This window comes from Camelina sativa, chromosome 9 (assembly GCF_030686135.1).
Source record: "Camelina sativa cultivar CO46 ecotype springtype chromosome 9, ASM3068613v1".
Taxonomy (NCBI): Eukaryota; Viridiplantae; Streptophyta; class Magnoliopsida; order Brassicales; family Brassicaceae; genus Camelina; species Camelina sativa.
The window spans coordinates 27,967,505-28,111,089 of NC_141888.1; the positions used below are offsets into that span (position 1 = coordinate 27,967,505).

General features: G+C 36.6%; 11 protein-coding genes, 2 long non-coding RNA genes, 2 other non-coding genes and 4 pseudogenes across 17 annotated transcripts in view; 12 read left to right on the forward strand and 7 right to left on the reverse strand.

The window, feature by feature from the left end:
* Positions 1–2,266, forward strand: part of LOC147938892 (uncharacterized) — a 3,085-nt gene extending 819 nt beyond the window's left edge. Inside the window, exons 1-2 of the mRNA XM_087464031.1 lie at positions 1–97; positions 173–2,266. The exon at positions 1–97 is cut by the window's left edge and continues 819 nt beyond it. Of these exons, the coding sequence (XP_087320157.1) occupies positions 1–97; positions 173–418 (343 nt within the window). The 3' untranslated portion in view covers positions 419–2,266. The remainder of the gene's footprint in view (positions 98–172) is intronic.
* A 16,174-nt stretch (positions 2,267–18,440) lies between these two features.
* Positions 18,441–18,546, forward strand: LOC147938893 (small nucleolar RNA R71). Its single transcript, XR_015567643.1, has one exon. It is a non-coding gene; the product is annotated as a small nucleolar RNA R71 (small nucleolar RNA).
* Positions 18,547–32,176: 13,630 nt separating this feature from the next.
* Positions 32,177–35,691, forward strand: LOC147938894 (uncharacterized). Its single transcript, XM_087465802.1, has 3 exons — positions 32,177–32,404; positions 32,704–33,988; positions 35,402–35,691. Exons 1-3 carry the CDS (start codon positions 32,177–32,179, stop codon positions 35,689–35,691), a joined length of 1,803 nt encoding a protein of 600 aa, XP_087321928.1.
* Positions 35,692–43,451: 7,760 nt separating this feature from the next.
* LOC147938895 (putative F-box/LRR-repeat/kelch-repeat protein At1g11620 pseudogene) lies at positions 43,452–44,018 on the forward strand (annotated as a pseudogene).
* A 1,280-nt stretch (positions 44,019–45,298) lies between these two features.
* On the reverse strand, positions 45,299–45,953 carry LOC147938896 (putative F-box/LRR-repeat/kelch-repeat protein At1g11620; annotated as a pseudogene).
* Positions 45,954–48,326: 2,373 nt separating this feature from the next.
* Positions 48,327–49,892, forward strand: LOC104711618 (putative galacturonosyltransferase-like 2). Its single transcript, XM_010428316.3, has one exon. It carries the CDS (start codon positions 48,640–48,642, stop codon positions 49,666–49,668), a length of 1,029 nt encoding a protein of 342 aa, XP_010426618.1. The 5' UTR covers positions 48,327–48,639; the 3' UTR covers positions 49,669–49,892.
* Positions 49,893–54,110: 4,218 nt separating this feature from the next.
* LOC104711619 (putative calcium-binding protein CML41) lies at positions 54,111–54,963 on the forward strand. The gene has a single exon (XM_010428317.3). The coding sequence runs from the start codon at positions 54,165–54,167 to the stop codon at positions 54,768–54,770; it is 606 nt and encodes a 201-aa protein (XP_010426619.1). The 5' UTR covers positions 54,111–54,164; the 3' UTR covers positions 54,771–54,963.
* A 4,163-nt stretch (positions 54,964–59,126) lies between these two features.
* Positions 59,127–59,798, reverse strand: LOC147938897 (uncharacterized). Its single transcript, XR_015566542.1, has 2 exons — positions 59,610–59,798; positions 59,127–59,374 (listed from the first exon to the last, which is right to left on the reverse strand). It is a non-coding gene; the product is annotated as an uncharacterized LOC147938897 (long non-coding RNA).
* Positions 59,799–62,985: 3,187 nt separating this feature from the next.
* Positions 62,986–63,604, forward strand: LOC104711620 (uncharacterized). The gene is made up of 2 exons (XR_755368.2): positions 62,986–63,170; positions 63,287–63,604. It is a non-coding gene; the product is annotated as an uncharacterized LOC104711620 (long non-coding RNA).
* A 2,588-nt stretch (positions 63,605–66,192) lies between these two features.
* Positions 66,193–68,715, reverse strand: LOC104711622 (BTB/POZ domain-containing protein At3g50780). The gene is made up of 2 exons (XM_010428319.3): positions 67,442–68,715; positions 66,193–67,356 (listed from the first exon to the last, which is right to left on the reverse strand). The coding sequence occupies exons 1-2, from the start codon at positions 68,072–68,074 to the stop codon at positions 66,424–66,426; spliced, it is 1,566 nt and encodes a 521-aa protein (XP_010426621.2). The 5' UTR covers positions 68,075–68,715; the 3' UTR covers positions 66,193–66,423.
* Positions 68,716–79,713: 10,998 nt separating this feature from the next.
* Positions 79,714–81,219, forward strand: LOC104715538 (uncharacterized). The gene is made up of 7 exons (XM_010432933.2): positions 79,714–79,851; positions 79,981–80,245; positions 80,329–80,446; positions 80,580–80,701; positions 80,808–80,895; positions 80,994–81,071; positions 81,150–81,219. The coding sequence occupies exons 1-7, from the start codon at positions 79,714–79,716 to the stop codon at positions 81,217–81,219; spliced, it is 879 nt and encodes a 292-aa protein (XP_010431235.2).
* Positions 81,220–82,600: 1,381 nt separating this feature from the next.
* LOC104711624 (embryogenesis-associated protein EMB8) lies at positions 82,601–84,728 on the reverse strand. Its single transcript, XM_010428321.3, has 8 exons — positions 84,211–84,728; positions 83,989–84,117; positions 83,738–83,869; positions 83,505–83,647; positions 83,328–83,425; positions 83,132–83,226; positions 82,984–83,037; positions 82,601–82,901 (listed from the first exon to the last, which is right to left on the reverse strand). The coding sequence occupies exons 1-8, from the start codon at positions 84,598–84,600 to the stop codon at positions 82,713–82,715; spliced, it is 1,230 nt and encodes a 409-aa protein (XP_010426623.2). The 5' UTR covers positions 84,601–84,728; the 3' UTR covers positions 82,601–82,712.
* Positions 84,729–89,151: 4,423 nt separating this feature from the next.
* LOC104711625 (embryogenesis-associated protein EMB8-like) lies at positions 89,152–91,284 on the reverse strand. Its single transcript, XM_010428322.3, has 8 exons — positions 90,761–91,284; positions 90,546–90,674; positions 90,310–90,441; positions 90,083–90,225; positions 89,911–90,008; positions 89,714–89,808; positions 89,566–89,619; positions 89,152–89,483 (listed from the first exon to the last, which is right to left on the reverse strand). The coding sequence occupies exons 1-8, from the start codon at positions 91,148–91,150 to the stop codon at positions 89,295–89,297; spliced, it is 1,230 nt and encodes a 409-aa protein (XP_010426624.2). The 5' UTR covers positions 91,151–91,284; the 3' UTR covers positions 89,152–89,294.
* A 668-nt stretch (positions 91,285–91,952) lies between these two features.
* On the reverse strand, positions 91,953–93,632 carry LOC104711626 (histidine--tRNA ligase, cytoplasmic-like). 3 transcript variants are annotated; one of them, XM_010428323.2, is made up of 3 exons: positions 92,975–93,632; positions 92,511–92,731; positions 91,953–92,237 (listed from the first exon to the last, which is right to left on the reverse strand). In XM_010428323.2, exons 1-2 carry the CDS (start codon positions 93,393–93,395, stop codon positions 92,721–92,723), a joined length of 432 nt encoding a protein of 143 aa, XP_010426625.2. In that variant the 5' UTR covers positions 93,396–93,632; the 3' UTR covers positions 91,953–92,237; positions 92,511–92,720. The 3 variants fall into 3 exon arrangements, with proteins under 3 accessions (XP_010426625.2, XP_087323858.1, XP_010426627.2); XM_087467732.1 differs by having other exon boundaries at positions 93,071–93,581; XM_010428325.2 differs by having other exon boundaries at positions 93,002–93,558.
* A 210-nt stretch (positions 93,633–93,842) lies between these two features.
* LOC147938898 (uncharacterized) lies at positions 93,843–95,144 on the forward strand (annotated as a pseudogene).
* On the reverse strand, positions 95,144–96,555 carry LOC147938899 (embryogenesis-associated protein EMB8-like). The gene is made up of 5 exons (XM_087465803.1): positions 96,471–96,555; positions 96,261–96,351; positions 95,616–96,009; positions 95,401–95,529; positions 95,144–95,281 (listed from the first exon to the last, which is right to left on the reverse strand). Exons 1-5 carry the CDS (start codon positions 96,553–96,555, stop codon positions 95,159–95,161), a joined length of 822 nt encoding a protein of 273 aa, XP_087321929.1. The 3' UTR covers positions 95,144–95,158.
* A 20,259-nt stretch (positions 96,556–116,814) lies between these two features.
* On the forward strand, positions 116,815–116,921 carry LOC147938900 (small nucleolar RNA R71). Its single transcript, XR_015567600.1, has one exon. It is a non-coding gene; the product is annotated as a small nucleolar RNA R71 (small nucleolar RNA).
* A 6,270-nt stretch (positions 116,922–123,191) lies between these two features.
* LOC147938901 (uncharacterized) lies at positions 123,192–125,109 on the forward strand. Its single transcript, XM_087465804.1, has 3 exons — positions 123,192–123,646; positions 123,740–123,861; positions 124,974–125,109. The coding sequence occupies exons 1-3, from the start codon at positions 123,284–123,286 to the stop codon at positions 125,107–125,109; spliced, it is 621 nt and encodes a 206-aa protein (XP_087321930.1). The 5' UTR covers positions 123,192–123,283.
* A 14,365-nt stretch (positions 125,110–139,474) lies between these two features.
* On the forward strand, positions 139,475–140,130 carry LOC147938902 (uncharacterized; annotated as a pseudogene).
* The last annotated feature ends 3,455 nt before the right edge of the window (positions 140,131–143,585 follow it).

Here is a 143,585-nt window from a genome sequence, read left to right on the forward strand (position 1 = left end):
GCGCAGTGAACGTTTAAAACAACCGCGACGTAGTGAAAGGATAAAGAATCAACGAGTCTACTATAACAATCAGGCTGTGGCGCATCCTATCCAGGCTGTAAGTTCGCTTGCCCTGTTGCCACCTGATCATGCGGCATTCCTTGGGGCTATTGACGCTAACTATATTCCACAGACTTATGATGAGGCCAAAGATCACCAAGTCTGGCTAGACGTTGTATCCGATGAAACCGGTGCCATGGTTCACAACCATACTTGGGACGAAGCCGACTTACCTAAAGGGAAGAAAGCAGTCAGCTCCAAATGGGTCTTTACCATCAAGTATCTGAGCACCGGTGAGATCGAACGATACAAAGCTCGTCTAGTGGCACGTGGTTTTACTCAAACATACGGTACCGACTATACGGACACCTTCACTTGAGTTGCAAAGCTTCACACTGTTCGTGTGGTGCTCTCCATTGCCACTAACCTATCATGGGATCTTTGGCAAATGGATGTCAAGAATGCCTTTCTTTAGGGGGAGCTAGAAGAAGAAGTTTATATGCACCCTCCACCAGGGTTAGAAGACATGGTCGCACCAGGCAAGGTTCTCCGACTTTGCAAGGCTATTTATGGTCTCAAGCAGTCCCCTCGGGCCTGGTATAACAAGTTGAGCTCTACTCTTAAAGCCCAAGGTTTCAAACATTCTGAACCTGATCACACTCTCTTTACTCGCCGTTCTACAAGTGGTCTAGTGGTCGTTCTTATCTATGTTGATGACCTCATTATCACTGGCGATGACCAAGAAGGTGTTCAGGATACCAAGGCTTTCTTCACTCCGCCTTTGACATTAAAGACCTTGGTGAGCTTCGTTATTTCCTTGGGATTGAGATCTATCGCTCGTCGGAGGGTTTATTTCTCTCTCAACGGAAGTATACCCTTGATCTCTTAGCTGAGACTGGTCGACTTGGTGCGAAACCGGCTGCAACTCCACTGAAAGAAGGCTATCAGGCCAAGCGAAAGGGGGAGAGCATTTGGGCTAAGGAGGGAAAACCGCGAGACCCCATGGATGAGCCGTATGAGGATGTCACGAGATACCGGCGACTTGTAGGAAAGCTAATATACCTTACCATCACGCGACCTGACATTTGTTATGCGGTGTTACAGGCTAGTCAATACATGAAGGCTCCAACTAAGTATCACTGGAGCATTGTCGAAAGGATTCTTAGTTATCTCAAAGGGAGTCCGGATCAAGGCATATGGATGGGCAAGAATTCGAACGCTGAGATAGTGGGATATTGTGATGCTGATTATGCTGGAGATACCTTGGATAGGAGATCAACTACGGGGTGTTGTACATTTTTTGGTGGGAACTTGGTTACATGGAAGTCAAAGAAACAGAAAGTGGTCTCGTGTTCTAGTGCCGAAGCTGAGTATAGAGCGATGAGGAAGCTGACAAATGAACTGACTTGGTTGAAGGCGCTTCTCAAGGATCTTGGCGTTGATTCAAAGAAACAGATCACCATACATTGCGATAATGAAGCTGTGATTCATATCGCCACAAATTCAGTCTTTCATGAGAGAACCAAACACATTGAGGTTGATTGTCACAAGGTTCGAGAAAAGATAGAAGAAGGAGTGATCTTACCGTGCCACACTCGAAGTCAAGACCAACTGGCGGATATATTCACTAAAGCTGCATGTCCCAAGGTTTGTGGACACATTCATAGCAAACTTGGGCTTGTAGACATCACCCGTCCTTGATCACCTTCTCTAATCCATGGACATCACACTCTTTTTCCCTTAACATAGTTTTGTCCCATGAGGTTTTCTATGTTAAGGTTTTTAATGAGGTGATGCTTCATGGGTTCCAAGCTTAGTCATTTCATTTAACTAAGCTTGAGGGGGAGTATTGATCAAGATAATGTCGAGTGTGATCCGGTCTTGTCCGTACAACCATTCGTATGGTTACGAGTTAGACCGTCCGTACAAGTCCATGAGCCCAATCACCAAGACATGAATAAGAGGCCAGGTTTCTCCTCTACAAAGGCCCAAGAAAAGAGAAGGATCGAGAAGGTAGCTTGTAGCCGTTAGAGATGGAGTCAAATAGTCCCATGTTTCCTTAAGAGAAACCTCGAGCTGTCGCTATCGCTATAGGGAACCACCCTCTCTCTCTCTTTGTGTCGCTATCGTTTTGTAAAGGGTGAAGCCTTAGTCTCACATGCTATTTAAGGTTTCTAGCCGACATTGTAACATATACATTCTAATATAGAATCTCTTTTCTCTTTTATTCTCTTTGTTCAACCTTATCTCTTCTCTAAACTCTCAACTCTCACCGATTCACTCTTCTCACACTAAACCCTCAACTCTTCACTTTCATTCTGCTTAAACTAACAATTGCTTCTTCCACTATGGAGGCCGAATTTGTGGCATGCGTTGAGGCCACAGTTCATTCATTGTGGCTGCGGAACTTTATCTCAGGGCTTCAGATTGTCGACAACATAGAGAAGCTGCTGAGAATTTACTGTGATAATTCCGCAGCTATCTTCTTTTCAATGAATGACAAGTACTCGAAAGGTGCTAAACACATGGAGATAAAGTACTTGTCTGTCAAATAAGAAGTACGGAAATGTAGAGTGTCTTTTGAGCATATAAGGACGGATATGATGGTTGCAGATCCGCTAACTAAGGGATTACCACCCAGTGTGTTCATTGGCCATGTAGCGCGTATGGGTGTTATAGATAAGACCTTGCTGTTTTGATTATAAGATGCTTACTATGTATGAGGCACTATGAATTCACTTAAAGTTATGTTTCTGTTTTTTTATTAAACATGTTATCATTAAAGTATGTGTACACATTTATGGTTTATAGACAACATAAGTATTTTGAGAATTACGGTACTTCTCAATATAGAAGAATAATATGAAATTAGAATTGATTTGTGATACATAGAAGGGAGCATGTCGTTCAATGACGTGTGACTGCCATGATTCGATCAGTTTGATTTTATTTAAGTCATTAAAGGTTAAGAAAACTTGATATTAAAGTGCGCATTAAAGTTATTAAATCATTAAGTTGACACAAAGGCCAAGTGGGAGAATGTAAGAATATATTATATTCTATGTGGCCTATGTGTCTTTCGGTTAAATTATAAAGTTCAAGTTCATATTAACGTTTATGAATTCTAATATATAAGACGCACCGTGATGGATCAGTTTCGGTTAATAATTAGAATTGGGTGTATTGATAACCCTCGTTCCTTACCAATATATATAGTTAATATTTTTCTATGTTATTCGTATATATGATAACGTGTAATAAATCTGCAATATTATATTAATTACATGAAAGGTTGTTATACATATGGTATTAAGTGGCTGTTCACGTAAGTGACGGTTACGTGGGTTCACTAGTGACTTTTGGTCATATATAAGAAGTGAACGAACATCATATTATGATGTCGTAACAAAAGAATAAGAAAAACAGAGAAAGAGAGAAGAGTGTGGATTCCTTGTCCATCAAATGAATCAGAAGAGAGTAAGGTCAAAGGGAGGAGAAAATCAATTTGAAGACTTTAATCCATCATCAAGCATAACCAAGAAATGGACCAAGGTTAGTGTTTCTTTTTCTCTAAGAAAGTTATTTTGGTTGAATTAAATTAAGTCTAGATGATCTTTGGGATAGATTTCATCAATATAAAAATCAAAAATTTTAGTGTAGCCATGTGAATACATACATACCCCAAAAAAACGAAAAAAACACTTATCTTCAACCAATCTAAAATTCTAAACTATGTATGATTTGAGTCCTTGTCATCTTCTCATTCTTTGAAAAACTTATTAACATAAATGAATTAAAATACATATGCATATCTAATTAAATTTCAATCTTTTCAACTGCTATTTTTAAAAAGAGAAAACTAACAAATATGTCATGAACAGTAAAATTTCTTTCAAAATATGCCATAACTGTCAACGTCTTTCCAAATCTGTCACAGCGATGGCAATTGATGGACAACTTAATTTGGTGGACAACATTTTTGACATTTGGTGGACAACTTTAACCCCTTTGATGGATAACTTTATTTTTTTTGGACAATTTTAACCCTTTCAGTTGCCAATTTTAACATTTTTGGACAATTTTAACCCATTCAGTGGAAAACTTCAACCTTCGTGGACAACTTTAACCTTTTTGTTTTCATTTTGGTGGACAAAAATTTATGCCATAATGCCAAATATGGCACATTTGGAAAGATTGAAAACAATATGGCACATTTGAAAAGATTGAAAACAATATGGCACATTTGGAAACTATTTTTTTTTAAATGGCATATTTGACAAAAATCCCTTTTAAAAATGGTAATGGTACTATGGGATTGATCGATAAAATTTTTTGTAAAGTTTAATCAAAGATACCAAGTTTTGTACAGTGATTAGTGAAGTTGGCTTGATACTTTACTGATAGGCTTACTGACTTGTATCATGGAGGGTTGGATGGTCACAAATCGATCCACTTTGAGAGGCCAGGATGGGAGTAATGTTTTTACGAAATCTTTCCTTCAGTAATTATGTCTGTTGAATGGTTTAAGCTGGATGGTGCCATACCTGACTGGCTTTCGAACATTTATCAGAAACCAGAAGCATCTTCTCATCGACAGATAAGTCAAAGAACCTAGTAGCTACAAATCTAATGATTATTGTTCAAGAACCTAGTAGTCGTGGCATAAGCATACCAGGCAAGACAGTGGATGCAATTCTCCTATTCCTGTCTTGAGAAAACCAACCACGATTTCAGAATCCACTTCCAATTCAACCCGCATTAAACGCTTCTCCCAAACTATAACCAAACCATAGTACACGCCCCATAATTCTGCGAGAGGTGCAGTACAACGGCCAATGTTTAAAGCAAATTCTCCATACCATTTCTCCTCTGAATTTTGAAGCACACCATCTGCAGCAGCCAGACCTAGGTCACCTTGTGATGCTCCATCCGTGTTCACCTTTACCCATCCCTGGGACGGAGCAGACCAGCCAATCATTCTCTCCACACGGGCCACCTGACCCAACTGCCTCAACCTCTCTACTTGTGCAACGAACACGTTAGACAAGTCCTTTATGAACTTTACAAGATCTCTCCACCTTCGAGTGTCCCAAAATATGCTACCACACCTTCACTTCCAATCCCACCATGTTGCCAAAGCAAAAGTCGTCGACCAAGAACCTACACCCACCTCCGAATTATCACACAAATTCCCATAAACCCATTCCAACAGTGACTGCGCCAAAAACGCTTGTCTGCGTCGTGGCGGGACTAGACGAAGCCACAGGCTAGCCATGGCCGGACAGTCCCAAAGAACATTAATAATAGTTTCAAACCCACTTTTACAGATAGGACAAACATTCGAATTACCTAGATGACATCGTTTTCATTCCACATTAGTCACCAACACTTGGTAAACAACCAACCAAAGAAAAACTTTCACTCTCTCCGGAGCCACAACCTTCCACACCCGATCAAACAAAAAGCTCATATTCTGACTCTGAACCACATCTCGAGTTGACAGACTATAAGTAGAACTCACGGTAAAGCGTCCATCAGAAGTTTCACCCCATGACAAACGATCTTAGCCCCTGTAACTCTGTCAACAACAACCGCATAAAGGTGTAGCAGAATAGTCTCCGCTAAAAAGGGAGTAATTTGTGCAAGATCCCAGCCTCTTCCTTCGATCCAAAGATCACACACCCTCTGATCCTCAACACCCAATGGTAAATTGTGGCAAACTCCCAAGGCAAATGGCTTCGCTAAAACCCAACGGTCAGACCAGAACTGCACCTCTTTCCCATCACCAATAACCCAGCTCACACCAGGACAAATAACCTCACGAAGGCCCACCCCCACACTGCGCCAAGTAGAGGACCACATCCCTTTAACTCTCAACCATGACTTGTCATGTATATCTCCCACTTTATACTTGCTCCTGACCACCCTTGCCCACATAATGGAGTCAATATAACAATGCAGACATATACAAGAAATCAAGGTAACCTTTTCGGAAGGAAGCACTGATGACTCCACACTTGTTCAGCCTTCCATTAAGCTCAACAACAATCTCACCAGACATGTGGTCATCAACATACTCAAACTGGCCGATGTAACCTAAAAAAATTGAAACACAAAGTATCATTATTACACTTGAAACAATATACATGAAAACAAGTAACCGAGTCATAGCTACTAGCTCTGCAAAAATCACCATACCGTGCTTTTGCATAACAATGATGAACTTGATGATAACTTTAGAAGAAGGCCTGATCATAACCTGCCTCTTTCCCCTTTTCTCTGCATTGTACATGCTCTGAATGCTGAAGAGCATCATTGAAGACATCTTATGTTCATATATTTTACCTTGTTTTCCCATAGTATATTTACATCTTTTGCATGATTTACTATCTAGTTTGGCCATTATTGTATAGCTTTAGGACTTTTTATGCATTAGAGTAGGTTTGCATTGCATTTGCATAGTTTCGTGCATAAACAGGTGATTTTGGATCCTAAGGAGTATGGAAGGAATGCTGAAGAGGATTGGAGCTATCAAGTGAAGAAAACAAGGGAGCTAGAGATGAAAAATCAAGATCCGGAAGTCCACTCGACCGCCCACTCGACCAGACACTCGACCGTGTGCGGAGAAGGACTCGACCGGATGGAAGAAGCAGAAGAGAGGTCAACTCGACCAAGCACTCGACCGAGCACATGGTCGAGTTAACCGAGCCGCCTTCCTATTTTGTCTGCTAGCATATTTAGGGCTTCCCCACTTTTCACTCATTATGGTTTGACATCCTTTATGCTACAACTACATAAGGGTAATTGATCTCCTGCACTCCACATGTTCATCATCCATCATCTCTATCATCATTCATCATTCATCACCACACAAAAGTGCAAGTTTCAATTTGGCGCTGTTGCCGTTTGAAGTGTTTGTTTGTGACATTTAGGATCTACATAAGTCTAAGATTAAGTTCTATTGTTCCTTCGATCGCTACTGATTAAGATTCTTCATCTGCTTGGTTGTTTTGACTCTCAGGTACCAACTCGAGTAAGCACTCGACCGTCTGCATGATCGAGTACCTGATCTAGCCATGACCCGGATTCAATCAGTCTTCACATCTCAGTCGACTCGACCTTCAACTTGAGCCAGTGCTCGATCGAGTGTCAGTTCGAGTCAGTAATCATGTTTCAAAGCAGTATGTTCCATTATGTACCCAAGCTACAGCAACCAGGGTTTCAGGCTCAATTGTGTCCCCCTCCAAGGTTTCAGACCTCACAAGCCTAAGAACCTGACTTAAGAGCTATGATGCAGCAATTTTTACTTGGACAAGAAAATGGGCAGATTGAGGAAGCAAGGCAGTTTGCTGAGCTGACCCAAAAGTTGAATTCTTATTCTAATGACCTGAATAACAAGCTTGAGAGTCTGACCTCTAAGGTCAAGTACATGGAGAGCAACATTGCTTCTACTTCAGCTCCTAAGCCAAACCAACTTCATGGACCAGCTACTCAAAACACAAGGGAGTTTACAGCTAAAGCTATTCACTTCTACGAAGAAGTTGTCACTGAGGACAGTGAAGTTCAAGATGGGGAGGATTTGTCACTTATTGAAGCCCAGAGTAATGGTTCTTCAAAACAGACTGAAGCCATCAAAGCACTCGACCAGGTGTTCGACCACACACACGATCGAGTACCTGATCGAGTGGCCGATCGAGTTGAAGACATTGAAGCTATTAAGCCTGCTAGATACATTCCTCCTGCCTACAAACCACCTCTACCATTCCCATGACGTTTCAAGGCACAAAAGCTGAAGGAACTAAGGGAAATTATTGAGAAAAAAGAAGTGATGGCCATACAACAAGAAGTTGTCATTGAGAAGAAAGATGAAGAGAGAGGACCTCCCTTGGGAAAATATGCTCAACATCCTTTCCTCAAGGACATGCTTCTTGAATTATCCAAGCAAAAAGCTCAAGATCAAGACATGAAGGATTTGAAAGAGATTGGGAAAGCTATTATCCCAACACATCTTGAAGATCCAGGTTCATTTAATCTACCTTGTTCCATCAGCTATATGCACTTCAACAAGTGTCTATGTGACCTAGGAGCTTCAGTGAGTTTGATGCCATACTCAGTTGCTGAGAAGTTGGGGTATGGAGATTTTAAGGCCAGCAATTTCTATATTAGCCTAAAAGATGGATCCAAGAGGGATGTGGTTGGAGTGATTGAAAACTTTCCAGTCAAGATAGGAAAGGCTAGAATCCCAACTGATTTTGTGATCATGAGCATGGACCATGAGCCAGAAGACCCTCTCATCCTGGGGAGACCATTCTTAGCCACAGCTAGGGCTGTAATTGATGTTAAGATGGGGACCATCAAGCTCCACCTTACTAAAGACTTCACTATGAAGTTTGACATCAATAATTCAACACATCAACCTACTTTTGAAGGGGAGCACTTTGTGGTAGAGAAAAAAACTAGTTGTGAAGCTTTTGAGGATGAAGAGGACCCTATGATTATAAGTTCAGCCCAAGCCAAGACAGTTGAAAAGCTCAAGGGTTCAGTTCAAGAGTTGACTGATCTAGTGAAGGATCTTCAAGTGCAACTCAATAAGAGGTTTTTGAAGAAGGCAAGACCAAGGCTCAAGATTAAAAAGAAACAAGGTTCATGTGTTAATGAGGTAGTGATCAAGAAGGAGCACCAAAGTGATCAAGAGGTGCCATGGAGGATTTCATCACCTCGTTGGTATCTAAACCAAGCCTTAAAAGGCATCTAAGTCAAGCTTAGTGACTTTAAACAAGCTCACTAGGGAGGAAGTCCCTAAGATATCATTGTACATATGCTTAATTTTCCTTGTAGTTTTGATTTCTTTTCTTTTATGTTTGTGTTGGGCAGGCTATTTAATGAGAGTGTATATGGTTTTGGAGAGATTTGGACTTGTAGAAGTGGACTCGCAAGCCCACTCGACCGGCCCACAAGAAGTACTCGATCGAGTTGTATGAAAACCAAAGTCCACTCGGTTCCCATTTCTCTTGCAAGATCGAGTGGAGGGAGAAAGGAGTTCAAATTTCAAATTTTGGTCAAGCACTCGACCACGTGCGGTCGAGTGGTGGGGTCGAGTGGCAGCAAAAAGTGAGTCAAAGATTCCCAATTCAAATGTGAATGGTATGGACGCTCCACCCTTGTCTCTTTGTGATCTAGAGTTAAATCAATAACCCAAAGCACACTCAACCACGATCTAGTGGTGTCGTCGTAGCACTTCAGGGTCGAATCCACAGAGACCAAACGATACACTATGAAATTATATAGACCGAGTATAGCTAAAGTATGTTTTGCAAGTAACAGAATTAAAACAGAAAATAAATAAGAGTTTGTAAATTTGAGAAAGTATTGGGCGCAGGGAATCAATCAAGGGTTATGATCACGAAATTGGTTGATGGATTAGGATAGCTTTAGGAACTGCTCTTGAACTCAAATCTCAAATATAAAACTAACCTACTGTCGCAGCATTAGTTTTCTATGCAAGGAATTGAATGAATCCTAAACCGTCGTTTGAATCTAAACAATCCTAGCAAGCAATAAGTTCAAGTTTGATTTGTTCACAAGGTGCCCCAACTTCAACTGTTGGTTGGCTGAGGATCACCTTGCTCACCTATGTTCTTTCAAGTAATTCAACAACACTTTTGATGCCTAGATGAATTAAACTTAAGATCATAAACTAGGTAGCTAATCTAGTTTAAGCAATAAGAACAACAATAGATGAAGAACACAAGAGATCTATCCCAAATCTAACAACCTAAATCAATAAATCATAAAACCCCCTTTTGAAACCCGAAACCCAACAGAGAGACTACTCAGACATCGAACAGAAACAATCACAAATCAAATATGAAGAAAACATGTTTGAATTGCAAAAAGAGATAATAGGGTTTAGAATTCTTCTCCAAAAGGTTAGAAAGGATTAGAGATCTTCTCCCAGGCTTACAAGTGCTCAAAAACGGCGTAGAGTAAAAGTTATCTTTCTAGGGGTTGAGCCCCGTGGTTAAATAGTAAAATAAATCCCTAAAAAGTCGGTTTAAACCAGAAAAAGAAAGATTGCGTCGAGGACGGGGACTGGTCGATCCCAAAAGGATTAGTCGATCCGGAATGAATTTTTGCTCTTACTTCATCTGCCTTCTAGCTCGATCAGACGTCAACCAATTAAGCTCTAGATGCATATTTCCATCCCCAAAACGCTCAGATTCCTTCCAAAGTCACCTAGCTCCCTAGTTAAAACCCTATAAAATGCAGACACATCAATTCCCCCGGACTTGAATCTTTGCTTGTCCTCAAGCAAGAACATACAGAAACTTAAGAACAGAGAAAAGGTTTGAAAGTGGAAACTCACATTAGTCTTCGGAACCTCTTCTCTACACTCTTCATAACATCAAATCGAGAACTACTTTCTGTACTCTGCCCATGATTAGAATCAACACTCCCTACTCTGATCTCCACAGCCTTAGAGAACCTTCAGTCTCCCCATCGTTGTCTCTCTACATCAGATTAGTAAAAAGGTGCGGTCTTACCATGGGAGTATCGATCATTGAACTGTTGACTCCTTCAACCTTTTATCGCCCAAGACCTCCTCTCATGCTCCCTTTCCTCTCTCTTTTCTCACTTCCAAAGGATTGATTTCTCCCTAATTTTCTAGGGTATCATTTTATTTTATTTTTATCAATCCTTTGCTCTTTTCTTGTGGACAGGTTTCCATGAGTTCTGAAAGATGCACGGGTTTACGCACACCCCTCGGTTCACTTCTTTTATTACCTATATCCTTTTCTTCTTTCTTCTTCTCTCTTTTTTTTTACTGAGTACTGAAGGGAAGAGAGAGGGGAAGCATACTTTGTGAGGAGATGCACGTCTTGTAAGGCTTGAAGGGAGGAGTCTTGTCCGATGTATACCAAGCCCCAAGGTAAGAAATTAAATCCGGTTAAGTCCTGTTAAAGCTAGAGACAACTTATGGTTCAACTTAGTGTTCTCCTTGGCGAGTGTCTTTTGGGGCGTGTTGAGACTGCTCATGTTCATTCCAAGCTTCATTCCAAATCAGAGGTACAAAAGTAATCATAAGAGTGTTAGTTCAAAGCAAAAGATTCCTAGAAATGATCATAGTTTCCCAATTTTTTCGTTTTTTTTTTTTTTATTTATTTATTTATTTTTAAAAACACGACAAACTGACTCAAATAAAAGGAAAATCAAAAGAAGCAACCAAAGAAAACGTCATTAGTAACTAGGAGACATCCCTCCCCCGGACTTACTTCATACCGTCCCGGTGTGAAAGTATAGCTGAGGAAAAGGAACCTCCGACAATAAAAATCAAAAGATAAAAATAAAATTAAAAAAAAATCCTAGAAAAGAAAACAGAGTAACCTAGGAAGAGGTAGCTACTGGTCAGAACTACTGAGATGGTGAGGACGTCGCGGAATGGTCAGACCCAAGAGGCTCAGTAGCTGCATCCTCCTCGTCGTCAGTATAGACGTGAGCGGCTGGAGGTGGTGCGAGACTCTGGAGCCATGTAGCCAATCGAGTGAGTAACATATTGTTCTTCTGCTGAGTGTCGTAGACCCATCTCTCAAACTCGGTGCGAGCTGGCTCCTTAGGTGGTGCAGCAAGAAACTGGTTCACATCGAAAGGAGGAAACGGTGGAAGGGGCTGAGATGGCGGTGAAGAGGTAGATGCCCCGGCGGGTTGTGGGCGACTACGGGATCGGAGAGCTGCAGGCTCTCGCTCCTCTCCCAAAAGAACATCGTCAATATCCATAAGGATGTCAACAGGAGGATCAAAATCGATATTCTGAACCTTGCTAAGGGAAGTGACGAAAGGCATAGGGATCAGCATATAACGAAGCTGACCGGTCTTGGTCTGGAAGCGATAGCAGAAGTTATGTCTCACCAAAATCTCACTAGTAAACATGTACTTGAGGTCAAGCAACTTCCGCTGTGACACCTTAGCGTGCGGTGGTAAAACAACACCGCAATACTCAATGATAGGGGTCACCAAACTGCCGATGAGAACTCTCTTGTTCTTAGCATGAGCCATGCTCCTCCGAACCTGCTCAAACTCCTTAGATAGCAGGAAACCAAAGTTGACATCATGAGTCTGCTGGTACAAAGGGGAATCCGGAGCGTGAAGAAACCTGCAAAGACCATGGAAAAACATCCACAACTCAGGTAGCTGCAATGTGCTAGTCTCAGCCCTAGCATAAATTGTGTTACTCAGGAACTTCGCCATGATTCGGAGGACGGGGTTGCGGATGCGAGACTGTCTTGCGCTTCGAGAAGCATATTGCCCAGCAGCAACAAGCTTCCAAATTTTTGTCCTACTGTCGAGCCTCTCCATCGTGCATAATGTGTTTCTGGGGAAACCAAAGATGTCACATAGATCAAACATGTAGATGACATAGTGTTTCCTGAGGAGGAAGAAGCTGATCGAACACTGCTCGGCCATCATATCAGAACCACCCGGCGAATCGACTTGCACAGTGGCGAGGAACTCTCGTGCGAGCCGATCATGCAAGTCCCATGCTTGCTCAGCGAAAGTACCAAATCCCAAATTTTTCACCAACTCATCAAAATCCGACAGCATACCCATCTTCTCAAAGAGCTCCCGATCGACAAAACGAGTCGGCTCCATCTTGCATTGTCCAAGTAGCTTACAACCCTTAGTATCCTCATCACTCCAAACTCTCGTTGGCGGTTCTTCGGAAGGAGTGGCAGTCTCCTTACCGCTACGGCTTCGTTTAGGCATTGTCTTGGAATCGCCGAAATCGAATATAAATTTGGAGAGGAAGCACTTACCTTGTTTGAATGATTGATACAAAAATTGGGTTGGGTAAAGGATGAAAAATCAAGTTGAAGAAACCCAAAATTCGAATCAATCAAGAGAGGATTTGAGAGGAGAGGGAAATCGAGCTTATGGACGGCGAGGAAGGAAGGAAGAAGAAAAGAAATTCGGTTTTATGGGGTGTGAACACGAATCCGGTTTAACCCGGTTCAATTTAAGTTCATAAACCCGAAAACCAATTTTCTTCCTTCCCCCTCTTTTTTTTTTTTCTTTGGTTTTTTACGTCCCTCGATTTTACTTACCTGGAACGAGGATCAGTCAATCCAGAATTAGATCAGCTGATCCAGACCACCACGGAACTTTCCTTGAAAAGGGTTTCGCATCTTCTGCGTTTAGAACCTGTTCCTGAAATCAAACTCACTACCAAACGTGATTCTCGAGTAACTCTGTAAAGAATACAAAAATAGCAAATCTCCTAAGAAAAGAAAAACAAAACCAAAGAGAAAAAGGTAAGCTAATGCAAACCCTTTGGGTTGCCTCCCATTAGCCCTTGTTTATAGTCTCGAGCTTGACTTTTCTTGCTGCTTAAGCAGCTTGTGGTTCCTCCAGAGGGAGGGAAGTCTCAATTGGGTCATACTCCGCTAGGTACGGTTTAAGACACTGGCCATTGACAGTGAATTCTTTGCCCTCTTGGTCCCAAAGTACAACAGCACCATAAGGCATGACTTCCTTGATTCGAAAAGGTCCGGACCAACGGGAACGCAGCTTCCCAGGAAATATCTTCAGCCTTGAATTGAAAAGAAGGACCAAATCGTTCGCAGCAAAATCCCTGGGGATAATCTTCTTGTCGTGTAAGGCTTTGGTCCTCTCTTTGTATATCTTGGTGTTCTCATAAGCATCCATGCAAATCTCATCAAGCTCATTCAGCTGAATAAGGCGTTTTTCTGCTGCGGACTTGAGGTTGAAGTTCATCTGCTTGGTCGCCCATAAGGAATGATACTCAAACTCAACAGGCAAGTGACATGATTTCCCATAAACCAGCCGAAAAGGGGTGGTACTGATGGGTGTTTTGTAAGCAGTCCGATATGCCCATAATGCCTCATTGAGTTTTAAGGACCAATCCTTTCTGGTTGAGTTGACTGTCTTCTCCAAGATGCTCTTGATTTCTCGATTAGAGATCTCGACCTGCCCACTGGTCTGTGGATGGTAAGGGGTAGCGACCTTGTGTGTCACGCCATGTTTTCGCAAAAGGTTTGCAAAAAGCTTGTTGATAAAGTGAGTGCCCCCATCGCTTATTACCACCCTAGGAACACCAAACCGTGGAAAAATTATGTGCTTGAACATCTTGAGGACCACCTTCGAATCATTAGTAGGACTTGCGACAGCTTCAACCCATTTGGAAACGTAATCCACTGCAACAAGTATGTAGAGATTGCCATAAGAGGGTGGAAAAGGCCCCATGAAGTCGATTCCCCAACAGTCAAACACCTCAATTTCCAAGATAAAGTTTTGTGGCATCTCGTTCCGTTTGCTGATGTTCCCACGTCGTTGGCAAGAGTCGCATCGGGAGACAAAGTCGTGTGCATCTCGGAATAAAGTAGGCCACCAGAGGCCTGCTTGGAGCACTTTTGTCGCGGTTTTGAAAGTAGCGAAGTGTCCCGCGTAGTTAGAACCGTGGCAATGAAAAAGAATTCCTTGTACTTCTGATTCTGGAACACACCTCCTGTAGAGGCCGTCAGCACAATGCTTGTAAAGAAAAGGCTCATCCCAAAAGTAGCGTTGCACATCTCTGAGGAACTTCTTCTTAGCATATCCAGTGAAGTTCGAAGGTTCTTCTGCTGCACACAAATAGTTTGCGATATCGGCATACCATGGCGAATCGTTAACTGTTTGTTGAAGTACTTTAACATCTTCTTTCTCCTTGTAGCAGTCGATGAAGGCTGCAACCACATACACATTCTCCTCGGGGAGTCGGTCATCTATGGGGATCTCTTCATCGATTCTTAGCCTAGAAAGGTGGTCCGCAACCCCATTCTCAATCCCCTTCTTGTCCCTTATCTCAAGATCGAACTCCTGCAGTAGTAGTATCCATCGCAGCAATCGTGGTTTAGCATCCTTCTTAGTTAACAAGTAACGCAGTGCGGCGTGATCTGTGTGCACAATAACCTTGGATCCAACCAGATAGGATCTGAATTTTTCAAAGGCAAAGACTATGGCGAGTAATTCCTTTTCTGTTGTGGCGTACTTGGTCTGTGTTCCATCGAGTGTCCTGCTAGCGTAGTAAACAACATGCAACTTACCATCTTTGCGTTGTCCCAGAACCGCTCCCACAGCAAAATCACTTGCATCGCACATAACTTCGAATGGTAGATCCCAATCGGGTGGTTGTACTATTGGAGCCGAGATCAGTGCTTGTTTGATTGTTAGGAAAGCCTCCAAACAATCTGCAGTAAACTCAAAAGAGATGTCCTTGCACAGCAGCTGGGTGAGTGGTCTGGCTATATTGGAGAAATCTTTTATGAACCTCTGATAAAACCCCGCATGGCCAAGGAAGCTGCGAATGTCTTTAACGGTTTTTGGAGGTTGTAGACTGGACATGAGCTCTATCTTGGCTTTGTCGACTTCTATCCCTCTCACAGAAATTCGATGGCCAAGAACAATCCCATTGGTGACCATGAAATGGCACTTTTCCCAATTCAGCACAAGGTGTTTATCCACACAGCGTTGAAGCACTTTGCACAAATTGGATAAACAGGAGGAGAAGGATGAGCCATACACCGAAAAATCATCCATAAAGACTTCCATAATTTCCTCAATCAAGTTGGAGAAGATCAACATCATGCAGCGCTGGAAGGTGGCTGGGGCATTGCACAACCCAAAAGGCATTCGTCGGTAAGCGAATGTGCCATAGGGACAAGTGAAAGTGGTCTTCTCCTGATCATCAGGGTGAATCGGAATTTGGAAGAAACCAGAGTAACCATCCAAGAAGCAGTAGTAAGGGTGGTTCGCTAGACGCTCAAGCATTTGGTCAATGAATGGAAGAGGGAAGTGGTCCTTTCTTGTGGCTGCATTGAGCTTGCGGTAGTCGATACACATGCGATGCCCTGTTACTGTCGTGGTGGGGATCAACTCGTTTTTCTCATTTGCAACTACTGTCACCCCTCCTTTCTTCGGCACTACATGGACTGGGCTCACCCAAGTGCTGTCGGAGATTGGGAAAATAACTCCGGCTCCCAACAGTTTGAGGATCTCCTTCTTCACCACTTCCTTGAGGTTAGGATTTAGCCTCCTTTGGTGTTCGATGGAGGACTTAGATGGATCTTCGAGGTGAATCCGATGAGAGCACAGCTCTGGTGATATACCTGAAATGTCATCTAAGGAATAGCCCAAAGCCTTCCTATATTTTCTTAACTCGCAGAGCAAGAGTGCGGTTTCAACATTGTTCAGGTTAGAGTTAATGATAACCGGATATGTGGAGTTAGGTCCGAGATACGCGTACCTTAGCCCTTCTGGGAGTGGCTTTAAGTCCAACTTTGGAGCCTTAAGTTCGCTCCAATCCTCCTGATTTGATTTTGTCCCAGGGCAAATTTTGGGATCAGCTGATCTGTCGCCTGGAATGGTCAATCCGTCGCCTTTATCGGATGCTTCCACAGGAGGAGTTGGATCGGTCAGTCCATTTGCCGGATCAGTCAGTCCAGGTTGCATATTGATGAATAGGACTTCATGTTTCAGAACTGCTGCAGCATCGAGTGTCCTAGCCAAGCTCTCAGTCTCCTCAGAGAGATATCCCAGCTCTGGTTCCGTCTTGGTGAGTGCTACAGCCAGATGATCACTTGTACACACTTCATCATAGATCTCATCAGCTATTTCGCCTATTGTATCAACCCAGAAGGTTTGACCATCAATCGTAGGTTTCTTAGCTGCTTTCTCCAAATTGAATCTCAAAATCATATCATCCATGTGTAAATCGATCTTCCCCTCCTTGACGTTTATCATCGCACCAGCCGTGGCCAAGAAAGGTCTTCCAAGTAGGATCGGTTCTTGGGATTCCTCGTCAAGCTTCAGAACTATGAAATCGGTAGGAATGTAGCAGTTCCCAATTTGCACTGGTAGGTTCTCCAACACTCCTTCTGGGCGTCGAGTGGAACGATCAGCAAGGACGAGGGTGACTTGGATCGGTTTGAAAGTGTAGAGGCCAAGTCGCGTTGCAACACTGAGTGGCATAAGGCTCACGCTCGCTCCCAGGTCGCAAAGGCATTTGCTGAACTTGAGATCTCCTATCGTGCAAGGCAAGGTAAACGGTCCCGGATCCCCACATTTTTCAGGCATTCCAATTTGGAGCATAGAACTGCACTCTTGTGTGAGGTACATCACTCCTTTCTCCAAACTGAGTTTGTCGGTTAGAATTTCCTTCATATACTTCTTAAGAGCTGGAACCATCCTTACTGCTTCGATGAAAGGGAGTCTAACCTAAAGCTCCCCTACTACTGACTTCAGCTTCTCATATTCTCGCTCCTGAATTTTTGATTTGCGGCAAGTAGGGAAAGATAGTCTGGGTGCGTAGGGTTGCTGCGATCCTCTGGGTTGCTTTTCTTCATGAACTGTTGATCCATGTTTAACAACATCATCAGGAATGTCGTTGAGAGCTTCGTCATGGATGCCTTCCTGATCCTGTGTTTTAGACTGGTCAGTCCAATCGCTGGATCGGTCGTTCCCTGGTTTCTGTTGTGGTTCCGGAAGCTCCTTGCCGCTTCGAAGGGTGACAACATTCACGTATTCTTTTGGATTAGCCTCGTTCTTCCCCGGAAGTGTCCCTGGAGGTGCCTTGACTCTAGCTGCGGATTGTGCCACTTGGTTTTCCAACACTCTCATGTGAGAGTTTAACGATTCGATTCTCCCATTCAGCTCAGAATACATGTTGTCGATCTTGACAGTCACCTCAGTTGCATTTTTCTTCTGGTTCTCCATCAGAGCATGCATCATCTGTTCCAGTTTGCTCTCCTGTGAGACTGTTGCCTGCGGTGCAACCGGTTGATACCCTTGCGCGACGTTGTTGACTTGAGGTTTTTGTTGGAAATTCGATCCTCCAAAACCTGTACCCTTGTTCTGGAAGCTCTGTGCAAAGTTGTTCTGCTGAGGTCGCGGTGGGTAGACCTGATCCTGAGGATTCTCGACGTTATTGCTCCTGTAGGACAGATTAGGATGATTCCTAAAATTCTGGTTAAAACCTTGATTTTGGAAATTCCCTTGTCCTCCCATATAATTTACTTCCTCCGTACCCTCTTGGTATGTCTCAGCTCCAAAATCTGCATATCCTCCAGCTTGTTCAACGCACAAGTTGACACTCTGGTGATCCCTTTTCAGCAAGAGATTCACCTTGGCTGTGAGATCCTTAATAGCATCAGTCTCTACGGAATTCACCCTAACCGTGCGGTCATAGTCTGTGCCGTGGTTGCTGTTGCTGGCTGCAAGATTCTCAATCAGTGCATTGGCTTCATTCGCAGTGTTGGTGGAGAAGTCTCCCTTTCTAGCCGTGTCCAATGTCATCTGGTACTTCTGCTCGATGCCCCCATAGAAGATGTTCATCAGATTCTCTTGAGTGTAACCGTGGTGAGGGCAATCTCGAAGATACTCCTTGAACCTTTCCCATGCTTCACAAAATGACTTCATGCCTCCTTGCGAGAATGTAGTGATCTTGCTTCGCAGCTTGGCTGAGCGTGACTTGGTGTAGAAGTGATTCAAGAAAGCAGCTCTACATTGCGCCCAAGTGGTGAGTGATCCAGCATCCAACAAGTTCAGCCATCTAAGTGCTTTATCCGCCAAAGAGAACTGGAATAGAGTCAGCATTAGATAGTCATAGGGTACACCATTGGACCTCGTCGTACTGGTCAGCCTCTCAAAGGCCTCGATGTGATCTAGAGGACTTTCCGATGGCAAGCCATGGAACACGCGGTTCTGAACCAGATTGATTAGACTATGTTTAATCTCATAGTCTTGCCGTCCAGGGGCGGGAGGTTGAATCGCAGATCGATTCGCAAAAAGCCTATTCTGAGCATCTTCATCCCTCAAGGTGGCTTGCCTCGGAGGTGGGTTCAGCTCGGCTTGCTCTTGCTGGTTCTGCCTCTGCTGTTGTTGGATGATGCCAAGCTGAGGGTTGGGCGGATTAGCCCCTGTGTTCTCTCCGTCAGCCATAGAATTGGTCTGTGATTTTGCTTTCCGGTTCTCGCGTTCGAGCTGTGCTAATTCCTTGTTCCCTAGTATGCGCAGATCAGTTCTCTTGCTGCTCCTTGTATGCATACACCTGAAACCAAGAAATAAAGTTGCAAGAACTCGTTAGTAACTAAAAATAAAGAAACCTTAGGCTAAATGTGAATCTAAAATTTCAAAGGCAACGTTTTTGGTCCCCGGCAACGGCGCCAAATTGATCTAGAGTTAAATCAATAACCCAAAGCACACTCAACCATGATCTAGTGGTGTCGTCGTAGCACTTCAGGATCGAATCCACAGAGACCAAACGATACACTATGAAATTATATAGACCGAGTATAGCTAAAGCAAAGAGGAAGTTTGTTTTGCAAGTAACAGAATTAAAACAGAAAATAAATAAGAGTTTGTAAATTTAAGAGAAAGTATTGGGCGCAGGGAATCAATCAAGGGTTATGATCACGAAATTGGGTGATGGATTAGGATAGCTTTAGGAACCGCTCTTGAACTCAAATCTCAAATATAAAACTAACCTACTGTCGCAGCATTAGTTTTCTATGCAAGGAATTGAATGAATCCTAAACCGTCGTTTGAATCTAAACAATCCTAGCAAGCAATAAGTTCAAGTTTGATTTGTTCACAAGGTGCCCCAACTTCAACTGTTGGTTGGCTGAGGATCACCTTGCTCACCTATGTTCTTTCAAGTAATTCAACAACACTTTTGATGCCTAGACGAATTAAACTTAAGATCATAAACTAGGTAGCTAATCTAGTTTAAGCAATAAGAACAACAATAGATGAAGAACACAAGCGATCTATCCCAAATCTAACAACCTAAATCAATAAATCATAAAACCCCCTTTTGAAACCCGAAACCCAACAGAGAGACTACTCAGACATCGAACAGAAACAATCACAAATCAAATATGAAGAAAACATGTTTGAATTGCAAAAAGAGATAATAGGGTTCAGAATTCTTCTCCAAAAGGTTAGAAAGGATTAGAGATCTTCTCATAGGCTTACAAGTGCTCAAAAACGGCGTAGAGTAAAAGTTATCTTTCTAGGGGTCGAGCCCCATGGTTAAATAGTAAAATAAATCCCTAAAAAGTCGGTTTAAACCAGAAAAGGAAAGATTGCGTCGGGGACGGGGACTGGTCGATCCCAAAAGGATCAGTCGATCCGGAATGAATTTCTGCTCTTACTTCATCTGCCTTCTAGCTCGATCAGACTTCAACCAATTAAGCTCCAGATGCGTATTTCCATCCCCAAAACGCTCAGATTCCTTCCAAAGTCACCTAGAACCTGTAAAGACTCACACAAGACTAAAAAGACTCTAAAAGCACATTTGGACCTAAGAAAAGACTCAAAACAATCCGAAAAACTATAGTTAAAACCCTATAAAATGCAGACACATCACTTTGTCCCTTTAGCCTCTTTATAAGGAGCTAAACTCGATCATATGCTTCTCACACTCTCTCATTTGCTTAAAACAATCAAATTCTTGCTTAAAATCTCTTTCAAGTTCATCTTCTTGCTCAAAGCTTAGTTCTTTTGGTTTTTGGGTCACTAACCTATTAACATTAAGCTTTGAGTCCATTCCTTTCAGTTCTATTTCAAAATGTCTTCAAGGTCTACAAGAGCATCTCAACAAGCTGCTGATCGCTCCTTGGATCGACGTGATGCTCAGCTTGCATCAAGAAAAGAAGTTGGTGGAAGCACTCGACCACCTACTCGAGCAGGATAAAGACCGAGTGCTGGTTCGAGTAGGCGGTCGAGTGGCATAGCGAGTAAGAAACATCAGCCAGTTGAGGAGGATCCTGAGCAAACTGAAAGTGAAGAGGAGATGGAATACACTCTTGAAGAGCATATAAAGAGAAAAAAAGAAAAGAGGAAGAGGCCAGCAGCTGAGGTTCAACAAAAAGAGGTTAAAGAAGAAGAAGAAGAAGAAGAAGCTTTCATGAGGATGAACTTTCAAGGCACTAGATACCCACACAAGGAGACCATGGAGAAGCTGGAGATTGATGAAGATGTAGATTCTCTCTTTGGGAAGTGCAATCTAAGCAAGTTCATGGGATTGTGCATGGAAGGGTATAGGGAAGAGAGCTGTGAGTTCTTAGCCACTGTCAAGCTTCACTTCTTTCCAAAGATGGATAAAGAGTTGGGAGCTGGTTCTCGTGACTTCACCATCAAGGGAAAGAAATATGAGCTTTCACTCAAGAAGATAGCCAACATATTTGGATTTGAAGTTGGTAGAGAAAGGAGTATGGTTATACCAAGAGAAGAGCTCTTTGTTGTTTGGGAAATATTGGAGATAGCAACATCTACTCATCCTCCAAGTCCAAGAGCTCAAAGATAAGGAGCCCAGTCCTAAGGTACTTCCACAAGGCCTTAGCAAACACTTTCTTTTGTAGAAAGGAGACTGGTAATTTGAATGAGGGTGAGCTCAAGATGATTGATGTGGCACTTAATGGCATCATCCTTCAAGCAAGAGATGGAACCATTATCCTTGGGAGCAGTGTGGAGACTGATCTTGCTATGGTCCTCATTGACCAATTGATCTATTATAGAAGTTGGGTGAGCAAGCTGCACAATAGAGGCTCAATGGGAGCTCTAACCATTAGAGGCATCATCACTCCAATGCTACTAGCTGCCAAGGTACCACTTAAAGGAGAGAAGGTCATGCTAAGATGGATTGACACCAACTACCTCACCTCCATTCTCATACTAGCCAAGGAGATGCACCATGGGAAGCACCTCTTCAACTTTGAGCATCCTACACTAGGGAAAGCTCAACTTGTTCTACCCAATAAGGCTCTCACCACCATAAGTGAAAGGCTAAACATTGATTTTTGGCCAGCTACTGAATTTTTGTTTGATGGGACAGCTCAGGCAAGAATAGATCAAGCTGGGTATATGGAAATGGCTGATGGGAAAGAGCAATTTTATTTTGAAGATTATGAGCCAAGCCCAAGAGATAGTAGGGGAGTAAGAGAGATTAGCAAGAGGTTGACACTTCTACAAAAGTGGAGCAAGTGGCATGGGAAGAACTTTGACAAGCTGAAGAAGAAGGTGGGAAGAATGACTAAGTCCATCAAGGGTTTAAAGAAGGAAATTGCTGAACTGAAGAGTGGAAACCCATCACCAAGCCCATCTAGCCCTTTGAAGAGGAGTAGCTCAACTAGAGCACTGTCCAGAGCTGAAAACTCAGTGGTACCAGCTAGAGCTTCAATGCATGAGCCAATTCAGAGGAGGAGAGGTTCAAGTCACCCAGAACAACAATTTTCAAGGCACTCGACCGGATCACTCGAGCACCCACTCGACCGAGTACCTCCGATGCACTCGGCCGAGTACCTGCCCAGACCTCCTTATGGTTTCCCAGCTCCAACAGGCTATCCAGGCTATCCAGGTTACCCTCCTTTCCCACCCCAATACTTCATGGATCCAGTCCTTTTGCAGCAATTCTACCAGCAGCAAGGCCAACAATTTTTCCCTCCTGCACCAACTCGACCAGTCCACTCGACCAAGCACTCGACCGAGTACCAATCGATGACCATCGTCGAGTTGCCTCCTTCTCCACCTCCAAGCCAGCAGCAAGACCCCAACTACACTTATGAGAACATGAATGAGGATGTGGACAGTTTCTTCCACAATCCATGAGGTACCACCATCACCTTACCTTTGTACATACCATTGCATCTCTAGTTTTGTTTTGTTTTTAGTCTTGAATCCTCTTACAAATTTCTCTTACACAGTGGACTGTGTAATTTAAGTTTGGGGAGGATTTGAGATAGTATTTGATGTTGTTTTTTGTTTTCTTATTTCACATTTTAGCATAATCATGTTTATATTTGCATTGCATCTAAGGCATAGAAAAAAAACAAAAAAAAATTGAAAATTTTTGCAAAAATCTTTATAAAAAGAAAGAGTGTTCATGTAGTTTGCATTGCATATTAGGATCTTGTTTAGCATGTTTCATATAGGACTGTTTTATATTTTTGCATTAGGGATCTATGATGAGTTTTGCCTTGTTAGCTTGCTTAGATTCACTAAACTAGGATCAATGCCCAAGTTAATAGTATTTTGATACTATTTGAGTGGTTAGAAGCATAAGATTGAACCAAGCCTTGAATTCCTAAACTGCATTATGGTCTAATTTGAAGCATGTTATGATTTGATGTCATTTCCTATTTATAAGAACCTAATATTGACTTTTAATTATCAATTTGTGCATTGCTTTAAACTCATGGATACGATATACATATTTGGATCATATTTCTCCTTTTTATCACTCTTGATGATCCAAGTAGCTGATTCATCATAAAAATCAGTTTCCCCCACCCTTAACCAACCCTTCTTTCAAGCCATGTTAATTCTTGTGTGAGTTTTGCCTTCATGGATCCAGCTTAGTAGAAAGTGTTAGGTTTGAGCTGACAAGAGTAAAGCCTTGTGTAGTTCTAGTTTGCAATTTTCAAACTAGATAGGACTAGGTGGTCAATTGTTGGGTTTGGGACTTGGTTGTTTTGAAAAGAAAAGAAAAAAAAAAGATAAAGAAAAGGTTAGAGTCTTTAGGAGGGGAATGTGTTTAATAAATTTTAGCTCTAGTGAAAGGATGGGAAGTGTGAAATTGTTGAAGATAGTTCTAGTCAAAGAAAAGAAGAGTCTAGCAAAATGCTTTTATGTCTTAAGATTAAGAAGAAGAGAGAACCATAGCAAATAAGAAAGAAACCCCTATTCCACTAGAAATATCAAATAAGAAACATCTCCTAAGGCTTAGAAACAAAAGAGAAAAGGGTAAAAGAGAAGTGAAGAAGATAAAAGGTAGAACTAGGACAATTTGGGATTAGAATGCTAGGATAAATACTTTGGGTACCTTTGGATAGACAAGGTTTTGTTCTTGTATGTATCTAAGTGTTCTTACCTTTAGCCTTCTTCTCAAGCTCAATCCATTTTTATGAGAGAACCTTGATATTGATAAGCCCCACTCTAAAGAGAGACCATCATTGTCTCTAAATCTTTATCTCCAAGCCAAATGAGTTTAAGCATTGCATAAGATTGATTCATGTTCTTGATTAATGAATGTTAAAGGAAATGGTTGATTTGAATGCATGTGGATGTCCAAGGCTTGAATCAGTTAAGGTTGTGATAGGCTTGTCTAAAATCTTTAATTTCAGCTCATTCAACTTGCATCATAGTACTAGTAACTTGGACATTGATTCTAGTTGGTTTATTAGCAAGCTTTAGGAGCTGAGATCCCATTTTCAAACCTCACCTACCTTCTTATGTTTTATTTGCTTGAGGGCAAGCAAAGACTAAGTTTGGGGGTGTTGATGTTCATATAGTTTACCTTGTTTTCCCTTAGTATATTTACATCTTTTGCATGATTTACTATCTAGTTTGGCCATTATTGTATAGCTTTAGGACTGTTTATGCATTAGAGTAGGTTTGCATTGCATTTGCATAGTTTCTTGTATAAACAGGTGATTTTGGATCCTAAGGAGTATGGAAGGAATGCTGAAGAGGATTGGAGCTATCAATGAAGAAAACAAGGGAGCTAGAGCTGAAGAATCAGGATCCGAAAGTTCACTCGACTGCCCACTCGACCAGACACTCGACCGTGTGCAGAGAAGGACTCGACCGTGTGCGGAGAAGGACTCGACCGGATGGAAGAAGCAGAAGAGAGGTCAACTCAACCAAGCACTCGACCGAGCACATGGTCGAGTTGACCGACCCGCCTTCCTATTTTGTCTGCTAGCAGATTTAGGCTTCCCCACTTTTCTATATAAGTCCCTTGTACCTCATGACCGCCCATAAGTCAGACTGAGTGAGAGAGAGTCAGAAACAATATCTAAACCTAGTTTTTACCCTTGTGGGATTTATTTACTTTTTGCTTTCTTTGTTCTAGATTTTTAGCCACTTTTGTAGAAATCTTTGATACTTGTTGGTTCAATAACTTTCTAAGTCTTGAGAATTTGAGTTTGATTTCTTCTTCAATATTGTAGGTCTCTATCTCATCTATCTAATCATGCAAGTTTCATTGATTTATGGGTTTATGATTTTGTTCATCATGTTTAGTGATTGTGAGTAGTGTGCTAGGATCTTAAGGATGGGTTAGGCTGGATAAAGGTTGTGGTTGTTGAGATTGGTCAAGCTTGTTTGTTTATAGATCTCTTCTAGACTAGATATACTCTATGCTATTCTTATACTGAGAGGGTAAGGCTAGATCTTAAGCTCCTTAGCATCACACCAATGTCTAAGTTGCTAGATAAGGCTAGATCTAGAGATTATCATTAAGCATGCTAAGAGATTAGATGTTTTGTTTGATTTTTGACATTAATGATCTGGTTGTTTATTGCCTGCTTTTATATGTTCTTAGCTAGTGAGAGCTAGGTCTAGGAGTATCTAAGCTTGATTGTTATTGCCATGAGAGTGGATTAGCAAGGTATTAAAAGATCATTGTCTAGAGATAGCTCATGTTTGAATGAGGTTTGTTGACCAGTTTAGATAACCATAATCCAAGTCCAGCCCATGAATCCATCCTTAGGACCTTTTTGTCTATTGATTTCTCTGTTTAAATCCTATTATTTGCTTGTTGTTTGATTTGCTTTTGTTTTGCTCTGTTTTGTTTGGTTGGCTTTGTTTCTCGTATTTGTTCACTCGACCACCCACTCGATCAAGCATCCAATCGAGTGCTTGCTCGAGCTCATTCCAGAGTTTGTTGTTTATGTCCTGCAACCTTCTTATTTCATCATTCCTATTTCATTACTGTTGCATTCATTTCATTTCTTGTTGCATTCATTTAGTTTATGTTTGATCATGTTTCATCACTTGTCTTGCATTAGTTTAGTACTTGTTCTTGTTAGTTTCATTACTGCTTTGATCATACTGTTTACCTTGCATTTAGTATCTTGTCTTAGTAGTTTTTACATTCTGCATTTGATTATTGTCATTAGGTTGTTAGTCAAAAACATTCATCATATTTGGCTTAACTTAAATAAGTGTTCATATCCTGATTGCTTGCATCACACTCATTATGGTTTAACATCCTTTATGCTACAACTACATAAGGGTAATTGATTCCATGCACTCCACATGTTCATCATCCATCATCTCTATCATCATTCATCATTCATCACCACACAAAAGTGCAAGTTTCAACATCGATTCTCACCATTCTACAAAATTAAAAACTGTAAATCATAAATAACAAAACTGAGCTAATTGAATCTTAGGCTTACTAAAACAACTCGAAACAGCATCAATCATCTTCAAAGCTTTTAACCCTAGATTCTGCTGAGCATCAAATTGGGAATACAGCAAGCAACCAAAACATAATTCACAAATCCATTTTATCCTTGACCTGAATTTTAGAATGCTTGCTAAAATCAAGCGAATCGGCTCATATTTCTCACATTTTTCACTTTCCATTGAACACGAGTATCAAACGGGAACATATAAGAAACGAAGTAGCAGCTAAATCGAACCAAAAAAAGCTCAACACTCAATCTAGATGTAAAAACAAGTGAATGGTACCTTAAATTTCTTTTAAATTTGAGATTCACCACAGCTGAAAAATTGGTTCTAAATATCTTCACAAATCTTTCAACCAAAAGTCGTAATCATTATTAGAATCGACATGTTTCGTCAATAACACAACAAATTTTAAGAAATTCAAACCTTATAAATCTCTTGTGGAGTTGCAGAAAAATTTTCAAATCGAAATTAATAAAATCGATGAAGAATTTGTGATTCGTTTTCTGGAAACTAATTCATTCACAAATTAAAAACTTTTAGAAAATAAAATATTACGTCGGTTAATTAATTGATGTTAATACCCGTCCTATTCTAACATTTTACGTCTGTTGAAGGACTGACTTAAAATACCCGTCCGTTCTTGTAGTGATGCATGCGTTATGTGGATATACTGTACATATTTCTTATGTGCATACTTACTATGTCTTTAGAAAAAGAAAAAAAATATCTGGCTTTACATTTTGTTTGGGTACTACATAATTACATATATACAATGTATATATATCTTTTATATTGTGCATTATATATTATTTATTAGTTATTATCTTACATTTATCTCAACACGTTGTTCCCCTTCTTTTTTTTGCTTCTGAACAAGAACATAAAATTACCTTTATCAATTTTGGTTTTGGAATGTTTTTTTCATAGGGAAAATAAAATTTAATTAGACGACAAAGAGTATTAATAAAGTAATGAATTACACAGCTAGCATTGCCAGACTTATATATTCCGTGATACTTCCACTACACGTTTTTACTAGATTAAAAAAGTTGTGAAGTGATTAAGAAAAAAGACCAAACAAACAAATTCTACAGCTATAAAATATCAGCCTCATGTTTTCACAGTTTCATAGTTCTACCTCTAGCTATACATATTCTTTTGCTTCATTTCAATAACTTATACTGTATCAAATTAAAAAGATGGCTTTGAGGGCACCTCTACTCTTGTTTGTTCGACTTGCTAATACAGATCTTTACGCACTGAGGAGTGAGGACACAAGATTGTGAAGGTACATTAAATTAACTGGGTTGTTACATAATCATTGTTAACATGTTATTATTGTTTTAGTTTTGTGTACATCAAAAAATTTTACTTATGTTTTATTTATATTTTACATAGATTTTACTTTTTTTTTTGTTAATTTACCTTTTTATATTAAAAATATATGTAAAAATGAATTTGTTATATTGGGTAATGAGCTTATGTATTTGTTAAACCATCTTAGATTTGTTACCGTATTAACAATGAATCTAATATATTGCATTAATAATGGTATCATAAATTTTAAATGTTTAGCTTTTTGAGTTTTTATTATGTTTTAATATATAAGTAGACAATATATGGATTTAAATTATAACATTTTACTGGTCTACGTACGTCGGTGTATGGATGTGGTTCATTTGCGAAAGTTAGTTTTGCAGGCTTTATTATCATATTAAATATGATATTAAATATTCAAATCATGGGATACACTTGTGTAACTAATTATTAATGGCATAATAATTATAAAATAATACCAACATAATAAGTTAAATATATTTATGTTACTAATTTTTCTTTAAAACAATAATGCTTTCACTTTGAATACGTTTTGCTGTTTGCATTGTATATCAAAACCCAAAATAATTATATTATTAATAGGACATGTGTCCATTTGCTAGAGTATAAGTTTGATAATAATCCATTCATTTACCTAGATTTATTAGAAAGATCAAAGTAAATCAATATTATAAGTTTGATAATAATCCATTCATCTCGCTTTTTTCATTCAATCTCGGAGAAGCAATTTCCTCTCGAGTTTCCTTTGTTTTTACGTTGTTATCTTTGAGTTCTTCAATTCTGTCTCAAGGGTTTCATCGTGTTTCGGTTATTGGCAGGGTTATCATGGCTCAACTGAATTTCAACAAAGGTAAAGCTGCCTTGGTTCAAACAGAAACGGTTAAAATTTCAGATTCCGTGATGGCACATCGTATCCAACAATTTTCTCTCACTCTCATTGGGAGATTGATGAATCCAACGGTCCAGCGAATGGAATCCCTGGTCGCGAATTTGCCAAAGATCTAGAAGCTCGAGGAGAGGGTTGAAGGTGCTGACTTGGGTCGGGACACTTTCCAGTTCAATTTTGAGACAGAGGATGATCTCCAAGGAGTGCTAAGGAATGGTCCTTATCACTTTGATAACTGGATGTTGTCGTTGGTTCGTTGGGAGCCTATTATTTCTGATACTTATCCTTCAGCCATTACTTTTTGGGTTAAAGCCTCGGGGATACCAATGCATTTTTGGGAGGTTGCAACCCTTCAAGCAATTGGGAAGAAGGTTGGGATTCTTCGAGAGGTAGATGAGGAAACTGGTAGTTTACTTGTCACGATCAATGGGTTTAATCCTCTCATTTTTCATCTACTGGTCCCTTTTAATACTGGTGATGAGGTGGTGGCCTCGTTAGAGTATGAGAAGTTGCTTGGCTACTGTAACCATTGCTTGAGGTTAACTCATGATGTTAAGGTATGTCCAGAGGTAAGTAAAAGTGAGGGGGGTCGGGGTCAGGGGGAAGTCGATGATAGGAGGGGAGGTTTGTGGAATCAACCCTTGCTCAAACCGAAGGTTCAACATTTTGAGGTTGGTTGGGAGAAACCAAGGAAGTTTGCTAAACGTTCTCTGGATTTTAATTCAGAGTCTTATCGTGACAGAGATCAACAGCTGGGGCGTAATGGTGAAAGCTCAAAGAATGGGCTTAGATTTTAGGCAAAGAATCAGGGAGATTTTGGAAATCAGAGGGGTTATGGGAGAAATGCAGAGTCTAGGGAGGGTGCTGGTACTTTCTTGGTTCAACAGTCCCGTTCGCATCCTACTAGAAAGGGGAATGGCCCTTCTTGGCCAAAACCTTTGTATCAGGCGAAGCAGAAGCTTGATTTGCAGGCTGCTGTTGTTCATGAGCCGGTCATCCCTTCAGTTAATGATTTGGTGGATCGGGATGAGGATTCTCTAATGGAGGAAGTTAAGGGGACGAATGGTGGAGACAATGAGGCTGGGTTTTCAGTGAGTTCTGATGACTTACTCGAAGATGGGGAATATCATGAGGGTGAGGCTTCGGAACATGAAGAGGATACTGGTGCTGATGACGATGGTGTTCAGTCGGATAAGGAGAAGGGTATGTTAGATACCGAGAACAATGCTCCACAAGGTACTATCTCTAACTCTTCTTATCTCGTTGATGATTTGGGGCAGGTTAATAAGGCTATGAAAGCTTTTAAGTTGGGAAATATTGAGGTCATTAAGGCTAAGAAAGTTAGTTTTTCTGGTTCTAGTGGTGCTAAGGGGAATAAAAGACTTGTTGTAGCTATTGCTTCGCCGGGTAAACGGCTATTAGCTAAAGCTCTGTTGTTGAAATCTGCAGGTGACGCTGGTAAGAATACAGGTATTGTCCGGACAACTCAACAAAAGTCAGAGGGTGGCAGCAAGGGAGGAGGAACCCGCAAACAGAAGAAAGGGATGGTGGCTCTCCCGAAACCGCCGGCTCAAACGTGAAGATCTTGAGTTGGAACTGTCAGTGCATTGGTGCAGATCTGACAGAGAACTATCTGAAGGATTTATGGAAGCAGAATAAACCGGATATTTTATTTTTATCAGAAACAAAAAGATGTTTTTCTTATTTAAAAAAGTTTCAGAATAATTTCCGTTATCATCATTTGTATACGGTCGAACCCTGTGGGTCTAGCGGTGGTTTGGCTATTTTCTATAACAATAATATAAAACTTGAAGTTATTTCTGCTTGTGACCGGTTAATAGATGTTCAAGCTTTTTTGGGGTCTCAAATCTTTTTTATTTCTTTCGTTTATGGTGATCCTGTGCCGGGGTGTAGACAGGTGGTTTGGGACAAATTAATAGAAATTGGTGCTGTTCGGCAGGATCCTTGGTTTATGATAGGTGATTTTAATGAATCAATTGGTAATCATGAAAATTCGGGAGGTGCGTTAAGATCGGTTTCTTCCTTCCTTCCGTTTATTTCGATGATTCGAGAGTGTGGAATGTTAGAATTCCCGTGTTATGGGGATTTTCTTTCTTGGCGAGGTAATCGTTGCAATAACCAGGTGGTCCGTTGTAGGTTGGATCGCGCTCTAGGGAATGAAGATTGGCATGCACTGTTCCCTTGTTCGCGAGTAGATTATCTGGAAATGATAGGTTCGGATCATCGCCCTATATTAGCCTCTTGTGCGAAATCTAGGGTTCGGCGTTTTCGTCAATTTTGTTTTGATAAGCGGTGGATGGGGAAAGAGGGGTTTTCCGGAGCCGTGGAATCGGGGTGGAATCGTACTAGAAATTTCAGAACACTGGTGTTTGTGGATAAAATTAAAAATTGTAGGAATTCTATTTCATGGTGGAGGAAGCAGAATGTTCCGAATAGTAACACTCTTATATCTTCCCTAAAGACGGCTTTAGAGGATGCTAAAAAAGATGATGCTATTTCGCAAGCGGAAATCTTTATTATTGAGAAGAAGCTAAAGGATGCCTACCATGATGAGGAATTGTATTGGCAACAGAAAAGTAGGAAATTTTGGTTGCGGGTTGGGGATAAGAATACGAGTTTCTTCCATGCTTCTACTAAACAGAGGAGAGCTAGGAATAAGATTGTGGGGCTGTTTGATTCAGAGGATGTTTGGGTTGAATCGACTGAGGGTATGGAGAGGATTGCGTCAGATTACTTTAATAAGCTTTTTGACCAATCGGATGTTTGTGGTATTTCAGAGATGGTACAAGCGGTCAATCCTTTTGTTACCGAGCGTATGAATAGGGAGCTAACTAAGGATATATCGGAGATGAAAGTTCGTAAGGCCTTATTTGCGATGCACCCGGAGAAAACCCCGGGACCGGATGGGATGACCGCACTTTTCTTTTAGAGGTTTTGGGCGAATCTTAAAGGGGATCTGGTTGTTGTAGTTAGAGATTTCTTTCGGACTTGACAGTTTGATCCAAGAATTAATGAAACTAATATTTGTCTGATCCCAAAGGTTGAAGTGCCTAAAAGAATGGCAGAGTTCAGTCCTATTAGTTTGTGTAATGTGAGTTATAAAATAATATCAAAGATTCTTTGTTTCCGGTTAAAAAAGATCTTGCCCTCGATTATTTCTGAAACACAATCGGCCTTTGTTTCTGGACGGTTAATTACAGATAATATTCTGGTGGCACAAGAGATGTTCCGTGGGTTACAGACCAATAGGATGTGTAGTTCGGAATTTTTGGCTTTCAAAACGGATATGAGCAAGGCCTATGACCGAGTTGAATGGGATTTTTTAAGGCTAGGTTTCGATTCCAGATGGATTTCTTGGATAATGTGGTGTGTGAGTTCGGTTTCCTATCAAGTGTTGCTTAATGGTCAACCACGTGGCTCCATACTGCCAAAACAGGGACTGCGACAGGGGGATCCTTTATCCCCTTATCTGTTTATTCTTTGTACTGAGGTGTTGATAGCTAATATAAAAAAGGCAGAGAGGGAGGAAAAAATATCGGGAGTCAAGATTGCCCGAGATTCTCCTCCTATTTCTCATCTGTTGTTTGCGGATGATAGTTTATTTTTTGTAAAGCGGATGAGGAACAATGTTCAACGGTGATGGATATCATTGGTAACTATGGTAAAGCGTCAGGCCAAGAGGTAAACCTGGATAATTCCTCTATTATGTTCGGTAAAAAAGTGCCTTCAGAGGTCAAGGAAAAGGTTAAGTCCGTCATTGGCATTTCCAAGGAAGGGGGTTTTGACTCCTATTTGGGAATCCCTGAGAGTCTTGGAGGATCGAAAGCTCAAGTTTTCGGTTACGTTCGCGATCGGTTGAATGACCGGGTAAATGGCTGGATGCAAAATTTTTATCTAAGGGAGGGAAGGAGGTTTTACTAAAGTCGGTAGCTTTGGCCCTGCCCACGCATGTAATGTCATGTTTCAAACTTCCTCAAGGTTTAACATCTAATTTGACGAGTGCAATTTCAAATTTCTGGTGGAGTTCTGAAGGGAAAGATCGGGGGCTCCACTGGGTGGCTTGGGATAAAATGTGTAAGGATAAATCAGAGGGAGGATTGGGATTTCGGGATTTGGAAATTTTTAATGATGCGTTATTGGCTAAACAGTATTGGCGTTTAATACAGTTTCCGAATTCTTTATTTGCTCAAGTTTTTAGGGGTCGATATTTCAGGAACAAACATCCGTTAATGGCTACAAAACCATATTCTCCCTCATTTGGGTGGAGAAGCATTTTCTCAACTAAATCCCTAGTGGAAAAAGGAGCTCGATGGTCAGTTGGCTCAGGTATTAACATTTCGGTCTGGCGTGATCCGTGGATCCCGGACCAGCATCCTCGACCTGCAAATGGTAGGGGACGGCACCTTCATCCAAATTTAATGGTAAATCATATGATTAACCCACAGACTAAAGAATGGCACCTCCCTATACTACAAGAATATATGGATCCGGAGGATATTCAAACTATCTTTAGTTTGCCTATTAGCAAATCTTATAGACCAGATCGATTGGTGTGGCATTATTCACATTCTGGTCGGTATTCGGTTAAATCAGGGTACAAGGTAGCCCAAGATATGAAAGCTGAAATTGAGTATGGTCCCAATTTTAATGCTCTGAAGGCTAAGGCTTGGGACCTCCCGGTTCCACCTAAAATCAAACATTTCTTTTGGCAGATTGCATCGGGTTCTCTTCCGGTGACGGTGCGATTAGCCTCCTGGAGAGTTAATTGTGATACGGTATGTAAGAGATGTGAAATGGAGGAAGAGTCGATTAATCATACCTTATTTCAATGCCCTCATTCTCGTCGGGTTTGGGAGAGGATTTTTGTTGGATCTAATACGGACAAGTTCCCTTTTGGTTCAATCTATTCCAATTTAGATTTTATATATGGAAAAGGTTTAGCCCATTTGGCTTTAGGCGTTACACATAGTTCGATTCCCTGGCTGGTCTGGTTCTTATGGAAGGATAGGAATAATAAAGTTTTCCAAGGGTTACAATCAGAGCCAACAGATATTATCGATCAGGCTTTACGTGATCAATTATGGTGGGAGGAAGCCCATGTAGCCGTAACGGCGGGTCCCGTTTTAACAGAGTCTTCGAGTATGCCAGAGATATCAATTTATTGTCAGGTTGATGGCTCGTGGAAAGCCACAGAACCTCATTCAGGGTTAGGATGGTGGTGTGGTGATAGTGAACATCAGACCTTGGTAATGGGTGCCACATGTCAACGTCGCAGTGCATCCCCACTTCATTCAGAGCTAGAAGCATTACTATGGGCGATGGAGTGTATCCGTTCCAGAGAAATTGATTGCCGAAGATTCGAGACGGATTCTGCAGAGTTATTAGCGATGGTGCAAGCTCCGGAGGAGTGGCCGATTTTCTCAACGCTTCTTGAGAAATTCCAGGTGCTTAGTGCTTCCTTGCCCTCCTTTTCCCTGATCAAGATCCCCAGGACGTCCAATATGAAGGCTGATTGCTTAGCTCGATCTTCTAGAGTGTTTTTATCAGAAACATCTTTTATAAACAATTTCCTTCCAGATTGGGTAACCAATCGAGGAATTTTATTTTAGTTTAATGTGAGGTTGAAAAAAAAAACATATAATAATTAAAATTAATGATAAAAAGAAAAAAAATGTTGGAACGATATCACTCATATACATTTTTAATATCCCTTTTTCTATGTCATTTTTTAAAATACCATTTTCCAATGTCACTTTTTAAAAATACCCTTTCATGTTGTCTATTTTCAAAAAAAAATCCTTTTAATATATAAAATGACTAAATTCTAAAACCTAAATTCCAAATACTTAGCTTTAACCCTAAAAGATTTTACCCTAAATGTAAAATAGAGAACTCAAACCTAATTCTAAAAATTAATTTAATATATTCTAATTATGTAAAAGAGGACAAAAATGAAAATGTTCAAAAAATATATTTTTGAAAAGGGATATCTCGAGAAGAGTATTTTTAACTAGGTTGCATGGAAACGGAAACGGAAACGCGGAAACGAAACGTTTCGGAAACGGGAAACGATTTTTTTCAAAAATTAGGTAATGGAAACGTATAGGAAACGTATCTATATATAGATATATATACATATATATATATATAATAAATCTCCAGACATAAAAACTATATTAAAAACTCTGAAACAATACAAATTCAAAACCTAAATATTAAATAGTTTAATTAAAAGTAAAACTGTAAAAAAACGTTCAAAATCAAATTTTTTGACTAGCATCCCTATATATTTAGGGATTTTAACTTTTAAGCTACTAATATATTATATTTTTATCATTATATGTATCATGAATTCTTATATTTTCAAATTATTTATTTATCATATTTTAAAATTAAAAAAAAAAAGAGTTTCCGTCGCATTTCCAAAACGGAAACGGAGTTTCCATCGTGTTTCCAAACAGAGATTTTTAGAAATCGTGTTTCTATGGCTTGTTTCCGAGTTTCTATGAATTTCCGTTTCCGAAACGTTTCGGAAACGGAAAACGCACCTCAAAAAGAATTTCCATGCAACATAGATTTCTAACAAATTCTCGTGTATTTGGGTTAATTTTTTTATTATAAATTAATGGAAACAAATTTTGATCAAAAAAGAAAAAGAAAAAAAATTAATGAAAACAAATATTTATAAGATAATCTTAAAAGATGGCACATGTCAAAAAGAAGAATGCCTATGTATCAACTTCTTAAAATATGTGTTTAGAAAAAATCTTACTTTATTATATAAGATTACCTACACAAATATTAAATTGAATTATAATATACGTCTTAGATATGTTTTATTAATTTGACTGTTGGTTTTGGTAGGTTTACAAGCCGTGGAGAACAGGCAAGCCAAGTTCGTTGTCGTGGCTCAAGATGCGGATCCCCACTTAAGAAATCAGATCGAAGGTGCTTGCATTAGACACGGAATTCTCATGTTCCATGTACCAAGTCAAGAAGAGTTAGGAAATGCTGCTCATTATACCGACATCCGCGTAGTAGCTTGTGCGATCGTCGGAGCTCCCCGTGGTGAAGATTACACGAATAACTGGATCACCCTGCTCACCGCGCTGTCCACACTTGAAGAATACTTAAGAGATCAACCCAGAGTGTAGAGAGATTCGGGTATTATCTAAAATATTATACTGCTACGAATAATGCATGGTGGATTTGGGAGAAACTATGCGGGTTTCAATTAGTTTATACAGTTAATATATATATATATGGTATTATGAGTAATCTCTGAATTTGTTCGAAGATATTTAATCTTATATGAATTTTGTTGCATAACAAAATCAGTCTTCTTTAATTTTCTTCGCGATAGTTAAATATTGCAGATCAATTCAAAAAAAAAAATGAAAATGAATATTAAAAGAAAAAGCTATTAGCAATTTAGCATGTTCTGTCAAATACGTACGGCCGCTTAATTTGATTTTCTCCTCAATCCAACACTATCTGTGCCCGATTCATTGATCTGGCCATCTGGGCGTAGTCATCAACACGGAGGCAAAACTGAATTTATACAACAAAATCCAGCGTGTAATTATTTTCAATGAAGAACCTGTTCATGTAAAATATAGGAAATTAATTGAGTTACCGACCCTGGGAGGTCAAAAGATGGTGGACGTACATGAGTCCAAATTCTAAAAGTTAATAATACAGATCTAGGAAAAGGTACATTTCCTTCACTGCAAATAGCTGTGAGTCAGTCGCTATCCTCTTTATTTTCTTCTTCTTCGTCTCAATAACTTGTACCAAAATCCTAATTACCATACTCAGCAACGAAATAAATCATGTTGTGTCAACACTCTATGCAAATTAGTGGTCCATTATCGTAATTTGGTGGTCCATTTTCTTGATGTTTTGTATAATTATTTTTTTTTCCATTTTTCATTATGCTGCTGAATGTTAATTTATGGTTCATATATAATTTTATACCAACAATACTGTTTGATTAATTTAAACCGGTTTACTTTTATTATCTTGGTGATTAAAACATAATCGCATATCAATAAACTGAGGTGCAGTCAAAATATACCTTGGTTATTAATGTGACACGCACATGCATATCACGGCTCGTTTTATTAGTTGCAAATCAACTAGAGTATAGTCCACACACATTACTTTCCCATCGACGTCTACACATTGAAAAAAGTATACAATCCAATTGAATTTTCTAATGCAAACAATGTAATTAATGGTAAGAATGATAGATTTGAATCGTTATGCTTAAAGACCATACTTTATCATATGTTTTCTTGTTCTACAAACCGTTCAAACCGGATTCGTATCTTCTTTATTAGTACTTGTAATCCTATTTGTTTCTGTCATTATCAACTTTATTCTGTTTATGCTCGTAAAACAAAAATACCCATAAATTACTATAACTTATATTTAGTTATTTATTTAATTATACGCCTTGGTGATTTCACACACAAAAAATAAAAAACCTATGTGAAACAATTCTGTAGTGGTGGAATATATATTATAAGAAGTTGAACGTTGAAGATTGTAAGTGCTTGTGAGATTTTTTTTTTCTCGGCTGTGCTACGAATTAATTAAATTAAAGCAAACATATGCACGCGATAGTTAATGAAAAGATAATTTAATAAATATAATAGTCTAAATTATTTCTTAAAGAAGATTCTTAGTCAAAGGAAATCGGAAAAAAATGTAAGATCAATCATTCTCTTTACCTTACAGCACATATTGGAGCAGTTGTTTGATCAAAGGTCAATTAATAACCTAATGTGTACTCCACCACGATCTAGTGGTATCGTTGTAACACTTCAGGATCGATCCACAGATACCAAACAATTGCACTATGAAATTATCAAGATCAAATATAGCTAAGACAAAAAGGGTTTGTGTTTGAAAGTCACTAACAAAACAGTCAATAAAAGAGTGCTTTAAATCAAAAGAGAAAACATTGGGCGTAGGAAATCATTAGGAACTATGATCACAAATTTAGATGATTAGATAGGGATGCACTAAACACAATTCTTGAACTCAAATCACGGTTGTAAAGCTAACCTACTTTCGCAGCGTTAACTATCTACGCAATGCATTCACTAAACCCTAAACCATTGTTTGAATCTAGCAAACCAAGCAAGCAATAACAAGTTCAGGTTTGATTAGTTCACAAGGTGTCTCAACTTCAACTTTCGTTGGCTAAGGTCCACCTTGCTCACCTATGTTCTTTTCGAGCAACTCAACAACACTTTTGGTGCCCCGATGAATTAAACCTAAGATCTTAATCTAGGTGATCAATCTAGCTTAAGCATTAAGAACAACAATAGATGAAGAACAATAAGATCAATCCCTAATCTAACAAATCTAGCATCAATAAATCATAAAAACCCTTTCTGAAACCCTAAACCCAATAATGAAACTACTCAGCCATAGAAAAACAGAAACAGCAAATCAGTGATGAAGATAACATAATTGAATTGCAATAGAATAGAAAATAGGGTTTAGAAATCTTCTCCAAAGTGTCAAGAAGGATTAGAGATCTTCTCCCTTCAGCTCTCAATACAAAATAGTCTCAGAAAATAAAGCTTATGTCTCTGGAGGCCGAGCCTCTAACTTAAATATCAAAATAAAATCCTAAAAGTCGGTTTAAAACGAAAAAGGAAAACTTGAGTCGGGTATGAGACTGGTCGATCCCGAATGCGGATCAGCCGATCCTGGATGCTTTTCTCTGTTTGCTCCATCTGCTTGCTAGTCCGATTAGTCTTTACCAAATTGGCTTCAGATGCTTGTTTTCATCCCCAAAACACTCAGTTTCCTTCCAAAGTAGCTTAGAACCTGTACAGACTCACAAAGGACTAAAAAGACTCTAAAAGCACACTTTGACTCAATAAAAGACTCAAAACAAACCTAAAAACTATTGTTAAAACCTATAAAATACAGACACATCAATTCCCCCGGACTTGAATCTTTGCTTGTCCTTAAGCAAGAACAGACAAAAACTCAAGAACAGAGAAAATGTTTGAAAGTGGAAACTCACATATGCTTGGGAACCGCTGCTTTGCACTCTTCATCAAATCAATATAAGAACTACTTTTTGTACTCTGCCCATGATTAGGATCAACATTCCCTACTCTGAACTCCACAACCTTAAAGAACCTTCAGCATCCCCAGAGTTGTCTCTCTAAATCAGATTAGTGAAAAGTGTGGTCTCACCGAGGGAATATCGATCACTGAACTTTTTGACTCCTTCAACCTTTTATTGCCCAAGACCTCCTACATATGCTTCCTTTCCTCTCTCTCTCTTTTCTCACTTCCAAATTTTCTCCCTAATTTTCTAGGGTATCATTGTATTTTTTATCAATCCTTTGATCTTTTCTTGCGGACAGGTTTCCATGAATTCCGAAGGATGCACGGGTTTACGCACAATCCTCGGTTCACTTCTTTATTACCTATATCCTCTTCTTCTTTCTTTCTTTTTTACTTTTCTCTTTTTTTTATGTATTTATTGAGTAATGAAGGGAAGAGAGAGGGGAAGCATACTTTGTGAGGAGATGCATGTCTTGTATTGCTTAAGGGAGGAGTCTTGTTCGATGTATACCAAGTCCCAAGGCAAGAAGTTAAATTCGGTTAAGTCCTTTCAAAGCTAGAGACAATCATCGGTTCAGCTTAGTGTTCTCCTTGGTGAGGGTCTTTTGGGGCGTGTTGAGACTGCTCATGTTCATTCCAAGCTTCATTCAAAAATCAAAAGTACTAAAGCAATCATAAGAGCGTTAGTTCAAAGCAAAAGATTCCTAGAAATGATCATAGTTTCCCAATTTTTTTTTTTTTCAGACTCGACAAAATGACTCAAACAAAAGAAAAACCATAAGAAAACAACCAAACAAAACGACATTAGTAACTTGGAGACATCCCTCCCCTGGACTTACTTCACACTGTCCCGGTGTGAAAGCAAAACCAAGAAAAGGACGAATCCCACAAAGAAAATAAGAAAAAATGAAAAATAAAAAGTAAGGACAAAAAACAAAAACCGGTGATCTCGCATTTGGTGTTGGAGTGGTGTTGGCAATGGTGGGGACCTATCGGTCTCACGGTAGGATCGACCGATCTGAAACATTATTGAAGTTAGAGATACCCGCAGAAAACCACCGGGATCGATTGATCTTTAAGGAGGACTGATCGATCCTAAGCTCCTGGAACAAAAAAAATTTGCATCTTCTGCGTTTGGAACCTGTTCCTGAAAACACTTAACACTGGACGTGATTTCACTGTAATAAATCCTAAAACAAAACCAAAATCCTAAGACAAACACAAATTAAAGGGTAATCCAGCACAAATCCCATGGGTTGCCTCCCATAAGCGCTTGTTTAAAGTCTATAGCTTGACCACTCAACACAAAAATGTTAATCATGAGTATCAAAAGGATGAGCCAATGGACTTTTAGTCCTTCTCTTGTTAGTGCAATAAACAATATGTGTCAAGTAACACACAATTATCCATGGCAAAACAATCAAATTCACATCAAGGAAGTTTAATACAAATGTAGCATACTTTGAAATATTCCTTGATGGTTGGATGCTCATTAGGATCAAATGCATTTAATAGAAAAATAAAGTCAATTTCAGGTTCAAACGAGTTTTTCACAAAATAATTAACTTTCTCACCATTAATTTCATAAAACACAATATCCTCATTCATATAATCCACCTCAGGGTCCTTTGTTTCATGAAAAATTGTATCAATATCAAGAACAGATCCTAGGTAAGATTCTTCAAGAAGAGAACTAGATACATCAGGCATTGAAAACTAAAACTCGAGATCATAAACATTCAAAGCACAATGATATTCAATATCAAAACATATTTCATGATAATTCCTAGCAAGTTTTTCTGCTCTTAAAATGTCTAGACGTTGAGACTCACATATCAAATCATAGCAGTCATCAATGAGCAATGGAGTATCCAAACTAGAAGTCACATCTTCAATGCATGGCATGTGAATATCCTCAAAATCATGAATTTCAAGGGTGGAAACGCATGTACCTTCTATTTGGCTTGGTGGAACCCAATATATTACCTTTTTCGCAAGCATGAGCTTCCCTAATCTCTGTGAAAGTGGGCTCCCTCCCTTCAAGTACTGCTCGATGTGAGATGAGATTCAACCGGATCATTGCTGCTAAGTTCCTCCTTGTCGTTGTTGGATGCTCCATGTAAAGCTCATCCAACTTAACTTTTTGATCCAGTGTAAGAACATTCTCATCGAACGGTGGCTCCAGATAAGACTCATCTAGAATGTCTTCATCAAATGTGGTCTCCTCTTCTTGTGGCCAGTCAACGTAATCTATGGCCCCAAAAACATTTTTCATTTTTTTTTTAAATCTACAAAAAAAAAAAGAGAAAATACAAATAATTAGTAAAAACAAAAATAAATCTTAGACTATACTCAATTCTAAAATCTCAAAGCCAATCGTTTTGGTCCACGGCAACGGCGCCAAATTGATCAAAGGTCAATTAATAACCTAATGTGTACTCCACCACGATCTAGTGATATCGTTGTAACACTTCAGGATCGAATCCACAGAGACCAAGCAATTGCACTATGAAATTATCAAGATCAAATATAGCTAAGACAAAAGGGGTTTGTGTTTGAAAGTCACTAACAAAACAGTAAATAAAAGAGTGTTTTAAATCAAAAGAGAAAACATTGGGTGCAGAGAATCATTAGGGACTATGATCACGAATTTAGATGATTAGATAGGGATGCATTAAACACAATTCTTGAACTCAAATCACGGTTGTAAAGCTAACCTACTTTCGCAGTGTTAACTATCTATGCAATGAATTCACTAAACCCTAAACCATCGTTTGGATCTAGCAAACCAAGCAAGCAATAACAAGTTCAGGTTTGATTAGTTCACAAGGTGCCTCAACTTCAACTTTCGTTGGCTAAGGTCCACCTTGCTCACCTATGTTCTTTTCAAGCAACTCAACAACACTTTTGGTGCCCCGATGAATTAAACCTAAGATCTTAATCTAGCTTAAGCATTAAGAACAACAATAGATGAAGAACAATAAGATCAATCCCTAATCTAACAAATCTAGCATCAATAAATCATAAAAATCTTTTCTGAAACCCTAAACCCAACAATGAAACTACTCAGGCATAGAGAAACAGAAACAGCAAATCAATGATGAAGATAACATAATATGAATTGCAAAAAAATAGAAAATATCAAGAAGGATTAGAGATATTCTCCCTTCAGCTCTCAATACAAAATAGTCTCAGAAAATAAAGCTAATGTCTCTGGAGGCCGAGCCTCTAACTTAAATATCAAAATAAAACCCTAAAAGTCGGTTTAAAACAAAAAAGGAAAACTAGAGTCGGGTACGAGACTGGTCGATCCCGAATGCGGATCAGCCGATCTTGGATGCTTTTCTCTGTTTGCTCCATCTGCTTGCTAGTCTGATTAGTCTTCACCAAATTGGCTTCAGATGCTTGTTTTCATCCCCAAAACACTCAGTTTCCTTCCAAAATAGCTTAGAACCTGTACAGACTCACAAAGGACTAAAAAAACTCTAAAATCACACTTTGACTCAATAAAAGACTCAAAACAAACGTAAAAACTATTGTTAAAACTTATAAAATACAGACACATCATTGTTGTTGCACAATTTGTCCAAAAAGTGGCATGGAATATCTTGCCGGTTGGTTGTGTTGCTTAGTTCTTGCGAAGTAGGTTTTTTTTTTTGCGAAGTAGATTAAACCTCGTATTTTCTAGTCTAGTGTCGATCGGATTAGGATTACCTTAAGTTTTTTTTTCTTTTTTGTGAAGCCGATTACCTAAAGTTATAAAACCAAATGACATGTATTACGTTTGTTCAGATGCCCTAGCTATGAGAAACCCATCATATTTAATTTTGAGTTTTGGTCACAACAACATGAGAGAAAAATAAAATTGCACGATAATAGACAATATTTATCACACATGTACTATTGGTATCGTATCACACAATGTACTATTGGTAAGATTGAGTGCCTAGGTTTTACGAGTTAATTGTTAAAATTTAAATTAGATATGCATATGCATTTAAATTAGTTTATGTTAATATGTTAATTATTTTTCTATTTTATTAAGATTAAAAAAAAAGTTTAAACAAAATTGAACTCAGTGTCTAGGTTTTTGAGTTGCTTGTTAAAATTTTATTTAGATATGCATATACGCATACAAATTAGTTAAGGTTAATCTGTTTTTAATTATTTTTATCTATTTGGTTAAGAGAACAAAAATTTTTAAGAAATAGTTGACATAAAATATAACACACATGTCACAATCTCATTTATTACAATGTTTACACATATTAGAGGATTCAAGATTTATATAATAGGATAATCTATGATTTCTAGCTCTATTATATTAATTTTAATTTACTATTTAAATGTATAGATTTTAGAATTGGTTAAAATTTAGCTCTAAGAAATAATAAAAATAAAAATCACTTTCACAAAAATGCTAAAAGTAAATCATAAAGAGTTTATGATTAGTTATGGAAACATATCAACAAATATCACTATTATTAAAATAGTTATGTTTATTAATATATTTTTTTACAACTTGGCTTTTATAGTAAAGACTAAAGACAGGTCAACTATAGGAAGTAATAAACAAAAATATACATAATTGATATATATATCTTAGCCACATTATAATTACGCAAGATGTCACACTCATATGAAACGCAAAGTATACTTAAAAAAAAATTGAAACGCAAACTATATATAGATAATAATAATTATTGAAAATGTATTGAATTAGTGCCCATCACAAAGTCGTCGTCTCTATATAAGGGTTCATCAGTTTTAGTTATTATCAATTAGAAAAAAAAAAAAAAAAAAAAAATCGATGCCAATGAATCTTCCATCTGATTTGCAAGAGGAAATTCTCTCTAGAGTTCCAATCAAATCTCTTGCAAGGTTCAGAACTGTGTGCAAGCAGTGGAACACTCTCTTTGTAGAGGAAAGTTTCCTCGTGAAGCACTATGGTGAACATCAATTTCTAATTGGGACTTTATTTGGTATGATTACTTCTTTAGGCATTAAAGACAATACACCTATATTGCTCCAAAACCTTTCCGTCGGAAACATTCGTCCAAAAAACAGGCAAGAATACATTAACGTGTATAAGATTGGTCACTGCGACGGTGTATTGTATTATGTATTGAGCAACCAAATTTTAGTTTGGAACCCATTATTAAAACTTTCAAGATGGATCGAATGTGACTGCAGCGAATTTTTTGAGCCAGATGAAGCGTACGGCCTTGGATACATACGCCGATCATCAAGCATCTATGATTACAAACTCGTAAGGTTTCGATGTCCTCGTAACTCCAAAGGTAGACGTACCACGGTTGAAGTCTACGAATTCACCTCTAATATGTGGAAGACTATAGACATAAGGTTTGATTGGTTCCTTTGAGTACCACTGGCGAGTGTCTCATTGAGAGGAACTCCTTACTGGGTTGGTCTTCGAGAAGACAATACGGCATTTATACAAAGTTTTGATTTTTCCAAAGAAAGATTTGAACCTTTGGATCAACTACCTTTCAAGTATATTAAGCAAAACTTTATTGCATTAGATATTTTTAAGGGAGATCGGCTTTCATTGTTACATCAATGTTCTGAATCAAGGAAGATAAACATATGGGTGAAAGATTGTATAATGTCTTGGACCAGGTTGATGACCGTGGATATACCAGAACTTCCGGTATTATATGAACATCATATAGTTTTGCCGGCAGTTTATTTTGTTGTCAAGGATAATGAACTTGTCGTATCTGCTATAAACAGAGAGAGAGGATACTATCTAGACATTTACATTGTGAGAAAGAAGAACTTCCAAAGATTTGAAACATCCGTTGGAGATTTTATTTCTATGTCATGCAACTATCGCCCGAGTTTAGTTCGGTTTCCTGGATTTTCGAAACTAAACACGAGTCCGATTGGCCGAAAGAGAATAAATTAATTTTAAGTAGTTTCGTATATATTTGTGGTGGTTTCTCCACCTACATCTATATCTCCATATTATGTGGTTATTACCGATGATGTTCTAATTACTTTTTTCATATTGCTCTCCCTAATGATGTATTTCCTTTAGATTCATATGTCCAATTCGTATTTTGTTGTGTCTTTTATTATTAGATTCTAATCTGAATTCAAGCTTTCTTATACCTTGGTTTCATTTTTTTTTTTTTTTGGTACCAGCAGAGGATAAGCAGATAACAATGACTTAAATATGACAAACATTAGACAGCTAATATGTATGAAAAGGTTATATATAAGTTATTAATGCAGCTAATATAATGGCTTAGAATAAGCAAATTTTTGATTTAACTCTTAGAGGCTCTCGAGACCTGTATTTTTTGTATACAAGAATATGATAAACAATATTTATTTCTTTCATACCACCTATGGACTACTGTCCCTTACTTGATACACTATTGCATAATGATTTTTCATCGATGATGTGTTAAGAACGAAGGTAAAGAGACCATGCACAAACGAACATTAGTATTCTTTTGAACTAGATAGATGATATTATTATTTGGCTATATATTAGATAGATGATAACGTATCATGTATGTAATATCTAATTACAGATTTAAACTCTAATCCAAAATCAAAACAAAGTAGGCACAGGAATTTAAATAATTGTCAAATCTATCCGGGACTTCTCACCTAGTTATCTAATTCACAAAATTAATATACATTCCTTGTAAACTTGAATCTATTTATTCCTTGGTTTGGGAGCCGGTCTCCTTTATATATCTCCAGTGCAATAGGATTCAATTCTTCATACCTGAATGGTACGTAGCTGATCTATGGGTTGGAAACCTTTCTTTGGCAAAATCAAAGCTTTGTAGGAACGCTGTATGGTCTTCAAGAAGATCAATCCAATATGGAGTTCCTCTCAAAGAGAGCATCGACAACGGTATTCTAAGAAACCAATCAAAACTGATCATATCTATAACCTACCATGTCTTAGATGGGAGTTGGTCGACTTCAACTATTGGAGGCTTGTTTATTGAATTTCTAGCACATCAAAACCGTATGATCATGTAATCACAACGGCTGAGCCGCTGAGGTATCCACGGCTGTAAGCATCATCGTATTCGTGAAAGTGTCTACCGCATTTTACCTATCTCGTTTCTTTCAGTAACGGGTTCCAAACCAAAAGCTGGTTGTCCATGACACACAAAAAGAGACCGTCGCAGTGCACAATCTTGTAAACCTTGATTGATCGGTCTGGGCGGATTCTTCTAATGGTAAGGTCTTCGATAATCAAATACGGAGGATCAACCACGTTTTTCATCTCCTCAATGACAATGCCCACCGGAAGAAACATTTGCATCATGTTTGATTATAAACCGATGTTCACCATTATTAATTACTCTAAAGTCTAAACAAAATATACTATGGTTAATTATTCTAACCATTATTAATAATTAATGTACACTTCTTATTTTTCTCCATCAGGAAGGACAGCTTAATTCAAATGAAACCCCACGTGAAACGCACATGCATGGCACATCGAACGTCATTTGGGATCAGTTAATTAATTACGGACTTGAATTTAAAAAAAAAATCATCGTCGTAATTAACCGAAAACACGGCTCGTTGTGTTAGTTGCAAATCAACTAGAGTAGTCCATACATCATTTTCAAACGGGTTTGTTACTTTCCCATCGATGTCTACACATTTAGGGGGAAAAAAATAACATAAAACTAATTGTAAACAGAAAAAAATGAAGCAGTAGTTTTCAGTGCCGGCTTAACTAGGAGGGCGGGCAGTCAGTCGTCGCTAACTTTTTGGAGGCCACAATCAAAGGAAAAAAATGGGCTGAAAATAAAAGAAAATAAGCTTTTATGGGGGTTCAAACTCATGATGGGTGAGACACATTAACACTCCTAACGTCACTAGACCAACGAAGCTTTTAAGAAAATAAGGCCGAATTTGCTATATAATATATAAGGCCGCAAGCTGATGTTTCATTGGCTTGGCCTTTGGGCCGGCTCTGAGTGCACCTCGGATACATAAATTAAAGGGGCATATACGTATAAGAAAAAGGGCAAAAGAAAAATTTGTAAGTTAAAAAGGCACAAAAAAAACTTTGTAAGCTAGAAAGGGGCACAAAAAAATTTTGTAAACTAAAAAATACACAAAAAAAAAAAACTTTGTAAGCTAAAAAGGGACAAAAAAAAAATTTGTAAGTGAAAGAGACACAAAGAAAAACTTTATAAGCTAGAAAGATGCACAAAAAAATATTTATAAGGTAGAAAGGGGCACACAAAAAAAATTATATGAATCAAAGAAACCTAAAAAAAATCAGTAAATTTTTCTATAGGTTAAGGGGTATTATTTTTTAGTTTATCCAGAAATATGTAATATGTTTAAGCCTGCACTGGTAGTTTTGAATCGTAATGAGTAAAGATATATTCATATCATATGTTTCCTGTAGAAACATCTTTTAACAAGTTTTAGATGATTATTACATTTGCCATTTCAATACAAATTTGAACTTAAACTGCCTATGTGTCTCATATCAGTACCAAGTTTACAAGCAAAATCCAATTTCTTTGTTAGAACGATATCATTTATTTTGAATAAAGTGATATCTTTTTCTCCTAGTTTCGGTAGAGCTCTCCTAATGATAATGCGTGGTAGGTCAGGTGGCACTCAACTGGACCTACAATGCAATGATACGTGGCAAATCCTAAGCATGTGTTCTCAACTCCCGCCAATTAATTCCCGGGTCGAACGGACCGGAAAATCAGTTCATCGCTTTAACTTCCGAATTTTCAGACAAAAACAAATACTAAAACTTAGCTTTGTAACTAAGAAGTTTCTGTTAAAGGTGTAGCTTTAAAATTCCAAAGCAGTATTACTTGTTTGCTAGTATATGTGTGTTTTACATATTCATTTACTTTGCCGGAGACAATGTTAAATTAGCAAAAGTAAAACAAAAGAGAAGAGAAGATTATGCATGTAAAAATAATTGCATCCCAAAAAAACGTTTTGTAAAGTTAACAATTTGAATAATTCACGGGAGAGAAAAGGGGGTTTGATTTGATTGAAAAAGTGTTAATATAAAAACTAAAAAGAGTGAGTCGCTTTATAATTTATTAAGCTTTTAACACGTAACACGTAAGGCATCCCATATTAAATGTGTGATAGTGCTAATACGACCACTCAAAATGTGTCACGTACAAACATAGACTACAACTTCACTAACAAGGGGAACACCGAACACACTCACTCATATATGCATACACTGATACACATAGAGATCTTAATTCTTCTCTATCTACTTATGTATATATTAACTGAGAAGACAAATTACAACTTAACCTTAGATTCATAAACATATTTGTATAGAAGTTTTGAACATTTTTCTCAACAATATGAATGGCAATATATAATATTTTTATAAAAAAGTTTATCACCCATGTGCACATCGTGAAATAATATGTCAAATTTTGAATGCTTCATGACCTATGGTTCGGTCGTCGAAAACCACCAAAACTAGGTAATATCTCTGGGGTAATATACATATAGAGTATTACATGGCTTATAGAATTCAAATGAGTAGTTAATACTGTTTAATAATGATGATTGTGGTAAATAAAGACTGACTGAATCGGTCCAAAAACAACATTTGATAGATTTTGGTGAGTTACCCTGAAACCTTAACTCATATAAATACATATATTTTTTCCTTCATAGGGGACAACACGCCAAAACTGAAATCTCGAGGAAACAAATCAAACATTTAATAATGTATTCTTTTTTCTTTTCTCTCTTCATGGCTAAAAAAATACTAATGATTTCGTAAAATAAACGAATAATATCTCGCCGACAAATTTCCCATTCAATAACATTGACTTTCTCGTTACCCACTTTTCATTTCAAACTCACTCAAATTTTTTTCCTAAAGAGTAAAGAAACTTCTCTCCCTTGTCTTGTCTCCTTCTCTCTCTCTTTCTCTCTTTCAAAGCTAATAAATACAACATTTGCATCTAACGTTTCTCTAACACAAAAACATGCACTCGATCAGCTCTTTATTATATCTGACCTTCCTCGCCGTCTTCACCGTCTCTTTCGCCGGCGGCGAGAGGTTCAAAGAAGCTCCAGAGTTCTTTAACTCCCCGGAGTGTCTCACCATCGAAAACGACTACGATTTCGTGTGTTCGAACAAAGCCATCCACGTGGCAATGACCTTAGACGCGGCATACCTCCGCGGCTCAATGGCCGTGATTCTCTCCGTTCTCCAACACTCTTCTTGTCCTCAAAACATTGTTTTCCACTTCGTTACTTCGAAACAATCCCACCGACTCCAAAACTACGTCGCTTCTTCTTTTCCTTACTTGAAATTCCGGATATACCCTTACGACGTAGCCGCTATCTCCGGCCTCATCTCAACCTCCATACGCTCCGCGTTAGACTCTCCGTTAAACTACGCAAGAAACTACCTCGCCGAGATACTCCCTACGTGTCTCTCACGTGTCGTATACCTCGACTCAGATCTCATACTCGTTGACGACATCTCCAAGCTCTTCTCAACTCATATCCCAAACGATGTTGTTTTAGCCGCGCCTGAGTATTGCAACGCTAACTTCACAACTTACTTTACTCCGACGTTCTGGTCAAACCCTTCTCTATCCATAACACTCTCCCTCAACCGTCGTCGTCCGCCTTGTTACTTCAACACCGGAGTGATGGTCATAGAGTTAAAGAAATGGCGTGAAGGAGATTACACGAGGAAGATCATAGAGTGGATGGAGCTACAGAAACGGATCAGAATCTACGAGTTAGGCTCTTTGCCACCGTTTTTACTTGTCTTCGCCGGAAACATAGCCCCGGTGGATCACCGGTGGAACCAACACGGTTTAGGAGGAGACAACTTCAGAGGACTGTGCCGTGATTTGCATCCAGGTCCAGTGAGTTTGTTGCATTGGAGTGGAAAAGGAAAGCCTTGGGTAAGGTTAGACGATGGTCGACCTTGCCCGCTCGATGCACTTTGGGTTCCGTATGATTTGCTAGAGCCACGGTTCGACCTCATCGAGCGTTAGATTTAAATGTTTTCTTGTCGGTTTAAAAAATGTATAATTTTGACTGAACATGTAAAATAGGTAGTGAAGAAAATACTTGAATAATAAAATCATAGGAGGAATAGGATAGTCGAATATGTAAATTAGTTTGGTGGTGGTAGTTACTCTCGTAACGCATTGCCTACTTCTACCATAATAAATTCGATACCTATAAAGTTATAATAATTGTGAATATATTTTCTACCGATAAATGTACTACGGCGAGTCTAAAAGATGTAACAACAAATACATATACGTTACTAGAGCGTTTCTGTTTATGAATTTTCAAATAAATCTTTTTGTTTTTTACTGTTGACTTCACGTTTACCATCTTCCATTGAATTTTAGTATGGAAATTTAATATAATACGTAGCTTAATTAATCAGAACTTAGACTTATCATAATGACTATATCTTATACATTCGAAATTTCGAATAAACAACTTAACATATGTTAACAAAGTTAGAAGCATCATCATTAACTTTGTTAACAAAAAGAATAATTATAACAAAGTTAGAATGATGTTGTGTTCAAACGTTTTTAAAATAATCTTTTAAATGTAACGTCGTATTGTGCGTAACAAGCTTATTTTAACGAACAAAATTGATCATGATCGTTATGAGATTTCCTCTTTAAATGATTAGTTAAAGTTGTAAAGGATTCATCTATTCTTCAATAATCTAATGACATCACGCAGTGTATCAGATTATATATTTTTTGTCGTATGAATTGAGATTTTGATAGTTAATAACGTAATACTTAATATAACTTATATATGAAAAATATAAGTCATACAGAAGAAAAAATTTAGTACGATTGTTCAATATGATTTGGCCAGATATTGATCATTCTAATGACGATATTGTCATAGAGGTTGCAGTTTCTTCGGTCGATTCCAAATTTGAGCTGTCTATTCAATGACACCATAATAGTTGATTTGATCGTTGTACTTAATATTCATATAGTACAATAATATCCAGTAATTTGGTTGTTTATTTTTCTTGCGTAAATGAAATAAACTCGCCGGCCAAGTATTACGAGGTTGTCTTCTTGTTAATTACTGCACATCAAAAGTCAACAAGTCAGCGCGTTGTCGACTACTTAATTAAACAAAGAAGCAACTACAAGTCTTAGTCTATATATGTGTTCTATTTCTGTAACCCAATAATGTATAAAGGAATCTTAGGTTTGAATCGACTAATTAGGGTAAACAGAACTCACGTAGACTTATATAGGTCGCTGTGAATAGAAATCACGTAGACTTAAAATACTTTTCGTTTACATACATACTAGGATTTCTACTTTAGTAATGAACATATTGTATATATAAATACGTAAATCTATAAATATATGTCATATATATGTGCGATTATAAGATTAAGAAATAGTTAAATGATTAATAAGCACATGCTAACTACATTATATATGTTTATGTAAATTATTCACGAATATAAAAGATGATGCGTGTGAGTCAACCCAATGGGGATTCCGTCTGGATCTCGACGGATTAATATATAGTGTAGACTGTGCAGTATACCAATGAACATGCATGTTATTTAGATTCTTTCGCTAGGTCAACTCAAGGATTAAATATATCATGAACTGTAGTTATAGTATTAGATATAGAAAAGTAATATTTTAATACTCAACTTACACAAGAAAAAATACCAAAGACCAAACATTTTGTTTACATTACCGAAATTAAAACAACTCCAATTATTTATTAAATTGAAATTAAAGCTTAAAATTCCCCAAATGAAAAAAAAAAAAAAAAAAAAAAAAAAAAAAAAAAAACTAAAATCCGTAAGCATTTTCTCCATGATCCATCGAACTCACTTGCGATTAAAGAGAAGGTTATTGATTTTTCATTATAAGAAAAAAATATCTACATTGCTATAACGCTTTAAAAAGTCAAGTCTGCATATTATATATGAGTGACAAATTAGGCCGGTGGACAAAATGCCAAAGATCAGCCTAACCAATTAACTCTCATGATCCAAATCGGCTCGCAAGAAAATTTGGCAGATGAAGATTATTTCGCACTATTTTTTTTTTGGTCAATATCGGACCGACGATTATTTTTTCCCAACCACCAAGAGAACGCACGTTTTCTAGTACAAAGCTTCCACATACGAGAAAGGCCACACTTTGGCGTGAAAGTTCAAAGCCCACATCTTAACTATAGGCCTATGAACTTTATCAATCCCTTATCATAGAAATCAAATTTTATTTAGTGGTTTAGATTTTTCCCGTTCGTTGTCTGACGAATGCCTTCCTTACTCTACCTTAGACACTCCAAATTTGATGATAAACTAAAATATTTCAAATCAATTAATCTAACTTTAAAACATAAAAGATATTAAGCGCTTGCGTTTTTTTTGTCAATGTGCTAACGATAATAAGGCAAGCTATCGGACTAACATATACATAATACGAAATTCCAATTCTTTTTTTTTTTCTATAACTCAGGAGTGATCCTAAAGGCTTCTTAGGCTCAAAGACTAATCTCCTGAGACCGGGGGGAAATCATGTTAAATTTCGAACCTCCGTGACCAATGCTATTCGAACCTAGGTGGCGGGACTTTTCTCCCTTTACCCAGGTGGCGAAATTCCAATTCACTTTAGACTATACATAGTTTAGGAGGGTGAAGCTCGTGAGAGAAACGACTTGTAACAGCTTAACATGGGCCATATTATCACTCCATAATGTTGGGCCTAATGAACTTTTGGTGTTGTCACTTGTGCATTATTAATAGGTTATGTTGGATTTTATTACATTTTTGTATTAGATACAAAATAAATTAAATGCTTTGATCCCAAGAGTTTTTCTTAACAAGTAAACAATTTTCCTTTGATGTTGTTTTCTACCTTGTAGTTAGGTATACTCTCTTTTCATTACCTATAATAACAAAGACACTACATCAAGCAAATGGCTAAATTTGTTCGTGGTGGAACTTGTGAGGAGAAAAAGAAAACAATAGTGATTAGGCCATCCGCAATGGGGGAACACTTGGTGTGTTTTTAGCCTATTAAAATTATAAATATAATGAATAGTGGCATAAGAACATGTTGTCCAGTTCTTGATGTAGAACTGATCTAGGCTCAGTTCTAAGCTGACGTGGCAAGCTGTGATTGGATACAAATTTTTGCAAACAATTTTTCACAAATTAAAAGAGGATTTGATTTAAACTATATATTAATTAAATAAAATGTTTGTTTGTTTTAAGTAAGTAATATGTTTGTTTGTTTTTTTTAATCTTTAATGTTTTTTTGTTTCATAAAAATTTGGTATTGTATTTTGAATTTTAGTACAAGTTTTATAAGTTTGCAATTTAAATATTATTTTTACAGTTTTTATAAATGTAATATGTTTAAGAATATTATATTATTAAATCTTATGATCTTAAACATGTTCTCCCAATAATTAACTTTTTAACAAAAGATCTTAACTACGGATCTTAGATTATTTTCATAATATTTTTACTCTAAGAACATCCTAAAGTGTTCCCCCATTGCGAATGCCCTTAGGAAGACAGCTTGTTTCGGGTGGCTCTCTGCAAGGAATATCTATCTAGTTGTGTTATAAGATATCAGAAGTTTAAAATAAGAATACATCAAATTAGTGGTGAATAGCTTTGTATCAGAATAAAATGGTGAATTATTTTGTATCAAACTATTTTGGTGAATCTCAAAATTAGTAATGTGTGTGTAGTGCACCTAAAAGCTAATGATTGATTACTTAAGATGTAATGCAACAAGAAGAGTCAATCGAATTTTATAGAGATGGGTCATATTATATAATTAATAATTCACTAAGGAAGTTACGATGAAATTTCATAAAGCTTTTGTCTTTTACCCATCTAATCATTTAATCTCTGAGCCTACGCCATCAACACATATCTTATAAGCACCTTCTTCGAAATTCCCCTTGGAGGACAAAACATGGACCTCGTTTTTGTTCCCTTGGATTTTCTCCGAAAATGACATGCATGTCTTTCTTATTATATTTAATTTGTTTTTAATAGAACTCTTTCATTCTTTTGTTTTTCGGAATTCAATTTTTAATATAACTCTTTCAATTATATAAAATACAATAAGATTAAATCCCACTAGCTAATGTTCAGACATAACAAGTTCAAATATCATATCCTCCTTCAATTCAAACTATTGAATATTTTATGAAGAAGTGAGCTATATTTTTCAATCCGAAATGAATGAAATGTCATAGCTAGAGAGTGAATATATTAAAGGACTCTTAATTCTATAAAATATATTATTAGAATATAATAGAAGAGGAATTGTCCAAAAATCCGGATACGATCGTCACAAGAAACAAATTAACTTTCCTAGATAATGTATTAATATTATTATAAAACTGATCTACATGGTGAGTCAGTGAGTCTATCATGTTATATATAGAGGTGAGTTAAAGACTAAGTAGAATAACACCCCACATCATAAAATCTCAAAGATCCGACATGGCAACTCAACAAGAGAAACCTTCCTCCAATTCATTCAAATGGTTTTCCACTAAAACCTTAAAGTTAAACCTAAGTTTTCAGAACCGACGAGGGTCACCAAAATCCAACTCTTCGTCAACCTTAAGCTCCCCAAGAAGCAACACCGATGACAACAACAACACAAAGAGTCCCCACTCCTTGGACAAAGAGCTCCGTCGAGTCTTCAGCCATTTTGACAGCAACGGGGACGGTAAGATCTCAGCCTTTGAGCTCCGAGACTACTTCGGCTCTGTCGGTGAGTATATATCTCACGAGGTAGCTCAAGAGGCGATAAACGAAGTCGACACCGACGCAGACGGGTCTCTAGGGTTTGAGGACTTCGTTGGATTGATGACAAGAAGAGATCTTGACGGTGACGGTGGCGGAGAGTTGAAGACGGCGTTCGAGATGTTCGAGGTGGAGAAAGGATCAGGATGCATAACCCCAAAGGGTTTGCAAAAGATGCTTGTGAAGTTAGGGGAATCAAGAACGTACGGAGAGTGTGAAGCCATGATAAAATTTTACGATATTGATGGTAATGGCGTTCTTGACTTTCATGAGTTTCGCCAAATGATGACGGTTTAGTTTAGTTATCTTTTTCCTTTTTATATAATTAATTACCCTACTACATGCTCGAACAATGTTTATGGAGTGTATGTGTATGAGCTAGTTTGAATATAGGGATTATATATGTTTGAAGTGAAATTATTGAATTGTGGTTGAGATTTAGTTGTGATGGAAATAAATTTATGAATGATGAATATTTAAGCTTGATTTATCTCAATGACTTAAGATAAATAAACAAGGAGTGTTATTCTATATATGTTGTATTTATGAGATATGCCCACTAGTACTTTAATAGAAATGATGCAACACATGCCATTGAAAGTTGGAGAATTTATTCTGACTTTGGCTCTGCTGAACATTCGCCATATGTTGATTATGTTCTTCACTTTTTCTTTCTTTATTTTGTTTTGGTTTGGAAAGCATTGAATACGAGTTATCGTGTATAATAGGCTAATATCAATTATATTATATGAAAACAATAAAATACATTGCTCTACGATGCTTAATGTTTATATCAAAGACGATTTTTTTTCCATCAGATGAGTTTCTATTTAATTTTTATTTAAGAGTTTTGAGTTAAAAAATTTTGAATTTTTTTTTTGTTCATGTCTTACCGGTTTAGAATTTATAATCTAGGTTTTATAATGTTCAGTTTTATCTTAAAAAAGTTAAATATATAAAAATTTTAAAAGTTTAATTTTGATATAAAATTTAGACTATATTGTTGATAGTTAACCCAATATTTTTGGGAGATTTTCAAAAATACCTCCTTCCCTATGTCACTTTTTCAAAATATCCATTTTCTATGTATAAGGTATAAACAGCTAATTTCTAAGTCCTAAATTTCAAATACTAAACTCTAACCCTTCAAAACTATATCCTAAATGTAAAATAAAGAACCCAAACTTAAAAAAAAAATTCTAAAAATTCATTAAACATATTGTAATTGTGTAAAAAAGAGTAAAAATGAAAATATTTTAAAAATAGATATTTTTGAAAAGGGATATCCCAAAAGGGATATTTCTAACAAATTTTCTATATATTTTCTGCCTCCTGCCGATTTCATGTAAAGAAAATATAAGCAACGCAAATAAACTAGGACGAAAACATTAAAAGAAACTTTGAATTTATAAAGGATCAAACCTCTTTATGCCAAATTGTTTAATTAATTTTATGTACTACATGATGATTCATCAAAATTTGTTAGAAATGCTCTTTTTGAGATACCCCTTTTCAAAATTACTTTTTTTCAACATTTTTATTTTTACCCTCTTTTACACAATTACAATATGTTAAATTAATTTTTAGATTTTTTTTTTAGGTTTGAGTTCTTTATTTTACAATATAGTTTTTAGGAGGTAGGGTTTAGTATTTGGGGTTTAGGATTTAGAATTAAGTAATTTTATATATTAAAAGGAGTATTTTTGAAAATAGACACCATGAAAGTGTATTTTTGAAAAGTGACATTGGAAAAGGGTATTTTTAAAAATCCCCCATGATTCATAGCAATTAAAACGAAATCAAACAAATATGATAGAAGAATTATAATTTTAAATATTAACAAAAATCTTTTAAATATTTGTATTATTAATTATGGAACATTAATTGTGTTTGGTTGTAGAGATAGTAGAAAATTAGTTGTAAGGCTGTTTGTATACATGTATATATGAAAAAATCTATAATATATATTACATATATACCTTTCATGAGTTAACTTTTTGTCTTAAATATGATGGCATTTTGTGTAATATTTTACTCAAGCAAAACTTATTTTATAAAATGCACTTCAAAATGTTATTATAGATGATTGTCTTTTGAATTTTTTTTATAAAGAAAGCTTGTCAAAAAAATATCTTAATAAAGAACAAAACAATTACTCAAAGATAAATAAACATATTGGAAAACATTGCATCATCAAATTTGTTGAGTCACATGATTATTATCATGATAATTAAGGGGGAAGGGTTCAAACAAATTTTTAGCAAAAAAAAAAATTTAAACACAAAGCGGCCGTCAAGATTGTGACCGGTGTTTGGTGGCTCAGTTAGCGCCGGCATCAGTCATCTCCGTCAGTTTATTATGTAGTTTTTTAATTCTATCTTTTCCTGGGAAGCGTGGAAGTTTACGACGTTGGTGAGTAAGTGGTTTTCACGGTTCAGATCTGATGAGATTTGGTCGTGGGATTCAGATCTGCTGGTTCTGGTGGTCAATGGTGTGCTAGGGTTTGTTGTTTCAGCTCCTTAGCCTTCGAAGTGGAGTCACGGCTAGCTTCTGCTCTGACCGGTGGTTCATTTCTTTGAGTCCTTGCCTCCCGTGGAGGCTCTGGTGATCCTTTTCGACGGCTCGTTTTTCTTCTTACCTCGATGAATTTGTGCAACATCAGAAGAATTCCTTGTTAACTCTACTGTCTTCCTGGTTTGCAGCCTAGGTTATGGCTTTTGTTTGGTTGTCAAGGTTGTAGTCATAGTTTAGCTCTTGATCTCGAGGAAGTTACGACCGAGTCTTTTGTCTAGATTCTATCGCTTACCTTTTTTATGTTCGTTGAATCTTTTAACTAAGTCTCCTACCATCGCTTTAGTTTAGAAAATAAATAGGTCTTCTTCCATGGTATGTTCCTTGTCTGTTCTTGTAAGGCTAACCTCTTGTAGCAATGTCTCTTGTGGGGATGCAAAGTCCTAGATATAGATTCTCGGTAAAAGATTAGGTGGGTGGGAATTAGATTCGCGTTCTTTGCTTACTTTGTTCCGAGGTATCCGTTTTCAATTGGGTTAAATCATCACGGTAGCCTCTATCCTTGCCTCTTCCATCTGCACTTGTACGTCCTTTCGACATCGACTCTTGAATATGTAGTCCCGCGACTATTGTTCTCCGGCTTTGGGATTACAAAACCGCATTCTACCCTTGTATTCTATCCTTATATTATATAATGAAAATGTTTAAGTGAAAAAACAATTAAAAAATTGACAAAGTTTATTATAATATTTTATTTAATTAATTGGACAGTTATACATATCATATAATTATCTTATTTTTAGTTCTTTATTTCATCATCATGATTTTTGTAGTTCATCTGTGGTGGCGGTGGTCGCACAGGACGACCCCAAAGGTTTATTGTCTGATGTTTCTTATAGTTCATCTGCGGTAGCGGTGGTTGCACAGGACGACTCCAACCGTTTATTGTCAGATGATTCTTCGAATTCATATCTGGGGGTGGTGGTCGCACATGACGGCTCCAGTTTATTGGCTGATGATTATTGAAGTTCATCTGTGGTGGCGGTGGTTGCACCGGACGACCCCAAATATTTATTGTCTCATGATTCTTATCGTTCATCTGTGGTGGTGGTGGTCGCACCGGACGACCCCAAAGGTTTATTGTCTGATGATTCTTATCGTTCATCTGTGATGGCGACCGCCGCACATGACTCCTCCATCCATTTATCGTCTGACCACGGCTTGGGTTTGAGCTTGTTTTCAAATAATCCATCATTTTCGGATTACTCTCTTCAACCTATATTATTTCTTTGCTTGGTGAAAAAATTCACAATAATTATCATATGTATATCTATGTTGAAGTGACTGAAAGTATTGTATATTTATTTTGAAGTGATTGAAAATGGATAAAATAAGGATTATTAATCATAGAAAAATAAGTATCTATGAAAAATATGCATTTTTGTTAATGATATTAATTACCATATTTACTGAATGTTGGTTGGTGTGAAGAACTCCATTTCCATGGCTCTCTTCAAGCCCTAAAAGATAAAAGGTGAATTAAATAAGCAACCATATTATTAGATCACAAGTGTGAAATCAGTAATAATCATAATAGATCTTTCATATTAAAAATATAAAACTATTTAATTAGATGATTAAAAAAATTATAATATTACCTAAGGAACAAAATGGAAAAAAGAGCAAGAACGACATGAAAACCACCAACTTCATCTTTGAAAGCATTTCTTTTTAAGAAAACAAGATATAGATTTTAGTTTTGTTGTTTGGAAGAGTAAGATATTCTTCTATATATATATACCATTACACAGGTTTGTAGTGGTGAATAAATGTGTTGGCAAATTGATAAATACACTACAAGAAAATCTGGCTAAAGCCACAAAATATTTTGTAACCATGCTTCATATTTCGTGGCTATATTGCTTATATCCTCGAAAAACCACAACAAAAATTTGTGGCTATAGGGTTGTAGCTATTTTGTTTCGTGTCTATTTGCGGAAATATAGACACAAAATTGCTACAACAGGTTTTGTAGCTAATAGCTACAAATTTGCAACAAATTTGATCATGTCTAATTGTTCCGATTAGACACAAATAACCATAAAATTTGTTGTGGCAATTTCAAATTTTTATTTAAAAAAAAATACCAAAATAATTTATTTTAAAAATTAAATTAAAAATAAATACAAAAAACAAATTAAAATTTCAAATATTTACAAATATATTCTCAGTTATTCTCCTCCTCCACCGTCACCGCTCCTCCACCACCACCACCACCTCTTCTAATGAGTCCGCTCACAAATCAGCTTCTTCACTGTCTCCTCTTCATTCTTCTCCACTACCACCCCATCTTCTCCACCACCTCCTCCGCCTGGAAAAACCTCCTCCGTCTGGAAAAAGACAAGAACAAGCTTAGTAAAAAATATGACTTTAAGCAAAAACAAGACTCAGATCCAAATAAAAAATTCAAACAAAACTTGAAATCAAATTCGAAGAAGAAAGAACTAAAAAATTTCCAACGGATTACCAAAAACAAGTCTCAGATCCAAATAAAAAAACTTATGTGAAACCCAAAATCAAACTAACTGAAAACTAAAACTCCAGATGTAGATATGAAAGCAGAACCTTCGAGATTAGATTTGAATATGGATAAAGGCCAGAGCTGAAGGGAGATACGTAGAGTCACATTTGCAGCTGTTCTTCAATAATAAGAAAGATGAGAAAGAAAAAATAGGGTAGATTGGAGTTGAATCTCGTCTGTTTTCAGATCTACTTCTTTATTTTGTACAGCCGAGATATATTTGAGAGAGAGGCAAGTAAAATAGAAGGGAATCCAGGGTTTTCATATTTATTTGTGTAGCCACGAAATATTTTGTGGCTCTACGTGGCTATATCATTTAATTTGTTTCACCAAAACTTTACCGAGAACATAATCTTTTCTTTTTTTTCCAGTTAGCTACGAACAAATTTGTAGCTATCCGAAACTATTACAGATTCTTTTAAAAATAAATCATATTGTTTGTGTTTAGAAATTCATACATTCTTTAATTAGAATATAAAAGTTAGAAAATGATAATTTTGTTCTTTTATTCTTGTATTGTAATTGGTGATAGATTTTGATATATATTTTGGTACATATGTATATATAATATATAAATATTACATAGTATAAAGTTTTTACATGTTTATCTGTATATGGTTTATTTATAATTAAGCATTAATTAGATTTGGAAATTTTATTTTATTATAAGTGTTGGATTTATTGTTTATATTTGTTTACATGTTTAAAAGTTTAAAGTTTAGTGGTTGTATTTTTAGGATTTCAATTTGAGGCTTAGAGTGAAAAAAGCCACATAGTAATCACAAATAAATTACAACTAACAAGAAATACAGTATTTATCAAATTAGCCATGATAAATTTATAGCTTTGATTGTAGCTAAATAGCCACATATTATTCTCTTGCTAATTTGTAGCTAATTAGTCGCAACTAGCTATAAACTATTGTTTGTGGCTAATTAGCCACAAATTTGCTACAACTTAGCTACGAATTAGCCACAACGTTATTTTGTGTCTGGTTTGTGGCTAATATACTATGGCTACAAAAAAATTGTGGTTGATTTGTGGCTATAACTAGTTTTTCTTGTAGTGATATCTGCTAATGTATATATGCCATTAGGTCTAAATAATTATGCATTAAACATATTTACAATTACCATATTATTACACATTTATTATAATTCAAAGTAAAAATTTTCATCAAAAAATTAATTTCAGACAATTACCATTTTTTATAATTAGTCGTCAAAACATTTACATTTTAATGTTTCACAATTAGTCACTTTCTATCAAATTAATTGGTCATTATTTAATAAATATTTTGATTATTAAATTGTAAATATGTTAATTGTTAGAAAATAAAAATATTGACCAAAAGATTTACTTTGACTTGTAGTAAATGTGTAGTGTGCATAGTTATTTAAACCTATTGGCATATATATACACTAGATTAGGACCCGCTCAATGTGCGGGTTTTCAAATTATTCAATAAATTTATATTTAACAAAAAATTATATTAATATTTTGTTATAGATATAAATTATTATTAGAAAGTAGATATATATATATATATATATTATACTTTTTGTTAGGTAAAAAACTTATATTAATTTTTTCTTTTAATACACTAATTTATATTTGTAAATTTAAATTTCTTATAGTAATAATAATTATTATAATAATCTAAAACTAAATTATTAATAACCAAAACTTTCACCAAATACTCATCATTATTATCGCAAAACCTGATTTCACAATCTCGTCTAAATTATGATTTCATAATCTTTTCACAAATTATTTGACATGCAAACATGCTATCAAACCGTCATCTTATTAACATCCAATTTTACTATATACTCCCTCCGTTTCAAAATATATGATGTTTTAACTAAAACAGGCAGATTAAGAAGTTTTTACTTTTAACAAGTTCAACCAATCAGAAACGATACTGCATAATATAAAATACTAAACTAATCTAAAAGTTGCATAGAAACTTGAAAACATCCTATATTATGAAACAAAAAACTTTTCGAAAACATCTTATATTTTGAAATGGAGGGAGTATTTTACAACTAAAAATATAATTTTACATTCAAAGATATTTTATTATTAAAATAAGCTCTATATCAATGCAACGTTCCGACCGCCACCTCTTAAATGGGGTCTACGTCCTCTCTAGGCCCATGAGCTCACTTTTATCTGACAGTCGGTACACTATGTTCGGGAGGACGTCTTCTCTAAGACTTGTTTACAGATCTTAAAAATCACTACATGATCTTTCACCGTGTTTTTTCCTCACTCGCATAATTCCAACAATTACTACCTCAAATATAGTCTATCATAAAACTTTCACAGCTCAAGCACTTAACTGTAGAGTTCTCTCATGATGGTTGAACAGAAAGATAGATGCACTTTTGGTCAAATCAAATCTTTTAAATATTTTTGTATGCACCATCATATTTTTTGAAACCGGGGTGCTACAATCACTATATATTAAATGTCTCTATGAACACCTTAATATGACCAACCAATATATGTTTAGAAACTGAGAGAAAAAAATATATATATGAGCACGACGATATATGAATTTTAAATAATTTAAAGATACACAATATAAACTAAAATAAAAAAAATTCAAATATACTACAACATAAGAAATTGAAAGTATTAAAAAAAACAAATACTCATTTTACGTATCTTTTACTGAAATATATTGAGTATTTTTTTACAATATAAAAATGAAATAAATAATGTAAATTTATTAACTAAATCATGATACATGTCATGTCACAGAAGATCAAACTAAATATTTCATTTTGACATGTGTGGTAATCTTAGTTCAATACATTAACATGTGTCATGCTCAGATTGCCGAATTATTTTGAGTTAATATCTTAAGTCTATAAATTAACACATGTCACGTTCACGTTCACGATTAATTTTGAAAACCAAACTTTGTTAGTAATTTTTCTATTTATTTTTTGACACTTGTCAAAAACTTATCGATGACGATAAACTTAACACATGTTACTATCATATTAATCACCAATTTGCAAACCAAGTTTTATATACTAAAAGAATTCAGCTAATTATGTAAAAGCCTACACAATGTAAATAATCATAGAATTTGAAATCAACCAACAATTATGCATAAAAATATGAAAAAAATCTTATAATATGAAAAGAGATTCTTTAAATCAATTAGAAATTAGTTACATGTTTTTTGAATATATTAATAAATTGTTTTTGTTATTTATGTATATAACATTTTTTATGATAGGTTTAGTACTTTTATAATTTTTAGATAATAAGTAAATCTAGAATTATATGTGTCAACATCTTATTAATACAATTGACAAATGTCAAAATTTTATCAATGAGTAACTTTGAAACCAAGCTTTATATAGTAAGATAAGAAATGATATCATACCAAAAAAGATATACATATCTTAAAACTAAAAATACAACTATATATAAGAAATTATATCATAAGGGTGATAGTTATCAAATTCAACATTGTTATTTTTCTTTGCATTCCATCTTTTCTTTCGTAACCAAAAGTTTTTCTGTGAAAATGAATAAATTTTTGAACATTTTCACTTTTCTTTATCTCCTTGCTATATTCACAGGTAAGTAATTTCTTAATCTATATGATTCAGTATATGAAACTTATTTGAACGATTCTAGAAACAATATTTGAAAATATATTTTTACTGTATAGTAATAGCAATGATTTTATTCTTAGGTTTAAGCGTACGTAATTATGGAATGGTTGAGAGTCGAAGTCTGCTGCAGCCCAAACCCATCTCGCATATGATGAACCAAGTGACTGTATATCCGCAAAAACAGCCATGTCCGCCTGGGTGCAACTGGACATGCGACTTAGCATTTGCCACAGGTTGTAAATGCATATGCTAGGAAATCTATGTATAATCAATGTCAAACCTATGGAAATAATAGTAATATTATTAATATTAATATATATATATATGGACCTTTGGTGTAACAAAAAAAAAATCTACATGTACAATAAAAATTATGTTAAAGACCACTTTGGCACAAATATGATCACCACTGTACCGTTTAAGGTATATTAGTTGGGTGTCAAGTGGGCATGATGCTCGTGGCAGGCCTAACCTAAACAGTATCTCAGCGGAGCGGACATGGACACTAAATATTAGGTCCATTAAAAAGCGGGCTTTGCAGGCCTAGCCCAAACGGATTGTGTATTTTAACGGGTTATGCCCGCAGGTTTGCAGGTCGTCCCGCGATCTTCAAATATCTAATACAAATAATTATTTAATAAAAATAGACAATTATTTTTATATAATTTTAAATATATATTTTTTTAAAGTATGTGGTAACACAAATAAATTTAATGTAAACAAATTAAAACATCTATGAAAATATATATAAACATAAAAATATATACTTTTTCTCTATATTTTGTAGTGTATAAAAAGAAAAATGAAATTCACAATTTTCCGGTTTAGTAAAGCGCTTCCGCAGATGAACCGGTATTGGCATATCAGTATTCGTCCAAGAAAGTGTAGAGTAGAGAGTGTCGTCTTTCTTGGTTTTGCGTCGGCTAAGCAACGCCTTGAGTAGTTGTTTGCTCTTGCTAGTTTGTTGCTGCTTTGTTTCTTTCTGGTTTTCTTTCTCTAATGCCACCCGGACCGAAGCCGACCTTTTTGGTTCTGATGGATACTGGAAAAATGTAAAAGAAGAAGATTCAAGAAGAGATAAATTGATGAAAAAAACAACCTTTGGTATTGAATCTGCTCTTGCTTAGTGTCGTTGGTCGGCTGACTTCCGAGTAGCGACTGATCCTGATCTTAGTAACGGAACCCGATGCGGTGAAACTGATATCTTGTCTTATTAGTTATTATATGGTTATTTCATGTTTTCATGTGATATAACCATATAATAACTAATAAGACAAGAATAAAGAACGGGTATTTATGAAAAATGAATAAAGAACATGAAATTATTCATGAAAACGTGAATAAAGAACGGGTATTTAGATTGAAAACACGCTTAAAATCACCTCGTTTCACACTACTTTTGTGTTTCAAATGTGTTTTCCTGAGCAAGCGTTTGGTGTGTAATCTAAATCACGTTTTTTCCCTTTCTTCTAATTAACCAAAGCAACCTATAGCAACGAGTGACATGTAAAGAAAAAGATAAAGATCAAATTAATAAATAATCCACCAAAATAAAAAAATATTTTGATGAGAAAGATGAGAAATTACCACAAAAAAAAATAAGACTCACAAATTATCAGACTAATCCCGGTTGTGAGAAAGAAGATCGTTTATGATTCTCGGCGGCCTCCTTTACTCGACGTAACACTCTGGCTTCGTATGGCACGAACCCATCCATTGAAAATTTGCTACGAAATAAATGTCTAGGTCTAGCCTTTGGTATATTATTAACAAATCTTCCAAGACTCTCACGTTTCTTTGCGTGTGCTATACGTATCTCCTTTACCTTCTTATAAAGATTTCGAAGCGTTTCCTTCTCATGAAGAACCTCATCGCTATCACATTGATCAGATGGTTCTTCTTCTTCATCTTCTTCTTCTAGAACCTTCTTCCAAAACTCGGGATCCCCTTGAGTTCTTCTCTTAGGTTGTTGTTCCTTTTCTTTTTCTTCCGGAATGTTGTTCCAAAATTCCTCATCTTCACGAGACATTCTCTTATGTTTTTGCCTCTCGAACTTGGCCCTGAGAAGATTATCAAACAATTCTTTAGATTTGGGATCAATGAGAATATCATAAGAATTCTTGAGCTTACGAAATTCCTCGTGAGCGTTGTTAGGATCATCAGGGTTTTTATCAGGATGTAATTTCAATGCCTTACACAAATACGCTTTTCGAATCTGTTCCTTGCCGATCTTCACACCATAACTATCTTCTCCATAAGGAGGTAACCCTAGAACTGCGTAGTGATCCACAAAGTCACCCATATTATCTAAACCAAAAGATTGATGACAATGTTTGGTTTTAATAATATTTATAATGTTTTGGATTGAAACTTGTAAACTTTTTTGGTTGTTGTTAAATTATATATTTTACAAATCCTTTTTCCTTGATGAAAGAAAAAAAAAAAGAAAATATATATCTTTATAATTATTTACAAATCCTAATCGTATTAAGAGATGTATTAAAATTGCCGACTCTTAACGATATATATACATCAATTACATAACGAATTGATCCATAATCTTTTTCCTACATTGAAATTTGAGAATACTTAGAGAGAATGGAGAGAACATTATCGGACTTAGTTTTCTCAACTGCGTGGGATGATGATGAAAACCCGAAAACTATATCGGCCGGTTCGAAAGAACTAGGGTCCAGTTCTTCTCAGTCATTGTGCTTCTCTTCTCAAGAAACCGATGAATACAAACGAAGTCGTCGGATCTATCTCGAGAGCTACAAGCTACGCAAACCAGATCGTCGTCAATCTGTTAGCTACAAGATCAACAAGTTGTTTTCCAACATCAGAAGTAAGTTTGGATAGCTTAGACTAGTTTCAGTGTGTTTTGGTTTTTAATCTCATCTTTCGTTCTTGATAACGATGTAGAAACTAATTCTTCTTTCTCAAGTTATGTATAATACATCAATCGTTTCTATTTCAAACTTAAAAGTTCAAACCAAAAACATATAAAATTGTATATAAAATCGAACCAGAAATATACATCCATCATTATGAAAACTGAAAATTACAAAACATCAAGAACAAAGATCGACCACTAAAAGCTCCATGGTAAGATCTAAACCAAGCAAAACCAAACTATGGAAACCAGGATCAGCAAACCAATAGCTACATTACGCAGTACTGTACAATCTAACAAAGATTACTCAGCCCTTTTTTATAGTCACTCTTTTGAAGTTGAATCTGTATGACAAGAACCATTAGCTTGACGATCTGAGTACGGTCTAATGAAAGATCGTCTCCACCAAACCTCAAAAGCTCTTTGGAGATTCGGACATCCATCTCCTCCGTTTAGAAAACTCCCGAGCCACGACAGCAAAATGCTCTGCTGATCTTCCAACGGCAATGTCAGTATAGTCCGACCAATACCTTCCTCAACTAGTTTACCATCAAACGATCTACAACCATGTTGAAGCCAGTTATAGTCATTGAACAGAGGTTGCAACCATGTAGTCAACAGCAGAAGCCGAGTGTCTTTTGAAGGCAACAGTTCTCCTCTCCCAATCCCTATGAAAAGCCGAGATGTCACACGGCTTATATGGTAACGCGACATTAAAGGAAGCTTCTCATGTAACAAAGCGAGCTCCTTCTGATTTCCCCATGTGATTGAGAACTCCTCTGCAGCTTGTCTTTCCACTAATACATCAAGCAGCCAAGTGAGGTTATCCGCTTCTACCGCTATCTGTTTAGTATCAGTCTCAGGTTTTTCTCCTTCACAAGCTTGTCTAAACAGAGACAAAACCGAGTCTAAACAGTTTTGGCAAGAGGAATAGATTGTTTCGTTGAAGTTATCAGCTACATTGGCACCATTCTGTTCTCTGAGAAGCTTGAGGACAATAGATTTCATCTCACGTCTACTTTTCTCCTCTTTGCTTCTTAAAACAAGCTCGATGATGCGAGAGAGCGTCTCTTTTGGTGGATCCACAGCATTACAAGCAACTCTTTTCAGAACAGGAGTGACACCAACTCCTTCAGTTTTTAATCTAAGAATCGATGAGATAACTTTCTCTTCTTCTTCTTCCCCTACCCACGGCACAGCTTCTAAGTAATCTAAACAAGGTTGAATACATGAACTGAAACCAAGAAGCTCTGCTACCTGCAATATAACAAAACTAAGTCCTTAGACATTCCCCTAAAGCTCTAAAGTTACCAAATCTAAGAGAGGGATTAAGCTGCAATACCTTGAGGACACGAAGGACTCTGCTTACATTCTGTTTCATAAGGCGTTGCTTCATATCTTTACAATACATAAGGCCAATGGTCTCAACGTAAATCTCAGCATCTTCACAGCTCTCAATCTCAAGACAAGCAAAAACAGAATCTTTCTCAGCTAGTTTCTTAGCAAAGAAACTACTATGATCAACCAAAACTTTCTTATGAACACTCAGCTTCACACAAAAGCCTTGCTTCCCTACTAAAATCACTTTAGCATCACTACTTCCCGGTTCACCAAACTCAATCGCAACTTTCCTAGGTAAAGTCTCAACCTTTTGTCTCGGTGGTCTCTCTTGAACCGTCGCCGGAACAGCAATACTATGAACGGTATCGGAATTAGCCGAATTCTGATGAATTTCATCGGAGGCGATGACGGATCTAATGGTGGTCGAGGACGGTTTCTTCTCCGGTTTAGGAAGTTGAGGTTGAGGAGGAGGAGACTGTTTGTTGTGTTTGGTGAGAGAGTGGTGAGACTTGAGAGTCTTTTGAAACGCAACAGGAGAAGGACAACACCAGAAACCTTCAGGAGTTACAGCTACAGGAACACTCCTAATCTTCGTTTGCCCTTGTTCTACTTTTGCAATCTTGATCTCAGCCATTTGCTAATACACACACACACAGAGATAGAGAGATATAAACACAAAAGCTTAAAGCTTTCACCTTTCACACACCATTAAAGAACTGACCCAGAAAACTAAGAGAAGAAGTGAGAGTCAATTATAGAAATTTGGGGGAAAAAACAGAAAATAAAACCCTAAATTTGTAGAAAGATTGAATCAAAAACAGCTGTGTAGTAGAATGAATGATTGAAGAGGTAATAATGGTGTTTCAAAGAATCAAAAGAAGCAAGCTTTAGCATAAATATCGTAAAAAAGACATTGGATTATTGAAAAAGAAGAAGAAGAAGAAGAAGAAGAGAGTGAGTAGTGAGTAAAGCCAAAACAAGAAAAAGAGCAAGAAAGGAAGAGAAAGAGATGCATCAATAGTGCTTTGTCTCCTCTACGATTCCTTTATCTTCACTTTACCTTTGTCTCCTCTCATCTCACTCTCTCTCTCTCTCTCTTCATTCGCATGATTTTGATGATTACTTGTATTTGTGGGCCTTTCTTGTTGATCAAAAATATTCTATAAAAACATTACTTTATTTCTCAGTGACCAGACAGCCACGCTATCTTCTCCATCTCTCTCTATAACATCGTTATTGCTGTTTTGAAAATTTAAAATACTATACTATATGATTAAATGAGAGACTAATCCGAATTTTTGAAATGTTAAAGTGGTTGTGTGATGTTCATGTGGGGACAAGTTTCTTTCTTTTGTTAAAAAAAAAAAATTCTTGAGATTCTTTTGATGATGGATTGGATGGCTTACAAAACAAACCATCACTTTCTTGAGAGATTTGTGTTTTACAATAATCAATGCACATGCCCATGAATATGCATTTAATTTGGATTATAATTTTGGTTATGCGATTAATTCCAATAAATCATTTAATTAGTAGTGGAAAATATAGTCTATTAGCTGTGTTTTTTTTATTCTTCGAAGACTATATAGGTTAAAACTTTAAAAGAAAACTCATATCTAATTTAATCAGAGAATATAAAATATTCCATAATTGGTGTTTAGTCGGACAAATATTAATTATTTATTTATTTGGATTGTGAGCTCCATAAATTTAGGGGGTTGGTTAGGTAGTTATATTAGTTTATTGTCATATACTATGATCTAGAGTTCTAGACTACTACCTTTATGGTTGAAGAAAACTAGTACGTAGTACGTACTGAGAGTTGGATATAATTAAAATTTACTACTATAATTTACTCTTATTAGTTTTACTTTTACTTAACTTAATTTATTATATTTTATGTACGTACATACATCACATATATGACAAATTGCTGAAGTTATATATCCTTATACGATATAGGAGTACAATTTAAGGTTAGAAAAAACATTTAGAGATTGTTATGCGAATGCCACGTTCTAATTGTCATTATATAGTTAAGATTATTTGAAGCTAAACTAAAAAAAAAAAAATCAGGAAAAAGAGAATACTATCTTCTATATAATAAAACGGATTATATAGTTTTTATAAGTTGGTTACAAAATAGGTTATAGATTAAATATAGGTTAGAGATTAATTGGATTAATTTGTGGACTATATGAATACACTTAAGAATATCTCAAAGAATTATATTAAAGAAAATATTCAAATGATTTAGTATTCCATGTATTGTTACAAAATATATATTGTTAGACATAAAAATATACTGTTAAGCGTAAAAATAATAAAATTTTGGTAATTTATCACACTTAATCGTGATTTCCAAGATCTTATTATGTAGTTGAAAATAAAATCTTACCTAAATACGGATCATATTAAAACACTTTCAACAAACATGTTCAAAAATTAAAATAAAAACAAACAACAAACATAATTATTTCTCATACATAAAATTACAAAATTCCATATATAATAAAACGGAAGTACACAATCTTTCTGTGTAGACTATATAATATAGATTGTAAGATTAATTATTTAATTATTTGATAGGTTATAAGTTATATGAGTTGTAACCATTAGTTAAATCTCGATTTCAGATCCTCTTAAAAAGGATATTCCAAAAAAAAAAAAAAAAATCTCCACAGAATATTTAATCAATTATATTAAACGAGAAGTGAAAACGTCCCACATTCAATCTCAGCAAAATTTTACCATTATACCGTTAATGAAATTGCCCTTCACGTTGTAATATTTTGCCCCTGGACGTAAAATTACCTATTTTCGCATTAAAAATAAATCAAAAATCGGATTAGAAATAATCTAATTGCATAAAAAGTTAATTGCACAAATAGAATTTGCTAAATTAATCCCTAAATTTTATGAATAAGATCTCTTTCACGCTTAATCAAAGGATACATGACCATAATATAACACGCATAAATTGGGTAATTAATGGGCTTAGGTTAGATTTTTTAAAGATCCACGTAAATAAAAATTATGGGTTTTTGCATGAAAAAAGCCCAATGAGAAAACACCGTCTTTCTGTAAACCCTAAAAACCTAGAAACCCTAAAAATATAGATGCTTTACAACTATAAATACAATGATTTTGTATGCTTTCACCATAACCCGAAAAAAGCATTCTTCTCTTGAATTTTAATAATTCTTTTATTATGTTCTCAAATTTTTATTTGTATTCCGATCTTGCTGTTTTTAATGATACATCGACTGATCCCTTTTATTTTCCTGTTCGTATAGTGGTTTCTTGGAAAGCAAGATCCACAAATCATAAAGCTTTGGTTGTTGTTGGTTCATCTTCTAATCAAGGTATAAAATCATTTTTTTTTGGTTGAGTTTTATAGATTCGTTCATATTCTCAATTTCTAATTTGTATTCTGATTTTGTTGTTTCTTATGATTCACTTTTATTTTCCTGTTCGTGTAGCTGTTTCTTGGAAAGCAAAATTTCAAATCTTACTGTTTTGTATTATTCACCTAATTTAATGTGTTTTTCTGATTGTGTAGTGGTTTCTTGGGAACCAAGATTCGAAACTCACCAAGCTTCGGTTATTGTTGGTTCACCTTTAAAAAAGGGTATAATATTTTACTATTTTGAATGATGATTTACATTAGTTTCTTTTGTCATGATCTCAAATTTATATTGGTGTTCCTATAATGTGTTTATGAATAATCTACGGATCTACAGATTAATTGTATTCACCTGATTCTATGGTTGTTTCATATATAATAATTGTATTCAGATTTTGCTGTTTCTTATGATTCACTTTTATTTTCATGTTCGTGTAGCTGTTACTTGGAAAGTAAAATTTCAAATCTTACTGTTTTGTATTATTCACCTAATTTAATGTGTTTTCCTGTTCGTGTAGTGTTTTCTTGGGAACCAACATTCGAATCTCACCAAGCTTCGGTTATTATTGGTTCACCTTTAAAAAAGGGTATAACATTTTACTATTTTGAATGATGATTTACATTAGTTTCTTTTGTCATGATCTCAAAATTATATTGGTTGCGAGCCAGAGATTATATATTACTATATTTTACTATATATTAGTTTCACTACAGATCTACAGAGTAATTGTATTAACCTGTTTGTATGGTTGTTTCATATATAATAATATAATAATAATAATTTTTTGATTTAGGTATTGTGGAGGAGACTTTGATACTTAATAATATCAGGTATAATTTCTTATAATTATAATTCTTATCACGATTGTATTTTCCTTTTAAAAATTATTTATAGTTTATAATAATAAATAGTAGTTTTGTCTAAACTTGGATTGCCATGTTTCAGGACTATTATGATCGTAGATATCCATGGATTCGATTTACGGGTATTTCGTTTTTTTTAAATCGTGTTATGTAATTTTATGTGTAACTTAAATTCTACCATGTTTTATCTATTTTTAAAACGTTATATAAACATGTTTTATTTGGTAATTTTGATTTACTTTTAACTAAAATATTGAACAGGTTTCACCTAGGGAATGCTACAATGAAGATGGTCCTGAGGATAATGGTATGAATCGTCCGATGGCTACGACAGCTAAATTCTCGGAATGGATTATATTCAATACACAAGTTGCTCAAGCCAAAGGAATTACTTATTCTGAAATTCCAAAACCATTTGTTTGGTGTCCTAGAGATATGATATGGAAGAGAAAATCAAGGAGAAGACAATTTCAATCGCCATACAATAATCCTATAAATTAATTTGAAATTTCTTTAAATGTAACAGTAGTCTTAAATTTATTATATTTATCTTTCATCTTTTTGAAATTATTTCACTTTAATGAGTTTTGTATGATACACAGTCTTCTCAATACATATAAAATACTTATCGTCATAAAGCTATTATATGGAAGACAATATAAAGCTGTTATCGTCATATTTCTCATATTTTTATTTCAATAGAAATTGAGATCGTTGAAAAAATTATGGTATATGCGATTAGTAACAACTTTAATTCAAGCAACAGCAAAATTCAAACCGAGAATATGAACGAATGCATGTATGGATGCAAGTCCAAATAAAAATGTTTTTTGTTATTTTCAAAGTCTTCGCATTGGTTAAAACAATTTCGAACTGACATTACCAAATTGACATAATTGTTTTACGTAACTTCCAATCATTCTTCCTATTCTCCTTTCTTCTTTCTAACGTCTAACCTCTCACCTTTCTTCTTTCTAAAAAATAACCAAGTACCAAACAAGGAGATGGTTGCATACATAGAAGATTTGAATCCATCAACAGATAGGTTGAGTGTTGCTGTTAAAATACTGAGGCTGTGGATACCCGAAATCATTATAATGCAGCCTACCTACATTTGTTTGATCTTGGTTGATGAGAAGGTAACAATCCATTTATATCCATCATCTCCTTAAAGTTTAAATCTGAAATTAGTTTTTTCATATAATTTAGGGAAAAAGAATTGAAGCTAAATTCAGAAGTCAGCTTTAATTTGCTGAGTACGTAGACGTGTTGCAAGAAGGACGATGGTTTCTTCTTTACAAGTTCCAAGTTGTTGAAAATCAGAATATTTACAGGAATTGTAACAATTCTTTTGAAATATTGATCACTCGCCAAACTCGCATCACTCCGATCCCACCTAGATGTGGAGACAATTTTTTTCATCTAATAGATGCACTAACAGTGGAAAATGCTGCAGAAGATGAGAGTAATTGTTGTGTTGGTAAATTAATTTAAATATACTGTTTAACTTACTGTTTTTATAAAAACATTATTTCCTTAGATTCATAGTTTTCTGATTTTTTCAGATTTTTGTGGAACGGTGGTAAGGGTAAGGCAATGTCGTAAAATTGTTTTCCTAGAAAATGAAGTTGGATTCAATGGTCTGAAAGAGGTTCTTCCCTTTACTGTAATTGACATCAAGTAAGTTTATAGTTTTAAAATTTTAAAAACAAGTACTACCTCATTTGATTTATTTTTGCCAATGAAAATAGTACATAATTATTAAGACTGAAGTTGTCAATTGTTGTTTTTTTTAATGCAAAGTAACGAACAGGTTGAATGTATTGCCGTCGGTGATACATGTTCGGAATTTCGTGAAAAATGGGAACAACATGTTGCAAGTCCTTCCTATGCCAGTGAACCAATATTGTGTCTGCTTACGTTTTGGAGAATCTCTGTCTTTGGAGGTATTAAGCAATATATAAGCATTTGTTTTAGATAAGCCAATATATAAAATTAAAGATTTGGAACTTACTTATTTTTTTTTTAAAAGGTCGGCGTTGTCTAATGTCTCAAATAAGATGTTCTAAATTTTTACTTGGCAACGAAGGAAGAGCATTCACTACAGATCCTGCACTGTAAGTTCTTAAATTTCCTATACTATGACAGATTATTAATATGGAATCTTTATTATAAGATGTTTTAGTTATTATGTTCCTTTATCTTTCGCAGACTTTGTTTCCATGAATCATCAGACGATGAAGATTACAACGGCTCAGAAGAAGATGAGAGTGATTCTAATGATTCGATCTAATGTTAAGATTTGTTCGCCTATTCCTAAATTTCGTAAAAAACTTTCGTTTACTTACTATTGAATTAAGTTAAGCTGTTTATTGTTTTAATATTGGACCTATATTTTCGCATATTATGCGAATAACTCTTATGGGATTTTTAATTTATGTTCAAATATGTCTTTTAAAGATACTTTTGACAGAGTACCTTTCATGAATGACAGATACATGCCATTTATATAATCAGATGAATGACATATATATCTTTATAATATGTTATATATATTTTTTTCATACGGATCATTATCTGAATGATAATAATTATTGAAAACTTAAAGTGATAAACATGAAAATAATTATATTTTGGAAATGAAATATATTAATTAGATTTTACATAATATAGAGATTATGATGCAAGTAAATATTGTCTAAATAAGTAAATAAAAATTTATAATAGATATATATGTGATATATTTGCATAAATCTATTATTAATTATAAATACACGAATCTCATAATATTTTATTTTAGTATTTAGGAAAATATACTAATTTCTAAGGTTATATATATACAGAGACGTTTGACAGATCTTAAGTACAATATCCAAAACTCTTTAATATTCCAAGGTTCTTTAAAACTTTCGACACATAATTCTTTAGTTATGTTTCAAAATCATAATTTGTATATAATAATTGATTTAGTTTAGTGCAGGTTAAATTATGGCTACGAATTGTCCGACTGATCGTGTTTCACGTTTGAATCCTTCAAAATACGAATGGAAAATTCGTGTTAGGATTTTGTGTTTATGGGAAGAAAAAACTCTTCGTCTTGGTTCAACCCTAGAGATGGTCCTAAGTGATAATCAGGTTTGCTAATTGTTTAAATTGTTAGGTAATCAGGTTTTCCAAATTTTGATAGAAATTTAATTATATTTGTTTTATTTAAATAGGGTATAAAGATCCAGTGTAGTTTTCGTGGTGATGTTTATGACAGATTTGTGTCCAAATTTCATCTTGGCGATTGGATTGAGCTTGAAAATTTTAAAGTTGTCGATCAATATGGGTCATGCAGAGCTACCACGCATCGATACAAGATTATTATTTTGTATAAGACCAAGATTAGTAAGACTTCGATTGTTGGAGGTGAAGAATATTTTGAATTCATCGATTATAATCGAATATTAAATGGTTCTTATTGTGATGATTACTTGATCGGTGAGTTATTTTATTTATCTACTTTAGAAACTTTCATAATTGGTATCTTTATATATTATATATTATTTTGATATGAGTTTGCGTCTTATATTTTAAGATGTCATTGGAGAAGTTACCAATGTTGGTAAAATGGATACTTGGAATGATAAAAAAGACTCGATGGGTCCGAATGATGGCAAAAAGTATGAGCTTAGATCACAAAGTGATCATATTCGTAAGTTGCTAAAGATGTGCTGCCGAGATACTTTTGCAAACGATGTGGATGATTTAGATGACACTGACTCGGATGATGACGACTCTGATATATCCGAAAATGAATACGATGACGGAAATTGTTCTGATGAGGATTATTGTGAAGAAGAGGAAGGTAAAGAAGATGAAGGCTTTTATGAAATTTTGTATGTAGACAAAGAAGATAGTAAAGGCGATTATGAGGATGACACAGATGATACTGAAGACGACGAATATGATTCTGAAACAAGTGGAGATACTGAGACTAAAGAAAAAGAGTATAAGAAGCAAGTTTCTTCTCCAAAAGGGAACGAAACACTAGAGTACTCTATGTACCATAGAATTTCCTTTGACCTTCGTGACTCCAGGTATTTGGTTTTAAACATATTATCCAATGGACACTCCTTAAATATATTAACGTTTGATATTTTAAATATTTTTATTTACTGGTATGCTTTTGCGGTGTGAGTTAACCGGAATAGCGGCTGACGATTTCTATAAGACTTACAAAGATTCTATAGGTGAAAGCCTTATATGTGTTATTCGATGGGGTGTAATTGATGTCTTCCAAGGTACATACTCTATTCATTCGTTTAGAATGTTTTAAATTATATTTGATAATACATAACTAATCAGAATTCTAAATTAAATGTGTTGTAGGAAGGAGGTCTGTATCAAACATTATATGTACTCAAGTTAGACTTAACCCAGAGATTCCAGAAGTTGAAATATTTAGACGATCGTATGTTACACTTTATTGTTAGTTTCTTATATTAATGTTCCGAAGATATATTTTTAATTTATGATTTGTGTTATAGGAACACAGAAAGAGAGCACGCACAAAAAAATGATTGAATTGTTGTAAGAATACCTGGAAGTCATCTCGCACCAAGAACAAAGCCAAAAAAGACATCAACATGTGTTTTTTAAAATTATGTCTACGTCTCTATGTTTTAAATTATTTACCTTTACTTTTGAATCTTCAAATTTCAATACTGGATTATTGTTACTATGGACAAGAATGCTCATATTTTTATATTTTATATTATTTAAATTTATAAAATTATCTGTTATGTTATATAGTATTTTAAAAATAAATTCCAGTGATATATTAATGTATATGACTTCATAAGGTTTGAATTTTTCTTTACGTAATTAAAAACGCACAAACAATATGTGTTAATAAACTTAAATGGGCCTAATCTCATGAGACGCCAACATGCATAGGCTTCGTGACTCTTTGGACATATATTTAAGCACTTTCGTCTCTCCTATATTGTAACTTCCAGACCTTTCGTTGTCTCTTCTTAACCAAAAACGTCCTCTAAGCTTCTTTAACCACCTATTATCATCCGTAACTTTCAGGTAAGTTATCAGAGATTTTTTAAGTTTTTCGTTGATTCAGATTTTAACTTGCAAACCAAATCTATTTTTAAATTTTATAGGTTCGGATTTTGCGATGGAAGGGGAAAGTTCTAGAAAACGCAAAGAACCCATGTCCAATTATCATTGGGAGGACGAAGCAATCGACATCGTTAAGAAGGCGTTTCAGAAATCTAGAGATGGGTCACAGAAGGAAACGTCGAAACGATTCACCGCGATTATCGATATGGTGAAAGAGCACATGAAGAAGAAAGAAGAATCGACCGAACTCACCTGTCAACTTGAAACCGTCGATGCTCAACTGACGCTAATGAATGATATTTTGGAAGGACGCATCGATTTGATTGAAGAGTGTAAGAGGCTGGAAGACGTTAAGGATATTCTTGAGAAAGATGTAAAAGATGTATTGTGCCTGAAATTCATTGGGATAAACTTTGTATTCCATTTAGTGGTTAACAATCATTGTAATTTCAGTTTACACATTTTCAAAATTCGAGTTAAATATTTTCTCTTATCAGAAATCAATTACCATATATCTTTATAATAGATCTAACGAACCTGGTATAATTTCCTAAACGTGTTTATATTACAAGATATTGAGTTTTTTTGCGAAATGGAAAATAATAAAATCACGAAATTAAATTTAGAAATATAATTTTAAACGAATTTAGGTAAACGGACTTAACTAAACAAATATATGCTAAAAATATATATAAAAAGATATGATTCTCAAACAGCAAATCTAAAAAAAAAAAATATTTTTCACACTTCATACTTTATTTAAATATTGCATTGATATATGTTACTATAATGTTCTTAAACTAAAATTGGATAAAATACAATATAATCAATCGTTATCTCACAAGATAATATTTTAATTCTTAAAATGTTTCTAAAGATAAACCCCGTATATTTTATATGTATGTTGAGTTTGTATAAATATATATGTGTTCATTAGATCCTTTGAGTGCATTATAATTTCTTTTGACACGGGGAAACATGACCATTGATCCTAATTCCTGTGTTTATATTGCCGACTTGCATCCTTTACTCATCCAAAGAAGGATCAAGGTAAAGATTATCAGAAGATTTGTTTGCAGTGCTGCGTTGAATGACGTTATCGAGTTTGTGCTATCGGATGAGCAGGTAATAATACAAACATCTATTCTGAATGATAAGCATGATAATAATATTTGATATGTTTTTCACTCTAGGGTTCAAAGATACATGGATCTTTTGAAAGGAGTTTGGTCCAACGCTTCAAACCGTTTTTTAACGAAGGGAATTGGTTGATCTTATCTAATTTTGATATAACACCCGTTGTTGGAACTTTTAGGCCTACTACCCATCAATTCAAAATACTCTCAAGTGGCATGACTTCAGCGCAGCTGATACCCTCTTTGAATGAAAAAGATTATTTTTCATTCGTAACTTTCATAGATGTCCTTTCTGGCTCTATAAATCCGAATATGTGTATTGGTAAGTAGTGTATCAATTATTTTAGTTGTCTTACATATTTTTAATTCAATATTTCAAAGTGATTAGTTAGTAATTATTCTCATTTAGATTTAATTGGACGTCTCGTGCGTGTGGAAAGATCTGAATACATTTTTGCTAACAACGTGCACACCGGCCTTTTTTTGAACTTGAAAACGAAAAGTAAGATTTCTTAATTATTTATACAAACAATATTTTAGTCTTTCGTATTCTTATTATTTTTTACTAATTTCCTGTTCTTATTAAAGTGGTATACGTTTGAGATGTCATCTGAGAAGAGGGTATTTGGAGTATTTTTACGATAGACTCCGTCAAATTGATGAAGGCATCATTATATGCATAGTCAGATTCGGTCAAATTAATAATGTTCAAGGTGAGTGTATAAATTAAACTATTATGGTAACTTTGTGAGAGTAAATACTAATGTTATGTTATGTTTTCAGGTCGTACAATGATTACTACCGCATGCACCTGTACACAGATTCTATTCAACTATCCATGTCTTGAAGTTTTGAATATGCAAACTCACTTTGAAGGTTCTGAAGATTAGTTTATGGTTTTACTTTATGATTTTATGTTTTTTGGTTTCTTCTTTTATTTATGAATTTTGGTTTTGAATTATTATAGTTAATTTAGATATGAGTACACTTCTTGGAACTACAATGCTTACTACACATAAATTCATAATTCTATCCAACATCATTACTTTATATCTTTATCATCTTTCATAGGTGTCCTTTCGTGCTCTATAGATTTGGATATGTGTCATTATATCAGATTTAAGTTTCTGATCAAAAGATATTTATTTTGATTTTTAGATTTGATATGTTGAAAGCTTTATTTACGTCCAACATCAACTTTATTTTGATATTGAATGAGAAGAGTGAGATTTGTATACAATACAAAAAAAAAATACTGTTTACTTATTAAATTAATAATGTAATTTATCTTAATGTTCAATTGAAATTGAAGATGGCATTGTTATGTGCGTTGTCATTATCACCATGATTATATTCAACTATCCATATTTTGAGATTCAAAAATGTAAAATTGTATGAACGGTTTATATTACATAAAATTATTAATCTTTCAAGATTAGTTTATGGTTTTATGTTATGTCTTAGTTTTATATTTATATTTGCGAAATCACCTAACTAATATTCTTAATAGAACTTTAATTCTACATTCGATGTATCTATTTTTATGTATTTTCAATGCTTTACTTAATAGACGTGACTGGAAACAACGATTCGAGTCGAAACTTTCAATGCACCCTTTAAACACACCCTAAAATTTTTAAAGACGAAATATATAACATAAAACTGAAATATTATCTTTACAACTTCCTCATCTTTTACCCTTTTCACAAAATTATCTCTTTGCCATCTCTCTTCAATTTTTTTTAAAAAATGGCAAATTTTGTGTTTCTTAAGAAGTTGAATCCTTCGACCATGCAGTGGATGATTTGTGCCAAGGTGTTTCGTTCGTGGAAAGTTAAAAATTGTTCTAATGATGTTTCGAAAGAACTAATCTTGGTCGACGAAGAGGTATTGTTTTCTATTTTTTTAAAAATCTTATAATAGTTACATGTCCAAAGATTATATGTGTTGTCAAAACGGATTGGCATAAAATCATGATGTATTCAAAATTTTAACTACACTTACACTGTGAATTAGGGATCTTTTGGACATGCTACGATTCCGGCAGCACTCAATGGGCTTCCGTCTTTTGTAATGACCGAGAATCAGAGTTATGTTATAGAGTGGTTCGAAGTCAAGGAGGATAAAGAGCAGATCCAGAAAACTAATCTTGGTTATCGGATTCTTTTCACGGACAAGACTATCATACGTCTTGCAAGCGACCCTATAATTTGCAAACCGTTTACTAACTTTGGTTTCAAACGTATTTATGATAATGAATTTCATGGACGTTGGCCTTACTGTAAGTTTTAGTTTAGAATGTATTGTTTAAGTTAACTTTAAAATTATGCTTCTTATAATACATTTTTGTGATTTATTATGCAGATAATTTGATCGGATGCATCACTAATATGGGGGAAATCAAGAGTTTTAAACAAGAAGACATTGGTGATCGTTGGAGTCTGATGGACCGCTACATTAGGTTCAGAATCATGTCAATTGAGTAAGTAAAAATATCATTGCATGCACAAGTAACTTTAATATAGAAGAATCTTTGGAAATTGGATGCAAGATCGTTTTAAAAATTTATATTTACTTGGCATAATGCGTTGAATCACCTTTTATTTTTGTCCTAGGGGATATGTACTTGACTGCTTTGCAACAGGATGTTATGCAAATCACATGTTCAAACGGTTCAAGGTGGGTAACGGGAAGAGGATTTGTCTGTTCAAAATGTGGAAAGGAATCAAATGTGGAGGTAATGACATTTGTGAATATATTGTCCGTTTAAACTTAAAGTTGTTAATTGTGATTGAGAAATTATTAACGATTTATATTCGTTTAACTATAATTGGTAACGTTAGATGATAATGTTCTCCTAACCAACGGTGATGGATGTTCGGACATAATTGAGGATCCAAAGGGTGCAGAATTTACAGAGTACATGTACATGTAAGTTAAATTCTATCGATCGTTTTCAATTTTTTTTTAAAAAAAAAATAGCATGTGCACATATATAAAGTTATATTTGAATTTCGAATAACGTTTAGGTACAATTTCATTGAACATGGAGAGTCAAGGATTCAGGATTGGAATGATACCGACATTCGTTTCATTATGGACTTGAGGTGAATAAGAAATATAACTTATCAATTTAAGTATCTAATTGATGAATAGAACTGATTATAACTTTTTATTGTCTATAGTGACACACTCGGATCCTTTATTCATCCTGCTGCTGAGGACTCTTTTGACAAGCATCGAATCCCCGTTTGATTACTCTGTTCTATTTAATGTTATTTGCTTTTGCACGAAGACATGTTTTTAGTATTTTTTTCTTTGGGATCAAAAGACATGAACTTAAATATTAGTTTTAATTTTACTTAAGACATATTTCTAAATAACAGTTGTTATTTTATGGTTTCAGTCGTTATTTTATGGTTTTATGTTTTTGTTTTATTTTAAAAAGACATGTTTTTATTTGAATGTTGATTGCAAATGTTTATGCATTAACTCAATGCATTAAACTAATAAAGGTCGGCATCCAAGCAGAAGATTCCAAACATATTGCCTCGATATAAACATCATATTTTCAACACACCAATTACAGAAATCTTGAAAACCAACAAAATATTGTTCATTCTTATCAATCAGTAACGCATGCAGCTTTCCCTGTGTAATACACAAGACTTAATTCAAGCCACACAAATTTAAAAATATAATACTCATATTTAGCATATGATTTTATTGCATAATGTTTTATTCACAACAACTTTTAAAAACAATCACATAAATTTTATTTTATATAAAAATTACAATATAAATAAAAAGAATTTCAACCCATGTTCTAACACGGGTCCTAACCTTGGAAAGGAATTGTAGTTCTGTTTATGTAATATTTCATATGATGAAAAAAATGGAAATATATGACAAAGAAGATTTGATGTCATTTGCTGCTGGAAGCTAGACCCACGAAAAAAAAAAGAAGTCCAAAAAAGAATAAGGACTCGTGATAGTTGATACCATGTGTTGTTCCACTTCTTTTTAAATTTTTCTTATTATTGCAACGGAATTAATAAATAATTTCCCACATGAACAATAATGAAGCTAAAGCTGAATTAACCAAAAATATGTTGGTATATTAATTTTTTCATAATACATTATTTTGTTTTCTCTCGAAAAATTCCAAAACTGCGAGGCTACTTTTCATTTAATGCTCAGTTTCTATGAACAAAAAAGTGACCAGTAACCAAATTCTATCTCCAAGCTCGAAAGCTAAGCACGTTTTGGATTTTTTTTGCCCCCTGGGACTCTCGGAGCTGTAAACCAATGAACTACATCATGTAATCAAGTAATCAACACACACATATGATCTATTCTATATGTGCACTGCTGAATCAAATTTTGCTTAAGCAAAAACACACAAAGATTTAGCCTAAAAACAAAAAAAAAAACCATACTCTCACATAGTCACATGTTTCTCGTATTTGGTTAAAATGTTAGTTTGATAGAAGAAAATCCAAGTGCAGAGGTGTAAGTGCTATGTAGTACTGTAGAAATGTACATAATGCAAAGTCGTTGTGGTTAGACTTGATATCTTTATATGTTCATAACCACCTATAATTATTGTTTTCATGTCCATAATGCGAATTCATTGTGATTCAGGAGAAATGTACTACTATGAATTTTTTTCATGTTTATAATTATTGTTCACAACAACAGTGTACAAGTGAAGCGTACCACTCCACGTGAAAAATGGAGAAACAGAATTAGACTTGGATCTGCTGAACATCCTCGAAAGATCTCTCGCCGCTAATGGTTTCACGACTCTCTACAAATTGCAGAAACTGCATAACCACTGGGTCAGTCCAAGGAGCCCCATTTGGAGCTTCTTCACCTGCCACCCATCCCAAGTGCCCTCCTCTTGGTGTTACAATCAACATGCAGTTTGGGTTTGCCTGACACCTTTAGTTGTTAGATGGAGCCAAAATCATTCATATCATTTTAACGTGAATGAATGAATGTTCATTCATCTCTTACCTTGATGTCATCGCGAGGGATACCTCTCTCAGGAGCGATCGGATCATTTGCTGCCTGCATTTCATATCATATAAACAAATGAACATATGAAGAAAAAAGCAGATTCTAAGCTTATATGTTCATCACACTCATTGTTCAGGGGATTTACCTGAATGCAAAGCAAGGGTATACGGACATGTTTTATAACTTTGGAGCTGCTCGACTTGGAATAGTACTCATCCACTGATTTGAAACCGAATGAGACTGTTTCATGAAAAAAGTAAACAAATTATCTGTAGCTCTGTATGCCTTCATCTTATAAAACTATCAAGGAAAAGACATAAGTGGATGTACATGAAACTAACCTCGGGTTACGCCTTCATCGAAATCCCTAACAGTCTCAGCATTTGCAGCTAAGGGGATGTTAAATTCACCTCCTATGTCTTCAAAAAGAAGAGAATGTCTGCATAGCAATGAGTTAATAATGTGACAATGACTAAACTGACAAGAAGAAAAGATGGCCAAGGCAAACGAACAATTACTTGCTAAATATTCTACGAAGAGATCTCGTCAGGGCCTTATCATAAACATTGTTAAAACCCTTATGGAAATCTTCATCTGCTATAACCAAATCAAAAGGATTGCACAACGAAACAGCAGCAGAGAGAGGACAGTTATGAGATTCCTGCAACAATAACAACAACAACAACAAAAATGATAAGAACTTACATACATGAATTCCAAACTCATGGGTTTAAAGCTAACTATAACTAACCTGACCCAAATAGTTAACAAGAATGTTGCCTCCAAGAGACCATCCAGCAGCATACAAATTAGCTTTTGGGAATTTATCTCGAACATGAGCAATCACTTCACCAATGTCTCCTAAAAACGAAGCCGAGTAGAACTGCATTTATCAGTATCATAACACTTCAGTCTACCAACTTCCCAATACTAACAAAAATGAAGCTAACTGGGACTCATCAGTCATCAAAGGAAGCTAATTTATGAATGTAGAGATCAAACCTGAGGAGTAGTAACAGGACTATCTCCACAACCACGGCTATTAAACACAACACAACGCCATTTTTTACTTCGAGCTCGTAACAACATATGTCTAACATACGAATCTTGGCTTCCTCCTGTTAAACCTGGCTACACATTTAATAAAGTTTTGATTTTTTCACTCAAATTACACACTTTAGTTTCGTTAATCAACTCAATTCTAGTGCTATTTGAGTGTGTTACCAACAAAATTAGGATCGGAGATTCAGGAGAAAGGTAACCATCATCGCCGGCGACCCAATCTAAAGCAACAGAGCCGTCGTCTTTAGTACGGAGACACTCACGGCGGAGTCTGACGGAAGGAACAGAGCGGTAGAAAGCTGCGTAGATTGTCTCCACGTGGCGGTTAAACCCGGTTAGAGGAAACGCATTGTATGGTTTGACGAGTGAATCCTTTAACGCCGGCAAGAAACGATCGGTTCCTCCGCCGATAACTTCGAGAGAGCTGTGGTGGTAAGTGCGAGACATTTCCGGGAGTTTTGAATTCGCGGCGACGAAAACTGAGAAACGACGGCGGAGAACACGAACTGTAGTAATCGGCGGCGATGATGTGGCAAAGACGATTCTCGCCATTTGCTTCACCACGACGTCGTATTTGTGTAACAGGATTTGGGCTATCTTGCGCGTAACTGACAAAAAGCAAAGCAATATATTTATGTGATCGCGGAAATTTAAACTAATTTGAAATTTATGTTTTTGATTAATTTACTTAATATAGACCCTTTGATTTATACGATTTATATTTTTAACCCTGGCAAGTGGCAAGCAGTCCCTTTTCATTGTCCACTCTCTTTTTTTTAACAAATCAAATATATTGATATCAAAAGGTGTTTACAAAATACATAAGCAATCCAATACAACTGGTATACGCAAATACATAAAATTGATACAATTTTAGTGAATGAGTGGAAGTGACCCTGCAGTTAATTAGTTTTACAGGCAATATATAAAATCTGTTAAGTCCTCCCTTAACACGCTTTTTAAAGACTATCAGCTTACTGCTGAAACTCCAAAATGTCATTGTTATTACTTTAACTATAAAAAACAGATCTAATGTTGTTGGAAATGATTCTAAATTTTGTCGCCTTCGTGAGATCGATATACTTGATAATTCCGGCAAAGTTTCACTATGATCTGTAAAGATCCAATGTCTTCTCATCCATGGTTGTTTCCATACCAGATTACGTTTCCAGTGTCTCCAAAGACTACTTGAAAGTCTGTCTAGCCAAATAAGGTCGAATTGGAACGGTGGGTTTGGCCTATATTGAAGCGCATTGACAGTTGAATGGAACAACAAGACTAATCCTTCATCTTCTTCTCCATCAAATGTCATACCAAGAGAGTTATGGCCATGTTCATGTCTTAACTTGTTCACCCACGTGACTGTCTTTCCTTCAGTCACACAAACGACATGAGAGTCAATCATGTCCATAGATTTTATTGTATATCTCGCTGACCCATTCTTTAACCATCTAAAACAATCAATATAAATCAGAACGTATTGCTTCTTATGTCTTTAGAGAACACAATCTGATTATTAAAAAATTGTTGTTTCTGTAGATTCAACAGATAAACAACAGAGCAACAAAAGAGTATTCCAGGATCCTAGATCCAAAATTCACTCCCAATTCTCGAATCAGAAAGAAACATCCGAAGAACACAAACTCTATTGTAATAAAAATGGAACGTTTCGATGGAGAAACGACATACACCATTTGAAGACGGAAAGAAGCCGACACCATAAACCTTGGGTTGAAACCAAGATCGGGTCGGAAATACGCTCCCATAGAGAGAGAGAAGAAGGCCAAGACTGTGAGAATGATTTTGGACGCAACAATCACAATCCGCAACATCATCTATTCTCGAAACCACCGTCTGCAAACAGGGCGATGAAATCTGGATGTTATGGAACGACACCCAAGTCGAGAGAGAAGACAAGATGGTGATTGAGGGTCTCAGATTTAGTAACAACACAGTGAGAAGGCAAAGGACATGGATTTTGAGATCACGATTTGTCATAGAATATCATCTAGATTTATACAAATGAAGCAAAACGAAGAAATTAAGAAAACAAGATCCGATCAACGCCAGAGAAGCCGACGTCGGCCGGAAACGGTGAAGAAAAACCGACGGTTTTGAACGGTCGCTTTAGGAGAGAGAACAGAGAGAAGTCGGTGGAGGATCTTTTTCATTGCCCACTCTCTTATCTTAACTTTAGTATACATTACCAGGCCGATCCATTAAAATTACATGTAGAAGTTGTTTGTTTTTCCTCCAGATTTTATTTGTTCATCTACAGTAGAACTTTTATGAATTAATACTCGTTAAATTAACATTCGTTATAAATTAATAAATTCTTTTGATTCCGAGTTGGACCGGTGTAAAAAATGACACAATAAAATAATAAGATAATAATTTTTTTTATATCTTATGTAAAAATATAGTCCCATCAATATCATAAATTAATAATCATATAAACTGATATATATATATATATAAGAAAATCTAGTGAAATATGAATATATTATTGTTTGTCTATTCTTGAATTTGCATTCTTGTTGGAGCTCATTTCTATTTTTTCATTGTTGTATTTTCAAATCACATCCATAATTGTGAAAAGTCATAGTCATAGATGCGATAATTGCTTCTTTAGTAATTGGTTTTAAAGGTACCGCAATATCTTTTGCGACTTCATCAGTACCATAAAAGGGTAGTAATAACAATTTTTTCAAAAATCTAAACTTCTAACATTTCTCATTTTTACCTAGATAATCTATTAAACAATTGACATTCATCCCCTTACGATAACCAAGATTATAAATTAAGAAAATTCTTTAAAAATGTGAATGATAAAGAAAGTATCTTATTTTGTAATAGAAAATTTTCAATATGAAAATGAGAAAATCTCTTCATAAATTAATAAAATATTAATATCGATAAATTAAAAACCTCTATAAATGAATAAAATTTCATTGTCCCGATTTTATTAATTTATAGAGGTTTTACTATATTAAAGAGGTCGGTTCAGATAAGAAAAACGTTGCATTCAAAATGTTTTGGATGCAGCTGAAAATTAAAGTTTGGACTTTGGATGATGTACCATTTACATTTAAATTTTTTTTTTGCAATCGAAATAATCGTTTTTATGATATCTGCTTTTTCTTTTTTTTTTTGTTGTAAAATGGTGTCTCAACTCTCAACTGATATTTAACTATTTGAAGACAAAACGTTAACATCGCAAAACAATTCATTATGCAGTGTTGACCAAGAAAAGTCATAGAAGATGCAATTTGTGTATTTTGAACTGCATAAGCTCAAATTTGGCCATAGAAGATGCATTAGCTTTTAAAAACTTTATCGACGTGAAGTCAGTCTCTCAAATTTGGCCATTTTTACACATTTACCAAACGAAGATATAAAAAGTCAAGATGGTATGAAATATAAATTTCTCTGGAAGAAATCCAAAACTGCGAGGCTACTTTTCATTTAATGCTCAGTTTCTATGAACAAAAAAGTGACCAGTAACCAAATTCTATCCCCAAGCTCGAATGCTAAGCACGTTTTGGATTTTTAACATGTAAACCAATGAACTACATGTAAATTGTAATCAAGTAATCAACACACATATATGATATATTCTATATGTGCACTCCTGAATCAAATTTTACTCAAGCCAAAACACTCAAAGATATAGCCTGAAAAAAAAAAAAACACACTCTCACATGTTTCTCGTATTTGGTTAAACTGTTGTTAGCTTGATAGAAGAAAATCCAAGTGCAGTGTTGAAATGCTATGTAGTAGTAATATAACTAGATTTTAACCCGCGGTACACCGCGGACATATAATTTTTATTATAATTTTTATTTTATGTTGTATTTATTTATTAAATATTAGATGTTTTGTAAATAGAGGAATAACTAAATTTTTGGTCTTTGTGCGGTTAAATATTTATATTAATTTTTTTTCACCCGTAATACACTTCATGACCATTTTTTGTTATATTTCGTTTGTTTTGTTTAATGTTTGAGATTATATTTTGATTTTCAATCTATTATAACAAAAAATAAAGGATCCAAATGCATAATAAGTAATTTATACGCTGTGATTAAGTCACACTGATCCTAATGATTTAATTATTTTACACATTCTTAGTTAAATCAACTTGATTTTATATGTCAAATACTCTAATATTAGTAGTGTTGACAAATAATAAAATAAGGATTTAACCCATGTTAGCATAAACTTAATAATGTTTTATTAATTTCAACATGTCCTCTTTATAAATCATCTATTATATAACCACATTATATAGTATTTTAAAATTTTTAATTTTACATCTTCCTAATATTTTAAAATTTTATTAAGTTTATATCTATTAATTATAATATTTAAATAAATATCAATCAAATTTTTTCTTACATTAAGAATTAAAGCTCACAGGTTTTAGAAAACAAAATGGGAATCAAATTTTGTTGTTTGTTTGTACATGTTTCGGAGATAGAATATCTTCAAAGCACAATAGAAGTGTGATTAAATATATCATATTTTATGTTTCTATATTGATTGATGTTATTTTATAGAATGTAAATTATTTAGGAAACAAAAATCTGAATTAATGTTATTTTTGGAAATCTTTTAGGGATTAATTTTGTAAATAAGCAAAACTAAAAGGGTAGAACCCAAAATGTACTTAAAAAATGTATATATAGATTTAGGAAACAAAATCTGAATTAATGTTATTTTTGGAAATCTTTTAGGGATTAATTTTGTAAATAAGCAAAACTAAAAGGGTAGAACCCAAAATGCACTTAAAAAATGTATATATAGATGCAAAGTCGTTGTGGTTAGACTTGATATCTTATATGTTCACAACCACCTATAATTATTCTTTTCATGTACATATTAAGAATTCATTGTGAATTCAGGAGAATTCATTGTGAATTCATTGTGATTCAGGCGATGCACCAAAGTCTTCAGGCGATGCACCAAAGTCTGCTGCAACCTTGATTGGCTGGGTGGAGAGACAAATCCGAGATCAGCTCTTGGCTATTGGTCGCTTGGGAGATCGTCGTTACGAAGAGGCTTTCCAAGTTTGGTTACAATCTCGGGTTTGTAACAATGTAGTTTTTCTTTTGAATATAATTTAAGATTAAATTAAAAAAAAAAAAATGTACTACTAAGATTCTTTTCATGTTTATAATTATTGTTCACAACAACAGTGTACAAAAGTGAACATACCACTCCAAGTGAAAAATGGAGAAACAGAATTAGACTAGGATCTGCTGAACATCCTCGAAAGATCTCTCGCCGCTAATGGTTTCACGACTCTCTACAAATTGCAGAAACTGCATAACCACTGGGTCAGTCCAAGGAGCCCCATTTGGAGCTTCTTCACCTGCCACCCATCCCAAGTGCCCTCCTCTTGGTGTTACAATCAACATGCAGTTTGGGTTTGCCTGACACCCTTAGTTGTTAGATAGAGCCAAAATCATTCATATCATTTTCACGTGAATAAATGAATGATCATTCATCTCTTACCTTGATGTCATCGCGAGGGATACCTCTCTCTGGAGCGATCGGATCATTTGCTGCCTGCAATTCATATCATGTAAACAAATTAACATATGAAGAAAAAAGCAGATTCTAAGCTTATGTGTTCATCACACTCATTGTTCAGGGGATTTACCTGAATGCAAAGCAAGGGTATACGGACATGTTTTATAACTTTGGAGCTGCTCGACTTGGAATAGTACTCATCCACTGATTTGAAACCGAATGAGACTGTTTCATGAAAAAAGAAAACAAATGATTTGTAGCTGTGTATGCCTTCATCTTATCAAAGTATCAGTGACAAAAAAATAAGTGGATGTAGACGAAACTAACCTCGAGTTACGCCTTCAGCGAAGTCCCTAAGTGTCTCAGCATTTGCAGCCAAAGGAATGTTAAATTCACCTCCTATGTCTTCAAAAAGAAGAGAGTGTCTGCAAAGAGAGATGAACTAATAACTAACTAACTGGCAAGAAGAAAAGATGGTGAAGGCAAAACAAACAATTACTTGCTAAATATTCTACGAAGAGATCTTGACAGGGCCTTGTCATAAACATTGTTAAAACCCTTATGAAAATCTTCATCTGCAATAACCAAATCAAAAGGATTGCACAACGAAACAGCAGCAGTGAGAGGACAGTTATGAGATTCCTGCAACCACAACAACAACAAAAATGATAATAACTTACATACATGGATTCCAAACTCAAGGGTTTAAAGCTAACTATAACTAACCTGACCCAAATAGTTAACAAGAATGTTGCCTCCAAGAGACCATCCTGCAGCATACAAATTAGCATTTGGGAATTTATCTCCAACATGAGCAATCACTTCACAAATGTCTCCTAAAAACGAATCCGAGTAGAACTGCATTTATCAGTATCATAACACTTCAATCTACCAGCTTCCCAATACTAAGTGAGACTCATCAGTCATCAAAGGAAGCTACTTTATGAATGTAGAGATCAAACCTGAGGAGTAGTAACAGGACTATCTCCACAACCACGGCTATTAAACACAACACAACGCCATTTGTTACTTCGAGCTCGTAACAACATATGTCTCACATACGAATCTTGGCTTCCTCCTGTTAAACCTGGCTGCACAATTTTCAGAAAAAGTTTTGATTTTTTCACTCAATTCACACTTACTCTTTGCTAATCAAAATCGATTTCGAGAGTGTTACCAATAAAATGAGAATTGGAGACTCAGGAGAAAGGTAACCATCATCGCCGGCGACCCAATCTAAAGCAACAGAGCCGTCGTCTTTAGTGCGGAGACACTCACGGCGGAGTCTGACGGAAGGAACAGAGCGGTAGAAAGCTGCGTAGATTGTCTCCACGTGGCGGTTAAACCCGGTTAGAGGACATGCATTGTACGGTTTGACGAGTGAGTCCTTTAACGCCGGCAAGAAACGATCGGTTCCTCCGCCGATAACTTCGAGAGAGCTGTGGTGGTAAGTGCGAGACATTTCCGGGAGTTTTGAATTCGCGGCGGAGAAAACTGAGAAACGACGGCGGGGAATACGAACTGTAGTAATAAGCGGCGATGATGTGGCAAAGACGATTGTCGCCATTTGCTTCACCACGACGTCGTATTTGTTTAACAGGATTTGGGGCTATCTTGCGAGTAACTGACAAAAAGCAAAGCAATATATTTACGGTTGTGCTATCTAATGTAGATTTTCTTAACTAATTCTATTTATTGTTCACACGTTTATCCAACCAATGCATGTTAATACGTACAGAGCCGGCGCTACATTTTAGAAGGCTATAATTGGCTGTTTGAAGGACTCGAACCCGATGGTAAGCATACAAGACTCTCGTATCGAGCACTACCATTGGACCACAGAACAACAACAAATTTTATGGGCCAAAATTTATTCTATGCATTGCCGGTCGCAAGCATCAACTTGGCTCGCTTGTACTTGTGGCCGGTTCTGAATACGTATTAGCCTTTATTTGGTCTTAAACGATTATTATAGATCATATGGCCTACGTGAATGAAAAAAAAAAATTGGGGTTGACTTTCATGTGATTGTATTTGTTGGATGATCTATATCGTTGACAACTGTTGTATAGTAGACTTTCACTGACCAATGCATGCATGCTAGTTTGGTTGATTATCTACGTGAATGTGGAATTAATGTAGATAAATGTTTGAATCTTTTAATAAAATATTGAAAAACTACAAGTAGAAAATGCCAAGGAGGAAAGAAATAAGGACATCCTTAATGGGAGAACTTTTTTTGTGTTTTTAGATGAAATATATAGTGAAAATAATGTAAAATCAGTTGTTAAGATCATAGGTAAAAAAAATAGGGGAACTAATTTTGGTGTTCTTAGAATAAAGATATAATAATATAATATTCTTAAACATTTTACAAAAGATGTAATTTATTATTAACTATAGACCAAAACTTGAATGTGAACAAAGATACAAACCAAATTCAATGATCCTTGGACAAAAAATATTAATACTTACCTACAAAACTTTCAAATTAAAAAACAGAGAGCTCTTTAAAAAACAGAGATCCAAGGAAGCTGCAAATGATCCAAGAATCCACACCCACAGCCATTTTGGTTCTTGCACGTTGAATGTTAACTGAAATCTCCTCAGATACATCAACCCAGTCTGGTGGTAATCCCACTGTAACCGTACCTCTACTTGGGACATTGAAAACATGAAGTGATCAAGTTCATACGCAATCACCAAGCTTCTAACATTCCAATGGCATCTAACAACAATGTTGAACATCTAGCTACCATTCATACTAACATCTACATGAAGTGATCAAGTTCTTAGGCAATCACCAAGCTTCTAACATTTTAATGGCAGCAAGAGAGAAAGGCTATGCAATCAACCGTGGTGATTACCATTTCAATCACCTTTTTATTAATTATTTTGTGATATCATCAATCACTTGAATTACTAACCTGAGATTATGAGAGGAGTATGCAAAATCACGATTGGTCTGAGAGGGAGAGTGAAGAAGCTTTGCCCAGAGCGTTGAGATCCTTCAGGAAGATCCGATGATTTAGGACTAGGAGCCTTGAGTATCTCGTTCTGAATGAACAACGGCGACGTCGCTGGCTTCACTGCTTGTGCTTGAAAGACAACATAAGCCACACTGTAACCTCGCCTCGTCAACATTTGCCTGCACATATATATAATCAAAATCAACAACCACACTGGCCACACTGTAACCCACCTATATCAAGAACCCAATTAGCTAACAAACAACACAGATTCAAGTGGTTTTCAAAGCCATACTCAAAAGAGGTTTCTCATCAGTTAAACACAACCAGATTATGCAGCTAATATAACATAACTTAAACTACTTAGACTCCACATTCATAAGCATTCAAAGACAAAACCCAATCTTTACAAGAAAACTCACAACAAGGCAAAGATTCTTGTGAATTACAAAGTCCAATCAACGAAGCAAAAGACTTCTCCAACACAATGTTTTCCCCTTCCGTCACATCAATCTCACCCAATTCGAAACTCTCCGCCTCCGAATTCAAAATCTTAACCGGAAGAACAGAACGAGCAGTGGAGGAAGAAGGAGGACCAGAAGTCGACAAAATAAGCTTGTTTAAGATAACAGCTAAAGAAGCTCGGGCTTCTTCGTTCGTTAACCCTTCAGGGATACCTAAGGAGCTTCGTTTGATCGATGGAGTGTTTCTAGTGGAGAATCTCTCGATCGCTGAGGAATCAATTCGAACATTAGCGACGCTGGAAGCAATCTTGTAAACGGAGGGGGAAGTGAAAGACGATCCTTTCCCTCGGAGATTGATGGATGATCTCTCCGCCGCCATTATTTCACACTTACGAAGCTTTGCAAAAGAATCTCGATTTGGAAGAGGAAGAGAAATGAAAAAAAAATCTCAATTGCAAAAAAACACAGCGACTCACGTAATGACACGTTTCCTAGAACTGAGCTTAAAACTGTTCTACTTCAAGAACGAAAAAATTGATCTTACTCCACTATTCAATTTTTTTATATTAAAAATGGGCTTGGAATACCCCATTTGTTGTCCTATTAAGGATGGCCTAAGGAATCCAAACACGACAAGACAATAAATAGGTTTGGTTTAATTAGGTGGTTGAGCATAAAAAGACAAGTAGAATTCAATTTTGAGTGGAGTATTAAATTTTTAATACAGTCCATGCAAATTTTGGTCTATAAATACCACGAAACTCTAATAGTAATTATCATCATTCAAATAATTATTACTTTACTTTTATTATTTTTTTCTCTCAAAATGAATTCATCATCGTCATCGTTTGATGATGAAAATATGGAAACATTCGAAAATTTTGACAAAGAAGAAGAAGCAATACATCTTGCTATTGCTAATAACAACTCAGTAATTCAATTTCTACTCAGTCAACAAGAAAATTAGGCGATTCATGGTGGTTCAGTTCCCGGCTGTTATTTCATCCATCGTGATCGTGAAAGTGCACATAATAGATTGTTCAAAGATTATTTTTTGGAAACTCCAGTTTACAATGATGTGATGTTTCATAGGAGATATCGTATGTCGCGTTCCCTTTTCTTTCGTATCAGCAATGCAGTTGAAAGTCATGACAACTACTTCACACAAAGAAGAGATGTAATGGGTAGACTTGAATTATCGTCCCTGCAAAAAAATAACGGTCGTGTTTCGTATGCTAGCATATGGTCTTCCTGCATATGCCACAGACGAGTACGTAAAGATAGGCGAATCAACGGCAATTGAGGGCATGAAAAGATTTTGTCGAGCCATAGTGGAGATATTTTCAGAGCAATACCTATGCTCATCAACACCTAATGATGTTTCCAGACTTCTTTATATTGGTGAAAATCGAGGGTTTTCAGGAATGCTTGGTAGCTTATTTTGCATGCATTGAAAGTGGAAAAATTGTTCTACAGCTTGGGCTGGACAATATTCAGGTCGTAGTGGATCACCTACTATAATTCTTGAAGGTGTGGTAGATTATGATATTTGGATATGACATGCATATTTCGGGTTACCAGGCACTAATAATGATATCAATGTCTTGGAGTCTTCCCACCTCTTCTCCAATCTCGCTCAAGGTATTGCACCTCCTGGTCATTATATTATTCAAGGAGAAGAATATAATATGGGATATTACTTGGCTGATGGTATTTATCCAAAATGGTCAACCATAGTGCAAAGTATTCATGAGCCAATAGGTCAAAAGAAAAAATATTTTGCTACACAACAAGAAGCATATAGAAAAGATGTAGAGCGTGCATTCGGAGTTCTCCAATCTTGTTTTGCTATTGTGAAAGGACCGGTTCGTTTTTGGAACTAAAATGTGTTACATGACATAATGACCACGTGTATAATTTTACACAATATGATAATCAAAGATGAACATGATCTTGATGCACCAATTGAAGTTGGAAGAGAAGCTCCACCTCAAGAAGTCGAGATTACAGAGAATAATAATGTCTGGTTTCAAGAGTTTCTTGGTCGATTTAGAAAAATCAAAGATAAAGAAGCTCATTTCTCACTTCGAAATGCTTTAATTGATCATTTGTGGGAAAGATTCAATAATGGTGGTGTATATACTAAAATCTACTTTTATTATTTATATGATGAATAATAAAAGAAATTTTATTAGCTTTTGGGAATTTATCTCCAACATGAGCAATCACTTCACCAATGTCTTCTAAAAACGAAGCCGAGTAGAACTGCATTTATTAGTATCATAACACTTCAGTCTACCAACTTCCCAATACTAACAAAAATGAAGCTAAGTGAGACTCATCAGTCATCAAAGGAAGCTACTTTATGAATATAGAGATCAAACCAGAGGAGTAGTAACAGGACTATCTCCACAACCACGGATATTAAACACAACACAACGCCATTTGTTACTTCGAGCTCGTAACAACATATGTCTAACATACGAATCTTGGCTTCCTCCTGTTAAACCTGGCTGCACAATTTTCAAAAATGTTTTGATTTTTTTCACTCAATTCACACTTACTCTTTGCTAATTTAAATCGATTTCGAGAGTGTTACCAACAAAATGAGAATTGGAGATTCAGGAGAAAGGTAACCATCATCGCCGGTGACCCAATCTAAAGCAACAGAGCCGTCGTCTTTAGTACGGAGACACTCACGGCGGAGTCTAACGGAAGGAACAGAGCGGTAGAAAGATGCGTAGATTGTCTCCACGTGGCGGTTAAACCCGGTTAGAGGACATGCATTGTACGGTTTGACGAGTGAATCCTTTAACGCCGGCAAGAAACGATTGGTTCCTCCGCCGATAACTTCGAGGGAGCTGTGGGTGGTAAGTGCGAGACATTTCCGGGAGTTTCGAATTCGCGGCGATGAAAACTGAGAAACAACGGCGGAGAAATCGAACTGTAGTAATCGGCAGCGATGATGTGGCAAAGACGATTCTCGCCATTTGCTTCACCATGACGTCGTATTTGTGTAACAGGATTTGGTCTATCTTGCGCGTAACTGACAAAAAGCAAAGCAATATACTCCCTCTATACTCTGTAGAATACATGATGTTCTTATTTTATTTTAGGGAATTTATTGTATTTTTATTTTCAAAATCAAGTACCTATTTAATGATTTTGCTTACAATACATTTTTTTTTTGTCACTGAAAATATATTGATAAGCTTGTTTTCAACAAAACAAGTAGGATACAAACGTCCGAAAGAAGGAAACTAAAGCCGGTGGACGACAACATGTCCCCGGAGTCAACAGCCGAAGGAAGACGAGATTTCCCTGGAAACTAAGCCCTATACAAGGGAAACGATATAAACTAGAATTACAACTCATAACTTTTAAATCGAAAGAGCACATAACCTTACACCAAGACCAAAAGCAAAGCGACTTTAAACCGAAGCGAGATAGATACCAAGAAAGCAAAGCAACCTCTTCTTTACCAGAAACCAGTGAATGAGATTTATCAAAGATTCCCCAGGCCAAACAAATGATAACATCTACCTCCTCCTATCATAATAAGAGCCAATCTCTCTAAACCAAGACCTCAAAACCCGACAAGCAAGACCCATTGTAACATCCGTGAACCAAAATCCCGGTTTAGGTTCTGCATCGGTCGATGCAAGTTGTGCATCGGTCGATGCAAGGTTGTTCCTGTGCATTTTTGACTTAAGTAAAACGCTGCGTTTTGGGTTAGGAAAAAACCCTTAAGTCGACTTTTTGTTCCATTAGTGTTGTTTGGCCGTTTTTGAGAGAAAACGAAAGAGAGGAAAAGTTCTTGAGAGTTTCTGGAGATTTCTTGGAGTTTTGGTTCGTTCCTGTAGAGATCTGTAGCTGGGATCGTTGTAGGAGCTTCCTAGAGGCTTGTTCTTGCTTGTTTATTGTCCAGATTCGTCTTGGCACAGGTAAGTGCATGACCATGGCTGATCTAAGCTAGAGGAACCTTTAACTTGCCTGTTTGGTGTTGTTAGATGTGTTAGATCGTAGTTAAGGACGTTAGGAAGCTTTCTTGTGGCTTGGGAATGAGTTTCTGTGGATGTAGGAACGAGATCCGGCGAGAAGCTTCGGGGAAATCACGGTGCTCGACGTTGCGTCGATCGATGCATTGCTTGCGTCGGTCGATGCAAGTGCGAGGACGGCGCGATAAACTTTAGGGTTTTCGTATTGCGTCGAGCATGCGTCGGTCGATGCAGACTGGGTATTGGTCGATGCAAGTTGCACTTGCATCGGTCGATGCAGTTCCTGCGTTGATCGATGCTTCCTCAGTTGGCATCGGTCGATGCATATTGGCATCGGTCGATGCATATTGGCATCAGTCGATGCTGAGTCCTGGTTCGTTGATCGTTGTGGGTTGATTGTGGTGTGTGGTTATTAGTTACTCTATTGCTTGTGTGTATAGCCCAGTAGATGGGAGGATTGCCTTACTGAGTGTTTATAAAATACTCATGCATTGCAATATGTGTTTGTGGTGCAGGTAAAGGCAAAGTGTGATCATGGAATCAAGGCGATGAGGAAGGGATGTTCTAGAGGCTTGATTGGTTGCGGTCTAGCTATTGTTAGGTTGCTAGATTAAGTCAACGGAACATTGTAGGATGTTAGTTGTTGGCTATTTCTTTATTTGGATTATGGTATTGGTTATTGTTTTGGATTGTTGGAATTTTATTGGTTTAATGGAAGTTGCTATTTGATTATCCGCGGTTGTTGATTGTTGATAGGATGTTAGTGGGTATGGGACCACTAGTAAATTAAGGTATAAAAAAAAAAACGGGAAGGGTTGTTTCATTTTGGTATCAGAGCCCTTACGGTTCTAGGTCCAGGGTTCATTGTGCTTTTGCTGTTGATGTTTGGGATTCCATGCTAAGATTGATTGTGTGAGTGGGTCAATTGTGTGTGGCATGAAGTCCTAGAACATCCCCTTCGAGCCTGTTTGTGATTCCACGGTGAGTTGTGTTTTGTGTATTAGAATTATTGTTTGCTTAGCCTTCTGTTCTTGGATGACATAGATGGTTAGAGGTGAGGATGCTGTTGGTCGCGGTCGTGGTCGTGGGCGTGGTCGTGGTCGTGGTCGGGGACGAGGTCAGGTTCCTGAGGCCAGTGTGAGTGTAGCCCAGAGCATGGCCAGTGAGGAGGTGGCGGAGTCACAGGTTCATCCTAGTGTGTCTGGAGACCAGGCTGGTTTGGGTGACGGCAGGGCGGATGGGCCCGGTGTCGGTCACGGTGTTACCCCGGGTGTGGGGGTTGCAGCAGGAGGTGCTCCAGGCAGGGAGGATGTCTTGATGGACTTGCTAGCTCAGGTTTTGCAGCGACTTCCAGCAGTAGTGCCGCCAGTGGGTGGTGGTCAGGGTCCAGTGGTGCCGCCAGTGGTTGGTGGGCAGGTTCCAGTAGTGCTGCCAGGGGTTGGTGGGCAGGTTCCAGAGGTGCAGCCTGCGGCGGGTTTGCAGGCAGGTGTGCAGCCGGGGGCCGAGGCAGTGGATGCTCAGTATGTGCGGATGATGGAGCAGCTGCGGCATGTGGGAGCAGGGTATTTCTCAGGAAGTACCGATCCGAGTGTAGCGGATGAGTGGAGAGAGCGGATGGAGGATATTTTCCTTTCGCTTAGGTGTCCCGACCGGTACAGGGTGGATCTGGCAGTGTTTTACTTGTCAGGAGATGCACGTGTGTGGTGGAGGTCGGTGACAGCACGGAGGGTGCAGCGGGGTATGTCTTGGGGAGATTTTGTGGGGGAGTTTAACTCCAAGTATTTTCCTCAGGAGGCTCTTGATCGCATGGAGGCACGGTTCTTGGGGTTGACTCAGGGAGACCGTACAGTGCGGGAGCTGGATGCAGAGTTCAGTCGGCTTGTGGGGTATGCAGGCAGGGCTTGGGAGCCAGAGTCAGCTCAGGTGCGGAGGTTTTTGTTGGCTCTACGGGACGATTTGAGGACTCGGTGCAGAGTGAGGAGTTATGCTACAAGAGCGGAGTTGGTTGAGGTTGCAGCTGGGATAGAGGATGACTTGAGGGCACAGGTTGTTGTGGTCAGTCCTTCAGTGCAGCCACAGCAGTCTCAGCCGTTTTCTGTTCCTAGCAAGGGCAGAAACGGAAGTTTGATGTTATGCAGAGGTCGAGGCATGGTGGTGCGAGATGCTTTGGGTGTGGTAGCAGGGACCACAAGGTGACTAGCTGTCCACAGAGAGGTGAGCAGCGGGCAGTGACAGAGCAGCGGGCGGTGACGGAGCCGCGGATAGATACTCGAGTGTGTTACTACTGCAGAGAGACGGGGCACATCAAGCCTCGTTGTCCCAAGTTGCAGCAGAGAGCAGTAGCAGTGTTGCAGGCTGGAGCTCAGCCAGGGGTGCAGCAGGTTGTGCAGCCGGTGGGTTGGATCGAGCCGACGTTTCAGGTGTACGCGACTCAGGAGCCCGGTGGCACTAGTGCAGGAGCGATCACAGGTATAACTTCTGAGATTCGAACTTAGTCAATTCAAAAGTTCAGATTATATTTGTTTTTGTTTGTGGTCAAGTGTTAGGTTCTCAACACATGAGGTTTGTGTAGGGACCTTGTTGGTGGGCGGGTTTAAGTCCCATGTTATGTTTGATTCTGGAGCTTCTCATAGCTTCATTACTCCGGGGTGTGCCGAGAGTGCGGGGATCAGAGGGGATTCTGGAGAGCGTTCAGGAGTTGTCAGAGTTGCTGGAGGCAAGTTTCTGAGGGTTATTGGACGAGCTGGAGGAGTTGATATTCAGATCGCAGGAGAGTCGTGGCCAGCGGATTTGCTTATCAGTCCAGTGGAGTTGTATGATGTTATCCTGGGTATGGATTGGTTGCATCGGTATAAGGTGCATTTGGATTGCTATCGGGGTAGAGTGGAGTTTGAGCGTCCAGGAGGGAAGTTGGTTTTTCAGGGTATTAAACCGACTTCGGGGAGTCTCGTGATCTCAGCCGTTCAGGCAGGGAAGATGATCGAGAAGGGGCGTGAGGCATATCTGGTTACCATATCTATGCCAGAGTCAGTGGGGAAGTCTACTGTTAGCGGTATTCCGATTGTGGAGGACTTTGAGGATGTGTTCCAGTCATTGCAGGGATGACCACCATCTCGGTCAGATTCTTTTACTATTGAGCTGGAACCGGGAACGATGCCGTTATCCAAGGCTCCTTACAGGATGGCTCCGGCAGATGGCAGAGCTGAAGAAGCAGCTGGAGGATTTGTTGGGCAAGGGTTTTATCCGTCCTAGTTGTTCACCGTGGGGAGCTCCGGTGTTGTTTGTTAAGAAGAAGGATGAGAGTTTTCGGTTGTGTATTGACTATCGGGGTTTGAACCGAGTTACTGTGAAGAACAAGTACCCTCTCCCGAGGATTGATGAGTTATTGGATCAGTTGAGGGGTGCTACTTGGTTCTCCAAGATCGACTTGGCTTCAGGTTATCATCAGATTCCTATTCATGAGGCAGATGTGAGGAAGACAGCCTTCAGGACGAGATATGGCACTACGAGTTGGTGGTGATGCCGTTTGGGTTGACAAATGCGCCAGCTGCGTTTATGAGATTGATGAACAGCGTGTTCCAGGAGTTTCTGGACGTGTCAGTCATCATTTTCATCGACGACATCCTGGTATATTCTAAGAGTCCTGAGGAGCATGCAGTACATTTAAGAGCAGTGTTGGAGAAGCTGCGGGAGCAGAAGTTGTTTGCTAAGCTGAGTAAGTGCAGTTTCTGGCAGCGTGAGATGGGGTTCTTAGGACACATTGTTTCTGCAGAGGGAGTTTCAGTGGATCCAGAGAAGATTCAGTCCATCAGGGAGTGGCCGAGGCCGCAGAGTGCCACTGAGATTCGGAGTTTCCTGGGGTTAGCAGGTTACTACAGGAGGTTTGTTCGGGGTTTTGCGAGTATGGCTCAGCCGATGACTAAGCTTACAGGGAAGGATGTCCCGTTTGTGTGGTCACCAGAGTGTGAGGCAAGTTTCGCAAGTCTCAAGCAGAGGTTGACTACCACGCCGGTGTTAGCATTGCCTGAGTAGGACGAGCCTTATGTTGTGTATACAGACGCTTCTAGAGTGGGGTTGGGTTGTGTACTTATGCAGCAGGGGAAGGTTATAGCCTATGCTTCGCGGCAGTTGTGGAAGCATGAAGCTAATTACCCTACTCATGATTTGGAGATGGCAGCAGTGATCTTTGCTCTTAAGATTTGGAGATCCTATCTGTATGGTGGGAAGGTGCAGGTATTTACAGATCACAAGAGTCTGAAGTACATTTTTACTCAGCCTGAGCTGAATTTGAGGCAGAGGCGTTGGATGGAGTTGGTAGCGGATTATGATCTGTATATAGCTTACCATCCTGGTAAAGCTAATTTGGTTGCAGATGCCTTGAGTCGGAAGCGGGTGGCTTCGGCTCAGGAGCAGGATATGGAGGCATTGATAGGTGAGATTAGTGCATTGAGTTTGTGTGCTATCTCACAGGAACCTCTGGGTTTGGAGGCAGCTGATAGAGCGGATTTGTTGAGCAGAGTGAGGTTAGCTCAGGAGAGCGATGAGGGGCTGATGAATGCCTCTAAGGCTGCGGGTGCAGAGTATCAGGTTTCTGCTAATGGTACTATCCTTGTGCATGGTCGGATCTGTGTGCCCAAGGGTGAGGATTTGAGGCAGGAGATACTGAGAGAGGCTCATTCGAGCAAGTTCTCTATTCATCCAGGGGCGACCAAGATGTACCGTGACCTCAAGCGGTATTATCACTGGGTCGGGATGAAGAAGGACGTAGCTGACTGGGTGGCGAAGTGTGATACTTGCCAACTGGTGAAGGCAGAGCATCAGGTTCCTGGAGGATTACTTCAGAGTTTGCCCATTCCTGAGTGGAAGTGGGATATGATCACGATGGACTTCGTGGTTGGTTTGCCTGTGTCGAGGACGTTTGATGCTATTTGGGTCATTGTGGACCGTTTGACTAAGTCCGCGCATTTTCTGGCCATCAAGAAAACTGATGGAGCAGCGGTTTTGGCCAAGAAGTATGTGAGGGAGATAGTCAGATTGCATGGTGTGCCTGCTAGTATTGTGTCTGATAGAGATTCCAAGTTCACTTCGGTGTTCTGGAGGGCATTTCAGGCGGAGATGGGCACGAAGGTGCATATGAGTACAGCCTATCATCCTCAGACGGACGGTCAGTCAGAGAAGACGATCCAGATTTTGGAGGATTTATTAAGGATGTGTGTGCTGGATTGGGGTGGTCATTGGGCAGATCATTTGAGCTTGGTGGAGTTTGCCTATAACAACAGTTACCAGGCTAGTATTGGGATGGCTCCTTATGAGGCTTTATATGGGAGGCCGTGTCGTACACCTTTGTGTTGGACTCAGGTGGGGGAGAGGAGCATTTTTGGTGCAGATTTTGTTCAGGAGACCTCGGAGAAGATTCGGGTTTTGAGACTGAACATGAAGGAGGCTCAGGATCAGCAGAAGAGCTATGCTGATAGGAGGAGGAAGGATCTTGAGTTTCAGGTTGGTGATAGAGTGTACCTCAAGATGGCCATGTTGCGGGGTCCGAACAGGTCATTGACAGAGACTAAGTTGAGTCCGAGGTACATGGGTCCGTTCAGAGTGGTTGAGCGGGTGGGACCAGTGGCATATAGGCTGGAGTTGCCTGAGGTTATGCGTGCGTTCCACAAGGTATTTCATGTGTCGATGCTGAGGAAGTGTCTTCACGAGGGTGATCAGTGGGTGGCTAAGATTCCTGAGGATCTTCAGCCTAACATGACTTTAGAGGCGAGACCATTGAGGGTGCTCGAGAGGAGAGTCAAGGAACTTCGGAAGAAGAAGATTCCTTTGATGAGAGTCCTGTGGGACTGTGACGGAGTAGAGGAGCAGACTTGGGAGCCCGAGGCGAGGATGAAGGCAAGGTTTAAGAAGTGGTTTGAGAAGCAGACCGCGACTTGAGTTGTCTAGCCGGGTCCGAGTTGTAGTCCGTGGCTGGAGCGGGTACGGAGTATTCCAGCCCATCTCTCTTGATTTTTGGTCGCTTAGGGGTGGTTGGTTGTGCGACTAAGTATCAAGATGAGGTGGTGCTCGGGATGCGGGTTGTTGGCTCCGGTTGTTGTATTTTTGGCTTTTTCTGATGTATTTTCGTTGAGATTGTAACGATTATGACATTTTTGAGATTAATAAGATGAGTATTTTTTCTTTGTGTTTGACTGTTATTGTCATGGGAAAAGAGAAATAGTTTGGGTTCTATTTTTGGAAGTTCCCATAAATAGAAAGTTTCCACAAAAGGAAAGTTTCCAGAATTAGAAAGTTTTCTAGAAAGGAAAGTTTTGTGGAAAGGATGAGGTAGATCTAGTCGGGAGATACTCGTTGGCATCAGTATTTGTTTTGCTCAAGGCCGTGTGGGCCCAACTCACGTGATACCGATAGCTCGATGGACTTTGTGGCCAGAGGGTGGGAGTGGTATGTTGCTTCGGATGACGATCCGAGAGCGCGCTTGAGGGTGACGACCCAAGAGCGGGATATGTGAGGCTCCCTAGATACCGTAGCTGTGAGCCGAGGCTCGGCAGTGAGCCGATATGTCTCGAGGGTTGCAACCCGAGAGCGGGGGGAGTGTGTGTGAGTGACTTCCTGGATGCCGTAGCTAAAGGCGGTTGGCCTGATAGCGAGCCGGCATGATTCGTTGGTTTCAACCACGAACGGGGGAAGCACTGAGTTGTGAGCAAATAGTGTTATGATGCGAGTATATTGGCTAGAGGGAGACCTCGAGGGTCAGTCGGAGGTGTGCGGGCTGTTGCGACAGTGGCACGGGAAACCTTGGCTGACGGTGTTGGTCCGGTCTAGGGACGTTCGGGCCGTGTTGACGGTGGCACGGAGGTCCTTGGAGGATGGACGGTATTGCGGGATTCGGGGACGAATCCTTATTGGTGGGGGAGAATTGTAACATCCGTGAACCAAAATCCCGGTTTAGGTTCTGCATCGGTCGATGCAAGTTGTGCATCGGTCGATGCAAGGTTGTTCCTGTGCGTTTTTGACTTAAGTAAAACGCTGCGTTTTGGGTTAGGGAAAAACCCTTAAGTCGACTTTTTGTTCCATTAGTGTTGTTTGGCCGTTTTTGAGAGAAAACGAAAGAGAGGAAAAGTTCTTGAGAGTTTCTGGAGATTTCTTGGAGTTTTGGTGCGTTCCTGTAGAGATCTGTAGCTGGGATCGTTGTAGGAGCTTCCTAGAGGCTTGTTCTTGCTTGTTTATTGTTCAGATTCGTCTTGGCACAGGTAAGTGCATGACCATGGCTGATCTAAGCTAGAGGAACCTTTAACTTGCCTGTTTGGTGTTGTTAGATGTGTTAGATCGTAGTTAAGGACGTTAGGAAGCTTTCTTGTGGCTTGGGAATGAGTTTCTGTGGATGTAGGAACGAGATCCGGCGAGAAGCTTCGGGGAAATCACGGTGCTCGACGTTGCGTCGATCGATGCATTGCTTGCGTCGGTCGATGCAAGTGCGAGGACGGCGCGATAAACTTTAGGGTTTTCGTGTTGCGTCGAGCATGCGTCGGTCGATGCAGACTGGGTATTGGTCGATGCAAGTTGCATTTGCATCGGTCGATGCAGTTCCTGCGTCGATCGATGCTTCCTCAGTTGGCATCGGTCGATGCATATTGGCATCGGTCGATGCTGAGTCCTGGTTCGTTGATCGTTGTGTGCTGATTGTGGTGTGTGGTTATTAGTTACTCTATTGCTTGTGTGTATAGCCCAGTAGATGGGAGGATTGCCTTACTGAGTGTTTATAAAATACTCATGCATTGCAATATGTGTTTGTGGTGCAGGTAAAGGCAAAGTGTGATCGTGGAATCAAGGCGATGAGGAAGGGATGTTCTAGAGGCTTGATTGGTTGCGGTCTAGCTATTCTTAGGTTGCTAGATTAAGTCAACGGAACATTGTAGGATGTTAGTTGTTGGCTATTTCTTTATTTGGATTATGGTATTGGTTATTGTTTTGGATTGTTAGAATTTTATTGGTTTAATGGAAGTTGCTATTTATTTATCCGCGGTTGTTGATTGTTGATAGGATGTTAGTGGGTATGGGACCACTAGTAAATTAAGGTATTAAAAAAAAAACGGGAAGGGTTGTTTCACCCATAATTGGAGAACAACTACGCTTGACTTTCGGATACGACAACGACGACATCAATGCCAATGAACGCCTAGATAAGAAGCCTTCCAAAAAGCTAGCAGACCTAAACAGGTCTCGAAAGCAGAGACAAGGAGAGAAGTCTAACCCCACGATTCATACCATTCTCAAACGTGAGAACGACAACACGAGCCGGTTAACACCCACAACGACCCACCGCAACCAACACTAAGAAGAGAGTCTACCTGCAACTAAGGAAACTATACCCAATTTCAGAACAATCAAAGCTTCCTCTTGGAAAGGAAATGAGCCTAAAAGGAACCGGTGGCTAATTCAAAGGGATAAGGAGAGCGCGGAGATACAAAGGCTGGACTGACTAGAGCCCAAATCCAATCTCCATCAGCGGCATAGAAGTGACTGCAAACACCAGAGCGGGAACCAGATCTAGGTCGGGGAGCTAAAATGGCGACATGTCAAGACTTACATTGTAGATCTAACAGATCCAACCTCCATCCTCTACACGAGAACCACCCAAACAAAAAATCTGACCACTCGACTGTTTTCACAAAATCTCAGAACCACTACTTGAAGAAGAACTACGGATCCCCAATCGAAATCCAAAAGGACTGCAAACCAAAGGCAAAGCTAAAGAGAGATTAAGATACCCTCTCACGGCAGCGGCGAGGAGCGCCGGCCACCGGAGAGGGCAAACGCAGATCTGAAGGCTATTAACGTCTATGGCGAACTCTTTCGTCGGGAGAGAAAAAGATTTTTTTTTTCTTGTTTTGTATTTTTAATGGGCCTTGGGGAAGCTAGAACTAACCAAATTGGCTTTTACAATACATAAAATATTAAATATATACATGCAAGATAAACATGTCAAAGCTAAATAAATGCTCACCTTCGACTCTATCTACTCTTATATAATACTCAGACGTGTGTTGTTTTAATTTATTCATTTTCCTTAATAAAAATGAAACAAGAAGAAAACATGGAGAAGAAGAAGGGTATTCAACTTATAATTTAAGGGGGTATATTCAAACCATGATTTTAGAGGTTTTTATGGGATTTAGGAAATTTGAGATTTTGATAGATTTTAAGAGACTTTTTTGGATATTTGGTGGAATTGTTAAAAAAAGTTTGTGATTTGATGAGATTCAAAGGGATTATATTGGATGATTGTTAGAGATTTATAGGAAAAATAAAATGGATTTCCAAAATAAATTGAAAGCTAAAATTCAATCTTACGGCTTGTAGCCTTGTACTGGTATAAAAATAGAAAGACAAAAATGGATTTCTCTGTTCATCATCTCCTTTCCCTAAATTTTGTTTCGTCATTAATTTTTTTCTTCTAGTTTTAGTTGTTAATTAAAATCTGGGGAGTGGATAATCATGGTATCGTGGATAAAAATCATTGTCATCTCCCATTATTGTTCATCATCTTCTATTTTTTTTTTTTTTTTTTTTTTTTTGTGAATTGAATGTTAAATTAATTCAAAACCAAAAAAACTGTTTTTACAATATATGTTACTATAATTGAGTTAAAAGGCTGAGCAGATACGTTCAAAGAGACTGTGATTGTGTGAAACTATGGGTAACGATGCTCAAACCATTGGCAGAGCGCCCTTCGTCGTAAGCATGGTCACCCTTATTCCGGATGGTGCTGAATCTGTTTCTAATACTTTTGTCGATGAGTGAAACTAGATGAGCCGGTGATGCGTGAGTTTCTCCGTGCCGTCTGTTGTTTCGTTCACGCCAGACATGAGAAAGAGTTGCTTGGAATGCGTACCGTAGACTAAAGAGTTTAATGCGGCTGTAGTTTGAGGTCGTGAGCAGGTTGATCAAGTGATCCCAAGAGGTGGAGAAAACAGTTGCCAAAAAACTACCCATCAACGAAAACCAGACTTCAGCGGAGTAGCTGCAGAAGAAGAACAAATGGTCACGAGTTTCGTTAATGTCCATTATCTTCTAGTTTCAACTCCAGTAGTGTTCATCATCTCCTTCCCCCAATCATCATCTCCTTTTCAATGGCCGAACGTGGAGCTGAGCGTGGTGAGGACGTGGTGGTTTCAAACGTTGACATGGAAGCGGCAAAAGAGGACAAGATTCAAGCACTTTGGTTTCGTTAGTGATGGTAATGATAATATAGTATTGATAGTGAAATTCTCTAAGCTGTCTATAGTGAGAGGAGAGGTCACTATGTTTTTTTTTTATGTAAAACAAATCTTTCAAAATAGCACCTCTAGAGGTGTGATTTTATAAATTGGATTTGTAGTGTAAAAATGTATTCAAAATCTCTCAAAATCTTCCAAAATCATTTTTATGAGATTTTTAAAAAAAAAAGTTACCTTTTCAATAACAGTTGATTTCACATGATTTGTGAAAATTGTTGTTTGAATAACAAGACATTTTGAGTGATTTTGAGTGACTTTATTAAAATGTCATTTTCAATAACACTAGATTTGGGCTATCTTTCGAGTAACTGACAAAAAGCAAAGCAATATTTACGTGGTCGCAGAAATTTAAACTAATTTGCAATTTATGTCTTTGATTAATTTTACTTAACGAATATAGGCCCTTTGTTTATACGATTTATAATTTTAACCCTGGCCAGCGGCCCCTTTCATTGTCCATTCTATAACGAATATACACTAGGATTTGAACCCACGCTACGCGTGGGTTTATTTGAGATATTTTGATAAAAAATTATATATGATTGATGACTGTAATGAAATATTATATTACAAAAAACTTTAAATTACTATTAAGGAAAAAATTAAATTTCATATATACAATTTTAAAAAATATAAAAATCAGTTGTGTTTTAAAATCAAATCTGATAAAAAAATCATGAATTTAACTTGACGTCCAGGCGAAGCGGATCAAACTGGTGACCTCACATATCTTAAACCATTTCTTTGGCCATCAGAAAAACGAAACAATTTTATAATCATGAATTTATCTCCTTTTTCATATATAATTGATCGCTATCACCTATGTTTTCGTGTTTTTCATTTAATGTTTTCTTATTCTTTATATTCTTTCTTGTTATTTTCATTGTCAAATTTTATGGTAATTGTCATCATTACTTTTACCATCCAGTTCTTTGTTATACTCTTCTTATTGTTCTTTCTCGTCAACTTTTTCACATTCTTTCACTTAAAAAACCTTTTTTAGACTACCACACAACTTGTTAACCCATCAAATTCCAAGACCAAAATCATTTTTTCTCATAAAAATTGTGCAATTTATGAAAGCCAGCATAATAAACACATGTACCTAATTATTGATAATTTCATCTATATACTTCTCAAACCAAAATCCTTACTTGCAAAGAAAGTAATATGAACACATATATAGTAAAAACAATATTTGTGCTTTTCGTCGATCCTTTTTTTTAAAACTCAAATAACATCAAATCAAGGTCTTGCGACGTCAATCCTTCTTTCTTAGACTTAAAAATAAAAATTTTACTGCAAAAGTATCAAATCATCTGTAAAGTCATACACAAAAACATGTTTTACAGCTCATAAGAGATATAAAGCACAAACAGAGATAAGTAAGATATTTTCAAGATATTAAAAGATTTGATATATAATATTTAGTAATTCTTAAACTTTTAAACTTTTAAAAGAGATTAAATATTTAAAATATTTCAAACTTTAGATGTAGTTTAATTATATGTAACATTTTTTTAGAGTTAAATATTAATGACACTTTTACTTTTTATAGAGTTTAAATAGTTATAATATTTTAACATTTTTATGGAGGTATTTATAATATTTCTAAACATTCTATAATAAATATTTAAACCTTGAAAAATTTTAATTTGCTAAAATAAATTAAATAACTTTTAAATTTGGAAACCTGATAAATAAGCATAAATCAAGCAAACCTGATAAATTTATAGTTAAAAACATATTATTTTTATTTATAATGGTTCTCAACCATTGTCTAAAATTTTCTAGCCGATGTTGGATATTGTACATATTCATAAATTTTTATTTTTTAAAAAACTTTTAAATGTTAAGAAATTTTTAAAATTTAAAAATTATAATATTTTGAAACCTTTTTAAAGCTAAAACTTTTAGAAGTTTCAATATTTAAAATATTTTAAACTTTTAAAAGGTTCGAATATAATATTTGAACCTTTTAAAAAGTTTCAATATTTATAATATTTTAAACTATTAAAATTTTAAAATTATAATATTTAAAAACGTTTTAAAAGCTAAGAGCTTTTAAATTTTTCAATATTTATAATATTTAAAATTTTAAAAAATTTAAATATTATAATATTTTTTTGAAACTTTTTAAAGTTTTAGTTTGATCAAATAAAAAACAGGATCAAACCGAATAAAACTTTTAAACTTAGACGCCTGATAAATCAAGTTTTCCTGTTCATTCGTTGTTGGAAGCATATTAATCTTATTTATACTGGTTTGAACCATTGTCTAAAAATTTTCTAGCCAATGTGGGATATTGTAAATAGTTTTTTATTTCCATAAATTTAAAATTTTCCTTTTTCTAAAAAATTCTGGAAATTTAGAAAATGTTAATGAATGACATGTCAAATCCTGATAGGTTGTTCAAAATAATTCTTAATATATAAAATTCTGCAAATTTCTAAAAATGTTAAATAGTGACATGTTGAATCCCTATTGGTTGTTTTAAAGCTTAGGTTTTAAAAACCTTTTAAATGTTAAGAAAAATTATAATATTTTGAAACCTTTTTAAAGCTAAAACTTTTAGAAGTTTCAATATTTATAATATTTTAAACTTTTAAAAGGTTCGAATATAATACTTGAACCTTTTAAAAAGTTTCAATATTTATAATATTTTAAACTATTAAAATTTTAAAATTTAAATATTATAATATTTTTTGAAACTTTTTAAAGTTTTAGTTTGATCAAATAAAAAACTGGATCAAATCGAATAAAACTTTTAAACTTGGACGCCTGATAAATCAGCTTTCCTGCTCATTCGTTGTTGGAAGCATATTAATCTTATTTATACTGGTTTGAACCATTGTCTAAAAATTTCTAGCCAATGTGGGATATTGTACATAGTTTTTTTTATTTCCATAAATTTAAAATATTCCTTTTTCTAAAAAATTCTGGAAATTTAGAATATGTTAATGAATGACATGTCAAATCCTGATAGGTTGTTTAAAATAATTCTTAATATATAAAATTCTGTAAATTTTTAAAAATGTTAATTAGTGACATGTCGAATCCCTATTGGTTGTATTAAAGCTTAGGTGGACAGCCTTAGAAGCTTATAGCTACTATTTTTATTTAGGGCTTGACTGGTTCAAACGCTGCGGTTGCGGTTGCGGTTGCGGGAGATTGCGGAAGCGGGCGATTGCGGTTTCAAGCGTTATTAAGCGTTTTGAACGACTGGTTTAGCAGTTTAAAATTGGTGCGTTTACGGGAGGTTTACGACTGGTTGACCAGCAGGTACAATAGCGGTTAGAACATAAATAAATGTGATATATAATTATATAAATGTTTTAAAATATCAAAAACTTTATTAAACTTGATTTATAATTAAAATTCATTAAAAATACTAAAATAATTATTTAAAAAACAAATAAATTTCATAGTGAAATACTTATTACTTTATGCATTTGACTTTTTACCAAAACTTTAATTAAGTAATTTGATAAATGACTAACATTAACATATGTTTTAGATCGTAGATCTTCTTTCTTAAATCTCACACACTCAATAAGTTCTGTGGAGCAGTATTTGCATCAATAGTAATGATCAAGCGAGAATTGAGAAGAGTCACTCGTGATTTGTTTTTATATTTTTCACAAATAATCTTATTTTCTTAAATTTCTGATGAAATGTTATATTTATTTAGATTTTTTTGAACTTATTTGCGATGTGCCATTAAATTTACATCAAGTTTTCTGGATTATTGTTAATTGAAATCTTATTTTCTTCCAATTGTTTATTTTTTAATATTCTCAATCATATCCGTAGTTCATTTTCTCCCATCCTTAATGAATATAAAGTTAGGTAAAAGATATATATAAAAAATATTTCATTATCATTGATTTGTTTCAAATATTTTCAAAAAAAAAAAAAATTCCAAACGCAAACGCCCGCAACCGCAAACGCTTGCGGGAAGCAGCTTTTGGAATTCAGTGGTTGGGAGCGATTGGAAGCGGTTTGTGTGATTGGCACCAATCGCTAGCAACCGCTACCACCCGCAAACGCAGCGTTTGCGGGAGGTAGCGGGAGAACCAGTCGACACCTTAGTATAATTACCAAGCCGGCCCATTAAAATTACAGATAGAAGTTGTTTGTTTGTTTTTCTTCCAGATTTTGTTTGTTCATCTATTAAAGAGGTTCAGATAAGAAAAAGTTGCATTTAAAATGTTTTGGATGCAGTTGAAAATTAAAGTTTGGACTTTGGATGATGTACCATTTACATTTAAAAACTTTTTTGCTTCATCACGACGTCGTTTTTGGGTAATAGGATTGGGGCTATCTTGCGCGTAACTGACAAAAAGGAAAGCAATATTTATATGGTCACCAAAATTTAAACTAATTTGCAATTTATGTTCTTGACTAATCTATATATAATAGCAAACCCATTTTTGTGTGTCATCTTTAATCCAACGGTTGACATTGGTTCTATTATTTTATCTAACGGTTGAAACTTATTAATGATCCCAACAGTTGCAAGTTTTTTCTCTCAAATTTTTTTTTTCGTCGCACCCCCATCTTACAAAAATTACATTTTTAAATTTTTGCATCTCTTCGTCATATCTCCATCATTTATCGCACCTTTTAACTTTTGCATCTCTTCGTCGTACCCTCATATTTTTAGAATTGCACCTTTTTATTGTTGCACCTTTTTGTTTCACGCCTCTATGTTTTATATCTTTATATTTTACACCTCTTTGTTTATTGTATATAAACTTTTATGGACTACAAAAACAAGTTTCAAATTTCTTGTTTTTAGAGTATTTTTAAAAGTAAAAAAGAAAACAAAGAAATTTTTTAATGGAGTGTTTTTAAATTAACCTGCATGATAGACAGGTTTTCATCCAGGGTATCAATTCCCTATGCAGTTGTAGTACAAAAGGTTATCAATCCAAATGGTTGTTATGCTAGCAGATATGATGCAATCAGATCGGGTAAGTGGTCGAGTAAGTAAAGAAAATGTAAACAAATAAAATACGAAAGTTCCTAAGGATGGGGGTAATCGAATCCTAAGTGTTCTAGACCAGTATGGATGCCTTACATGCCTCAAGCAATTATTTCCTAGACAATGAACCTCTAAGACCTTGTCACCACACTTTCCACTAGCAACAATCAACCTTGAACACACTACCACACTGTCGCACTAGCAATATGAACAAGCAGGCATTAAGAACGATTCATTATTGTCAGTAGACTTAAACTCATCTGATTTTGTCACTCAGAGCTAAGTAAACCTCTAGCATTGGCCTAAGCAAGCATTTTATCTACTCCTTTCGGCCTGTAGCATTGTAAACGCCCTAGATCTAATCTCAACCTTTCGGTCTGTTGACAGCATTAAGAACACCAACCTAGAAGGAAATCTATCAATCATCACAATCAACTAAAGCATCCTAACCGATCAAGAACACCTAATCATCTATCCCATCCTTAGAAACTTTACTACACTACTCGGATCTCATGGCAAAGAACATAAACCCAGAAACAAATAAAAATTGCATAATCATAAAGATGAGAAAGAGATATATGTTTTATTAAAAAGAAGCAATAGCAAAATGTAAACAGAATTCAAGTTGAAAGAAGAACAAAAACATGAAAAGAAATGCTAAGAAAAGAGTAGAAGCGGCTCTCGCCTCCCTAGCTCGCGAAAATAGGGTTAAGAAGGGGTATTTATAAGGAAACAGGTTGACCTAGCCACGACAGCGGCCACTTCAGCAGGTATCCAACCATACTACACGAGGTGGAACTAGAGCTCCCCTTCGGGTGCATGATTGGATAGGTGATCGGGTGGTTCCATTCTTCGATCTGGATGTATATATGCTTACTAAAACAGGAATAACTCTTGAACCGCATAGCAGATTGGCTTCAAATCACCACCTTTTGAAAGAGAACTTGATATCCTATAACTTTTATGAAGAACTCAGAAGCTGAATCCCACTGTAAAATCTTCATTCGAGTCGATATTTGCAGGTCTCGTCATGAACTCGACCAGGTGCTATGTGGTAATTATTGGGTGGTATGGTCGGGTGCCTCCTTTTTCCTTCTTGATGCTTCTGTGTAAACCCTATAAATGTAACCAGTTCCTTCCTTGTGATAGCTGCAACTTGTTAACCCTTCTTTTTGCTCTTTTTAGGCTCTAAAGTACATGTTTTCATCCAAAATGTGCACATGCAGAAATGCAACACCCTAAATGCTCTAAAACTTGATTCTTACAATAAATGACCTAAAAATGCTAAGTTAGAGGTATGAAAAATGCAAAATATGGACAAAAAAAAAATGCTAAAAACATGTAAATTAGAGTGTTATCAGACCCCCAAACTTAAATCTTGCTAGTCCTCTAGCAAGGAAGTAAGAAGGTACGGTTTAAAAGTGGGGACTCATAACCTTAAGATACTAACCGAAGGATGCAAGCTATAGTCCTTAAAGATAGTTTAATGGTGCTAAGATCAATCAACATAATTACAAATTTTTTTCCATGCCTAATACCATGCATCGATCTAGCTCAACCTCCAACTAAAGATAAGGAACATCTCTTTTACATTCAATTAAGTGTTTGGCGAATTCTTGCAAATAGAAGGTGAATCAAGCTCAATCGGTTTCAAGGGTAAGGCTTTTTTGATAAGGTGGTTTCAAGCAAATTCTTTAGGTGGTTTTCTCTCAAAAAGTGGAATGCTAGACAGTCGTGAAAACTATCTAAGACTGAGAACAATTTGGGCATACAAAGCTTAACTCTTGATGATCTACCCTTTTCTCATACATTCATCATATATTTTTTTTATTTAAACCTCCTAGAATTTAACTACCCACACCCTTGATTTTAACTCTTTCTTTTTTTTTACTCCCTAAGGTTTAGACTTTTAGACTTTAAACTTCTAGCTCTTAATCTCTTTTTTTTTTCTATTTCTTTTTATCTTTGCTAGACTCCTAATATACATATATTAATTCTTTTCTTTCTTTCTAGGAGACTATAGCAAGAACTTTTTCTCTTCTTTTTTTTTTTTTTTTTTTTTTTTTTACTTAGAGACTTAGAGCTAATTAATTCTAACTTTAGGGGCTTTCTCCCTTTTTTTATTATTATTTCAGAACCCAACCCCAAATAAACATTCTAACCATCTATCTTTCAAATCTAACTTAGCTAAATCAAGAGGCAGTTCTTTGTTGTTCTCAATACTCTCAAGGTTTCACAACCTATAGCACAATGAAAGAGGCCTCACTCAACAATTCACAACAAGGTTTGAAAGAAAGGTTTGGGTTCATGGGTAGGACAAGTGAATCGGGTTAAACGAAAAGATTGGCAAAAAGTGGAGTGCTAACCCGAGTTTAGAGTTACTATGAGCAAGTATTCAAGTTCCATAAGCAAGACAATTAAAGTTCAAATTAAATCCAATAATATAGAGATGTTCTAATCTTCAAGCAAGTGGATGAAGCATTCAATCGACACAAAGGGTCTAAGCAAAGATTTTTCATTTTTTTCCAAAGACTGATCTAGCAACAATGAACTGTGATTAAGGACTATAGCTTCAATCCTAAGGTTTGATTTTAAACAAGGTGGTTTTAATCATTGTCCCCTAAGATGCATATGCAACAATCCTATATGAAACAAACTAGACTCAATCCTAATATGTAAATGCAACTACATGAACACTCTTTTTTATTTTATTTTTTTTTGAAATATTTTCAAATTTTTTGGGTTTTTTAATGCACATAAATGCAGACTCAAATGAATAAAACTAGCATGCAAAATTTTGAAATAAGAAAAATAAGAAAATAAAACACAATGTTAAATACATTCTAGGATCCTCCCCCAAACTTAAATTACACAGCCCCTGTGTAAATAAAAGTTGGAAAAGAATCCAAGAATCATACAAAATGAATTAAACTAAATGCAATGGTATATACAAGTGTTGGATGAAAGTGGTACCTCATGGGTTGGTGAAGAAGAAGGTTGCAGCAACGTCCATGCTTCCCAATGCATACCCAGGCTTGTTCTTAGCTCCAGTGGTTGCTGGATTTGGCTCATCAGTGAGCTCGTTGATGTGTGCGGACCTGTTGCTCGGACCAGCATCCGAGTCATGCATCGGGTAGGGCATCGGGTAGGGCATCGGGTACCCCATCGGGTTTGGCATCGGATAGGCTCTAGCTCATTCAAATATCCCCTTAACACTTAATGTTTTTTTTTTTATTATTCCTAGAATTTAAAGACACTAAAGAAAAGAAATCAAAACAACAAAAAACTTAAGCCATATTTAGAAGGATACCTTTGGGACTTCCTCCCAAGTGAGCTTGTTTAAAGTCACTAAGCTTGACTTTTCATCCTTCTCATGCTTTGGAAGATTTATAGAGAGGAGATGAAGTCCCCTCTATTCCCTGAGATTTCATTTTTCCTCTTTTTCCAGGATCAATGCTAAAAGTTTTATTTCTGATCGTTATATGCAGCCCTTGCTTTCCTTTCTTTGAGGAAGAACCACTGACTTTCCCTTGAAGTTTCATGATTTTCCTACTGATCTTCTTCACTGTAGTTGTTAACTCACTCACAGAATCCTTGAGAATGTTAGTAGTTTGAAGTGATGACAACCCAACAGATACAGGATTTCGTGACTCTAGCTGTTGGGGAAGCTTGAAGATTGAATCTGAGCATTCTGGGAGAGCTGGAGTGTGACCCGACCATGGACCCGAACATGAACCCGAACATGGGGTCGTGTTATGGGGTCGTGCTCCAGTTGGAGCTTCCTCGTATGCTGCAAAAATCTCTGCTTTTGGCCCATTTACACCTTCAAAGACTACATAATGATTTTCACATAAATCTTCCCCATCTTGAACTGCATTGTCCCCAATGATTGTAATGTTTTCTTCATAGGCAGGTAACTCGCTTAAGGTGATAGCATTGATAGTAGCCAACTCCCTTTGATGGAGTATTGATGTCCCTGGGAGTCGTCCTGAACAAGGAGAAGCAGCCAAGCTTTCAAGGTGATGAATTCTGGATGTCAAATCTTCAATATTGAGATTATGGGCATTATTGATGTAGTCCAGTTTGTTGTTCATCTCTGTAAACAGCCTAGCTGTTTCCATAGCTTCATTAGCTTGACCTTGTAGAACTTGCCAAAGCATATTCGTCAGTTCTTGATCTTGAGCAGGAGCCTGCGTGGGATGTTGTGGAGGATAGATTGGGACCATAAACTGCTCATCTTCACAGACAACATGTACTTGCTCCTGTTGGGTTAGACGGAGTTTATCTAGTTTCTCAAGCTTCTCATTTAAGGCATTTAGTTCCTTCCTATGCCCTTCCTTAGAATCAACACCTCCCTTTAAGCTGAAATCATATTCCTCAGTGTAATTTGCATCGCATTGAGCAAGATGCTCTACTAATTCCCAACCTTCAGCTACATCTCTATTCATGAAACTACCATTGGAGGCTGTGTCTAGTAGTATTCTGATACCGGGAATAACACCTCTATACAAAGTACCCAACAAAGATGCATCGTTGAATCCATGGTGTGGGCATTGTCTATGGTAGCCTTTGAAGCGCTCCCATGCTTCACTGAAAGACTCGCCATTTTGTTGTAGAAATCCGGAAATTTCGTTCCTCAAACGTGCAGTCCTTGAACTAGAGAAGAACTTTGCAAGGAAGACCTTCTTACAATCAATCCAAGAGGTGATTTTTCCAGAAGGTAATGTCTTCTCCCACTGATGGGCTTTATCTCCTAGAGAAAATGGAAACAATCTCAGCTTCAAGGCATCCTCACTAACTCCATTTATATTGGTGAGACTACAGAGCCTATCAAACTCATCAAGATGTGCAAGTGGGTCTTCAGTAGGCAGTCCATGAAATTTGTTGCTCTGAACCATTGCGATTAGACTACTCTTGATTGTGAAGGTTGTGTTATGGACAGCAGGAGGCACTATCCCATACATCTGAGTATAAGTAGTGAGAGCATTACTATCACCAATCTTTCTTCTCCTTAGAAGTTCAGTTTGATCCTGTGGGTTTTCCATTCCCACTTCTTCCTGTTCTACTCTGATACCATCCTTTGATGTCTTGGTTCTCCTGGCAAACGGTTGGTGTATACAAGTACCCAAGCAACTATCCAAATGGTCACACGAGCAGGTGCTCAAGTAGACAGGTTCGGGTAGGGGTTCAGGTGGGGGATCGGGTAAGGGTTCGGGTGGTGGATCGGGTAGGGGTTCGCGTAGGTTCACCTGAGATCCAAAACAGACAAGCAAACAGTCAGTATCGAGAATATAATAAAAAGAACTTGATCTAGCAAGTTCTGAAATCCTAAATGTAACAAGAAACAACCAAATGGCAACGGCGCCAAATTGATAGACAGGTTTTCACCCAGGGTATCAATTCCCTATGCAGTTGTAGTACAAAGGGTTATCAATCCAAATGGTTGTTATGCTAGCAGATAGGATGCAATCAGAAACAAGCAAGTCAAGCCAAGTAATAATGGGGGTTTTATCTATCAACCTAATGTGAACAAAAATAAGAAAACATAAAGAATAATAATCAAGAACAACTCGAAGTACCACACGATGCAGGTGATCGTGTACCTGATCGGGTAAGTGGTCGAGTAAGTAAAGAAAATGTAAACAAATAAAATACGAAAGTTCCTAAGGATGGGGGTAATCGAATCCTAAGTGTTCTAGACCAGTACGGATGCCTTACATGCCTCAAGCAATTATTTCCTAGACAATGAACCTCTAAGACCTTGTCACCACACTTTCGCACTAGCAACAATCAACCTTGAACACACTACCACACTGTCGCACTAGAAATATGAACAAGCAGGCATTAAGAACGATTCATTATAGTCAGTAGACTTAAACTCATCTGATTTTGTCACTCAGAGCTAAGTAAACCTCTAGCATTGGCCTAAGCAAGCATTTTATCTACTCCTTTCGGCCTGTAGCATTGTAAACGCCCTAGATCTAATCTCAACCTTTCGGTCTGTTGACAGCATTAAGAACACCAACCTAGAAGGAAATCTATCAATCATCACAATCAACTAAAGCATCCTAACCGATCAAGAACACCTAATCATCTATCACATCCCTAGAAACTTTACCACACTACTCGGATCTCATGGCAAAGAACATAAACCCAGAAACAAATAAAAATTGCATAATCATAAAGATGAGAAAGAGATATACGTTTTATTAAAAAGAAGCAATGAAAAATGTAAACAGAATTCAAGTTGAATGAAGAACAAAAACATAAAAAGAAATGCTAAGAAAAGAGTAGAAGCGGCTCTCGCCTCCCTAGCTCGCGAAAATAGGGTTAAGAGGGGGTATTTATAAGGAAACAGGTTGACCTAGCCACGACAGCGGTCACGTCAGCAGGTATCCGACCATACTACACGAGGTGGAACTCGAGCTCCCCTTCGGGTGCATGATCGGATAGGTGATCGGGTGGTTCCATTTTCGATCTGGATGTATATATGTTTACTAAAACAGGAATAACTCTTGAACCGCACATCCGATTGGCTTTAAATCACCACCTTTAGAAAGAAAACTCGATATCCTATAATTTTGATGAAGAACTCAAAAGTTGAATCCCACCGTAAAATCTTCATTCGAGTCGATATTTGCAGGTCTCGTCATGAACTCGACCAGGTGCTATGTGGTAATTATCGGGTGGTATGGTCGGGTGCCTCCTTTTTCCTTCTTGATGCTTCTGTGTAAACCCTATAAATGTAACCAGTTCCTTCCTTGTGATAGCTGCAACTTGTTAACCCTTCTTTTTGCTCTTTTTAGGCTCTAAAGTACCTGTTTTCACCCAAAATGTGCAAATGCAGAAATGCAACACCCTAAATGCTCTAAAACTTGATTCTTACAGTAAATGACCTAAAAATGCTAAGTTAGAGGTATGAACAATGCAAAATATGGACAAAAAAGGATGCTAAAAACATGTAAATTAGAGTGTTATCACTGCATCAATATCTATATCAAGGTATTTTTATGAAATAACAAATTAGTGTCCATTCCGAAAAATTAGTTTTGTTCCCTCCTCCGTTTGTTCTCATATGTTAGATTATAGATTAATGAAAAGTTTGGTTCTTTTTAAGTGCTCGGTTTGTCTTTATGCTGTCGGTTAGATAATTTACTCAAGATAACACTTACATTTAATTATTTACTCAAGATAGCACTTACATTTAATTTCTTCAAGTTAAATAGACTACCAAAAGGACGTGATACCAATATCTATCGCACAAAGGGGCGTAACAAAGGGGCGTAATTTTTTTAATATTGGGCCTGTTCATTTTGATTTTTGATGAGAAGTTTTTTTTACAATACAATTATAGGAAGTTCTATCTCAAATAATTTTTTTCTTTATCATTTAAAACGTAGCATGAGTAAAATAATGCTATGCATCATAATTAGTATTACGAAGTAGCAAGAGTAAAATAGTGTGTCAATGAATAGTTGCTTCTAAGATTTTTTCGTTAAAAAACTGCAAATATCTAAATTTTCATAGTTTTAATTTTGAATTAGAACTTTATGAATTTTGGGGGTCAACTTTAATCTAATGGATGAGATTGTTTATATTATCTCATATAACGATTTAGAATTATTAATGATCCCAACAGTTGCAAGTTCTTTTCTAATAATCGTGTTTCTTTGTCGTACCCCTATCTTTTAAAAATTGCACCTATTAATTTTTACACCTTTTTGTTTCACACCTCTATGATTTCACAACTCTTTGTTTATATATATATATATATATATATACATAATTTTATGGATTTTGAAAAGATTTTTTGTTCTTTGAGTATAATTAATGATCTCACCATTTGTTAATGATCTCAAAAGTTGCAAATTTTCGGTCCAACAATTGTGTTTCTTCGTTGCATCCCCAACTTTCCATGTTGGCACTCATTAGTTTCACACCCTTTTGTTTTATACCTCTTTGTTTATATAAAGTTGCAATGTTTTGATCAAACAATTGTGTTTCATCGTCGTACCCCTAGCTTTCAATGGTTGCAATTGTTAGTTTTCGCACTTTTTTGTTTCACATATTTTTGTTTTCACACTCTTTGTTTTTATCTGTATACAGATTTTTATGGACTTTGAAAATAGTGTTTGTTATTTGAGTATTATTAATGACCTCACCCTTTGTTAATGAACTCAAAAGTTGCAAAGTTTCGGTCCAACAATTGTGTTTCTTTGTTGCACCCCCATCTTTCTATATTGGCATCCATTAGTTTTCACACCCTTTTGTTTTACACCTCTTTGTTTATATAAAATTGCAATGTTTTGATCCAACAATTGTGTTTCTTCGTCTTACCCATAGCTTTCAATGTTGCACTTGTTAGTTTTCACACCTTTTTGTTTCACACTTCTTTGTTTCCACACTCTTTGTTTTTATATAAATACAGATTTTTATGGATTTTGAAAAGAGTTTTTGTTCTTTGAGTATTATTAATGATTTCACCCTTTGTTAATTATCTCAAAAGTTGCAAAGTTTATGTCCAACAGTTGTGTTTCTTCGTTGCACCCCCAGCTTTCTATGTTGGCACCCGTTAGTTTTCACACTCTTTTGTTTTACACCTCTTTGTTTATATAAAGTTGCAATGTTTTGATCCTCAATTTATTAATCAACATTGATTCACTCATCTTTGTTAAAAAAATTGAATTGTTTTATTTATTGATTCATTCATCTAACTTTTGTTTGGTGTCGTTTTCCATCTAACCGTATTGATCATCTCTTTCAAGTATCAATTTAGGTATTTAATTGTGATTTCTAATTTTTCATAGATTTATCTTTGAAAGAATTTCTCAAATGTTATCCAAAAGTTGGTTTATTACTCAAATCTATAAATCTTTTGAAAATTACTAGAATGTTTAGTGCCCTGGGTGTAATTACAATTTACCCCTTGGGGTTTGTTTTCCGAATTTGAGTAAAAAAAAAAAAATACACATCAACAAATTAAAATACACATCAGATATGAATTAACACGTCATTAAGCAGTTTTTTTTAAGATCCACAGTTTTGTTTTCTCTCGTTTATATCAAAGAGAGGGAAAGTGAATAGTTTTAACTATTCACAAACCGCGAGAAAAAAAAATTATCGAAATTCTCGTCTCTCGTCGCCGGCGATACTGTCATTGTCCACTCTCTTGCCGTCAATCTCCCGCCGTCATCTCTCGCCGTCATGTCTCACTGTCATCTCTCACCGTCTTTCTTCGTCGTCGCACTCTCTTTCTTCAATTGGCTCTCTCTCTCTCTTCGTCTCTTCGTCTTCTTCGTCTTCTTCGTCTTCGTCTATCCGGTATGTGTCGACTGTTTAGTTTCGAGTTTTCCGGCTGAATGTGGGTTTTTTCGATGATTTACCGCTGATTGTCGCCGTTGTTAATGACGGCTGATTTGTTAGATCTATTCGATTCGATGGCTGATTTACTTTTTGTTTTATGTTGCGGCTCAGTTATTTTAGGGTTTATGGCTGATTTGTTAGATTTATTCGATTCGATGGCTGATTTACTGTTTGTTTTATTTTGCTGACGGATGAGTTGTGAATTAGATATTTTGTGCTTTAGATCTGAGTTATGTGTTTGTGGCTGAGTTATGTTATGCTTTGTGTATGAGTTTGTTTTATGTTATGGCTGATTCATTTTATGATTTACTTATGAACTATAACAGATGTCGATGGTGATTATTTCTTCTGAAGAACAAGCAAGGGATTACCCCCCAAGACTATACGCTAAAATAGAGTCTAGAGATATAAACACAAATTTCAGGATGAAAGAATTCCCTCAGATTAGGGAATCAATAGGACTGGATGCGTGGGAAGAAACGAAGAAAGTACCTATTGGAATAATCTCTAAGCTAGTTGATAGCCAATTCGTCTGGTCTGGTAAGGTTGTTCATTTCCTACTATGTAACCAGTTAAGGGTACATAAGAAGGAGCTTTGGTTTGTGGTCGGCGGTCAACCTATCAGGTTTGGGTTGAATGAGTTTCATTTTCTGACGGGGTTAAACATAGACCCAATGCCTACTGAACGGTTTGAACTTGAAGAGGAACACAAAGATTTCTTCAGACTTTTGAAAGTGCCTGGTGGGGCAGGTCCAACGCTACTTGAACTCAGGGAAGCATTAAGAGTGTGCCGGGGATGGGTTAACCTTGATCATCGTAAATGGTTGGGGCTGTTGCTTCTTCAACACATTGGACTTTATGGTTTGCATCATAACTCTAGAATTCCATATGAAAGTGCCAAAAGAGTTTTTGATGATGAAGCAATGAAGACGTATCCGTGGGGTCGGTCAGCATTTGAAGCTCTTGTTGATTCCATAAAGATGTTGAACCCTACGGGAAAGTCGTACACCCTCAGTGGGTTTACACCCGTGTTACAGGCTTGGGCGTATGAGTCCATCAAATGCTTTGGAGAACGGTTTGGGAATGCATCAGCTAATGATGGTGGCATACCGATGCTTCAATGGGGTGGAAACCGTACACGTTCATCGCTGGAAACCGCAATTGCTGAAGAGATCAAAGCGCTTGGTGAGGTAAGGTTTATATCTGGTTGAGTGATTGTTTAGTAATGGATGAGTTATGATGTAGTTATGGCTGAGTTATTGTTTAGTAACGGCTGAGTTATGTTTTAGTAATGGATGATTTATGCTTTAGTGTTGGCTGAGTTATATTTTAGTAATGACTGATTTATGCTTTCATTAGTAATGACTGAGTTAAAACTTACTGATGGGTTTCATAATCTCTTATGTTACAGCTGCGTGTGATTAATATGGTTATGAAGGAAAATGGCTGCGAGCTATTTCATTCGTGGCCAGAAGAAGAAGACGACCCAGCAATCGATCGCCTGATCAAAGACATACATCTGAATACGTTTGTTAAAGGTTTTTGGGATGTTAAGGGGAGTGATAAGAAGAAAAAGAAAAAGAAAGCTGAAGCAGTTGTTGAGTCTGAATCTCCTCCCGCAAAGAAGCGGAAAGTTCAGAAGATGAAAGTTTCCAACAGTCAGGAAACTAGTGAAGGAGTTGCACAGGAGAGGAAGAAGAAAGGAAAAAAGGTAAGTGAGGAGGAAGATGCTGGGGAAGATGATCTCTACGAATTGATCTCTAAGTTATACACAAGGTTTGACACCGTTGATAGGAACATTGAAAATGTATCGGCGAATCTGGAGAAGAAGATGGATGAAAGGATTGAAACCAGGCTTGGATCTTTTGAGACGGACCTCAAACAGATGAAAGAGCTCGTGCTTTCAAAGAGCACGACTGACCAGACTTTAAAAATGGGACAGGAACTAAATAACCTGGGACATGGACAGGAACTTCAGACATCAAAAGGTCCACCAAAAGTTCCGGTAATGTCTGGTTTATCTTTGTTTTATGGCTGATTTTTCAGAATGTTTAGGCTGAGTTATTATAATTTCAATTGTCTTCGCTATGATATACAGGAAAAGAACTCTTTGACTTCTCCTAAGAAGTCTCCAGATGCTAAGAAACCAGCTGATACGAAAACAGGGCCTTCCACGAGGATAAATGCCAAAGAGTTAGAGGCGTCAGAGAAGGCCAAAGAGTTAGAGGCGGGAGAGCCGGTAATGTCTGGTTTATCTTTGTTTTATGGCTGATGTTTCAGAATGTTTAGGCTGAGTTATTATAATTTTAATTGTCTTCGCTATGATATACAGGAAAAGAACTCTTTGACTTCTCCTAAGAAGTCTCCAGCTGCTAAGAAACCAGCTGATACGAAAACAGGGCCTTCCACGAGGAGAAATGCCAAAGAGTTAGAGGCGTCAGAGAAGGCCAAAGAGTTAGAGGCGGGAGAGAAGGTAATGTCTGATTCATCTTTGTTTTATGGCTGATTTTTCAGAATATTTAGGCTGAGTTATTATAATTTTAATATACAGGAAAAGAACTATTTGACTTCTCCAGATGCTAAGAAGTCTCCAGCTACTAAGAGACCAGCTGATACGAAAAGACGGTCTTCCACGAGGAAAAATGTTAAAGAGTTAGAGGCGGCAGAGGAGGCCAAAGAGTTAGAGGCGGCAGAGAAGGCCAAAGAAGTAGCTGCGTTAAAGAAGCCCAAAGAAGTAGCTGCGGCAAAGCAGGCTAAAGAAGTAGCTGCGGCTGGAGGTAGAGGTGGAGGTAGAGGTAGAGGTAGAGGTAGAGGTACAGGTAGAGGTAGAGGTAGAGGTAGGGCGCCTACAAATCCTACTGCTGCTGTTGTGGCTGCTGGTGTTAAGCCGTTGAAATTTGTACTACCTGGAGGTTCAGAAGCTGATGCAGAAGCTGGTGCAGAAGATATTACAGATGAGTATTTTGCTGAAGCCGACTCACTTGAACCTGAATCTGAGGATGATGAGGAGGAAAAGATTAGGCTTGATAGAATTAAAGCTTTAAGGCTGGAGAGTGTTAAGCTGTCAGCGGATGGGAGTGCATTGAATACACAACAAGATCATCCAAGCTGGATTTTCCCTAATATTGGAGACAACGGACTGACGTGCATGAGGAAGAACTGTTCACCTAGACCTGGAATATATGATCCTCTGGCACCTGTTGATCCGGTGAAGTTGCAGAAACTTTTGGAGTACCTAAAGAAAGCCGAGTATGACCCTTTAGACCCTTTTACTTAACAAGTTAATAACAGCTTGTTAACATTATATTAACTTGTGTTTACTTGTTTGTTAGGAATATCCCGTTAGGCAAAGGCGAAATGGAAATTGAATTCTATAGGGTGCTAATGACCGAACGAAAGGAATGGCCAGTGAAGCCAGAAGAATATGGTAAATATGGGTGGGTTACTGATGAAGTAAGTTTATCTTAATGTCTTAGTTATTGTTGTCGTTGTCTGACTTATATTACATTATGGCTGCGTTGTTGTTTACTACTCAGTTTTCTGTTGTACAACACTTGGGCGCGTTTATGAGAGTCCTTAGGTGTAGGTACAAACGAGATCCCTTCCCATTCCACAACAAACGCATTGCGTTTATAGACCCATGGTTCACCAGTGAAATGGTTCACCGTCATTATCCGTTGTTCAAGTCCGAACCCAAGTTTTTTACAATGACTGGCAATTGTTATGAAGAATTAGTTAAAGGTTTGATTCCATCAGATGAACAAACTAATTTGAAGTGGATAGAAGATGTGGATCACCTGTATATTGCTCCACAAATTGGAGGCGATCACTGGGTGGCGCTGCACGTGGATCTCAACAGAAGGCATATTGATTGCTATGATAGCATCGTGGGACAAGTAACCGGAGAGAGTGAGCTTAGAATGCTGAATGCTTGTAGGGCGTTTACGCGGATGATTCCAGCAATGATGAACGCGAACGTTCCTCACGAAATTCGTACACCTACTTACAAACAGTTTACCTTCAGGAGGAGGACAGTCTCCAAGGTCCCTCAAAACGTACAGGTTGGTGACTGTGGCGTGTACGCTTTAAAGTTTATAGAATGTCTAGCACTTGGTGTGTCTTTCGATGGAATCTGTGATCAAAACATCCAGGGTATACGTGTTAAAATGGCAGCAGAAATCTTCGATGAGTCACCTGATTTTATGAATCAGTTCACGTAAAAAACATTTGTATTTCTTTTGGTAGGTAGGAATTGCACTTTGGATATGTAAAAAAACCTTTGGATTTCTTTTGGTAGGAATTGTACTTGGATATGTAAAAAAACATCTGGATTTCTTTTGGTAGGAATTGTACTTGGATAAGAAAGTTCTTTGTTTAGTATCTTTTCAATGTTACGGCTGAGTTATGTACTTCACACGGCTGAGTTATAATTAAATATTGAATAAACATATATGTTATGGCTGAGTTATATATTTCGAACGGCTGAGTTATCTACTTCGTACGGATGAGTGAGTTATGGCTGAGTTATGTACTTGGGACGGCTTCGTTTAGTCTTTCGTGCCGTGCCTCGATATTACTAAAAGTGTTGTTGGGGAAGCCCAAACAATAATTCTGTGCCTGCTCAGATCCACACGCGTAATCAATTTATAAAGTTAGTTTTTTCACAATATATTATACAAAATAATTAAAAAATTGAACTCAAAATTCCAATAAAAAATCTTAAAATTCCGACAAGGTGACTAAGTGATGGCTGAGTTATTGACTTACACGGCTGACTTATAAAATATTTGTAAATTTAAATTATTATAACTCAACATTTAAATGTAAAATTGAATTATGAATATTACAATTATTATAACCAATAAAAATTAATAATTATAGAGAAAGATTGATTTTTACACATTCTCACCAAGGATGTGTAAAACATACAACACATGACGTTTAGGGGTTAGGGTTAGGGTTAGGGTTGGGGTTTAGGGTTTGAGATGTAGGGTTCAGATTATTTGATTTTTGGATTTGGTTCTAATGTGTTTTAATGTGTATGGTTTAAGGTGGTAATATGGATATAATAATATTATTACCATTTGAATATTTTTTTAAAAATCAAAAAATCAAAAAAATATTTGGTTATTTCCGGTTATGGGTCGGTTATATTAATATCTAACAATAAATAACCCAAATTATATTGTAATTAAGTAGTTTAGCCTAATATAACAGAAATTAAGCCGAATATATCCAAAATTAATTAAACATACCAATTCAAAAATATCAAATTGGAAAATTTATTTTATCGGTCGGTTCGGTTTAGTCGGTTATTTAGTCATTCTAATAAATAACCCAAAATATATTGCAATAAAGTAGATTAGACTAATATAACCGAAATTAAGCCGAATATATCCGAAATAAACCAAACATCCAATTTAAAAATATCAAATTGGAAAATTTATTTTATCGGTCGGTTCGGTTAAGTCGGTTATTTAGTCATTCTAATTTGAGGGTTGGCTGAGATATCGTCTATTGACGGCTGAGTTATAATTAATCAGCGAGATTCTCGGGACGCAGCGAAAATCTCGCTGCACTCTGGTTGGTGGATTCAACGGCGGTTACTTCCCATAATCCCGTACAAATAGGTTTGAGAGCCTGAGAGATTGAAATATTCCAACCTCCACAACTTTCCAAGATATAGAGAGAAAGAGATGGTGACTACTCGATCTGCGAGGCTGAGACGGGCTCGGGAAAGGATAGCCGCTTCGGCGAGCGGTTCCAGCCAAACTGAAACGTCGAATAATCCCTCCGCCCAAGAGGGCGTGGAAACGTTCCGCGTTCGCGCACCTGTTCCGCATGTCGATATGACGGGTGCAGAAGGGAGCCTCGTATGTCAGGAACTCCGAAGGTATCGAGCTCGCCGCTATAGGCTGGGGGCTCACCTTATGGCGAGACGCCGTAGATTGGCCGAAGTCTGTCGGCTTTATTGTTTGGACGGGACTATTCGGGTCCTGAACGAAATAATCGCCGAAGGTTTCTTCTTGGAGAAGTGGCGTATGACCGGGCTGCTCGCCGCGCATGCGGCGTGCCAAGAGCTGGTGGCGAGTATGGAGGTGCCTGTCCTTTTTGAGGCTGACTGTCAACCTCTCGAAGATACCGCGCACCCGTTTACTGTGGATATCTGGGCCTACCGAGCTTCCATAGAGAGATTAAGGCGGTACGCCAATTTCCTGGAGTCGGCCGGCCCAATTTTCCGTGAGAGGCACTTGGTCGAGGGCCCGTGTTCCTTTTTGGAAGACTTGGCGTCAAGAGGCGTCGAAGTTCCGAGGGAGAGACTGGAGACCCTAAGGCAAGCTCATCAGTTCTGGCGAACCGAACTGGACAAGGTAACGGTGGAGGAACCGCTGGCAGACGATCTATCAGGTCCACGGCCTCCACTTCGTCTGCAGGACCAACCCTTTTAGCCGGTTATTTAGTCATTTAGTTTGAGGGTTGGCTGAGATATCGTCTATCACGGCTGAGTTATAATTAATGATGACTGAGTTATAATTAATCATGACTGAGTTATAATTAATCATGACTGAGTTATTAAAATAGATTGATAAAACACCACAACATAGAAAGTTCATATCAATTCCAAAAAAAAAAAAAAAAAAAAAAACGGAGCTTGACTAATCTCACAGATACTTGTTCAAGCTCTCAAACTTCTTCTCCAGCGCGTCATATTTCTTTTCCAAATACAAGATCATTTCTTCTTGAATCTCGATGCGCTTCTTGGATGCATCCAAGTCCTGCTTCATCTCATTCTTCTCCTCCTGAATAACCCTAAACTCTTCGCGCACTGCATCAGTCCACCACTTCCTGAAACCGCAGCCTTGACCGGGACCCTTACAAATAGTACATAATTCATATTAGACTAAAAAAAAGTCAGAAACAGAACACAAAACTCAACAATAAGAGTACAAAAATCTTTACATCTGTGATGTCATACGGACAACTGAAATAACGTTCTCCTCTCGTGGTAGGATCATTAGAAGTGGCAACGAGAAGCACCGCACCGCAATTACACCCGATTGGAACGCCCTTGTCTCGCCTCCGGATTTCGCCGTACCTCATTTTCATATTTATTTCATTACGATTCAGCTCCTACAGTTCCACAAACACAATATTAAGATAATGCTTTGAGATTTCAGATAGTCCAGAGATCTACCTCAGCTAGTGCTTCAGAAGCAGTTTTCTCATTTGCCATCATCTTGACTCGATCTCGATTACTGAAGCAATAAATCACAACAAATCCCTTAATTTATACTAAAACAATATATCGAACAACGTCGTTTGATAGTAATATACTTGAAGGCTGAGTTGTGTTCTTTACACGACTGACTTAGTTATAGTCAGTTAAATTAACAACTTTGTTATGGATGACTTATGCAACGGCCATAATAATGGTGTTACGGCTGAGTTATCCGACGGCCACCCTATTAATTTATTATATACCCGCTCGGGAATGCAAAAAGGGTTGTTGGGGAGACGCAAACAATAATTATGTTTCTTATTATCATCCATACGCTTAATAAAAATATTTTAAACGATTTATTATTAAAAATAGATTCAAAAATTTGAATTCAAATTTTTCATGTATTTTTATTTATTATTAAAGAAGGGGCCAGTAATTTGACTAAGTAGTGGCTGGGTTATTGACTTAAACGGCTGAGTTATGAGATATTTGTAAAATAAGGTTATTATAACTCAAAATTAAAATTTAGAATGGCAAAATGAATATTACTATTATTGTAACCAATAAAAATAATAATTATAGACAAAAAGAGTGATTTTTACACATTCTGATCAAAATGTGTCAAACATACCAAAACATGTTGTTTAGGGGTTAGGGTTAGGGTTAGGGTTAGGGTTTAGGGTTTAGGGTTAGATGAGGTAACATTATTTGTTTTTAATATAACAGTTTGGTTTTGGATATAATGTGTTTGGATTAAGGTGGTAATATGGATATACTTATGGTTGAACCATTTTGAAATTAATTTTTTTTAAAAAATTTTAAAATTTTGAAATTAATTTTGGTTATTTCCGGTTATTGGTCGGTTAGATGAATATCTAACAATAAATAACCCAAAATATATTGTAATTAGGTAGATTAGCATAATATAACCGAAATAAGCCGAATATAAGAAAACTAGGCAAACATACCAATACAAAAATACCAAATTGGGAAAAATTATTTTTTCGGTTCGGTTCGGTTTAGTCGGTTATTTAATCATTCTAATTTGAGGGTTGGCTGAGATACCGTTTATGACTGCTGAGTTATCTTTCCAGCATCGACAGTTACAATGAGAGGGAAAGTGAACGGTTTTTAAACCGCGAAAACAAAAAAAACTCTCTGTCCTTATCGTCGGCGAAATCTAACCCTAATTCCGCCGGCGATAATCTGTCTTTTTCTACTCTCCCGCCGTCATCTCTCGCCGTCCTCGCTCGATATCCTCATTCGCTCTTTCTTCTCTTCGTCGTCGCTGGTCTTGTTCGATTCCGTCTAAGCCGTCTCGTCTTCGAGTTCCGGTATGTGTCTTCCTATTTGTTTTTGAGTTACGGGTGATTGTCGCCGTCTTGGATGGCTGAGTTTGGACTGAGTTATCTTATGCTTTACGACTGAGTTATGTATTATGGTGGAGTTATTGTATGCCTTGTGTTTGCCATATGTTATGGCTGATTTATTTTATGCTTTACTATCAGATGGCGAAGGATATTTCTGAAGAACAAGCAAGGGATTACCCACCAAGACTTTGGCCAGAAATGAAGTCTATTCTACATACTAAACAAATTAACACCAATTTCACGATGTTAGAATTACCTCAGATTAGGGAATCAATAGGACTGGATGCGTGGGAAAAAACGAAGGATGTACCAATTGGTATAATCTCTAAGCTAGTTGATAGCCAATTCGTCTGGTCTGGTAAGGTTGTTCATTTCCTACTATGTAACCAGTTAAGGGTACATAAGAAGGAGCTTTGGTTTGTGGTCGGCGGTCAACCTATCAGGTTTGGGTTGAATGAATTTCATTATCTGACGGGGTTAAACATAGACGCAATGCCTACTGAACAGTTTGAACTTGAAGAGGAACACAAAAAGTTCTTCCGACTTTTGAAAGTGCCTGGTGGGGCAGGTCCAACGCTACTTGAACTCAGGGAAGCATTAAAAGTGTGCCGGGGATGGGTTAACCTTGATCATCGTAAATGGTTGGGGCTGTTGCTTCTTCAACACATTGGACTTTATGGTTTGCATCATAACTCTAGAATTCCATATGAAAGTGCCAAAAGAGTTTTTGATGATGAAGCAATGAAGACGTATCCGTGGGGTCGGTCAGCATTTAAAGCTCTTGTTGATTCCATAAAGATGTTGAACCCTACGGGAAAGACGTACACCCTCAGTGGGTTTACACCCGTGTTACAGGCTTGGGCGTATGAGTCCATCAAATGCTTTGGAGAACGGTTTGGGAATGCATCAGCTGAAGATGGTGGCATACCGATGCTTCAATGGGGTGGAAACCGTACACGTTCTACGATGGTATCGGTAATTGCTAAAGAGATCAAAGCGCTTGGTGAGGTAAGGTTTATATCTGGTTGAGTGATTGTTTAGTAATGGATGAGTTATGATTTAGTTATGACTGATTTATTGTTTAGTAACTGCTGAGTTATGTTTTAGTAATGGCTGATTTATGCTTTAGTGTTGGCTGATTTATTATTCACTTATGGGTCTCATATTCTCTTATGTTACAGCTGCGTGTGACTAAAATGGTTATGAAGGATGATGTACGGGAGCTATTTCATACGTGGCCAGATCAAAAAGACGACCCAGCAGTTGATCGCCTTATCCAAGACATACATGACGATAAGTTTGTTAAAGGTTTTTGGGATGTTGATTCTGACTTTCCTCCCGCAAAGAAGCAGAAAGTCAAGAGGGTGGTAGTTTCCAACAGTCAGGGTGGTGGATCTGGTGAAGGAGCTGAACAGAAGGTGGTAGTTTCCGACAGTCAGGGTGGTGGACCGGTTGGAACTCTCATTGAGTTGGTGTCTAATTTAACCTCAAGGTTTGACACCTTGGAAACAAACATTGGAGATAGAATAGAAGAGAGGATGAATGAAAGGTTTGAAACCAGGTTTCGTTCTGTTGAGAGTGATCTCAAGCAGATGAAAGAGCACGTGTTTTCCTTGGGTGTTGGGCAAACTGGCCAAAACAATGTTGAAGACCTTCGGGATGAACTGTTCTCACAAAATTTCAAAATAAAAAACCTTAGGGATGAACTGTTTTCAAAAGAAAGTCCACCAGTACCAGTAGTTCCAGGAAAAATGCAACAAAACTACTCTGTCAACAGTCCTCCGGTAATGTCTGAATTATGTTAATGTTATGGCTGAGTTTCCAGATTGTTTAGGTTGAGTTATCATTATCTTTAATTGTCTTCGCTATGTTATACAGGTAGTTGGCCGTGGTTTGGCTGGGGTCAGTAGGAATCTGAATAAAGAGTTTGATAAAGATGAGTTTGATACAGATGATCCTCTTAATTTCATTGAGAAGTCTCCAGCTGCTACGAAACCAATTCAACGGCCTAACACGAGGAAAAATGCCAATGATGGAAAGAAGAACGAAGAATTAAATGCAAAGAAGGCCAAAGTTGAGGCGGCCGCTGCGAAGAAGAACAAAGAGTTGGCGGCAAAGAAGGCCATAGATGAGGCGGCGGCTGCGAAGAAGGTCAAAGAGTTTGCGGAAAAGAAGGCAGAAGATGAGGCGGCGGCTGCAAAGAAGGTCAAAGAGTTGGCGGAAGAGAAGGATGGAAATAATCCGCCAAAGAAAAGAGTTAGAAAGACTACTAAGCCTAATCAAATCATTCAATTGGGATCTGATTTGAATGAGGGAGTATCCAACGCTGATGCAAACGCTGGTGCCGACGCTGCTGACAGCAGTATATGTGATATGACAGCCAAGATTATGGCTGAAATCAATATCCTTGAACCTGAATCTGAGGATGATGAGGAGGAAAAGATTAGGCTTGATAGAATCAAAGCTTTAAGGCTGGAGAATGTTAAGCTGTCCCCGGATGGAAGTTCATTGAATAAACTACAAGCTACACAAGAGAGGACTTTCCTTATATTGGGGACAACGGACTGACGTGCATGAGGAAGAACTGTTCACCTGGACCTGGAATATATGATCCTCTGGCACCTGTTGATCCGGTCAAGTTGCAGAAACTTTTGGAGTACCTAAAGAAAGCCGAGTATGACCCTTTAGACCCTTGTTAATCACATCTTGTTAAAATTATATTAACCTGTTCTTATTTTTTTCTTAGGGGTACACCATTAGGCAAGTCAACATCAAATATTGAATTCTATAGGACTCTCATCACCGAAAGAAATAACTGGCCGTCTGGTACATTTGGGTGGCTGTCTGATAAAGTAAGTTTAACTTGATGTCTGAGTTATTATGTTTACGGCTGAGATATTATAAGTGATGGCTGAGTTATTATGTTTACGGCTGAGATATAATACATATTGACAGTAGGTGGCAGTGGTATGATTTGTTATTGTTTACGACTGACTTATATTACATTATGGCTGAGTTGTTGTTTACTAATCAGTTTTCTGTTTTACAGCACTTGGGCGCGTTTATGAGACTCCTCAGTATTAGGTACAAACGAGATCCCTTCCCATTCCACAACAAACGCATCGCATTTATCGACCCGTGGTTCACTAGATCGATGATTGGTGATTATACGATGTTCAATATGAAACCCAAGTTTTTTAAAATGACTGGCAATAGTTATGAAGAGTTAGTTAAAGGTTTGTTACCACTAGATGAACCGACTAAGATTGATTTTTACACATTCTGATCAAAATGTGTAAAACATTCAAAACATGACATTTAGGGGTTAGGGTTAGTGTTAGGGTTAGAGGTGTATGTTTCATATTTCCAATTTTGAAATTACTTTTTGGTTATTTCCGGTTATGTGTCGGTTAGACGACTATATAACCATAAATAACCCAAATGTTATCCAAATTAGGTCGATTAACTTAATATAACCGATAGCAAGCCGAATATAACCGTAACTAACCGAAAATAATGTAAAAATAGTTTCCGGTTTGGTTCGGTTGGTCGGTTATTTATTCATTCTAATTTGGGGTTGGCTGAGTTATGGTAAAGTTATTGCTGAGTTATCGTTTACTGTATATTAATTTATTATATACCTTCTCGAGAAGACAAAAAGTGTTGTTGGAGAGACACAAACAATAATTATGTTTACTGTTAAGAACCACACGCGTAATAGGTAAGATTTTAGCAATTTTTTATTTAAAAAGAATTTAAAATTTGAATTTGAATTAAAAAAAAAATTTTAATAAAAGTATTTCTCAAACATTTGACTGATACGGCTGAGTTGTCGACATAAACGGCTGACTTATGAAATATTTGTAAATTATAATTATTATAACTCAAAATTAAAATATAGAATGAAAAAAGAAATATTACAATCACTATAAGCAATGAAAAGTAATAATTATATACAAAGATTGATTTTTACACATTCTCACCAAGGATGTGTAAAACATACAACACATGACGTTTAGGGGTTAGGGTTAGGGTTAGGGTTAGGGTTAGATATGTATGTTTCATATTTCCAATATTATGGGTTTTAATATAACAGTTTGGTTTTGGTTATATTGTGTTTGGTTTAAGGTGGTAATTTGGATATACTAATATGATAACCATTTTTCAAATTTTTAAAAAAATTTTGAAATTACTTTTCGGTTATTTCCGGTTATGTGTCGGTTAGACGACTATATAACCATAAATAACCCAAATGTTATCCAAATTAGGTCGATTCACTTAATATAACAGATAGCAAGCCGAATATAACCGTAACTAACCGAAAATAATGTAAAAATAGTTTCCGGTTTGGTTCGGTTGGTCGGTTATTTATTCATTCTAATTTGGGGTTGACTGAGTTATGGTAAAGTTATTGCTGAGTTATCGTTTACGGTATATTAATTTATTATATACCTTCTCGAGAAGACAAAAAGTGTTGTTGGAGAGACACAAACAATAATTATGTTTACTGTTAAGAACCACACGCGTAATAAGTAAGATTTTAGCGATTTTTTATTTAAAAAGAATTTAAAATTTGAATTTGAATTTGAATTAAAAAAAAATTTTCTAATAAAAGTATTTCTCAAACATTTGACTGATACGGCTGAGTTGTCGACATAAACGGCTGACTTATGAAATATTTGTAAATTATAATTATTATAACTCAAAATTAAAATATAGAATGAAAAAAGGAATATTACAATCACTATAAGCAATGAAAAGTAATAATTATATACAAAGATTGATTTTTACACATTCTCACCAAGGATGTGTAAAACATACAACACATGACGTTTAGGGGTTAGGGTTAGGGTTAGGGTTAGGGTTAGATATGTATGTTTCATATTTCCAATATTATGGGTTTTAATATAACAGTTTGGTTTTGGTTATATTGTGTTTGGTTTAAGGTGGTAATTTGGATATACTAATATGATAACCATTTTTCAAATTTTTAAAAAAATTTTGAAATTACTTTTCGGTTATTTCCGGTTATGTGTCGGTTAGACGACTATATAACCATAAATAACCCAAATGTTATCCAAATTTGGTCGATTAACTTAATATAACCGATAGCAAGCCGAATATAACCGTAACTAACCGAAAATAATGTAAAAATAGTTTCCGGTTTGGTTCGGTTGGTCGGTTATTTATTCATTCTAATTTGGGGTTGGCTGAGTTATGGTAAAGTTATTGCTGAGTTATTGTTTACGGTATATTAATTTATTATATACCTTCTCGAGAAGACAAAAAGTGTTGTTGGAGAGACACAAACAATAATTATGTTTACTGTTAAGAACCACACGCGTAATAAGTAAGATTTTAGCGATTTTTTATTTAAAAAGAATTTAAAATTTGAATTTGAATTTGAATTAAAAAAAATTTTTTTAATAAAAGTATTTCTCAAACATTTGACTGATACGGCTGAGTTGTCGACATAAACGGCTGACTTATGAAATATTTGTAAATTATAATTATTATAACTCAAAATTAAAAAATAGAATGAAAAAAGGAATATTACAATCACTATAAGCAATGAAAAGTAGTAATTATAGACAAAGATTGATTTTTACACATTCTCACCAAGGATGTGTAAAACATACAACACATGACGTTTAGGGGTTAGGGTTAGGGTTAGGGTTAGGGTTAGATATGTATGTTTCATATTTCCAATATTATGGGTTTTAATATAACAGTTTGGTTTTGGTTATATTGTGTTTGGTTTAAGGTGGTAATTTAGATATACTAATATGATAACCATTTTTCAAATTTTTAAAAAAAATCTGAAATTACTTTTCGGTTATTTCCGGTTATGTGTCGGTTAGACGATTATATAACCATAAATAACCCAAATGTTATCCAAATTAGGTCGATTAACTTAATATAACCGATAGCAAGCCGAATATAACCGTAATTAACCGAAAATAATGGAAAAATTAGTTTCCGGTTTGGATCGGTTTGGTCGGTTATATAGTCATTCTAAATTGGGGTTGGCTGAGTTATGGTAACGTTATGGCTGAGTTATTGTTTAGGGTCTTCTCAATAATATGAAGATATGAAAACGTATTCTTCTTTCTTTCTTGGGTCTTTTGTTCTGTCAGATTACTAATAAGTATTAAAACATCTCTCGATATTACAAAAAGTGTTGTTAGGGAAGCGTGAAAAATCACTAATTATGTGCCTGCTCAAATCCACACGCATAATAAATTCATAAAGTGAGCTTTTTATCACAAGATATTATTGCAAATAATTAAATAATTATTATTTGAATTTCGAATTTTATTTTTCTTAAAGTATTAAAACGTCTCTCGATATTATTAAAACGTTTCACGCATTTTTATTTTTTGTAAAAGTATTTGTCCGACAATTTAAATTAAAATTATTATAACTCAAATCTAAATTTAAAATAATTATTCAAAGTGTTACGGTAAAGTGATGTCTGAGTTATTCTATAATGTGGTTGACTTATTGAACTTTATGATTGAGTTATGATTCTGTGATGGCTGAGATATCGTAATAACGACTGATTCCCTTCCCTCATATTAATATGAAAGTACTAACAAAACGAAATAAAAAAATAAAAAAACACAAAATCATAGTTCGTAGTTCATAGTTCATTAGTTCATGTAGAAGACAACACAAAAGTACAATGACAATCACTTTTTGAAACCGACGTCATCTGGGCCAAATTCTTCAAACATATCGACCAAATCATTCCAAACTATGCTAGTCAGCATCTTGGGTTTATTGCCACCACTCGCCCATATCCTCCTGAGAGCACGTATCTGGGATCTGAATATCGTTCTAGCCACCAAATTAAACTGCGTCCAGACCGTTAAAGTATGCTTTGGATCCCACGTGTATTTACGCTACAATTGAAGGAAAGGAACGATAAGAGTAAAGAATAATATCAATATGGTTTGTTTTATTGATCTTACCGCGAGGAGGAGAAACCACCGTCTCTTAAAGTGGAAGGGAATCAAGCGGTACGTTGGCCACGCATGGTACCAGTTGTGTTGAAGTATTCCTCCGATCGCGATAGAGAGAACGTGAAGGAACTTGAACCACGTAACAGTGGTTTTGTCAACCAAGGAACCCACACCAGGGTTTAGAACCGGAATATTCTCTCGACCAGTGGCGCAGATGATCGCTTCGACATCTCTAAAAAACTGTCCATCGATGTGAGGAACAACTTCCATGTCGATAGGAAGATGTAACAGATAGACAGATCTGTGATTTAAGAGAAGATAAAGAGAAACAATAGAAACGAAGAAGAGATGAAAGAGATGAAAGAGAGTCAGACATATGAATGAGGAAAATATAAAGGAAAAACAATAGGAAAAACGAAATGTCGCGTTTATTATTAGGTTAACTTATGGTTTCCCGCCAAAATATCGCTTGACGGCTGAGTTATAATATATACGGGAAACGAAAGGACATATTATAACTGAGTTATAGAGAGTAATGGCTGGGTTATTAGAAGAAAATTTTTAAAGGTAAATGAATGATATATATGATTTGACGGCTGAGTTATACTATTATTTACGGGAAAACGAAAGGTCATGTTACGACTGAGTTATAGTGAGGTATGGCTGAGTTATCGAAAGAGTAATGGCTGATATATTCACTTTACAGCTGAGTTGTAATATTTACGGGAAAACTTTCTTGTACTCTGGTCCAACCAAATAATATAATATTATTCCATCTCTGTATATATACAAGTATTCCCGTTACTTTAGTCTATTACCTCTCAACTACAAACTAGAATAAAATTATTTTTTACAACACTCTGTCCGCTCGAGCACCCAAGATGCCGGATCTCCCCGACGATGTTTTCATAAAAATCGTTTCCCTTGTTGCAGAAAATGCTGCAGAATATGGTGGATGGTCCTCACTTGGTTCTATTTTAAGGGCTGGTCATAGGGGGAAAAATGCAGTATACAGTGATGAAGTTCTAAAGACAGCTGCTATATATTGGCTTTGTAAGGATCCATCAGAAATCAACACATCCAATGCCCCTGATGGTAGCCTCCAAAATGAAGGGCGGCACAGGCCTTTCTTCGTCAAATGCTTTGAGGCCGGCAAACCCATTGCCATTTACTACGAAGGGCTAAGGGTTGTGGCTGAGGATAGAGATATCCAGCGTGGGATTGATATTCTCAGTCGTATTGTACCGGCCGACGGTTATGCCACCTTAGCATGTGGGGTACTAAGTATTTGTCAAGGGAATGAGGATATGGCCGTCTATTACCTCCAGCTGTTTGATGCGAATCATTATCCTCTGAAGTCTTCGGATGCCATGTTAACCGGTAATTATTTTATGTTTGAGTTATCTCGTTATAAGACGGCCCGAAAAAACTCATACACAGTCTCCCTTCGCTATCCTGACAACCCGCTACTCCCTTCACCCGTTTATGCTGTGATGTGTTATTTAGAAGACGGTCTCCATCATCTCAACGGTCTCCTTCCTCTCCACTGTGGAGACATCTTTGAAATCATGTGCAAAAACTGTTACCTTTGGTGGTTGTCCATCAAAGTCTCTGAGATCCTTTAGGGTTTCCAGCAGTGAATTCCAGTTTTACCTTATCAACTCGCGACTCTAAAGTCTGTTTATTTTAAAATAATTATTTTCCATTTCTTGTATTAAAAGCGAGTATCTTTTTTCATGTATTAAAGGTCCCTATTTTCCACAATTTAGTATCTCCTCTCCTCTCATTAATGGCTGAGTTATCACAAGAAACAATATGAAAGTAAATGAGTGATATATATGACTTGACGGCTGAGTTACAATATTTACGGGAAAAAAAGGTCATGTCATGGCTGCGTTATCACAAGAAACAATTTGAAAGTAAATGAGTGATATATATGACTTGACGTCTGAGTTATAATAGTAACGAGAAAACAAAAGGTCATGTGACGGCTGAGTTATAGTGAGTTATGGTTGAGATAGTAACGTTAAGGCTGAGTTATAGTTCGAAACAGCGCTATCAGAGACTTGTAAAACCGTAATTGATTGAAGGCGTAATACGCGAAGCGTCGCTTATGAAGCCGAAGGGGTACTTTTTGTAAACCAAAGCAACGTTTCGCGTATTATAAATACTTTTTGCTATCGGACTTACTCATCAAACATTTGTCTCACGAAAACTCCTAAATCATCTCTCAGATTCGAAAAATCTATTTACATTCTTCCTTCACTCCGTCAGAAATGGCCCGTCGTTCTCCTTCAAGCCTTATAAGGACTGATCTGAGATGTCTGAACAGGGATCTTTCGCCAAACATCACAGCAGGTAAACACATACATCTTCAGAGTAGATTTGTTTTACTGTTAAGGATAAAAGAGATTGAGTGTTTGCCTTTTCTTTAGTAACTGTTGATGACGATATTTTCCGTTGGGAGGCTACTCTAATCGGACCAGTGAATACTCCTTATGAAGGGGGAGTGTTTAAACTTAGGCTTACTTTTCCACCTGATTACCCAAGTAGTCCCCCCAAGGTATCTATTTTGGATTATACTCCTTTTTATTTTAGCAAGCATGATTATTAGTACTCCTTTTTTGCAGCAACTCAATAGTTTTTTAAATATAATTTCTTGATTATGCAGGTTGTTTTCATTACAAGAATTTGCCACCCAAATGTAGCAGATAGGGGAGGCATTCACCTAAAACGTTTGAGGCGCGACTGGTGGACTCCCATGTCCATTGTTAAGGTTTTCAAGGAATTAGTGGAGAAGTTAATTGAACCAGAGGTCAATGATGAGGAACAGACCATTGAATACCTTGCTAACCTCTACAAATCTGATAGGAGAAGGTTTGACGCCATGGCTAGAGAGATGACTAATCAATATGCTGGGAGTGGAAACTGAATATGAACTTAAATAGTTCAAATCTATTTTTAAGAACTCTTGAATAATTTATCTTATATTTGTTCTTTTTAATTAAATATTTCATTCTCTGCTGTTGTAAACTCCTTTTTTAATTAAATATTCCAGTAACGTAATGGCTGAGTTATCACAACAAACAATCTGAAAGCAAATGACTGAGTTATACTAATGTATGGCTGAGCTATGGTATTTAAGGGAAAACGAAAAGTCTCGTCGATTAATATAACGGCTGAGTTATAGTGATTTATAAATCCGCAATGGTTGAGATATCGTAATACAGCTAAAATGGTGTTGTCTAACTGGTGTTAGTTGCCTTGATACCGTAATACCGCCAAATCATATAACTATTTTTTCCCGCCAAAATATGATTTTATGGCTGAGTTATTGTATTTTCGGGAAAACGAAAGGTCATGTGACGGCTGATTTATTATATTTACGAGAAAACGAAAGGTCTCGTCGATTCATGTGACAGCTGAGTTATGGTTGAGATAGTAACATTATGGCTTAGTAAAGTGATATATATGACTTGACGACTGAGTTATAATATTTACGGTAGAACGAATGGTCATGTGACGTCTGAGTAATGGCTGAGTTATCACAAGAAACAATTTTAAAGTAAATGAGTGATATATATGACTTGACGGGTAAATGAATGATATATTATAACGGCTGAGTTATCAAAAGAGTTATATTATTTACGGGAAAATGAAAGGTCAAGTTACGACTGAGTTATAGTGAGTTATGGCTGAGTTATCAAAAGAGTAATGGCTGATATTTTCACTTGACAGCTGAGTTATGGCTGAGTTATCACTAGAAACAATCTGATATATATTGATTTATAAATCCGTAATGGCTGAGATATCGTACCAATTATAAATCCGTAATGTAGGATTTTTATAGACTTATAGTGATTTTTACACGTTCTATTATTTGGTTAACTTATGGTTTCCCGCCTATTATTTGGTTAACTTATGGTTTCCCGGCAGTGGAATCAATGGGGGTTGCGTTCCAAGTTTTAGTATAAATAGGGAAAGGGTTGGAAATGTTAAGAGCATTCCAAACTAGAACGAAACTAGCAAAGATGCCAGTGACTACCCGATCTGCATGGTTGAAACGGGCCCGAGAACTGACAGCCGCTGGAACTAGCGGTTTTGGTCCGAATGCATCGGATAATGCCCCCCCTCAAGAGTCTCCGTCTCGATCCCTTTACTTTAATCCTTTGCAAAGGGAACTCCGGATGTACCGAGCTTGCCGCAAGAAACTTGGCGCTTATATTAAAGCATTTCGTCTTAAATTCGAGCAAGTCTTTCGTCTCTGCCGATTGGAAGGGACTATCCGAGTCCTGGATGAGCTCATCGCCGAAGGTTTTTTTCTGGCGAAGTGGCGCATGACTCGTCTACTTGCTGAGCATGCCTCTTGCGTAGAACAGGTCTCCCGTATGGTGGTGCCCAACTTACCCGAAGGTGATTACGAACCTTTGGGAAATTCTGACTTCCCGCACAACACGGAAGTCTTGGCCTACCGAGCTTGCCTGGAGAGGCTGAGGCGGTACATCAACCACTTGGAGTCAACGGACTATTTCTTCCGCGAAAGCCATGACGTAGAAGTTCCATGTGCCTTCTTGGAGGAGATGGTGTCCAAGGGCTCCAAAGTGCCGATGGAAAGGCTTGAATCCTTAAGGCGGGATTGTCAGATCTGGCGATCTGAACTGAGCAAGCTGGTGGTGGAAGAACCGTTGGAGTCCGATCTATACGGTCCGCTCCCATCCTGAGTGTTTGACTTTTTTTAGTAACTGTTGATGACGACATTTTCCGTTGGGAGGCCACCCTAATCGGACCGGTGAACACTCCTTATGAAGGGGGAGTGTTTAAAATATTTCAGTCACTGCTCTTGTAAACTCTATTTTAAAAAATATTTTATTCAGAGTCTACTGTTTTAATATTAGAAACAACTTGTAAAGCTTTTAGAAAAGCAAATAAAATTGATATATATCATTATAAACAATTTGTAAAACCTTTTAAAACTTTCTAAAAACCAGATATACTCTTGTAAATGAATGATATATATAACTTGACGGCTGAGTTATAATATTTACGGGAAAACGAAAGGTCATGTGACGGCTGAGTTATAGTAAGTTATGGCTGAGGTATCACAAGAAACAACGTGAAAGTAAATGAGTGATATAAATGACTTGACGGCTGAGTTATAATATTTACGGGAAAACGAAAAGTCATGTGACGGCTGAGTTATAGTGAGTTATGGATGAGTTATAGTAAATATATGGCTGAGTTAGTAAAAAAGATTGATAAAACACCACTAACAACAACATTAGTTTGCTTGGAATCCATAACCATTAACAACAACATTATGGAAACATAATCCCATCATACACTATCTCATCCTGCTATCTTAAATAGACCAAACATGATTATATAACCAAAAACTATCACAACTATCATAACCTTCATCCTTGCTTTCAATTCTGATTTTGCATCTTCAACCCTCTCAAATAGCTCCTTCCCAAGCTCCATTTGTAGTTTTTCAGTTTGAACAGAGAAAGACTCTACCTCATCCAACAGTGCCTCATCGACCCACTTGAAGACGTGTTCATCATTCATAAGCTATCAAGGTGATGGAGACAACAATTGGAACAAGAACAGATTCAATATAAACCAACAAGAACAGATTCAACATAACCAAGAACAGACTCTACCTTCTTCGCAGCTGCATACCCACAACGGAAGTATCGTCGACAAGGATTTGACTCCGATTTCGAATTTTTGGCCACGATTGCTTCTCCACACCAACATCTCTTAGGTACGCCAACAAATGTACCTCGTCCTCTCTCTCGGACATTTGATGCACAACTCGAATCTCCAGATACATTGCTCATGATTTACGAGAATTTGATTTTTTAGGGTTTAAGCATTCGACATTTGGGGATTTTCGTTTTTAAGAAGAAGAACATCACTCGACAATTAAATATTAATATTATTAGGTTAACTTATGGTTTCCCGCCAACAACTGGATTTTAAAATTATTAGGTTAACTTATGGTTTCCCGCCAAAATATCGCTTTACGGCTGAGTTATAACCATTATTGGAAAACGAAAGGTCACGTAACGGCTGAGTTATAGTGACTTATGGCTGAGTTATCACAAGAAAAAATTTGAAAGTAAATGAATGATATATATGATTTGACGGCTGAGATATCATATTTACGGGAATTCGAAATGTCGCACCAATTCATGTTACGGCTGAGTTAGAGTGAGTATGGCTGAGTTACCTCAAGAAACTTTATGAAAATAAATGGCTGATATATATGACTTTGCGGCTGAGTTACAATATTTATGGGAAAACGAAAACTCTCAACGATTCATGTGACGGCTGATTTATAAAGCTTTAGTGGCAGATTTATCATAATACCGGCTGAGTTAT

Coding starts and splice junctions, on each gene's coding strand:
- LOC104711618 (XM_010428316.3), top strand. CDS start 48,640: ATGCACTCGATCAGCTCTTTATTATATCTGACCTTCCTCGCCGTCTTC.
- LOC147938901 (XM_087465804.1), top strand. CDS start 123,284: ATGAAAGTTTCCAACAGTCAGGAAACTAGTGAAGGAGTTGCACAGGAG. Junction 123,647..123,739: donor AAGGTCCACCAAAAGTTCCG/GTAATGTCTGGT, acceptor TATGATATACAG/GAAAAGAACTCTTTGACTTC. Junction 123,862..124,973: donor GCGTCAGAGAAGGCCAAAGA/GTTAGAGGCGGG, acceptor CTTGTTTGTTAG/GAATATCCCGTTAGGCAAAG.
- LOC104711624 (XM_010428321.3), bottom strand. CDS start 84,600: ATGGCGAGAATCGTCTTTGCCACATCATCGCCGCCGATTACTACAGTT. Junction 83,038..83,131: donor TACCCTTGCTTTGCATTCAG/GTAAATCCCCTG, acceptor TATGAAATGCAG/GCAGCAAATGATCCGATCGC. Junction 82,902..82,983: donor TCCCTCGCGATGACATCAAG/GTAAGAGATGAA, acceptor TAAAGGTGTCAG/GCAAACCCAAACTGCATGTT.
- LOC104711625 (XM_010428322.3), bottom strand. CDS start 91,150: ATGGCGACAATCGTCTTTGCCACATCATCGCCGCTTATTACTACAGTT. Junction 89,620..89,713: donor TACCCTTGCTTTGCATTCAG/GTAAATCCCCTG, acceptor TATGAATTGCAG/GCAGCAAATGATCCGATCGC. Junction 89,484..89,565: donor TCCCTCGCGATGACATCAAG/GTAAGAGATGAA, acceptor TAAGGGTGTCAG/GCAAACCCAAACTGCATGTT.
- LOC147938894 (XM_087465802.1), top strand. CDS start 32,177: ATGGATATCATTGGTAACTATGGTAAAGCGTCAGGCCAAGAGGTAAAC. Junction 32,405..32,703: donor GCGATCGGTTGAATGACCGG/GTAAATGGCTGG, acceptor CGTTTAATACAG/TTTCCGAATTCTTTATTTGC. Junction 33,989..35,401: donor TGAGAAATTCCAGGTGCTTA/GTGCTTCCTTGC, acceptor TGGTTTTGGTAG/GTTTACAAGCCGTGGAGAAC.
- LOC104711622 (XM_010428319.3), bottom strand. CDS start 68,074: ATGGCTGAGATCAAGATTGCAAAAGTAGAACAAGGGCAAACGAAGATT. Junction 67,357..67,441: donor GAGTCCTTCGTGTCCTCAAG/GTATTGCAGCTT, acceptor GTTATATTGCAG/GTAGCAGAGCTTCTTGGTTT.
- LOC147938899 (XM_087465803.1), bottom strand. CDS start 96,555: ATGTTATCATTTGTTTGGCCTGGGGAATCTTTGATAAATCTCATTCAC. Junction 96,352..96,470: donor GAGGTTGCTTTGCTTTCTTG/GTATCTATCTCG, acceptor TCCCTTGTATAG/GGCTTAGTTTCCAGGGAAAT. Junction 95,530..95,615: donor CTCCAATTCTCATTTTGTTG/GTAACACTCTCG, acceptor AAAATTGTGCAG/CCAGGTTTAACAGGAGGAAG.
- LOC104711626 (XM_010428323.2), bottom strand. CDS start 93,395: ATGGCGGCGGAGAGATCATCCATCAATCTCCGAGGGAAAGGATCGTCT.
- LOC104715538 (XM_010432933.2), top strand. CDS start 79,714: ATGGCAAATTTTGTGTTTCTTAAGAAGTTGAATCCTTCGACCATGCAG. Junction 80,246..80,328: donor TCATGGACGTTGGCCTTACT/GTAAGTTTTAGT, acceptor TTTATTATGCAG/ATAATTTGATCGGATGCATC. Junction 81,072..81,149: donor CGTTTCATTATGGACTTGAG/GTGAATAAGAAA, acceptor TATTGTCTATAG/TGACACACTCGGATCCTTTA.
- LOC104711619 (XM_010428317.3), top strand. CDS start 54,165: ATGGCAACTCAACAAGAGAAACCTTCCTCCAATTCATTCAAATGGTTT.